This window comes from Gadus macrocephalus, chromosome 9 (genome assembly GCF_031168955.1).
Source record: "Gadus macrocephalus chromosome 9, ASM3116895v1".
Lineage (NCBI taxonomy): Eukaryota > Metazoa > Chordata > Actinopteri > Gadiformes > Gadidae > Gadus > Gadus macrocephalus.
This window is the reverse complement of record NC_082390.1, coordinates 4,160,610-4,287,429: the sequence shown is the minus strand read 5'-3', so window position 1 is coordinate 4,287,429 and position 126,820 is coordinate 4,160,610. Positions and strand designations below refer to the sequence as shown.

At 46.0% G+C, this 126,820-nt stretch overlaps 2 protein-coding genes across 6 annotated transcripts; both read right to left on the bottom strand.

Annotated features, from left to right (window-relative positions):
* Nucleotides 1–10,039: 10,039 nt before the first annotated feature.
* Nucleotides 10,040–89,604, bottom strand: peak1 (pseudopodium-enriched atypical kinase 1). Of its 3 annotated transcripts, XM_060060310.1 has the most exons (8): nt 89,386–89,604; nt 77,924–78,006; nt 69,290–69,352; nt 51,044–51,133; nt 31,700–35,365; nt 24,513–24,853; nt 16,706–17,553; nt 10,040–14,797 (listed from the first exon to the last, which is right to left on the bottom strand). In XM_060060310.1, exons 5-8 carry the CDS (start codon nt 35,218–35,220, stop codon nt 13,280–13,282), a joined length of 6,228 nt encoding a protein of 2,075 aa, XP_059916293.1. In that variant the 5' UTR covers nt 35,221–35,365; nt 51,044–51,133; nt 69,290–69,352; nt 77,924–78,006; nt 89,386–89,604; the 3' UTR covers nt 10,040–13,279. The 3 variants fall into 3 exon arrangements, with proteins under 3 accessions (XP_059916293.1, XP_059916292.1, XP_059916294.1); XM_060060309.1 differs by lacking the exon at nt 69,290–69,352 and having other exon boundaries at nt 89,386–89,602; XM_060060311.1 differs by lacking the exons at nt 51,044–51,133; nt 69,290–69,352.
* A 3,220-nt stretch (nt 89,605–92,824) lies between these two features.
* Nucleotides 92,825–105,468, bottom strand: hmg20a (high mobility group 20A). Of its 3 annotated transcripts, none has more exons than XM_060060308.1 (9): nt 105,010–105,468; nt 103,144–103,233; nt 100,389–100,595; nt 98,778–98,910; nt 97,999–98,036; nt 96,668–96,740; nt 95,356–95,571; nt 93,839–93,971; nt 92,825–93,277 (listed from the first exon to the last, which is right to left on the bottom strand). In XM_060060308.1, exons 2-9 carry the CDS (start codon nt 103,207–103,209, stop codon nt 93,274–93,276), a joined length of 870 nt encoding a protein of 289 aa, XP_059916291.1. In that variant the 5' UTR covers nt 103,210–103,233; nt 105,010–105,468; the 3' UTR covers nt 92,825–93,273. The 3 variants fall into 3 exon arrangements, with proteins under 3 accessions (XP_059916291.1, XP_059916288.1, XP_059916290.1); XM_060060305.1 differs by having other exon boundaries at nt 96,668–96,743; nt 105,010–105,159; XM_060060307.1 differs by lacking the exon at nt 92,825–93,277 and having other exon boundaries at nt 93,835–93,971; nt 96,668–96,743; nt 105,010–105,159.
* Nucleotides 105,469–126,820: the final 21,352 nt, after the last annotated feature.

The window sequence follows — 126,820 nt, the reverse complement described above, 5'->3', positions numbered from 1 at the left end:
CATTTCTTCCCATTGGCTGTTCACATCCGTGTTGGAGCCATGATAACATTGTGTGTGCGCAAGTGATTGACAGGCGAGGCAGCTTCCCAAACCAAACGGGGTGCCTTGATTAAGTGAAAGTGACAGGTGAGTAAATATTCAGAAGGCTAGCTCCTCAGGGCAGGTCACACCAATACCTAGATCAGCAAGCTGAAAGTAGTTTAATAGCATTCGTTTGTCACTTCTTAATGAGAGCACATTGTTAACCATTTAAAAAGACTGTCTTGGGACACAGCAACACATTCTCTTATGGCAAGATAGAAAGATCTTTAACTCCATACAATCAGCACAACCAATCGACGCTCCGTGTTAACGCTCAGACACTTAAGAAATAGTTTGCATACAACCTAAACACAAGTCGTAATAATTAAATCATGTTTATTTATGAAGCAACACATTTTTACATAACAAATATAATCTAAAGCATTTCAAGCCCAGGATTAAACCCATAGGGGAAGAACCAAAATAGGTGGAGCCGAAGGGACACGTTTGGTTTAGGTTGTTATATTTTGAAATGTTCGTTTTGGCACAGGATTAAGGCTGGTCAATTGAATGCACAAGTTAACGGTTTGGTTTAGGTGTGAATATTATGGGCACTCATTCATATTTATGTTAGAGTATTAGTTTAGTGATGGTTTAGTTCATGATAGGAGATTTTCACATTGAGTTAGTGGTTTTGAGATTTTCTCGTTTAGGTTTTAGGTTAGTAAGTTTAGGCATTACGAGGTTTACCAGCTAGGGGGGCTAGAAATACAATAGCTGGGCTCAGACTCGCAGAAATAAAATACAAATAACAAATGGTCACAGGTCCGGTTGTCAACAGTGACAAGCAATCGAGCCATTGTAGCTGCCAACCCTCGTAAGCGACTGATGGTACAGACTTTGGTTGAAGGTACAGCCATGTGGAATCACGACGAACAGGCCAGTTTGTATGGCGACCTGCACTACCTGCGGCCAAGGAGAGACTGCAGACTTGAACCACCAAAGATTAATAAACATTTCATTGGCATTCAAAAACCCATAAATGCAGTGACAGTGCAATCTGTTAAGTCGGATCATTACATTTAGTGGCAGGGTTCGGAAACTCGTTTTAATTGGTGGCCAATAAGTGCATAGTGGTTACCTCATCCAAAATACTAGGCTCCTCAAACGACTCAAAAAAAAAAAATCGGGAGGGATTGTGTCATTGCCATTTGATGTCCATTATGATAAGTAAGTTGATTACAGATCTCACCAGGTCATCTGCAGAATGGGCACTGATCTGCTGAATGTTCCATCTTCACCCGTAAGAAACACATTTGCGCCGAGGACTTGCTTCACAGCAACGTGAACCGTCTGCCAACCTGAATGTGATCAGATTAACTGAACTTTATCGAATCAAGCCAAAGGCCTTACCTTTCCTGGAGGAGCTGGCCGGTCTCACCAACACCAGGAACTCCAGATGACCCGAAATCACTTCTGAAAGTTAACACTTTCACACCATCACAGGGATATGCAGCATATATACAGACACAAATAATCTTTATTTTACTTAATTACCCTCCCAAACCAAATAGCCAGCTGTACATGTACTGTATACTTTGTCTTATTGTAGTTCTCCTCTAAGGTTTCAATTCTATTATTTGCATGCAAGTGTAAAGTGGCCCCAAAATACCCACTGGCATGAGTTGTAGACTGAAGTGCTCCTGGTCTTCCGTTCACCTTCAAACGTCTGTTCTGCATTTCATTGATACGTTTGAGTCACAGACACAGTAGGATGTACAAACATGGTAGGAGATTTCAACAAACAGCTCTGCTTGGTAGTTGTCGTCACTATCGAGGGGGAGTTGAATGAGTCAGCAGGGCCACCAGTCGATCCACAGGAACATCCATCAATGGGCACAACACTGCCAGGCTCAACAAAATGTAATTTCCATACTTCACTGTTTGAGGAGATCATTACGGTTACATTAAGCACACCCACCTACTTTCAAGGCCCATCTCACCACTCTGAATTAAACTACGCTTCATGAAAAGTATCAGCTATTTATATTACAATTTCCTTGATATCGTTTCTCAAATGTTTATTATGAAAGAAACCATTATGACGAGCCATGTCTGCTAAGCTGGTGTAGTCATGACACAAATAAGGGTGAACACAACCATTATGAGTTTTTTTAAAGTGTCAAGAACGAATTGCCTTTGTAGCTGATGTTTGTACAGATCTTCCAATGGACTTGGTAAAACACAGAAATTAAAAAATATCAAAATTCGCCAAAAAGTACATTTGTCATACTAAAAGCAGCTCAACGACCAGTGGCTAGAGTTTCAAGCCCATTACTCTAAATTACAAACATAAGTGTACCAATACTTTATCATTTTCAATGGAGCAAACCAAGACAATGCAAAATTTGCATTGGAATAATCATTTCTAAGAAAAAAGATTCCCACAAACAACGCCAGTGTCAACAGCGGCCTGAACAAAGGGACAATGTCTGAGGTTAATCAAATACATAATTGCACAAAACTACATTGCACAGAGTCCATAAATCAGCAGTCAAACTGCAAGCAGCAGTTAACAAGTTCCAAATGTAGTATAGGAAGTGGAAAAGGAAAGACGAGATAAATGGGAGAGTAGTAGTGACGAGTAGGCATTCTGTGTGCAAGTGTGGAATACGTAATTGCAGCATCAAAGCAAAGACTAAACATCAACACCCAAGTCAGTCATGAAGTCAGTCTTTTGTCTGTGAAAAGAGAAAAGCCTGTCCAATACTTTGTGAGTCTCTTTGGGCGACATGGCAGGCTTGACACCAATGAAGCTTCAAGGTGCTTTTTGTGGATTCATGGAGGGCAGCAACATGACATCTGCAAGAAGTGACGTTCCGTTCTTCAGAATGAGAGGCATCAAATCCAAAAGGTTTGCAGTGACCTTCAATCCTACAAAAGGTTGTCTTGCCAAAAAGAGGTTTCTTGCAAATTCAGGATGCAACAGCTGTTGAGTTCTTTAACCTAGTGGATGTCCATTACCGAGAAAATAGCCCTTGACAAAAGGTAGTACTCAAATACCCCGTGATTTCTCTACTTACCCCATCACTTACCTATTTTTAAGAATAAAACAAACTACAGTAGAAGGCATATGAACTTTACAGATACGGCTGAAGTTGTTTCCTATAGTTTAGGATCTTGATAGTTTCCCCAAACAACTATGCCAGTTATTCATTTTCCCAGTTGATCCATTTTGTTGCCAGAGCACACATTTTCCAGTGTAGTGTTCATCAGTGAGGAATGCATGGTTTAGTAAAGTCAAGTCAGTGCAGTCAGCCAGCTTGCCTGGTCGACCACAGCCAATACAAAACGCACTCAACAAACTGCAAGCCGCAAAGCAGTGTTGACTGCAAAAGTGAAGTCCTTGAAAAGTAAGAGGGGAAAGAAGAGGAACAGAGGGCATGCATTTGGGGGAGATAATAGGAAGGGTAATGCGTACAGTGCTCAAGTCCAAAACACGGCTCACTTGAAGCCAACAGACCAAAGCATATGGAAGTAAATCTGTGCCATCGGGTTTTGAAAATAAAAACACATTGAATTATAAGCACTGAATATTTATGCATTGAAATAACTTAATTTTTTGCCTATGAATTTAACTCTATACATTTTCAATATATCATGTTCACCTTTATTTTTCAATGTTAAAAAATTCAACGTTAAAAAATTCAACGTTAAAATATTCAACTCAAATATTTTCAACGTCCAAAAATTCAGTCCGCCAAAGTCACCATCAAAATTCAGTGTACGAAATTCAGTGTTAACCGGGGACCCAAGAAAGAGCAATCGATCCTAGATGCTAGATCGCGGTCAAATGAGTGTGCGCGTCGTTGGATACCTGACTCTCTCACGCGGGAAGGCAAAACAGATTTTGCCATGTCCAACGGCAACAGCAGCAGTAATAGTGCTTCGGTGAGTAAATTTTTCTATATATATATATGCCATTCGTATGGGTTGTTTCTGTAAGATTCAGCAATGGACAATACTAACGGACACTTATACATAAGAAGGACGTCGAATTGAAAAATAGGGGTAGTTCGGAATTTTGGACATAGAGCCTGATTCCCAAGTTAGCCTTGGTGTTCTTTATCATTGGAGACTAGGCTAGCTAGGCTAGCCACAAGTCAACGGGCATATTTTGATGCTGGTTTATAACGTCTTTATTGAAGATTTCAGGGGTACAGTTGTAACAGTCAGGTTTATAATATGTAGCGCCACTAGGTGGCGCCTCCCTCTTCTTCACGTACAGTGAAGAAGTGCGTGCTCTTTCGCTCGGCTAGAATAAACAGCTGTATACGATCGAAGTCTCCCTTTCTAATATGAGTTATTTAGTTACTGATTTGTTGTAGGCAGGAATCCCGGACTTTCCATCTGTGTGTTAAATATAGTGCCGTGGAGACCTGGTGTGGTATGGTCAAAAGCTTATAGTATACTAAAAGTACCGTGAGGAGAATCTCGCATGTTGTCTCCTTCATGCTAACCCTGACCTACTGTACCATCGCACGTTACACAGTATGTGGATAGACCAATTGGCTCTATCAAATAATGCTCCCACTGCAGAATCACATTATTTTACACCACTACTCACCCCATGTACATTGTTTTATAACGTATATATTGAATATTTCAGGGGTGCAGTATGTGCAATGTATGTAATGAAAAAAAATAGCACTTCAAGAAAAAACATAAATAATCAATTAAACTAAATAAATAACATCAACTACAAAAGTGTAGCAAGTATTGTTAAAACTTGTATATATTTGTGAATGGGATTATGCATGGGTTTATATATGCAATAGCTAATAATTATTCAAAATATCCAATAATACAAACATTTTATTTTGAGTTACGTTATTTCAATGCATAGATATTCAGTGCTTAGAATTCAATGGGTTTTTATTTTCAAAATCCGATGGCACAGATTTACTTCCATAAGTGATGCACAACACTGCTTAGAGGGCTCAAAATTAACACTCGCCAAACTGGGTAAAGTAGTCTTAAGTTATTGAGTCCACCCGCCACTTTGGCTGGACACATCTTGTCCTTCAGCTGCAGAGAGCTGAGAGCAGTCAACAGTAGCCTATATAGACATATTTTGAAATAAGCCATGGAAGAACTACTCCAAAAACATTCACAACAATCTATTTAATTTATCCTAGATTGTAGAAATATGTATAGTAATTAATTGAATAGGCTGTGTTCAATGTATAAAGTTTGGTTTTAATTAAAAGGAAATGTTCTAAATGTTTTTATCATTATTATGATAATTATGTGTATAGATAAACAATATACAGATATAGATATTAATATTATTGTTCTATGGGCCAATGGACCAAGATGACATGCTCAAAGGTAATTAGAGTGAAATGCAAGGGTTATGGTTATGCAAGTTCACACTGTGCTACAAAATGTATTTTTATGCTACTGAATTTTTGTGCTTGCTGGCACCAGTGCTACCACTTAAAAAAAATAAGCGAACAGCCCTGGATATGCATTTATAGTTCTTCCTTAATGTATTTACTGTTTTTATATTCTTGCTTTTAACAGGATGAGTTGGATGACAGCACAGGTCTGGAACACACACACCATCAGGCCATCGAAAAACCTTAACGTCCCCAGCGGTCGGCCAAACGTGATGTTTGCATTACCTGAACTCTATGGGACAAGAGACTTCCTTTCCCCAATTGAAGATTATGATTTTCAACTGTGCAAAAATGAATGTATCTTTCGCCAGACCAAACCGTGTGATCCAGATCTATATGAACTATGCAACATCTTTATGGCTGAGTCCAATCTCACTCTAGCAACAGATTCATATCAGGCAGTGAATTTGTACATGCACCTCAGAGAGGCCATCAGGGCATGAGTGTAGGTCAGACGTGTTTAGTTGTGTCGAGCTTGGAAGTGGCAGGATTTTTTGGTCACATAAGTAATTCACCTTGCTGTCCTTTTCCTTCATAAGTTTCCTTTAAAGTCATAGCTCAACATCTCTAGCTTTTGGCAAATGTTATATTCCTTTAAACGATAGTTTAGAAACACAGAAATGAGGGGGGGCTTTATAGACAAAGCCTGTAAAAAGTAAATCAAATGTGTATCAATTTCAGAACTTTACTTTAAAGGTCCCATGACATGAAAATCTCAATTTATGAGGTTTTCTAACATAAATATGAGTTCCCCTAGCCTGCCTATGGTCCCCCAGTGGCTAAAACTTGCGTTTGGTGTAAAACGAGCACTAGCTGTTCTGCTCGCCTTTGAAAAAACGGAGGCTCAAGCGCGCTGATTTGGAAATCTGTGCTCATGACGTCATGAGGAATCTCAGCTCCTCCCCTTACTCTGCCTGGCCCGCCCAGAGACGTTGGCCCGCCAATGAGACTCGACCGTGCGAGCGCCACATGTGTGTGTGTGTGTGTGTGTGTGTGTGTGTGTGTGTGTGTGAATACACACACTGTAACGCAAGTGTTTCTTGTCGGTTCTTTGACGTGTCTTGTATTTCCACAACAAGACTGTCGTGGGGGTTATCTAAGCCATGGTTGAGAAGGAATTGGGGGAAAGGAACTTTGGTTTGACTCGCTGAAGTACATGAACTGCGACATGCCGCCGGTTGCCGCGAGGCACTGCTGTTGGTGTGATGGCGCATAACACGTCTGGTATTTCTACAACGAGACTCGTATTGGGGGTTATCTCAGCCAAGGTTGAGAATGAATTGGGGGGAAGGAACTTTGGCTTTGACTCCCTCAAGAATGAACCACATGAACCACGACATGGAGGAGAAAGGGATTGTTGGCGGCGAATGTCTCCCGCTTGAGCCCCGCTGAGGGACCACCGCCGGAGGCGGAGGTGCATAAGCGCTGCCCGGCAAAGATCCCTTTCTCCTCCTTGTCGTGGTTCATGTTCTTGAGGGAGTCAAAGCCAAAGTTCCTTCCCCCAATTCATTCTCAACCTTGGCTGAGATAACCCCCAATACGAGTCTCGTTGTAGAAATACCAGATACGAGAGTCCGACGTCACACCAACAGCAGAACGGTTATCCAAATAACAAGGAAGTGTACAACACTTGCGTTACAGTCCTGGAGCTCTATATCTAAATAATATCATATACATAGATATCTATATCATATAACATATTGTGTGCGCCTCCAGACGATATTATGAATCACAAACGACTTTGTCGGGTTCTGCGACGTCTCTGGTTCTTCCACTTTCACATCAACCTGAAGTCGACTGAACCGCGCGCTGCCTGCTGCCGGCTGCCCGCTGCCGGGCGATGGTGCCTCGCGGCAACCGGCGGCATGTCGCAGTTCATGTACTTCAGCGAGTCAAATCAAAGTTCCTTTCCCCCAATTCCTTCTCAACCATGGCTCAGATAACCCCCACGACAGTCTCGTTGTGGAAATACAAGACACGTCAAAGAACCGACAAGAAACACTTGCGTTACAGTGTGTGTATTCACATTGATGTGGACGTTGAAGAACCAGGAACGTCGGAGAACCCAACGCGGTCGTTTGAGATTCATAATATCGGCTCACACAGCTTTTGGCCGTGATAATATATATTATATGATATAGATATCTGTGTAGGCTATATGATAATATTTAGATATAGAGCTCCAGGACTCCCGTGTGTTCTAGAATATTTACAGAACACGGCTAAAGGCTGTGTGCGGCTCGCCATTGCGATACATCCACTGTAAACAGAGCGCATGGTGGCTGCAAGCTGCTCAGGGCCACACCCCCACCCTCCTCCTTGACACGCCCACCGAAACAGCGCATTTGGGGGAAGCTCAATGTGCGACTGGCTCGGAGTGGCTGTAACTCTGCACCACGGCTGAATTTAGGGAACGTCTTTGAATACTGTGTTAGTTGCCCACTAATACCTATATTAAAGAATACATAAAATAGCATGTCATGGGACCTTTAACAAATGTATCACTTTTTTCAGTTAGAATTGTGTTTAACAAAAAAGGGAACTGGCTTCAGTAACTAAATGTGAATACTTATTCTGAGTCTTTCATGATAGAATATCATTGGATTTCAAATGATGGGACCAAAAAAATGTATGTATCTATCGAACTCTGAACTTCTGATGGCCAATCAGTACAAATATTGACATGTTACCGACAGAAAAGCATTTTGAAATTATCTGTGCATTTACAACCTGTCGTTTCAAATACTGAGAGAACGACAACACACGCTATTCATGTTTTTGTTGAGAATGGAAGATTTTTTATTACTGTAACTATATTGCTATCCCGTATGTGGAACTCTGAATAAACAAAAAATTGCCAAACAAGTTAAGTGCTGTTTCCTGATTTTTTTTTCTCCATATTTTTCACTGGCCACATGAGCTAGATGAAAAACTTAATGAATTAATAATTGTACTTGTTCAAGAACAATTGACTTAATTATTCTTGTAATCAAACTAGTATTACTTTTCATACCATGACAAGTTCCTGCAGTCTTCTTAATGTCACATGATGTTGCTGTGGTGTCAAGACAGCTGATTGTATACAGCAGGGGGTGCGGTCGTCCTGCCGGTTCAAGTAGGATAACCTGAAACCTGTATAAAATCAGCTGTCTTGACACCACAGCAACATCATGTGACATTTAGAAGAAGACTGCAGGAACATTTACAATCAAAACATGTCAGGGTATGAAAAGTAATACTAGTTGTATTATTATGTACACTATATTATTATCTACACTAGTAGTTAGTTTCGTCGTCTGAGACGTCTCGCCCTTCGTGACACACCTCTGGGATCGAGCTCTTAACAACAACCGCACATCCTCTTTCCTCACACGCAGTCGATGCTCCCTGCATTTAGCGTACATCCATCCCAGTGAGTAGTTTTTTCCTCTGACCCGAATGACGCGACCACTCGTTTGACCGCGATCTAGCACCTAGGATCGATTGCTCTTTCTTGGGTCCCCGGATGTTAACACTGAATTTCGTACATTGAATTTTGAGAGTGACTTTGGCGGACTGAATTTTTGGACACTGAAAATATTTGAGTTGAATATTTTAACGTTGAATTTTTTAACGTTGAATTTTTTAACATTGAAAAATGAAGGTGAATATGATATATTGAAAATGTAAAGAGTTAAATTCAGAGGCAAAAAATTCAGATGGGTTATTTCAATGCATAAATATTCAGTGCTTATAATTCAATGTGTTTTTATTTTCAAAACCCGATGGCACAGATTTACTTCCATAAAAGCACCTCAACAATCATCACAGAAACGTTGAAGGCCTACTCACTGCGGTGATCCTCGGTGAGCCTTTCCCGTAGGTGGCCACCCTTTTCCGGATTGTTCAAAAGCACACAAAACCAGGAACAAGCAGCAGATCATTTATGAGGCAATTTCAGAGCGACGCTAGAACACATATATTATCTAGATGGCCAATTAGCTACACTCCACACCAGATTCGCTGTCCAACGTATAAATGCGTTTTTTTATTTTAAAGACCCACATATATAGGGTGCGGGACACGACTGAACTCAATCAAGAGCTAATGAGAAGGAACCCCCATAATTTAACACAACTGATTAAATCTATTATTTAAAGGTTGAAAACCCAGCTCCCATTTTGCACTACAACACTGACCGCATTTTCTGCAGTAAATGCATTTTTTCGTTTAATATTGATGTAAACTCTTTGGAGATTTATTTATGGGGATTAACGTTGTTTTTACAATCCAGCGAAACAAATTTTAGCAGATTCGAGGTAATGTCGCCATCTGGTGGCGGAGAGTATTTTGCCAAAGTTAAATGTTAAATAGACCAAACAGGCCCCATGCGACATTTATTCTCTAAAATAGTAGTAATATTGTAGGGATACAGTTGCTTCCATTACTGTGTCCATCCATTCATACCTACTGATTACCTAAACATGTATGTTCTGTCCTTGCTTTAATATCCTGCGCCAAAACCCTGAAAGGACAGGAATTATGACAACAAAAAAATAATTGACGCAATGAAAATATATAAAAACATATATTTATTTTTCTGTTACCGCTGGTTAACTTGATTTGACAGTAAAATGGAATCGGGCCAGGAGATATACATCATGTACAGTTTGCGACTGACAAATGAAACAAAGTACTGTATTCACTGTCACTGCACGGCAACACTGGTACAAATCGATGAACACGGATGTGTTTTAAAAATGGTGCCCACACTTCCAACATGAACTCTCTTCAAAGTGGTTTGACTCCTGGATTGAGGAGGGGAAATATCTGTACAATAGGCCTGCTGTGTCCAACGATTGTCTTTTCCATGTTAACAATTTCACTCTTTATTTTAGAGACAACTATACCTTTTCCTTCTCTCATAACCGTTACAATGGAGGAGAGTAAAGTAAATCTTTGCTTTATTAAAATGGACTAATTCTACTTTAGTCTCTCTGGTGCTCTGTAGGACGTGATAAAATAGTGTGTATAGGTTAAAATAGATAAGATTGGAGCATATATATATATTTATATTTGTATAAAGGCTTGACATCTTTACAAACACAAGGACAGCAACCAGTGCCATCCACACACGCACACACGCACACTTCTTAAAGAAACAAACCCTTGTTTGTGACAAAATCCCATGCTTGCTTTATCTCGATTCACTTGCCACACTCAAGTTGCCACACACCAACAGAACCCTAATTCCAGAAGTCCATTTGCCTCGCTTTGATTCTGATAATGTATATGAATGATGTCGCAGGACGGATATCATGGAACATGTATAAGAAAAAAAAAAAAGAGAAAAATGGGTTCGTAAAAAATGGAAGGAAAATGGTACACACAGGTGAATTAATCAACTAACCAACCGTTTCTTTTCAAGACTGTCCATATGGTTGCATTGTGTGTCAAAGTTGTGTTTTTTTATTCCACACCTCCAAGGCTTTTCGACAGATGGCTCCTCATGTTTGGTAAAGCGAACCACTTGATATTCCTGTCTGGCAGACACATCTCGCATCTCACCTGGAGCTGATAATAGGGCCAGACTTATTTGGCTGTTGCATGTGGGTACACTGAAAGCAAATACAGTAGGACTTGGCATGCGATTGGCTGGATCATACAGGAAGTAAAAGACAAAAGGGCGGGAAAGTGTGGAAGCATTGCTTAGTGGTTGGATAGTTTCACTGGAGGGGCGGGTTCTTAAGGCTGTGTTTGTAAAGTGTTTCTGGCGGCTAGTGGTTGAGATTCAAGCAGGCTTTTTTTTTGGGGGGGGGGGGGGGTCCAGTGAAATAGTTTCAAATGGTTTATTTGTTTGCTCTCCTTCAAGGTCTGGCCCAAAGACCCCAGCCCATCACGTACAGTTTAGTCCAAACTAATCACAAGCCAGTTCCTCCACTGAAAGGGAACCTCTCTCAGATGTTCTCTTTCGCTCTCTCTCTCTTTCACTCACTCTCTTTGGCTCTCAGATAACCTCTGATGTCTGCAATGTTATTGTCCCATCAGGGTTTGTCAGCGCAACTTGATGGATTTGTAAATGCCATCCACTGACTGGTATTGTTAGAAAACGGCGAACACAGTCGAAAGAAAATCAAAAACCAAAACAATTAAAACATCCCCCATTCATTGAAGCATGTCAAACTGTGTCCAAGCCATCGTTGTAACATTGAATCCAAATGAAGTTTACAGCCTTAACTGTGTGTCTATGAGACATTGCCGTCATTTTATGTGCCACAAGAAATTGAAAAGGACTTGCAAAGGTTTGTAAAATGCTTCATGGTGTCCTAAAAATAACAACATACTGTAAGCTCCATAAGAAAATTCACAAAAAAAATTGCACACATTGCAACAAAATATTAAATCCACGGTTTGCTTTGTGCCATTTGAGCTTGGAAAGGACGACATTAAATGGGTTTACACATACTGACAGTCAACTGTGCGATCAGATCACGATAGGGGCAATGTATGCCAAAGAACACTAAATGCGACTGAAGAAATCTACATTTGTGTTTTTGGCGACTAAAACTGCATGTCACTGAAATGCTACATACCGTAGGTAAAAACGCCAGGATTTGATTTGAAAGTATTTGAACATAAGTTCCAAGGAGAAACTGTGGAAACCTAATGCTGTTGGCATGGTAACCTACTGTTGACACCAACAGTTGGTGACTTGTTAGCAATTTATGTAAGATTTGATTGAAAAAAACAAAGCCAGTCAATGTGACCTTGACTGGCTTCGAGTGACCTTGAGCAATTCAGTCGTAATTTTGTGTGGGATTCTTTGGCTACTTTATAATTGAATGGTCAAAGTTCACAGTATGTCCTTTGTGCTTTTCCTGGCGCATGTACGGGAACCATGGTCTAAAATATTGAGTTACATCCCACGAGTTGCATCTAAAACCCACCATACATTAAACGTTCACCTGCTCAAACCTCTCTGATTTGCTACATCACACAGGACGTTTCTTCACGGCAAATGAATGTAAACGACAAATACACCCGTGGCTGCGCGAGTACACAGCACAAAACAATGACTCTGTTCAGTCTTGATCCCTCCTGCAGCCTGCACCTCTCACAGGAAAGGTCTATTGGATACACAGCCGGGCATCTGCACGATTCATTTATGTAACGCCTTAATGTCTCGCAGGGCTTTGAGCTCAAAACCTCAAGCAGCCCCCGGGGCCGTGCACTTTGATCAAGGATTGAATCGCAGACATCTCGAGGCCGTAGGTGTCTCTGCATCTTAAGCACCCCGCACACAGGGATATCGAACGGCATGGTCGGGCTGCACGGACTTCACAGTGTCCTACAACGGGTCTACGCCTCGTTGCATTTTGTTTTGGACTTCATTTCTTGACAGCCCCCATGTTGGCTTTCTTTGTTCCGCTGTCACGGGGGAATAATTGAGCGAGTGGACAGCCACAACTGTCCACTCCCTTTACACGTTCCATCATGGAAAGATCGAAACTACTGAAAAGGCAGATGAAACCAGGCTGTCTCGTAGGGGATCCGAGGGGCCAGAGATGTACACGACCAGGCCAGATATTAGTGTTCATCAAGCGCGCGTGCGCGCACACACACACACACACACACACACACACACACACACACACACACACACACACACACACACACACACACACACACACACACACACACACACACACACACACACACACACACACACACACACACACACAGGCGCACACACACACGCACACTCCAGAGGGGTGGCGGTGGATCTGTTGCCATAGCGACGGCCCGACTTCAGAGGCTCACAGCGGCTGGGACTGCGCGAGGTGGATCGTGGGGGCGGCGTGGTGGTGGTTTGGGGCGTGGTGGGCGACGTGCGGCGGCTGCGGCGGCTGCTGGTGCTGGGGCGGGCCCTGGGGAGGAGCCTGTGGGTGGGGCTGGTCCTGGGGGGCGACCTGGGGGTGGGGCTGCTGCAGGATGTGCACCACGCGGCCCAGCGTCTCGGTGGAGGCGAACGCCAGGTACTGGCAGCACAGCCAGTCCTCCAGGCTCACGCCGGTGACCGTGTCCAGCGAGCGCTCGGCGAACTTGATCATCATCAGCGTCCTCTTCAGGTCCAGCCAGTTCTGCAGCGTGGTGTCGCGCTGCTGCCCGGCGTCGCCCCCCGCCGTGGGCTGTGTCGCGGCGGCGGGGGCGGGGGCGGCGGCGGCGGTGGCGGCGCCCAGTGCCTGGAACAGGTCCTCCCGCGGGCCCCAGAGCAGGCACTGCAGGCAGGCGCGCGCCTCCGCCATGCGGATCCTCTCGGAGGGGTTGACGGTGAGCAGCAGGCTGGCCAGCTGCTGCAGGCCCTGGGAGTAGAGCGAGCGCAGGGGCAGCGGCGGCAGGTCGGCCCAGGTGTACTCGCGCTCCTTCAGCTCCGGCGTCTCCTCGAAGGGGTTGGCCCGGTGCAGCATCTCGTAGATGAGGATGCCCGTCTGGAACTCGTCGCACTTGCGGTACTGCGTGGCGGTCACGATCTCGGGCGCCAGCCGCGACTGGTCGCGCAGGGTGCCCGCGTCGCCGGCCGCCAGGCGGCTCTTCTGCTTGGCCCGGGAGAAGTTGCTGATGATGAGGCGGGCGGGGCAGGTGGCGGCGTTGGCGTTGCCGTTGGCCGCGTTGCCGGGACTAGCCCCTCCACCGCCGGCGCCGTTCCCTGGGTTGTTGTTGTTGTTGTTGTTGGGCTCCGTGGGCTCCGCGGGGTTGGCCGGGGAGCCGGGCAGGCAGTGCACCAGCAGCAGGTTCTCCAGCCGCAGGTCGCAGTGCGTGACGTGGTGGGGCTTCATGTGCTCCAGGCCGGAGCACAGCTGCAGCAGCAGGAGACACACCTGCCGCTCGTACAGCTCCGGGTTGCGGGCGTGGCGGGACACGCCCTGGCGGACGAAGTCGGCCACCGTCTGGAAGGGGACCTCCCGCGTGATGACCACCACGCGGCTGCGCAGGGAGCCCCGCGAGCTCGCGTGCGGCGAAGGCTCCTCCGGCCTGCCGTCCGCCGACGAAGCGTCGGCCGTCCTGTTTGCGGCCTTCCTCTTCTCATCGTCCTTCTCCCTTTGTCCTTCTACATCTTCCTCTCCTCCCTCCTCCTCCTCATCCTCCTCCTCCTCCTCCTCGTCCTCCTCTTCGTCCGCTCCCTGGGTCTCCTCCCAGGGCAGCAGGCGGGCGGGGACGTCGGCCAGGAAGTGTCCACAGTCCTGCTGGATGTTAAAGTGCAGTGCCAGGCTCTGCCTCACCGCCAGGCTGTGGAAGAACTGCTGCTGGGTCTCCTTCACTTTGCTCCGGCAGATCTGGAGGAGCGAGGGGGGCGACAGAGAGGAACACAAAGATGGATGGTAGATTCAGCAACAAAGGGCAGGAGATAATGTGTCAACAAGGCAGAGATTGGGTGGAGGGACGACGGTGCCATGGATTAAAGTGTTAGCTTTTGTACTGAAGCGCTCGCACGGGGCGAGGCAGCCAGCCTCGCCCCGTTACTCTCCGTTACTCTAAACTGTGGAGACAGGCTCAGAACCTCGACGCACCTCCAGGATTAGATCCCAGAGGGGGGTCGCTAAACCTTGCCCGACCCAGAAGGCGCATGGATGCGACTTGGAACCTTAATTTGAATTCCAATTATGCGCTATTTCATATGCAGTGGTTGTAAACTATAAACTATAAAGTTCCTCTGGTCATTCTGAATAAAAATCAGGACCAAAATCGTCTGGATGTTTGGTGCACGTGTACAGTGCACGTGAGCCCCGACCTGCAGGCACTGAGCTTGTTGCTATGGCGACCAACCTAATCGTCCTCTAATGAAGCCCTCCTAGCGCACACACAAAGTGTTTGTCGCCCAGCGGGCCCGACGGATAAGCATCCTAATAAATCTCTAATGCGAGGCCTGGTGTCGTGATGACTATGAGCAACGTTTTAATGTTTTAATGTTTCGGGGTTGAAAACAGTGGAAAACAGGCCGACTCAACTGAAACCAGGACACTGAAGAATTCATGGCATAAACAACAAACAACAAGAAATAAATACGGTTAAGGAACTACTGACAAGCACAAATAGAACACGTCAAAATCCTCAGGAATGCCTTGAGGATGAACGTCGAGCAAATCTAATATTTGACAGTCAGGCAGGAAGTCACAGAACTGGGCCACATCTAAACAGGGGGTATTTTAAACTGGGCAGCTGGGTTTCATCCGGAAAGAAATGGCCTTCTCTAGAATCCAGTGATGACATACAAACAAGTAGTGAAGAGCTAACTTTCCTTCTAACTAGATCAACCTAGAGCTTCTACATTTCCTTTGGAACTGAGCAAGGCAACAGGCCAGCTTTACCCACAGGGCCTATGTTAGTGAGCCTGGCCCCACATTTACCAAAGGTCTTCCCAAGCTACTTGAAACATGGTAGACTTTCACATAATGTATTTCAAAGCTTTATTAAAATATAAAACGATATGATAAGATGGCCGTATATGGGCAAAGAATTGGGCACAATATTCTATTTTTAAATATCCACCAGCCTCATTACAGAGCTGTTGCTGGTTAAATAACTTAATTCCCCCAATCGGGATTTGCGACCAAGTCAAGTCCATTTAGTTTGAATAGCCCCTTAATCACGGTGTCTCTTAATTATACCAAAGGCTGCACAGGCTGCACAGGCTGCACAGGCTGGTGTCTTACGTGACACCCTCTAACCCTGAGCCCTCTAAAGAACAGACAACAACCTCAACACAATCCAAACAAAACCCAAGAAATTATCCCAGAAGAGGGGATCCCTCTTCCCTCCTTCCAGGGCTGGTTGGAGCGTGAGAAAGGGGGGGGGGAAATAACTGAGCTCTGTCCCTCGCCTCTGGAACTCTCTCCCACTATCAATCCGCACTATAGAGTCTCTCCCCACCTTTAAAACCTCCGTCAACACTCACCTGTTCTGAATGGCCTGTCCCACCTAACTCCACCCGTCAGCCAATTTAATGAATATGTTGCTTTGTAAAATGTGTTCTTTTTAACTATATTTGCCAGTTTTTAAATTGCATTTGCTTGTCTTAACTGTAAGGCGACTTTGAGAGTCTTTGAAAGGCGCCCTGAAACAAAAAGTATTATTATTATTATTATTAATGGCCCCGTACTACTATGGCTCAACGATTCCTCTTTGGCCCCACCCGCCACCTAGGTATTCACGGATTCCCCTAGGGGGGGGGACCCCAGACCCACCTTGATGGCGTAGTTGACCAGGGGGTCCTTGGCGTACGAGGCCGTGTAGTAGACGGCGTCCCCGGCCTCGCAGCACGGCTTGCCGGCCGTCAGCCGGAAGTGGGACCAGCTGTCGGTGCCGAAGCGCAGGTGGTCCTTCTGCCCCGCCATGAAGCGGTCCTCGCAGCGCGCCGACAGCTTCCGCAGCGTGTCCGTGTGGAGGCTGCGGATGCGTCCCACCACCTCCTCCCAGCTGTCCATGCCCCGGTACAGGATGGGCACCTGGGGCTTGGAGGAGCCCCCCGGACCTCCGACGGCGCCGCCGCCGCCCCCCCCTCGACCCGTTGTCCGGGCCCTCGCCGCCGCCAGAGACCCGCCCCCCCTCTCCCGTCCGCCGGTGCCCGCGCCGGGGGCCGGAGACGCCAGGGCGGTCAGGCTGTTGGCGGGACGTCCCTTGCCCGAGCAGGGAGCGGCTGCCTCCGGCGGCGGCGGCGTCGGCCTCTCCAGGGAGTCCCCGCCGCTCTCGTGCTCGTGGAGGCGGTGGGGCTCGGAGTTCAGCGAGGAGCTCTGGCTGGCCGACTCCCAGGTGGAGTCCAGGTCGTAGAGGGGGTTGGCCACGCTCAGGTTGGTGCCGCCGGGCTTGGCCTCGGCCCGGGGTCTCGCGACGGGCCCCGGCGGCGGCGGCTCCTTGCCCGCGAGGCCCGGTTCGGTGACGGAGCGCGGGACGGACTTCTTGGGCAGCGGGGGCGGGGTGGACTTGGGGAAGGGCTGCTCCGAGAGGCCGTCCAGGTCCAGCGAGGCCAGGGTGTCGTTGGAGGCTTTGAGGTTGCGCGGCTGTTTGAGCGGGATCATGTTGGCTCTGGACTGACCTGGGGGGGGGGGGGGGGGGGTAGAGAGGAGGAGGGTCGAGTCATAAATTGAACATCGTTCCAATCCAAATGTGCATAACTTGTACAGGCGCAAATAAATGAAACCGACCAGGCAAATGTGACCTGCGAAATTATCTCAAAACAGAGTTTCTTTGGATTCCACTGCGGTCCTATAAATATCGTCCGACGGTCATCCCTGGTTGAAAGGGGCGGAATCGCCGCAGCTACAGCAGCGCAACCACTTTTCGCACGCCTCCAGCTCTCGAATCTTCACTTGTTTCTTCCTGCTAGCCTTCCCACACTCGTCTGACGGCTTACTGGCGCCTCTAACGAGCTGCGCATATGAGAGGATGAAAACAGGTCTGCCTCCCTCCCCTCTCTCTCCCTCTCTCTCCCTCTCTCTCTCCACACACATGGTGGAGGGAGGGTAGGGGGCCTGGGTGGGGGAGGACGGGGGGCCTTATAGGAGGATCTCGAGCTCAAGACAGGGAAGGTTGCCCGTTTCATCTGGCTCTTCCTGCAGGGCAGCTTAAAAGTGCCGTCATGGTAGATGATCCTGTCTGGAGGGAGGAGTGACTTGGGAGTTCTTTGGAGGGGGGGCCCAGGACTGATATTTCACCCCTAGACATGCCTTGGAGCGCAGGGAGAGGACGAGGCTCACGAAGGGGGTCTCGACCGGATTTAAAAAGGACAAAGAGTCCCACTCTTTGTGTGATCGGGAATTTGATCATCTCCCTGTTTCGGTGTCAACCAGGAGCCGGCCCACGAGGACACACGAGACAGCTACGCCTCTTAAGCTCTGCAGCTCACAGGGAAATCCCCTCGTTGCTTCGGAAGATTGGACTGAGAAAGGGGCACCCGTTTGCAGACCACGCCCCTTCAAAGCAAGGCTTGTGGAAGTTGACATCAGGGGTCCGTAGTCTACATGCTGCAATGATGTCCCCTCGAGAAAAACACCTAATCCTTACACTATATATAATACCCTTCTTTCATGCCCTGCATCTACAAAGTTAAATGCAAGTCGCTTGCGATAAGAGCATAGGTGTAAACGTGAGTAAGACTGCGAACAGTACTTAGATCTATAAATGTATGCAACTAAATTGTGTTCAAAATCCCCATTCAACCAAGTGAGTGAGCTATCCCAAAAGGAACAATTTAATTGGAAATAGTCATTTCCAATCGCTAAACAACCATATGGGTCAGGGTAGCATAGTGGCTAGCCTGTGACTAGCCAAAAAGTTACTGAGTTCGATCCCCCGTCCTCCACACAGCCTACCTGTAGGCATCCTAGCCCAAGACGCCTCAAGCCTGCATGCGGCTTTATAACATAAAACACCACAGCTTTATAACGTTCATCCAAAATCGCTGTGAGTTGCCTTGGACATAAGCGTCTGCTAAATAACTAAAACGGCACCAAACAGTATTCAGAGTCTACACGGGCTTCCTCTTGGATTAGAGGGAGAGGAGGAGGGGGACGAGGGGGGGTGAGGGAGTGGTTTTGGGAGACGTAAACGCGTGTGGTCTTATCCTCCCCTGAAGAGTGTGTGTTTAGATGTGTTCCTCGTCCAATCTGTGGTAATCCATCAGAGCAGTACGAGTGTTTTTCGCTCATCCTGCGGCAGGGAACGCAGCGGGGCGATGTGCGCTCGACTTAGCGCCGTTACGCAACAGATTTCCCTCTCCGAGTATCAGAGATACGATGGAGGAAGCCGAGAGAGGGACATGTTGGACAGGGAAGGCCAAGGTAGAGCGTAAAAAACACGCGGGCAGGTGACAATTACTTTTGTACACATCGATAGATATCAATTGGGATTCAATAATTGTAGTCTTTTTTTGGGGCTTAATGCGGTCTTGAAACTACACTTTCTTTATATACAGTATGTTGGCCTTGTTATTTACCGGAGCATGCGTGGGAGATCCATTAAAAAAAATAGTCTAGAGATATATAGACGAAAAATAAATGATGGTTTCCAAACAAATCTCGTTTATTGGAAATAAATCTAGCTCACCATATTTCAAATTCATAAATATTTGATTCCTGCAAAAGACTGCTGCTTCTGAGGGGTGTTTGGGATAAACACTACCGCCATGAATCTCCCCCCCCCCCTCAAAAACAACACTTTGAGCGGGGGGGGTTGTTATTCCGTCGTGCATGGTGCACATTTCCTTCAGCTCACTCCAGAGTAAATCTTTGATGACTTGCCATGAGGTAACAACAGAGAAATATCTCCCCCCTCCCTGTACTGTACTTCAAAGAACAACAAGGCATGTTGTATGGATGTCTCTCCAAAGAGACATCATCTTCAAAGTGTTTATATGATTCTGTCTTCCCACATTAGATAACATTAGTTACGACGGTTTGAGATCATCAGTCGTGGAACTTCAATCACGTAGGACACGATCATATAACTTGATACTTGCGGTTATCATGATCTTCGACCTTTAAGAACCCAAACAACTGTCCTATTGGCACGCTGCCCATGGATAATACAAAATAAATACAACTAAATCTGATAACCCCCCTGTGGGTTCAAAAGGACAGACTCCCCCATCTCCAGAGGGATGAAGAAGACTCCTCACCTAATCCCTCCCAAATCTACTGGGGATTAAGAAGCTAATTGCACTCTCGGCAACTCGCTGTGTGGTGGCACACAGTCGTGCAGCGAGTATCTTTCATAGAAGGCTGCTAATGGACGGCTCGATCGATCCGACATCGACTTGAAATGGAAACAGCCAACAACCCAAACCAACGCAAGGGAATCACATTAATTCAGGCGCAATCAAACAGCCACCAACAAGGAGCTATCCTCAGTCATTTCATCCCAGAATTGATTGAAAACTTTTCTTTCTGAATTGGAAAAAGACAATTTGTAAAACAACTAATTAATTTAGTTCTAGTATACTTTCCAGTCTCTTAACAGCCATCTCCCGAATCCACCTTGTATTTATTTTCTGAATAAATGTGTTTAGATTGTTTTTCTTCATATTGATTCTACACTTTGAATTCTAGGCACGGTTAAACTCCATTTCCAGATCGTTACATTGTGGCCAATGGTGAGGTCTTATCTCACTCTGTGGTGCAGTGACATCGGCACACTAACCACAGCAGAGTTCACTATGAGAACACATCCTCGCATCAACCGAGCTCCGTCTCCAGTGTTAATACACTGCACACTTTTTAATACACAACAAATAGGCAAACTATGAAAGACCAAAAGAGACACAGAGAGAGACAGACACACAGAGAGAGAGAAGGGAGAGAGAGAGAGAGAGAGAGAGAGAGAGAGAGAGAGAGAGAGAGAGATAGAGATAGAGAGAGAGAGAGAGAGAGAGAGAGAGAGAGAGAGAGAGAGAGAGAGAGAGAAACTGTGAGATCTCACCAGGGGGGTCTGGGATGAGACTGAGGATGGTAAATGATGAGACGTGACTGATCGAGAAGAGATAGTTAGAGATAGAAAAAGAGAGAGAGAGGAAAAAGTAAGTTTGCGTGTGTGTGTGTGTGAGACAGAGAGGAGCGAAAGCAGAAAAAGGTAAAGTTGCAAAAGCCTACCTTAGCTCTGCTTCCAAGCTTCAAAGTACTTCAAATGTTACAGAGAAACATTCTCTCTCCCCCCTCTCTAACTATCTCTTCCTCCTTGCTACCACAACAGCAATGCCAACACAGAGAGAGAGAGAGAGAGAGAGAGAGAGAGAGAGAGAGAGAGAGAGAGAGAGAGAGAGAGAGAGAACGAGAGAACGAGAGACAGAGATAGAGAGAGAGAACGAGAGACAGAGATAGAGAACGAGAGAGCGAGTGAGACACAGAGACAGAGACAGAGACAGAGACAGAGAGAGATCTGACTGAAGCGACGAGGAGAAGGCTTCAAAGGGATCTGCCTCCTCATGCTTCACACACTATCATTAAAAAAGTAGTTGTGTGTGAGAGTACGAGGGCGAGCCGAGGGGGCGAGCCGAGGGGGCTGCCAGAGAGAATGAGAAAGAGAGAGAGACACACAGAGCAACATTCACACGTAAAGTGAAAAGATACCAATAAATGCATAAATAGATGTGTGTGTGTGTGTGTGTGTCGTGAATGTTGATGTGTGAATGTGTGAATGGTAGTGAAAGGAAAAGACTGCATCGTTCACAAGTCTATCTGAAAAACTTTTGTGAGAAACACTTCTCCAGACAGCAATGACTCAAACGCACACGCACACGCACACACACACACACACACACACACACACACACACACACACACACACAGGTGTCCAGCGTTTATTGTCCCTTCAGACAATATATGCTGTTCATCCTTCCATCACGAAACGTATCTTAATGAAAGGATGAACAGGGGGACTAGTGGCCCATACGGGCAGAAATATCTACATTTTGTTAATCTGAAAGAAGAGTAGGAGACATTTCAGTCCACAAGATGGCACAGCTGTGTTGCACTGCAGACCGCCCAGCAGACAGTCTAGCAACCGTAACTATAGCTACAGCCCCACTGTAATAATTAAGACATCCAAACAACAGCAGAGTCACAAGCAAAGGCACACAACCACAAACACACACAAATACAGAGAGCCACAAAAAAAAAAAATCACACACACTTCACAAATATACACACACACATAGCTAACAACACAGACACACCACACCCCAGACACAAGTGTGCATGTACACACAGACACAGACGCACACAAAAACGCACACACCTGCCTGTTCTGTCAGCAGCTGTGTGCAGCAGGGTGGATTGGTGGCAACTCATCACCCAAGGACTAACACTGACACACACACACACACACACACACACACACACACACACACACACACACACACACACACACACACACACACACACACACACACACACACACACACACACACACACACACACACACACACACACACACACGGAGCAGCAGACAGAGAAGAAAGAAGAGGATGGTGCCAATCGCTGTTAACAGAAAAAAGCTGAAAAAGACTAAAAGACAAACACACATGATATGATAACAAAGATATAACACATTTTTAAGGGTGTGATGGGAACTCCGGGCTGTGCCTCTAAAAATAAGTTAAATTAAAGCGTTAATCTACTTCTCCGTGACAAACAGAGAAACGCAATCTCAAAAGCATCAAGATATCAACAAAATACAAAACACTTTCATCACATGGAGCGCACGACAACGCTGACTTTCTCGTACAAAGCTGTTGTTCAAGGTGCATCGGATGCTAGCGTCACACTACATCACACAGCATAGCATTACTCACAGTGCACCATTACATCATAGCGCCGTTATTTAGCGAGCGTCTGATGAGGTCTGCTAATGAGTTGACTAATTAATCACGGGCACATCCCCGGGTACTTAGTGGGAGGCAGCAGGCTGATTATGTAAGGCTCACAGCACCATGCAAAGCTTTTGGACCAATCAGAATCAAGTTGGGTCTGTCATAAAAAACCCATGTACAGCATTGTCTGCGACTGGATACGCACGCTTTGGCTTAGTTGCAAGCTAGCCTCTTAGAAATGAGGATATGAAGATATGAAGCTGCTTGGTACAGACAAATTATCCATCTGCAGTAAACATACGGTTTAGTATGCAGTCTGATTGACTGTATTTATGGAGACATAACTAACAGGCCATCTTCCTGGTTTGCCTAACTGCTGTTATGGAGGCAGGAATACACTAGAATGTAGTGTATTCCTGCCTCCAGGTAAAAAAAACTAAATACTGATTTTACACTATATGTTATATTGACTAGAACATATAATGTAAAATCCATATTTAGTAAAACAAAAAAACAACAGAATCCTTTAATACAATTATGCAGTCGTCTTTGAACCAAAGTGCGGAAGCCACTTTCCCTGAAGACGTCTTTGTGTGAGAGGCATAGGGCCACGGGCCGGGTAAGGACGGGACTAACCCGTGGTAGATCAGAGAACAACAGGATGCACTGAGGCCAGAGTGATGAAAGAGAGGAAGGAAGGGAGAGAGAGGGAGAGAGGGAGAGAGGGAGAGAGGGAGAGAGGGAACCGGCGGGAGACGGACGGATGAGGCGCGACACACGAAGAGCAGATAATACAAAAGACCAGCGCTTTTGACCTTTTCAGTGTGAGTGAGTGTGTGCAATCAATAACACTCGGAATGGGTCTCAAACCCAATTCCGTGTGACGGGCGTCGTCTTCTCCCTGATGGGATGACTCCCGGGCGAGACGAGGCCGCCCCGGTCGGCACCAAAACCCTCGACAGCCTAAAGGCAACCGCTCATCACAGATAACCGGTGGCACCGAGGGGTGTACGCAGTGCACCGTCTCGAGGCCGTGTTTCATGATCTTCTACCGACGGGGCGGACGATGAGTCACCTGACTCAGACCGTGACGACGGGACCGGGGGTTATCACGGCATTGAGAGAGGAAATAAATCCACTCGAAGTGAGCCGAACTGCGTGAAGCACCGTCTGCGAATGTCTACGAACATTGGGGCATCGAACCGAGGAACCTTTAGTTGGGGAGTCGACGACCACAAGGTTTTGCTTTGAAACAAACTCCTTCGCCACTAGACCATTTTATCCTGCCCATCTTGAAACAGAGCCTCAAACAAACTGTTATTGCCTCCTTAAGGCTCAGTTGTGGTTCCACGTCGACGCAACGCGAGGGGGTTTACGGACATTATGTCCTTGTGGACCCTCCTTGCGTCCACCGCAAGGGCCAGACGTGCGCCCCCCCAATAATTTTAACCTTGTGTCAAGGCGACTCAGCAGCAAGGGCTGTGATTGGTCGGCTCACTAAAACCCGACGCAGAAAACCGAAACAGGTTCACGACTGCGTCGAAGCGTCTGCGAGGTCACTGCGTTGCCTCGACGTGGAACCATAACTGAGCCTTTAGGAGCACCGAAAAAAACAATCCCGTTTTCCTCAGGATAACGAGGAGCTTATTCTCGGTGATGCATTATTAGAAAGCAAGGTCGTGTGTTCTCACCCAGGTTGCTGTAGGTGGCGCTGCAGGCGCTGGAGGCCGGGGAGTGGGAGTGATGGGAGTGCAGGCTGTCGTTCTCGGGGTCCCCCAGGCTGGCACTGCCCTCGCTGGCCGCGGTGACGGCGGCGGCGGCGGTGGTGGGGGCGAGGAGGTAAGGGCGGTGGTAGGCCTCATTCTCCACCTCCTCCTCCTCCTCCTCCTCCTCCTTCAGGCCCCCTCCTCCTCCACCCCCCCTGGGCGTGGGGGAGGGTCTTAGTAGCCGGCCGGAGAGGGAGGCGGCCCCTGCAGGCCCCTCCCCCCCGTCCCTGGTGGGGCGGTGGTGGCCGCTCGCTGCCGCCACCTGGCTGTGGACGGAGGGATACACCAAAGTAGAATCATGTTAGCGATCATGCTGGTATGTGGGAGAAGAAGGCTGTGGAAAGAACCCCCCCCCTGCGAAATAAGCTATACTTTAGAAATGATAGTGTAAACCAGGTTGAACGGGGAAGTACAAATGTGCAATAAAAAGGTTACGAGTTCAAGCCCACACACGAGCCCTAAAAGGGTTAGGGTTGCTGGTTCGATCGCTGGCTCCTCCTAGCAGAGGGTCTGCCAGAGGAACACACCTTCCCCTACCTGCTCCTGATGAGCTGGCTGTTCCCTTGCATGGTTGACATGAATGTGCGTATGAATGGGTGAATGTGTGGCACTAACTGTAAACTGCTTTGAGCAGCCACTGGTAGGACAAGCACTTTGTGTGTGTGTGTGTGTGTGTGTGTGTGTGTGTGTGTGTGTGTGTGTGTGTGTGTGTATATGTATATGTATATGTATATATATATATATATATATATATATATATATATATGCAGTCCAGTATATAGGCTACGTTAATGTTTTATTCCGTCAGTTTGACAGTTAGGGTTGAACGAGTACTGGATTCTTGGTTCAACAGGGCAATGCCCTCGGCTTCCTTTTTAACTGGCGAAGGAAGGTGTGGTAATGTTTGAGACGGAAAAAGGTTCATGAATCAAGTAGACTACACCTGAATCACTGTGGAAGGTAGACGGTAAAAGGTGTCAGGGACAACGTAGGAACGGTCTGTCTTTCTGATCATTTGAAGACTTGATCCACTGTCAACTGTCAACTTTTGTGTTCATGGATCATAACATACTCAACTTACACTAAGCCTAACAAACACAAGCACCAACACACGCATACAAAAACAAAAACACGTGTCCCTGTTCCTTCCGAACCGACGCGGTTGCCGAAAGAGACTTTGCTCCAACTTTATGATGCCCTGCAGTCATGCATTTGACACAACGAGAAGCGACAGGAGGTAGTTACTGTTGATTGACTAGAAGAGAGTTACAACAGACTTTGGTTGCTCAGGGTTGGATCAGGGACAGGGGGGGAAGTGAAACAGCTGAGCCACAGCCAAACTACACAGCGATTCCCTGGAGTAAAGCATTGAGGAGTGACTGAAAACAAACAGGATCCTCGCTACACGGCCAAACTTCAGATGACTCCATTCCACAGACAACAAACCTCCATTTTAGATCTCCTATCGATTCTTCCATGCATTGGCATGAATGGCTGGTATGATTTGCATCAATAAATGAGTAAATAAATATATAATAAAGACAAACGGCAGCTGCTGCTTTGAGGACATGAGTGACAGTGAATAGTATTTACAGATGTGGACTGCGGGTAGCATGGTTGACTTTTTAGCACTTTGCTAACTGGGTCACATCTTGAGGTCACACAAACAGACGCACACACGCAGGCACAGACAGACATACCCACACACACACACACCCAGAATAATTACAGACGAGTGGAGTGAGCCCTCTGAGACTAGACCCAGGGCTTCTTCTGTGACAGGCTGACAGCCAGGCGTGTGCTGAAGCGAGAAAGTGAAATGTAGTGCAAGTGAGTGGGTATCAGTATGCCATGCTAAAAAAAAAGAATACGGACTCAAATATCTATACTGAATTATTTTGACACATTCAACGTTGCCATTCATCTGAACTGTTAAAGTTGAACTGTTTAAGTTGCAAAAAATAGCACTCCATATTTTGGTTTATATTTACTGTACAACCGTAGCAGGAACAGTACTACGCTAGCAGTAAGGATTATGCATCAAGCGTTACAAATCAGACTGGAACAAACCACAGTTTGTGTTCAAAGGTGAAGTGTCACATCCTCTATTTGCATCCCTTACAGTCACAGAAGCATTGTTTGTTTACAAATCACAACCTATGTTAGCATCATCCAATATGTCAGGCAACTGAGTCAAACTGGGAACTACTGAATCATTTGTGATGATGTTGACAAACGTATCATGCGAGGCGAAGGTATATTGTAGTATGAAATATTCCTTCCTTCAACAAATGTTGAAGGACACACACACACACACACACACACACACACACACACACACACACACACACACACACACACACACACACACACACACACACACACACACACACACACACACACACACACACACACACACACACACACACCTCGAGTGGCCCCTGGAACAATAAATACCTTTAGAGCTAGTGAACGTTTTGAGGCCAGGACATGTTCAGACGAAGTTAGGCTGCAGAGAAAACATTTCACTTTCTGCAAAATCTCAAAGTCGAAAACTCTACAGTCGGACTTACACAGATACCCCTTCAACGCAACCAAAGAAGGAGCACAGCCTAAACAAATACAATCTCAAGCACTTCTCCCTCCCCACAGGGTCACCATGACCAAAGATACTGTGTTCCATCAAAATAGTTGAGGAAAACACAGAATAAATATCAAACAAGAACAAGAACTAGACAGAGACAGAGTCAGAGCAAGGGACAGAGACTGAGCCATAGCAGAGACGGGGACAGAGAGACAGAGACAGAGCCATAGAAAGAGACAGAGACAGAGAGACAGAGAGACAGAGAGACAGAGAGAAAGAGAGAGAGACAGAGAGATAGGGATGGCACAAGCTTACCCACTGTACTGGCTAACACAGTTTCCCATTTCTGAACGGCCTTCGTAATAGATCTGACGAAGGGGTAAGGGGAGTGGGCTCACATCCTCTCGGTAAGAGAGCAGGAACTCTCTCTTCTGTCTTGGTTTGATGGAAAAATAAATGAATACGTGGAAAACCTGGAGACCTCCTTTCTCTCTGGGCACTCTGCTTCCCCTTCTGTCTGTCCTACCTGACTCACCTGCGTTCTCACCTGTCTGAGCTGTGTGTGAATGTGTGTGCGCTAGTGTGTGTGAGAGCACGCCCAATGTTAGCCAATACCAGAGTTATGGCCACAGTGAACAGAAATACAGAAAGGCAGGGTACTTCTTGGATCATCCAATCGAAACATTGTGTTGATGAGTGAGGGACAGAATATAAGCAGGCCTATGAATACACAGAATATAATATCTAGATATGTATTTTTTTTTTATCCAAGCATTACAGTTTGTAAAAAATGAAGGGGGATGCAAGGGCTTTTTCAGAATAACTGAAATTCCTCCAAGTTAATGAATGAACAGGGAAAGCCTTAAATTTAATTGGATTGACCGTTGATTTTTCCATTTGTGGGGATAGCCGTGTGTCTGTTACAGTATTGCTCAAACTGTGTGCACGATTTCACACCGAGAGCTTGTGAAAGGCGAGGTAATAAAACACACAAACGATAACGGCTGGGCAACTAGACGTCAACAACAGGAAGCGTGTTGATCACGTGACAAATACGAATCTCAGCTCAACTTTTACACAACAGCCGGTGTTGCTTATCAGCATAACAATTATTATGCATTCTCTACTGGTTGTATGTGATTTGTGTAAACCGCTTCCCCTGTTAAACCTATGAACCTGCATTCATTGACTGAAACTACCTTTGTTTTCTTCCTTCCTATTTCTTTCAGTTGGACGGGTAAGCTGAGAAACTAATTGACTTGTTTGTATAACCACTGTGCACCGTACCCACCCACTGTGTCGTCTGTAATGGGCTAACCGACCTGTGGTGAAACCTTATCCTAAAGGTACAATCATCAAAACAACTCCTTCTCCTACAGCCTATATTACCTGATTCATATGGGTGGAAAAAAATAATAATTTCTTTCTTTCATTTTTTAACTCTGGGGGTTGTTACATAATAGACAGAATGGGGACAAGCCTTTGGCAGTCTAAATTCAAATGCTGAGGTTGATGAGATTGTGAGAGGAGAGAGGAAGTATAAAACTCTGAATACTGGTGCTTTTAGATAGCCTGTGGGTCTAGAAGACATATCCAACTTCACATGCTGCAATCTCGATCGCTATTATTAGTAGTTGAGATTATACTGGCAGAGCGATCCAGTCGGAGGTGTTGTAACTAGCAGTGGAATGTTCATAATGTTTGGCTGCCATTACAGTCTGGGCAAAGAAAAAAGATTTTCGTGAGTCACACTGAATGCAATATACATAGACAAGAAGTAAAGACAAAGTAAAGACAAAGACAAAGACAAAGAGAGAGAGAGAGAGAGAGAGAGAGAGAGAGAGAGAGAGAGAGAGGAAAACAGGACAGGAATGGCAAGGCAACATTTTAAGAAGAAAGTTGTCAGAAAGTGGGAATATGGCATAAAATATACAGAAAAAAGTGCGATGTGGACTCGAAAGTGTATCAAAGGAAATAAATGTCAGCCATGAAAGAATGATATTAATAACAGACCCTGCGAATAGCAGATACAAAAGAACAGCAAGAAATAACTCAATATAAAAAAAGAGATTCATGCAGAATGCAGTGAAGGGATCTCAATATTTAGACATTCCTTCGCTCGCTGTAACACTGATAAGATGTGAAACATCAGGAAACATATAACAATGGAACAGATTCATCAAGTGTATGAAGAGAACGAAAAAATCTACAACTAAAATAAATTTAACCGTGTAAAACCCACAAATTAACTATTTTTTCTGTATTTTCCATGCCGAAACAAATTACTGTTAAGAACTGATACTGACAGATACTGGGAGCATCTTGGTAAATTTATGATGACGAAGTGTGAATAAAACTCTTTCATCTGAGGCCCATAAACAGCTAGACTTACCATAGAAACAGGTTTCTGCTGCTGGCATGATCAAAAAGCTTAGTTTGACAGTTCCGAAGAATATTTGGCACAGTAGTTCTTACTTTTAACACCACATTAATAGAGAAACCTTTCAGAATGGAATTATTACACAGAGGCCGTATCCAAGATACTCATCAAACTGATTTAAGGAGAGATCTCAATATCTGACCCAAAGACAAACAAAAAAATCAGAATAAACTGCATGTCGCGGTCATGTCTGTTATTTCTATTAAGGGGAAAGATCATTTCAGATTTTTCATGTTTCTGTCGGCTGTTAGCCCAAAATAACTCATCACCTCAACATTATTTCTCATTAGAAATTACGTCATAGTTCTACCATGAACCATTTATCATGCACGTAATATCTATGGGAACGTATTGTACATGGATTAGAGGATTCGATGCATATGTTTTTTAAATCTATGATTCCTTAATAAGCAATGAATAAATCATCCATCTCAGCGATTTTGGCGACGTCGGAAGTCGGAACACCAGAGCGATGATCCTGAACTCTCGCTGGGTCAGACTGGCTGATCCCAGTGGGTTGTTCCCCCACTCCGCCTGACCTGGCTCAGGGTGGGGGGGCTGGATCCTAGCAGGAGACCCATGGAGAGCGGGAAACCATGCCGTTCTGCTAATGGACGCCATTAAGGGATAAACTGCAGGGGAGGGAGGGGGAATATGAATATACGGGCGATGGGGAATACGTGTTGTGCATTCATCGTGCGTGCAGTCATTCGGATTAAAGACAAGAGTGAGGCCGTGTCTGTGCGAGTGCCGTCTAGAGAACGGGTCCGAAAGCTTTTTAGGTTTCCTTATGACTCGATTACGGATCCAGACGTATTACGTACTCGGTACCGGCCCCAGGAACCGGCTCTCTGGAACCGGTCCCTGGAACCGGCTCTCTGGAACCGGTCCCTGGAACCGGCTCTCTGGAACCGGTCCCTGGAACAGGTTCAAAAGAACCATCTCCCTTAGCCTATGAGAGCAGGCGTTTCTGTTGATTGTTTTAAGAAGCAGTTAAAAACTAAACGGCATAAAAAGGCTTTGACTCTGTAATTATGGTGGCTGGTCCCCTTGTCTCGGCAAATAACTGTCTCTCTTCCATTTTCATCTTCATACATTTCGTTTTTTCCCTCTTATTTATTTTCTACTGTTTTTTTATTGCTATGAATAATGATCAAAAATGATATCGTAATAATATATTCATCAGACCAGCAGGTCAGAGTGAAAGTGGCGTTAGTGGGGCAAGTGTCCCCTGGACTGTGTACTGAATTCCCCACTAAAGATCTGATCAGAAAAGGGTCATTCAGGAACTATTTGAGAGAACATGATAATCCCCTGTCTTCAGCTGTGAGACATTCACACAACTGCGGCATGCTGTCGGCTGTCTCCTTCGGCTGATCATGGATGGAAGGTAAATGTCTTCAGGATGGCTGTAGCAACTCCTCAGCTGGGGTTCATCACGGAGTAAGACACATGATTGTGTGCAAGCCATTCCAGCTATCCACACAATCCTTCCCCGATGGCCCATATATCCTTGACTCACATTTGTTATTATTATGAAAGTTTCTGAATAATGAAGATAAAAAAAATACCATTACCCATTATTCAAATTTAATTATTTGTGATTTGTTTTCCCAGGCTGATAATCACATCCTTCTGAGTTATCGGGTGGATTTTATAATTTGAAGGTTTGGCTGCGATGTATTCCGTTTGGAGCGGTTTGCTGAATAATGGATACTAATGAATATTGGATAATTATAAATGATTAGCTATCGTACACTGTAAAAGCCTCATTAACACACAATCACCTCGTTGATGTATTTATGTCGAATTACATATCAGAGATGTAGCCAGACACACGACGGAGATGCAGCACACACACACACACACACACACACACACACACACACACACACACACACACACACACACACACACACACACACACACACACACACACACACACACACACACACACACACACACACACACACACACTTTGTCATTTTGGGAACAACAGCTTCCCTTTCTGAACATCCGTTTCTCGAGCGAGAGACCAAACCGGTAGCGACAGAAACAGGAAGGGTGACAAAAAAGCGTCGAATTTACCTGATGACCTCGCTGATGATGTCCGCCCCCACGCCGTGCGGCGACGGCGTCCCCCTCGGGGCCGTCGGCCCGGGGTCCCTCCTCCCTTCCGGGGAGGTCGACGCCGCGACCTCCCCGCCTGGATCGTCCGAGCGCGCCTCCATCTTATCGTCTCCGTCGTGCGCGGCGCCGTCCGGCTTGTAGGTGAAGATGATGGTGGGCTTCTGGCTGGGGTCGTCGGGCTTGGCCTCGGCGAACCAGTTCTGCCGCTGCTGGGGCGGCGGCGGCAGCACGTGGATGACGGTGCCGTCGAGCCCCACTAGGTTCCCCTTCTCCTTCTCCTTCTCCGCCTTCTCCTTCTGCTCGTCGTCCTGAACCCGCCGGCGGAAGAAGCTCTTGAAGGAGATCCAGCGTTTGGGTTTCGTGCTCTCGGCCGCCGCCCGCCTGCCGCCGCCGCCGCCGCTGCCGTCGCCGGCCCGCGTGGGGGAACCCGACGCCGGCGACTTGCTGCTCCAGTTGCCGAAGTGTCTCTGGAGGATTTTGGTGGCGTGGTACGGGGAGGAGGTGGAGCGGGGTGGGGGGAACGGGGCGCCGGGCTCCGCCTCGGCGGGGCTGGACAGGGGCAGAGCCGCCGAGGCGCTGTGGGACTTGGGCACCGGCCTCGACGGCGTCTCCCGGCCGGGTTTGGAGGGCGCGCCGCCGGGCGAGGCGAACAGGGACCCGGGCCGGGCGAGGCTCTCCGCCGCGTCGGGGGGCACGGCGTAGATCTCCTCCGAGCTGAACGCCTCGGACTCCTCCGAGGGAGACTCCGGAGGGGAGTGCGGGGGTTGGATGGACGCCACGATCTGGGAGAGCACGGCGCCGGCCTCCTCGCGGTGGCCCGCCCCCGCCCCGAAGGACACGGACAGGTCGGTGGCGACAGAGGACCCCCCGCTCCTCTGGCCGGACGGCGCCACTGATGTGGCAGCAGGGCTGCGCTTGGGTAGGCTCACGGTACAGGTGAGAGGACTGGCCGCGTTGGCCGGACTAGTGGGAGAGGAGACGGCGCTTATGGTGCTGCTCAGTACAACGCTTGTACCCGCAGTGTCGGGATCCGTGGTGGTTCTTGGCTGAACGTTCATCATCTTGGACAGGGCTTCGGGCCGAGCTCTCAGCTCCTCGGCAGCGGCTCTTTCAGAGGTGCCCTTGCCGGAGAGGGTTTTATCCGTGGCGCTGGACTGGACGCTCTCAGAGGAGCCGATCTCCTCGTAGGTGTGGCTGGTCACTCTGCTGCCCGTCACTCTGCCGACGGCCCCTTTGGGCGGCGGCGGCGGCGGCTCCCCGCTGAGTCCCAGGAAGCTCCTGTACACCTCCAGGTTGTCGTAGGCGTACGCGCACGGGTTGATGACGATGGGCACCTTGACGGCGTTGTTGTAACTGCGCGCGTAGGCCGGCTCGTCGCGAATGATGATGGGAAACGGCGGCATCCCGGCGTTGTTGAAGCTATTGAACTTGATTTCCGACAAGTTGGGAGATTTCACCGGTATGGTGCGGGAGGAGGACAGCCCGGAGATGGGCGACGTGGGCGCCGACTTGTGGCTGCAGTGTCGCGGGGGGACCGCCGGGCCGTGCGCGCTCCCCGACCCGTGATCTATCTTGGCGATTTTCTGGCGCGGGCTTGTGCTGGACGTCCACACCTCTTGGTACCGAATGCTCCCGCTGGCTTTCCGGCGGGCGTTCGCCGGCAACAGCGCCGTTGTGGGCGTCATCGGGGAAGAAGGGGACCCCGGGAAGGACGGAGAGAGGGCCTGACGCAGCGGGCCGGGGAACGCGTTTGGGCTCAGGGGGCTTTTTTTCGTTTTCGACGTGGGGTCAGGGATCGGCTCTTCTTTGGTCGCCATGGACGCAGAAACGTCTACGACCGTGTAGGGCTTGCAAATGAGAGACTTCTCCAGGTTGACCACCCGGTACGGGTACCCGGTGACCACCCGCTCCTCCGTGGGGCTGAAGCTGATGGTGACGGGTTGACCCGGTAGAGCCTGAGGCATCGGAGCGCCTTCCTTGCCGCCCTGCTCCTCCAGCCGGATGGCGAGCACGGCCGTGTGCGTCTCGGCCATCCTCAACGGACTCTGCGGCGCCGACCTGGGGTCGGGCGGCGCCTTAGTCTCCAAAGTGCAGGGCTTGTGGGGAGCGTGTGGAGGCGCCGAGGGAGAGTTCATGCCGTTCGGGTGCCCGCAGGGGGCGGCGCTGCTACCGCTGCTCGAGGCCGTGCGGGAATCCCCGAGGAGGGACGAGGAGGACTCGGGCGAGGTGGCGGATTCCGAGTTGGAGACGAAGCCGCCGCCCAGCACGTCGCGCTGTCCGTAGGCCATGGGAGCTCCGTTGGAGTCCAGGGAGGGGTAGCCGTTGAGGATCTCGTCGTAGCTGTCGTCGTAGTCCACGGCGCATATCCTTTGCAGCGAGCGGTTCCGCAGCGGCACCGTGTTCCACTTCGTCCCGGCGGCGAAGTGCACCGGCGACAACGTGGCCGCGCGGAATATCGAGAAGCGCGGCTGGCCCCGCATGCGGATCGCCATGGCCAGCATCTCCTCGTCACTCTCGTCCCAGCTGTCCTGCTCGTCGTCGTCGTCGTCGTCGTCGTCGTCGTCGTCGTCTTCCTCGTGCTCCTCTTCGCTCTCCTCCTCTTCCTCGTCATCGTCGTCTTCCTCGTCCCCGCTGGAAAACTCCGGGTAGCAGTAGCGTCCACCCTCGGCACTGATGATCTCAGCGCTTTTGTTGAGGGAGACCCTTTTCTGGCCGGACCCTCCGCTTCCAACGCTTTGACCCATGGCCAGGCAGCTCGCGGCCTGAAGACCCCTTTCAAGGGACCGCCGGTATGACGTGTTGATGCGTCCGAAGAAGAGGTCCCTGGAGCCGGACAGGGGACAGAGGCTGGGGCCCGGCCCCAGGCCGACGATCTCTTTGAGAACGTCAGTCAGTCCGCTGTTGTTGTTGTTCCCGAACGGGGCCAGGGGGCTGAGCGGTCCGTAACCCTCTATCTCCTCCCCTCCTCCTCCTCTATCCTCTCCCTCGTTGTTGTTGTTGGGCCCGGCAGGCCTCTTGCGATTCAGCCCGTTGCGGTTCCAGACCGTGAAGGCGGAGGTCTTGCCCTGCTCCCCAGCACTGGGTGGACGGTGCGGCTGCTGCTGCTGCGGCTGCTGCTGCTGCTGCTGCTGGAGGTTGCCTTCCGGATCCAGATCCGTGGAGGCGCATGGCAGCATCATGGTGGGCTTGACTGCGATGGTGGGCTTCTTGGCCACCGGCGGCCGGAAGTGGCCCGAACGAGCAGCCACTCCACCGGGCCTCTGGGGGGCGTTGGTGAGGTCCGGGTTGGGCCTGGCCCCCACAGAAGGCTGGTTCTGCTGCTGCTGCTGCTGCTGCTGTGGAGGGGAAAGCCTGTGCTCCGACTGGGCCTTCCTCACGCTGTTTTGAGGCTGGAGATGGTGCAGGCTCTTGGGCTTAAAGCAGTTCTTGCACTCGCCCGGCTTCCACACGTGCTCAGTGAAGGAGCTGCAGGCTGACATGGCTGCAGAGGCGGTGAGGTGGGGGGGCGGAGTCAGTGGACAGGAAATCCCTCCATGGAGCCACAGGTCACCGGAATGGACTCTGAACCAGCGACCCTGGACTGTGCTCTACGGCCCCGGTACTCTCACGCACGGATCACTGGACCTGAAACAACACGACAAACAGAAAAATACATGTATTTAGTCAGGATAAACAATAGATTTAATTATTAATCTGTTTATTTATTCATGTGCGCAAAATTCATGAAACACAAATGCACTCATACTGGATACATAAAAAGTGCATACAAAGATTATAGAAGGAGAGAAAAATGTGTAAACAAGAGAAGGGAAATGCATCTTCATTTCCATTAGGTGGCAGTATTTCTCTATTTTGCAGCTGGTCTGCTTGCAGCGAGGGTCAACTCACATGTTATTCATAGAAGTTGTGCTTTTCCAATTATTTTCAATATTCTTTTGTATTTTATTGATGTTAGTGGTGGGCCCTCAGGTTAGAATGGAATATGTTGCATTGAATTGTGAAAATATAATTTGCTAATTTCTGTTGTCCATATCCCAGTCTGATGAGGAACTCAAACAAAGACAGTCTCTGAAGCCAGACAATTTGAAAAATATAGCAAAGTGATCAAGATGAAAGATGAATCAACAGTTTCATAAACAAATCAAAGAAACGTGTGAATGAGTTAAGTCCCAAGTGTTGGATCAAGAGCACACACCAGCTCACACAAAAGAAAGGCACTCAAAGCTAAAGTGAACCCAAGATGAACACCCACCATTTCACCCTCCATGACTGAACAAATACCTAACTACCAGACTGCATAATTACTTAAAAATAAACATAACCTAGAAAAGTATAAAGAGTGTGGGATGACTGAAACTATTTTCTAGAATTTCCATTGCACTCGTCTGGAATATATCCCGTTTTGTTCCAGAACGTTCAGGTACATTGGCTGCTGGATACTTTTTGGGGGGAAAACGATTTCCATCCGGTAATAGACACCCTGCAGATGACAGTTGGGCCATGACTCAGCAGGAACACTGTTGGGCTGATGCGTGTTTGTGAGCGCGTGTCTATCCATCCTCCGCTAGGGATACGCCAGGGCTGAGATCCTGGGCGGTCAACGCCAGGGCTGAGATCCTGGGCGGTCAACGCCCGGTGTCCTTCTGTCCAGAACACAATGAAAGCGGGAACTCCCTGCAGCCGAGAAAACCTAGGGATGGGGGGGGACGATTTATCCTGTTGCACCCCCTGACCGGCCACATCCTGACAGGAAAGCAATGGCCAAAGCCCTTCGGATGAGTGATGTGATGAGCGAGTGTTGACGTCGAATGCGTGATGTCATACGTGGGTTTGTGATGGTGGGGTTTCCTTGATAACAGCACCACACCTTTTTGAGGAGGGTGGGGTTATAGCAGAGAGGACCGGACAATGATAGCCTGATAGCAAAGAGACACCGGCCAATCAGAGCACAGGGAACGGCTAAGTGGCTATTGCTCTAACCAAGTAGACTCACTTTATGATGACAGATTATCAACGTTACCATTGATTATCGCCCTTTAGCACTCACACAACCCTTGTGATGAAAATGTTTGAAACAAAAAAAGGGAGGTCCAATAGCCATGAACCAGGGCAGATATCACCCTGCCCGGTTTCCATACAGCACAGGCGGGTCTGCGGTGATGGGGTTGTAGGTGGGGGAGTCAAACAAGTCTATCTCCCTTATACTAGCAGTGGCTTTGGATAAAAAGGTCTACCATCAAAAGGCTTATAATTAAAATAATGGACCCCTCATAACGACCTGGACGTCAACCTGCTCTGGAGCGTCTCACAACAACCGAGGAGTTTTTGAGGTGCTGAAGAAGACACGTGGCCGGCCTCGTCTTCCAACCCGTCCAACAAGTCACTGGTTTCTGCTGGAGCAGTCGTCCACCTCCTCCAACAGCTGGAGAAGGACTAGGGTCATAAACATGCAGTGTTTTCCCCTCAGTCGCCACAACAACCACCCTAAACTATCTCCCAATTCCAGGTTTCTGTGCTCCAAGTGAAGTCTTAAGGACAGACCAGGGTCTAGATTTAAGACTCAGAGATTTAAGACTTTTTTTGTACGAGATCACAAAACAACATGTCGTAAGAAGGCTTCTCCCAGAAGGTCGAAATGAAAATCAAAATGGGAAGCAACGGTGGAGAACAGCAACGTGCTTGTTGTGACAATTCAAGAAAGCACAAGACACTCATTTGAACACATCCAATGCATTATGCAAATGGTAGTTTGTGCTGCGCTCCACAAAAACACAATTCTCTGTTAGTGGCGCATCTTTGGCAGGAACACAAAGACAACGTGCTCGTTCAGATTTGTGAATTTTAGCCAGGATGGGAAGGTAATGGTATCATCCATTTTGAATAGAATAACTTTACTTTTTGCTTTAACTTCATGGTCAAGATACTTGAGAAACTAGAAGAAAAGTATATAAAAAATAGCACAAATATATTTTTCATACACATGAAAATAACTAACTCAATTACAAGTGTATTAGTCCTCCAACAGATAGCTAGAGGTATTGTTTCTCTGTAAACAAATTTCATTGACGCATTGGATTGGATACTGGCATTGGATAATACCAATATAATTTTTGGAAAAGTGGCTGGATTCATTTGAATCTTCTAGCCAAGGGCACAGCAGCGTGGAAGGTTGCTACGGGAAAAAGGCTTTGTAACATCTAATCCAAGAAAAGAATGACTCAATATCGTTTTCATCATTCATGTAGTCTGTTAAACGCTGCCCTGGAGGCACAGCACAAAGGAAAAACATAGTGAATCACAACTATGTAATCACCTGCATAGACGCTTATCAAATCCGAGTCAAGTGGCAATTCTATTGTGATTCATGATTTCGATTCATGACTTCAAGCAGACCCCCCCCCCCCCCCTTTCAGTTAAATATAAGTACCTGCTCACTGGGCGTTTGATGTCACAGATGTTATCCAACAGACTTGCATATTGGAAAAGACATCTTTATGGTAATTTCATTATTGTAATAGATATAAATACATAAACTGTGTGCTAATCCTTGTACATCCCTAATTACAATTGTAAACAAGATAGCAAAGAATGCAATGATTTACGCATTCAAAATATCATATCTTACACCTAATATTTATGATGGTTCCATAATGCACTTTCCATTATTCTAATGATTGTTATTTTCCAAACAATCAGTGTCCACGCCACTGTCAGGTGATTACCAATAACAAATCCATATTTGTTCATATTCATATCCCTTTGGTTTGTAAAACCCTTTGCTTTTGGGAATGTTCAGGGACTTTTTAAATTCTGGAATCTGGATTGGTACAAGGCTTCACAGTGGGAAAACAGCATCACTTATAAATATAACTTATGAAAGCACAAAGTAGGGATCGACCGATACCGTTTTTTTAGGGCCGATACCGATACCGATATTTTTTCATCAGCCTTAGCCGATACGCCGATACGCCGATACGGACTTTCTTGAGCCGTTTTTTTTTTTTTTTCTTTTTTTTTTTTTTAAGAAACATTTATTGAACTTCAATATAAAAAACAATATTTAACAAATAGTAAAAACAAGTGAAGTAGAACAAGTAAGAACAAGTAGATGAACAATATTTAACAAATAGTAAAAACAGGTGAGGTAGAACAAGTAAGAACAAGTAGATGAACAATATTTAACAAATATTAAAAACAGGTGAGGTAGAACAAGTAAAAAAAATAAATAAAAAAAATCGGCGAAAATCAGCAGCGTATCGGCCGATACCGATACACGTAAAAAACGCGAATATCGGCCGATAATATCGGCCGACCGATATATCGGTCGATCCCTAGCACAAAGGCAAACCAGGCCGTCTCCATTCTAGTCGCACAGCGGGTCGGCAAAAACACTGAGTAGGAGTATATTAGTAATGTGCAGAGTCCCAGCCTTCTGCACGGCCATGTCCACACAGTTCACACTATGTTGTCACGACAATTATCTGGGGATTTTAATACTGTTCTTCTGTTGCATATGTGCCTCTGAAGTTCTGAAAGGACAATGAATGCTTGACACCTTTGGGGGTGTGTGTGTGTGTGTGTGTGTGTGTGTGTGTGTGTGTGTGTGTGTGTGTGTGTGTGTGTGTGTGTGTGTGTGTGTGTGTGTGTGTGTGTGTGTGTGTGTGTGTGTGTGTATTCCTGTCTGTGCACCCGGGCGTGCGTGTGTGCGTATGGCTGTATTCTTACGTGTGTGTGTGTAAATGTGTCAATGTACAATAAAAAACTTGGCTGCTCCATGCAGTATCTCTAAGCGGTGTCTGGCATACAGTCTGGGAGACGGGTGATGATGTGTGAGGTGGCCCACATGCACTTGTGCGGCATTCCTCCTTCAATGACAAAAAACACCACAACAGTCCCACCACTGACACACACAAATCATCCCAGAAACCAACAAAGCCCTTTTATTTTATTTTTTTCAGTCTCCAATGAACCGGATCGTTCTAGAACGTTCCGAGAGTTCCAGATGTGGCGTGACTCCATTTTTTAACCCGGCCCCTTCGACTCCTCCCACTGTGTGAGTGAGAGGAGTGAATAACATCACACAAACCACCACAATACCACCGTGAATAGCAGGAATGAAACAATAATCCAAGAAACGTGTTTTCATCCAAGCAAAAAAAATCCTTAGACAAAGGCCTGGTGCACCGGAATGTTCTATAACAGCCTTAGCAACTCCCACACTGTGTGAGAGAGGTCACAGGGGTTGAGTACCTGTGTACCTGTTACCTGTCAGGTAAGAGATAGACTTTCACACAGGAGGGGGGGGGGGGGGGGGGTGAAGAGGCAGGTGACGACATGCCCTTGTGCCAGGGAGGGTTTGAACGCCACACCTGCTGTACGTCGCCCCAGAGACCGCGGAGGACAGGTCAGTGGCTCAGGAAAACGGGCATCCTGTATCGGATATTCATCTGTTACTGCTATTCCTGTCTTCCGCTGGAAGATTGATGGATATTTTTCCCATTATTGAACTATTCGCTGGCACGGTTTCGTTCTCCTCTAACTTTATTAAGGATCAATATAACTTTGTAGGCATGATGATTAATGACTAAATACTTCTTCAATGATATTGAGAATAGCTGCAGCACACTGTCAGTATTACTTTATAGCTCCACACACCATTTCAATTAAGACAATATAAATGGTAATGTTCCTCCTATGAAAGTGCTCTCTGAGAGCATGAAATAGCATGTGGAGTCAGTCATAAGCAGCAGACGAGCATGTCAGCTTGTGTTCATCAACCAGTACGTTTCAGCTAGCCTGGAACCACATGTGCCCCGCGCACACGCACACGCACACACACACACACACAGACAGACACACAGACAGACACACAGACAGACACACAGACACACACACTTCGTGTTCATTAAATTGAGCTTGAAACAGGGAGAGCAGAGTATCAAGATGTCTGCTGGGAGATGCGTGATTCTGTCTGTCCGTCTTGATAGGTTGCCGTAGATTAGAAAAACTCGACCCCCTTTACAGCAAGGGGATATTTAACGATGCTCTTGTGTACAACCAGAGCTAAACCCTGAAACTAGTTTTTCCACATTTTTGATGGTCACATCTAAAAAGGCAGTGGGGGCAGGGTTTGGCTCGCACATCAGGCTTATCAGATGTCTAATGATGCTGGTGCCGAGTTACCCAGGCTAACAGGTGGCCCATCACAAAGTGATTCATGGGCAGCTGAACGAGCCTCCAAAAACAACCCAAAACTAATCTGCACATTCATGGCACGCCAGTTCATCATCTCCTATCATCTGGGAGCAGATCCACAATCTCATATATATACACACATATATATATATACACATTAAATCAATTTGATTCATGCTAGTATAACGATTATTTGATCCCACAATATTTTGCTAAATTGACAAAAAAAAAAGAAAGGTCAATGTAATCTCGTCAATGTAATCTGGTCCAAATGTAGGCCCTTTGCTTTATCCGCATTATGTTAGTCATAGTATTCAACTATGTTCGGTTTGACAGCGTTCAATGAAGAATCAATGAGGTCCTGTGAAACCTGAACCAGCGTTAAACCTATGCATAAACCACACTTAATACAAATCGCACAAAGCAAAATGTATATCACGCCGACATCACACTTTTTACACAGTTGAAATATTTGTTGAATCGCAATATATGTGGTGCGGCACTCACGATCGCTGTAGTATCGTTTAGTGAGGTCCCTGCCGATTCCGGCAACTACAATCTACACAATAACAACACTTCACATCACATGCCAGGTATTCATTTCTTGAAAAATATAGATCTATTGAGCTCCGTTTACTGTACATTATACAGATCTGGGGAGCTCAGTTTACTAAACATTATACAGATCTGGGGAGCTCAGTTTACTGAACATTATACAGATCTGGGGAGCTCAGTTTACTAAACATTATACAGATCTGGGGAGCTCAGTTTACTGAACATTATACAGATCTGGGGAGCTCCATTTACTGTACATTATAGAGACCTGGTTAGCTCAGTTTACTGTACATTATAGAAACCTGGTGAGCTCCATTGGCATTTACTGTGCATTACACAATTACACAGATCTGGTAAACTCCCTTAGGCTGGACGCCATTACATTTGGCTCAAAGCCGAGAGAAGGACAGAATAATTGAGGTGGATATAATGGAGACGAAAATGGGAAAAACAGAGTCCATGAACGATATTGGATTAAAAAAAAGGGACTGGACTGGACAGCTTTCCGTATCTGACAATGACAAGTCATCTGTACCTGTTGTTACCACAAAACCAGGCATTATACTTCTAGAGCTGTATAGCTGTATAATGGACCATATGGACCACTATGGACGTTCTTAAAGCAAACCCGGTCACCAGCTGGGGAACCAACCCGTTCTCTGTAGTGCTGTGAAGGGTAAGGCTTTGCTACGGGTCCTGTACTTCTGCCTCCATGTCTGAGTGCCATAATGTTGTGACATCCCTCAAAGTGAGAGAGAAAATCGAATGAACGCGTGGAAACTGAAAAGGGAAAAGGTGGTTGCTGTTTCGAAAAGCTGTCGGTCTCTGGGAAAACGCTTTTCCCCCCCGCAGTAAAACACCCTGCCAAGCTCACGTTCAAGGTCTGCTCGTACGGGAATGTTTCCATAACATACCCAAAGCACACCATAAATTATAGACAACACCGAGATGAATTGGTTCAGATAGAACACCTGTCCACAAACGTCAGACGCTCCATCGTTGTTAATGGATTCGCTCTGAGCCCATGTCCCCCACAAGACCTCCCGTTTGGTTTGCGAATTGTTTCGGATGTTGCCGATGTTCACAGGTTATTAATCTTCGGGTGCGAGGCCAGCAGGATTACATTTAAAGCCATTAAATGGCCAATACGTTAAAGGGAAACAGATCCATTCACCTCTGAAATGACAAACGTAGGAGAGACTATGTATGTACTATGCACTAAGGCAACAGTGGGAAAATACAATAACCGATTCAAACTCCTCAAGTACCCGTGACTACAAAGTAGCCTTATCCTTCTTTACCATTAGAAGAACATTTTATGTCCATAAAGGTTCAACACAGCGTTACGCAATAGAGAGGGACAGCATGCTATGGTTTCATCGTGGATCCATACTACCTCCATTACTCTAAGTATGATGGCCTTTCACTGAACTGAAACATTGATTTGACAATAATGGAGTTCAGCCAATGGCCATGCCTCCAACCAAAGGGGATTTGAATCCCTAGAATAGGTAAAATATGCAACATATTATAATAACATTTATCGGTGACACGGATCGATTCTACCTAACGAGGCATAAATAAACATGTGTCCCACCCGCCAGAGAAAGAGAGAGTCCATTTAGTGACTGTGAGCCACTGCGAGCCTCGTCAATGAAACCACTGATGCATCCTAATGCTAAATACCAAACATTGATCACCAACCACAGAAGAATGCGACTGCAATTTCTGCAAGTCATTGGAGAGGTCCACGGCCAGCCAGCCAAAATAGAAGCGGACAGAAAGGGCATTCATCACAGCCAGCATACTTATCCAGGGCCATTTCACATCGCCCACATGATTAGGATGCACGGAGGGCTGGCCAACGGGTCATCAATATGGATGATATACAAGAGGCCGGCAGAGTGCAATGGACTGTATCAGCTGTGATGTGACACACGCTTCTAAGTGGCTGGGCGTGTGCGTGTGCGTGTGTGTGTGTGAGCTGCTCGATTATGGGAAAATCATAATCACGATTATCATGGTCATTATTGATATTCCGATCATTCAAACGATTATATGACGGGTGTGTGTGTGTGTGTGTGTGTGTGTCTGTGTGTGTCTGTGTGTGTGTGACTGTGACTGTGTGTGTGTGTGTGTGTGTGTGAGCTGCTCGATTATGGGAAAATCATAATCACGATTATTATGGTCAATATTGAAATTACGTTCATACAAACGATTATATGACGGGTGTGTGTGTGTGTGTGTGTGTGTGTGTGTGCGTGTGACTGTGTGTGTGTGTGTGACTGTGTGTGTGCGTGTGTGACTGTGTGCAGGTGTGTGTGTGTGTGACTGTGTGTAGGTGTGTGTGTGTGTGTGTTTGTGCGTTGGCGTGTGTGTGACTCAGAATATTGGATTAGAAGGATAAAGTGCGATAAGCATCACAATAAGCAACATGTGGACCAAGAGAGACCACAGAGTAAACACGACCATGCAGAAGGGAGCGTGCAGCCCCCACACACACACACACACGCACACACACACACACACACACACACACACACACACACACACACACACACACACACACACACACACACACACACACACACACACACACACACACACACACACACACACACACACACACACACACACACACACACACACACACACACACACACACACACAGAGCCGGCTCCTCTAGGCCAGCTCTAGTTGTTTTAAGGTCTCTGGTCGGCGCTGAGCAAACTCAAAGTCGTCTATTAAGGCTTTTGTACCGCTGGCGTTGACGAAGAGCGGCGATTAACCTGTCAGCTAAACAACCTCATTAATAGCGGGCCCCTCGTCCCGTGCTTCAAACTTTACCTACGAATAATGTATGGAGCCATAAAGGACACCCTCAACGCACTGCACTCTCCCCAACGCTGAGTTTCAATCATCAACCTCCAGACCAATTAGGCTATGGCCAGAAGTTCAAGGAGTTCTTCAGCAGAGCTCTATCGTTTTTAAAGGCCAGAAGCATTCCAGAGGCCTCCCAGACACGGCAATTACTACGATTAGTCCAATAAAAACAACTACTCTGAAGCAACTCCATTAATCGGACGGGGGCCTTTATACTTCTGATTTCTTTGCCTCTCCCTAGTCATTTGAAGTCGGTAACATTTCAAAGCAGAAGAAGCAACGGGTTCGGTCACAATAAAAGCGCCCTTTATTTGATGCATCTTTAAGCAGCTGTCCGAGTCTAAATCCGAGACAATTTAAACTCTTATTCTGCGATTCTCCCCCTCATCCAACCCCATCAATCACTCAAACAGAACATTCTTTGGCGTCAGGCAAAACAGTCGCTTGCATAACACTCGCCAGGCTCCACGACTGCAGAAACTATCATCTTCTCCGGAGAAATGAAAAGATAATGGGTTAGGAAGTGGAAGTTTATCAGAGCGCAAAAAAAGACAACAGATGTGGAGGAAGAGATAGGGACACGTTTTAGAGCGAGAGCAAGAGAGAGGTATGACGTATACGGAGAAGGAAAAAACATTACAGGGGTAGACATTTCCTAATAAATAATAGTAGCATAAATAACAGAAAGAAGAGACTCAGAGAATTCACACAGCAGAGTTTCAGTTAGAGGGACCCGAATACGCTGTTGTTTCTTTCATCCATGTGATGTTACTGTAAGGCACAATTTCCATTCGACGCCGTAGCAGTGACAGTATAAAAAAAACAAACATGACAAACAGAAAAAAAAAAAAAAGAAGGACAGCAAGTTTGCATTCCAGAGTGGTGGATTGCACAATCACTCTGAGAGGTGACACCGGGAAGGACCAATCAGGACTGGGAAGGAGCCTGCAAAGATCCCGCCCCCGCCCCCACAACCACATACCCAGGAGACACACACATACACACAGCAGACATGTACACATAAACACAGACACGAGAATAACAACACACATGCGCGCACAAATACACACACATGCACACACCACTGGGAAAGTATGCGATGAAGCTTTTTTTTCTATTAAATGCAGAGACGTTGGCTTTTTTTCCTATGGGATGTTGTTTGATGTTTGTTATTATGGGCTATTTCTAGGCCCTCACTCACAAAACGTGCATCTTTTAATGCCCCCACCTCAGGAAAATGTTCCGTCTTTAAAGTTAACCATGTCATCGATTCTCTGCAGTCTTTCTTCATTGGATATTATATTCCTTTCATCTCGCACGACTTGAACATGACATGCTTCATTCAAAATAGAGAAATGTTGCAATTTTACAGGGAAAACTACCATAAGGGCATAAGTGGCCATCTGGTCAGCTGGGGAATCCATACAGAAGATAGAAATGCAGAAATTAGGGACCCTGTTACGACTTACTACTACAAGATATCATCTGGGAGCATAAATGCTATCTCCTCTTAGCTTTAAACGGCCACACTACAGGGAAGGAAACTCATTATGAATCATCGCCCTACTAAAGAAATGTCTTTAAATCGAAGATGGTGAGGGAGACAATCAACATTACTGTGACTTTATGATGATCTTTGCATGAGGGCTCTCAAATTGCATTTTTAGGTTTCTACCATAAACCTGTCAGCATACACAAATCCTCCCCCAATAAAAGCCCTAATGCCATATTGGAAACAGATTCGGGCCACACAGAGCATTGACCGGCGGAGCCGCCGAACATTCAAACTAATTCAAACACCCCTGTGCTTCCAGAAGGATTGACCCCTGGTCTCTGACTAGGGAGGTAGCAGTAAGTGGCAGTGACAGATGACCCACATCATTTCTAACTTGAGGAACAATTGAATTCATAAATATCCATAAAGGTGACAATTATATACCATCTGTAAATCCACACTCAACAACTTAAATTTGATCCAACCCGGTGTGGATTAACCATGGCAACGTCAACGCCCACTGGGGCCACGTTTGTGAGGGTCTCTGAGTGAAAACAGACGGGGGGTACCCTGGAACCTATCAGACCGGGGGGACCCTGAAACCTACCAGGCGGTGGGACCCTGAAACCTACCCTGAGGTTAACTGAGGTCCTTTTTTACACTCTTGCCACTTGAGTTTCTCCATCGAGGATCTAGACGAGTGTTGACCGTACAAGGTCTCCACGGGAGGGCTTCTATGACCTCATTGACGCCATGAGAGTGAGGTCAGAAGTATGGGGGGGGGTGGGGGGTGGTCCAAATGTCTTGGTCAATAACTTTGAGGAAGGAACTAGTTGCCAGGAGCAATCCTGGTGACGAACGTAGAGAAAGATCTAGAATGTGTTAGATTTACTGTTTCACCACTTCTGCGGTTTGGCACCTCCTCAGCAAAAGGGGGATACACACACACACACACACACACACACACACACACACACACACACACACACACACACACACACACACACACACACACACACACACACACACACACACACACACACACACACACACACACACACACCTCTGGCTAAAAGCATCTGCTCAATGACTCTAATAGTAAAATAATAAAAAAAGAAAAGAACATACTATTAGAATCAAAGTCATCGTCACACACTCACAAAACCACTTGTGAACGTGGAGTAGAGGACCATACAATGCAGCACTGCCTTGTCTGCCCCCTACTACCCAACCAGTGCAGCTCAAATGATCTTGCAGTGTTCAACACAAATCCAAAAGAAATGGGGAAAAAATAAATGGGAAACATCATATAACCAACCCGCTTCAAAGACACGATAAGAAGAAGAATTGTCACACATCTAGATAATGTTGCAGTATATAGGTTTGCATACACTAGAACTGGATAATAAACTCCTTCCATAGACCTCTGTAAGCTTTACTGAGGAGCACGTGGGCAAATATATAGGATAAGTAAGCTTCAAGACAGAACGAAAGCTCTTGGTGAAACATGCCCTAGTTTATTCTGGAGACCAGCATCTACCACCAACTGATTCTATAGGGGAAGGACTGGCGGCCTTAAGCTCGCGCACACACACACACACACACACACACACACACACACACACACACACACACACACACACACACACACACACACACACACACACACACACACACACACACACACACACACACACACACACACACACACACACACACACACGGGTTTTTAAATCACTTTCATGTAGACTAGAAAAAATGTAGCGTGTGAAATCACTCAAATGAACAGTTCCCATCCTAGCAGTGGCAAAGCAACGGTTGCAGCAAGCGACCAGCATTCTGATTTTGTGTGTCTGACTAAGTATGCTGGCTCTTTTGTAGAACACACGTATAAGGCACTATTAAATACGACCAAAGTAAACGTTAGGATTTCGTCCAGCTTTTTAAAAAGTCCCTGCGACTCTTTCCAGGAAAGCCTCTCGCAGCGGACTTGGTGTGATCCGCCAGAGTGTGACCATCTACGGCTACGGGGCCGCTGTTTCTGGCACGGCCGGTCGCGGAGGGTTGAGAAGTGACGGTAAAGAGGTTCGTCGGGGAAGGGGGTCCGAAGAGATGCCGCCAGCAATCGACCATGTGACCCCACACACACACACACACACACACACACACACACACACACACACACACACACACACACACACACACACACACACACACACACACACACACACACACACACACACACACACACACACACACACACTCTCTCTCTCTCACTCACTCCAAACAGCCGAGAGCAAAACAAACAAAACGATCGCAGCCGAAGCGATCGATACAGAGAAGTATGGGAAGTGGGAAGCGGAGACGACAGGAAGGGCGACCGGGCTGCTACTTCCTGTCGGGATGCACAGGTGGGACGTGAAAGAGCTGACTCCATCTTCCAACAGCGCTTTGTGGTTAAAACAAAGTCAGGAGCAGCACATTGTATCTGGATAACCGCTTCTCGTTGCACTCCTCCTCCTCCTCATCTCCCCTCCTATTCCTCCCTCCTTGCCGCCTCTCCCATTTTCCTCCGCCTTTCCTCTTCCTTACCGTCCGCGACGCCAAACTTCAGCATTGCTGCCCCGGAGCGGATCCATGATTCACTCTACCTTCTTCCACCTCTCCATTCTACCTCTTCTCCCCCTCCTCCCCTCTCCTTCTCCTGCCTCTCCTTCCCCTCTCTTCTCCTCCTCCTCCCCTCTCCTTCCCCTGCCTCTCCTTCGCCCTCCTTCTCTTCCCCCTCTCTTCAACTCCTACTACTCCGCCCCTGTCCTTCCCCCCCTCCTCCTCCTCCTCCCCATTCCTTCTCCTGCCTCTGCTCCTCCTCCTCCTCTTTCCTTCACCTCCTCCCTCCTTCTCATCCCCCTCTCTTCAACTCCTTCTACTCGTCCCCTCTCCTTCCCCCTCCTCCTCCTCCTCCTCCCCCTTCCTTCTCCTGCCTCTCCTTCTCCTCCTCCTCTTTCCTTCACCTCCTCCCTCCTTCTCATCCCCCTCTCTTCAACTCCTACTACTCCGCCCCTCTCCTTCCCCCTCCTCCTCCTCCTCCTCCTCCTCCACGCTCGCTGAGCTACACGCGTGTGAAATTGATCCTGGCGGCGGGTATAATTAAATCAACGCTACCCCAAAAAAAAAAAAAGGTGAAACAACAGAGAGAGAATTTCAGCAGGCGCTAGAGGTGAAAACGCTGCTGCTCTCTGCATGGGCCCTGGCCCATTTATGATCATCAAAGTTATTGCTACTTTATGTAAACAATTTGCATATGCCTAGACATGAATGCTGTGGTGCTTTCATCCCCACCGGGAAAGGTCCCTCCTTTACCCAGATAATACGGTCCAGAATAGTGGAGTTACAAGAGTGGTCAACTCCCAGCCAGAAAGGACTGTTCAAATTTGTACCTGTACGCATATCACAAACCTCCTACCTGCTCCCAATCCCATGTGTCGACTAATTACACGTATTCACTGTTAGTCATGTCAACAAAACCCTCAGCTCGATGACTCAATAAGATTAAATACTAACGACTGAATCATAAGCTCAACAGCCCTACAGATGAACCCTCTGGCTTCCTGTGAATAAGCAAAGCCCCACAAATAGCCACAGAGTCAAACACAACCAGTAGGAATTCACAACACACACACAGTGACCCTGTGTTCCCACCATCAATAAGGAGCAGAAAGACAATTGGAGACAACAAGTCTGCAGACAGGAGAAACCCAAACAGAACCACAGTGTCCTGGTCCAAGGACAGAGGCCTAGGCCACGCAGCAGGCCCTGGGTCCGGAGCCGGAAGGAGCGCACCTCCGCAGACAAAACACGGCCAGGGGGGAAGCCCAGGTTGAGGAGGAAAAGGAACGCTTTTTGTCTCTGGCTGTACAAAGGTTGAGCGAAACTATAGCATGGGTTCTGTTTCCTACATCCTTTCCAATGTACGCTCGTGTGTGTGCGCGTACACACACACACACACACACACGTGCGCAGACACACACACAAGCAAGCACACAAGCATGCAGAGACACACAGACAGACAGACAGACAGACAGACAGACAGACAGACAGACAGACAGACAGACAGACAGACAGACAGACAGACAGACAGACAGACACACACACCTGTGCAGGACCAGACACTGCTGAGATTGACCAACACAAATTGTAGCTCTTCCCTTCGTTTCAGAGAGCCATATATTCAGATTCACCAAGTGGCCATCTTAGCTTTAAACGCTAGCAGCATTCAGTAAAGTTCCCCCACCTAGCTAGATTTAACAACCAAGTTCTCCCTAGGTGAATAAGTCCCATTGAGCAAGTCAGTCAAATCAGGATTATGATTACATCATAGACCACAGAAAAATTCAAATTATGTGATTAGAAATAGAAAGAAAAATAACGTTACAGCTGGACGGGTCTTGTCAGCAGACCAGTGCAATAACTATGAAGCAAATTTGGATTGAACAATGATGGATTATCTATCCATCCACCCATCCGTCAAGTGTCTAGCAAGGCATGGCCCACTATGATCAACTAATATGATTTCAGAGCTTAGGTTTCCATCTTTTCTTTGACTGAATTCACACACACACACACACACACACACACACACACACACACACACACACACACACACACACACACACACACACACACACACACACACACACACACACACACACACACACACACACACACACTAGAAGTCTACTGCCAACTTTGGGTTAATTGCGAAGCTGTCAGATTGCGTAAGAGGAGAAAATGAAAGACTGTTAAAGATAGATCCGTGAACATTCTGCTCAGTGTGCTGTGTGTGTGTGTGTGTGTGTGTGTGTGTGTGTGTGTGTGTGTGTGTGTGTGTGTGTGTGTAGGTGTGTAGGTGTGTGTAGGTGTGTGTAGGTGTGTGTTTGTGTGTGTGTGTAGGTGTGTGTGTTCCAAAAGTGTATGCCTTGAACTGAAAAAACGAATATAATAATTAATAACCCGGTTTGATTTGGTTTCTCATCATGTGGACACGCTCTACATAACATCAGCTTTGAAAAAAGCACCCTAGACACGCGAGTCATTGCAGTTGTGTTGTTAACTGACTATGATTGGTTAACACACACACACGCACACACGCTAAGAAAGAGTAGGGCTGAACTCACGGTGCGATGAATCAGGAGGTACAGACGGAAGGAGCTCCCAGCAGACACCAGTTGCTGCTCTAGCTCCTGCGGTGTGCCTTCGTCTCTGACCTACAGAGAGTGAATCATAACAAACACAGAGATTCACAGGAGGGAAAGAGAGGGAGGTGGGGTGTGGGGGGGGATCAGAACAAGAAGCAAAAGAAACAGAAGAGGGTGTTAAGTTATTTTGCCGAAGGCGACGCTGCACTTGCTCAAAGAGTGTCATTGTTCCCCGCGATGCGCTCCGGACCACAGATCAGATCTGATGGCACGTTGGGCCAAGGCGTTGTGTTGCAAGCGTTCCTGTCGCCCGGGACAGAGACGCTGCTGTCCTGGAACAGAGACACCGGGGCCCGGTGTGATGGTACAAACATCACCTCCGACCGACGCGGGTTTGACAATATCGTGGTAGCACTGTGTTTGCTCTGAAGAGTGCATTCATCGTCACCCCACTTGGAGGGTGTCTGATGAAATCAATGAGATCGATACATATTATGCATGAGCTTGCCGTGGCTTATAATTATCAAGGCATCCCCTGGTTTACCCCACGAGGAGTGGTCTTCTCTTTACCGCCAGGTCTTTGTAACTCGCCCATTGTTAGCCACACAGACACACGCACACACGCACGCGCCTATTCAAAAATAGCACATAGCTTCCTTGGGTTTGGGGATCATATCTTAAAAAGCAGCCCTACATTAATATTCATTAAAGGCGGATGCCTGGGATAAAAATAGCAATAGTCATCTCATGAGGCCTCGGGCGAGGGAGAGGAGGGGAGAGGGGGGGGGGGAGGGACGGTGGGGTGTAATGAGCCAATAAGCTCCGTCAACAAGATCCGTCGAAAAAGATGAGCACAGAAGGATCAAATCCGTGAACCGCGGGCGCTGCTCATCTGGTGCTGGGTACCAGAGAGGCCAGATGTAATGCAGTCTCTTTATTACTGTTGGTGGTTATTGATTCCAAAGGTGACTGCGGTGCATCTGTTGTTAGCAGTGTCCCCCATCGCGTGCCTGTGGGGTGGACAACGGTGGATTAGCCTGATACTAATACTGCTAGGCTTAGCAGGCCTTTTGAGTCTCGCTCCATTTGGCACGCACGCAACACATGCCCGCACGCACGCACGCACACACGCACACACCAAATGACTCAATGTGATAAATCCATCAATCATTCACTGAGCCACCAGGGTTGGGTTGGTCAAACATCAGTTCCCTATTCCAGTCGCACTGACTGACACACAACATAGGTGACCGCAAAGGAAAGAGACGAGGTAGTGTAGACCTGGCGTCCGTATTGGTGAGTCAGGAGGGGAGAACCTTCTAGAATATTGGGAAACTATGACCACTTCACCCAGGTAGCATAAAGGATGCATTTTAAAGAGATGGGCAAAGACATTTGATTTTACACCTCCTTCCTCGTTAGTAACAATGAGATGGCATGAAATGGCATAGATTACTATGTTGAAGATCATATATACCATGTTTAAAAACCAACAATAACGATTTTTGGTTCACTGTCCCTTTAAAATGTGTGAAGTCAATCAGTGGACAATCATCGTTTTAGTCTGACTCTGTGCCTGACATCATCAGAGTTCCCCTATACTCAACCACACCACTCATAGTTTCAGACACACACAGGCCCCCTAGGTGAACCCAAAAACACGGCAGAATAACATCCATTTCATCAAAATAACAACAACAACCGCAGCAGAAGCAGCTGGCTCCAAAAAGGCCGGTGTGAGCAGTCACCTCCTGTCTCTAATGGAAGTCCCAGTGATGCACGGTGCCATTTACGCCGTCTGGACGGAAAGGTGCAGTTGCGTGCAGGCAGCCACACAAGGTTTGTGCTCTCCCAGCATAATAACAGTCCGGCACCTTGAACCTGCACACACTCCGCGCCAACCCCGCCTTTATCGGAGTGCCTCAGTGCCATTTTCATTTTAACACCAGACAATAACTGGTGGGGTTTGAAACAACACAACATCTATGCTGTTTACTTTGTTGCTGTGTGGTGGTTATGTTTGAAAGTGGGCCCCAGGAGTTTGTCTCGGGAGCATCAAAGGGGCGGTTGGCGGTGGTCGGCTGGTCTGTTTACTTCCTGTTTGATTGGACCATGATTCAGACTGCACTGTGGCTTCGTCTTCAGGAATATCCGAGGCTGAAGTTGACTTCATTGATTTTATGCCCTCTAATTCTTGCACTTTTTGGGGTTTATCTTCATGGTTGAAGGCATCTATTGTTGCTTTGAACAAATACGTGAGCTAAATAAATGTAATATAATGTAATGTAAGATACAATTTCACTAATGAATGAAACTGAATGCTCTGAAAAAATAAGAATCTTTTTTTCAATTTCGGGGTCATTATTGTTTTTCAAAATATTATTTTAATTGTATTATTTTATTTCATTATTTGAATTTTCAATTAGTTTTGTTTCTTTTTGTGACCCTTTTGTTAATGTTTGGATTACTATCCAATTTTGACTTGATTGAGAGGTGATGTGAAGATATCAGAAGCATCAGGGTAGGGCTGGGTACAATTAGTTTCACGTTACTTTCTTTGAGTAAATCGTGCAGACCCATCTGGCCTGGTATTTATCCCCATTAGAAGAACCGGCTCGTGATACCATAAACTTAAAGAGTCAATCTGACAACCATCTAGATAAAGACATATCCATCCGCATCCAAACCTTATCGATAGACAATCTCGTCCATAGGGAGTCCAATCACTTGAAATAAATGGGAGAATCGAAGAAGCACTCAGACAAATAAAGATAAGAAATAAGCTATTCCCTTGAACATTGAATTGCATTGAACGGCTAATAGCCTATCAAAATGTAGATAAGCTCCAAGAGAAGCAGAACATCAGAGCCAATCACATTCTCTAAGGCTGCAGGTGGGAGTCCCACTTGAGAACGGAGGTGGAATCCGAGTTAGGAGGAGATAGATACAGGTTCTTGTTCTTCATAATCATCCCAGACGGATCGGAATGCAAAGTGGTCAGACAATTCCAGCCTCTTAAAGCGATGCAAGCGTTTAGTACCATGAAGGCTGCTAGGTGAACAAGGCCCATGGGTTTTGGCCTTGGTTGAAACCAGAGACTATTGTTTAAGCCTCCCTCAGTATTCAGCCAGCTCTGAATTTTGGGATTTAAAACTTTGGTGTAACTTCCACATCGACTGGTGCTACCCATCTCAATGATAAAACATTTACTGGAATTGGAATGGAAAAACCATTTTCTCCCTTCACATTTTGAGGCCCCCCGACTTTGACAGGTTTCTTCTGATCTTTTTTTCTAAAGCACAGCAGTATTCTTCACAACGTATTGAATGTTGCACTGAATTACTTTTTTATTATGGGGATGACGGTGGAATCCACCAAAAAGGTCCCAACAGAAATGGGAACCTTTACTGGAAGATCATATCTGAATCTTAGTGTGTGCGTGCTTGTGTGCACACACGCGCGCGCACACACACACACGCGCGCGCACACACACACACACAAGCACACGCACAAGCACACGCACACTATCAAGTTCAGCGTTCTTGCATTGTGTTCTACCATTCTCTTGTCTCCATGACAACAGTGCCCCCCACTACCACTATGGAACAGTGGCACTATGGCTGTTTGAAACTCTATGCCAAAGTGATTGTGGCCGTGTTTCAACATCCGCATCGATAGGGAAACACTGGGTGTATATCATACCTCCCAGGTATGATAATGATGAAGATTTGGTTGGCGGATACACCATCTGAGATCATAACGCAAGATAAGATGCATCCCTGACAGGAAAAGAGGGTGTCAAAAGATTAAGTACAGCACAGTAATAAGAATAAGAAAACTGATCTGCAATAAATATACCGAAAATATATCCGTATTCACAATAGGAGTAGTAGTAGTAAAAATATATATAATGTGAAGAACACAGGGAGCCGTATAACCGTATGTCTAACACACACACACTAGGGCTGCTTGATTATGGGAAAAATCATAATCACGATTATTTTGGTCAATATTGAAGTCACGATTATTCCAACGATTCTTTTTGAGTTTGTAATCATGTTGTATTTATTCAGCATGTCTCTCAGATTATTTTCTTTATAACTGAGAACTTTGAAATTTCGCCTTAAAAAAATACACAAATGGTCAAAAAGAATGTTCCAGTCTAAAATTATAAACAGATGTGTATCCAGCTGTTCTGCCCTTTCTATAAAACATTCGAAAAAATCGATTATTTTAATTATGTGATCATTTGACGCTAAAATCGAAATCGCGATCAAAATTCGATTAATCGCCCAGCCCTAACACACACACACAGGCAGTGGGATCAACCCAAGTAAACAGGGGTCTCGTTAACATGCAAGCCCGCCTGTTCACAACAACACATGCAGCCTAATGAGAGGCACACACACACACACACACACACACACACACACACACACACACACACACACACACACACACACACACACACACACACACACACACACACACACACACACACACACACACACAGCTGAAAGTCCTTCTCCTCGACACACTTCACATGGATCAACCTGATGGGGACCACATGGTTGTCTTGTAAGGTCGTACGGTTCGTTGGCAGGGCCTGGGGTCGCGGCCCCGGACCCATCAGGCAGTACACGGTGTGTGTCACGCCCGTTTGTGTCCCGGGCTCGCCCTCTGTGACCCACACAGCGCCGCCTGTTACTTCCCCCGTGCACATGCTCGACCCGCTGCCATTCAAAACCCAGCAAGACCCGTCGCCAGCACAGCCGCGGGGGTGGGGGGGGGGGGGCGATCGCTATGACGAGCAATGACTCGTCAATTATTCATGGTCAACGCCGAGCATGATTCGGCACGGTTACAGCTGTGTCCTGACACCTCTTTATTCATCACGACAGGCCCCGCAGGGGGTCTCTGCTAGTGGGATACTGGTCTGTGGGCTTCACACAGAATCTGCAAGAGCATCCTCTAACAATCGCCATGAGGAAGGGGAAAAAACGCGTTTGCAGTTAGCCGTTCAAACCACGACTGCTTTCACTGGGCGAAGATGGAGAGGTCGATGTTGTGAAGGCTGGTTTATCCACACTAGTCACTAGACACTTACAGAATGACTCGGTCACCCGTTTCCTCGCGCTGGCAAACGATAGCTTAATCCAGATCCGATCATGTCATCGCTGTTCTTCAGGAGACAATGCTCAAGGTCACAACATCGTCACGAGAACCATCACCTAATCAGCCGCTCCACTGTCATCCACTCTCACAAGACAATATAAAAGTTTCAGGAAGACATTGTAGTGATCAGTCACAAAACCTGTTAACTCTGTCCCCTCGAGCAATCCTGTTACCATGGTTACCACCGGTAGAGGCCTCAACTTTTTTCTCAACACAAGAAAAAAACATTTAAAACAGTGTTGTTTGTACCGACAGCATTTATTCACATTTGTGTAGCAAGGTTGTATTAATGACTCTTCTTACACTGATTATCTTTTGTACACAAGTTATGTTTAGGGTTTCAAATATTTAACAAGGTATCTCATTCCATAGTCATCCCCAGGGCCTTAATTCTACCCCGCACTCCAAGTAATGAGCAAATATTTGCCGCGGGTCACGTTTCGGCATCCCACCACAGCGAGCCAAAAGTTTTCCCCACCTACGCCTACACCTACCCAAGTCTAATCGATGTTAGCTCGGGTTGAATCCCAGTCTAGATGTAAGCTACCCCCTGTAGAATATCTGGAGAAAGAAGATGCCCTTGACGCCACAAGTTCCACCCAGCAGTCGGATTGAACACTAATTGGAAGTCAGGGGCTGCAGGCAAATAGATGGAGACACGTGAAGGTGTTCTGTTCACCTGCTCCCTAACCAGCCCATTTATATACGGCTGGGTAAAAACTCCACCAGCCCCCCGGATCATCATTTCTGTCTACCCCGAGCGGTAGAGGAGCTCACATACAGGATGGCTGGGGTGCCTTCTCATGCAAACTACAGGGAACGTACACAGAGGTTGGAACGCTGATCGAGTCTTAATTATGTTGACTCCGTTCCAAACACTGATGAATGTATGGCCAAGCTTTTCTTCCCTCCCAAGGGAATAAGCTGCTTTTGAAATGAGAGCAAGGAAATGAGAGAGGACTAGAGAGAGCAAGAGACGGGGAGAGAGAGAGAGAGAATAGAGAGAGAGCAAGTGAGCGAGAGCGAGAGAGATCAGTCACGTGTCTTTCCATTAGTGAAAATCCCATCCCCGTTTCTCTTCAGGTTCCTTTTTCCCGCACTTGGAATATTTTAGAGAAAGCCTTTTGTGAGCCGGCTCCATGGCTCCCAGAGCCTGCATGCTAAATCAGAGAGTCACAGGGCAGACAATGGTCTCCCCTAAGCGGATAAACCTCCTGCTTTCCACATTTGCCCCATGGCATGCAACAGAGTGTCTGCAGGGTGGTTCATATAAAAAAATATTTTGCATCATAGGGCATAGGGCAGAGTACAACGCTAGTAAATTTGGCATCTGGGTAAAGGCTGGTGGAAAAATCGGATGCTATGAGAGAGACGGAGAGAAAGAATTAGAGACATGTTTGTTGGATGACCTCACACATCACACCACGGGCCTCCCCGAGACAGGGAGACGTATGACTAACGCGCACGCGCACACACACACACACACACACACACACACACACACTGTGGGATTCAACCAAAGTAAACAGGGGACTCGTTAACAACGGTTCACAACCACACATTCACCCTAATTAGAGGCCAACACACACACACACACACACACACACACACACACCGCTAAAAGTCCCTTCCCTAGACACACTTCACACAGAGGGAAAATTATAGTACACACACACACACACACACACACACACACACACACACACACACACACACACACACACACACACACACACACACACACACACACACACACACACACGGCCCCCTTACTCCCTGCCCTCTGGTGATCCACGTGGGACGGGCTCCTGGTTCCTGCTCCGGTCTCCTCTTTAAGTCTGAGGCGACTGTCTGCTCCGTTTCATCCCACCATGACGGAGACTAAATAGGCACACAGTCCGATGACGTCCGCTTCGTTCCAAACACCGCTGTGAATGTTTGGCCTGGCTTTGCTCCATCTCCTCTCCCGAAGGAATAAGCTCAAGTCGATGCACTCTGCCGTTGCTGCAAAGTGATGGTAGGGGATAGTGTGTGTGAGTGTGTGTGTGTGTGTCTCTGTGTGTGTGTGTGCGTTTGGGCGATGGAAGGTGCTAAAAGTGTACTTGACGAGTGGGGAGAGAAGGTGACATGACAAACATTCAGAGGACGATGCATGAATGACTTGGTGGATTTATTTCCTTCATCGTGATACATACATAGCTCTCCAGTGAAGCTGACTTAGAGGAAGGATGACCGCACAGATCTATTCCAAGGCCACATTCTAGTTGGAAATGTTTGCGATAGAAAATATGCATGCACTGATCCATGTTACCAATAGAACCATTGATCAACTGCCATTAAGCTAACTGAAATGTATTAAAGTTTAGGCAACAGTGTGAGCATCTTCCAGTATATAGTTTAACCAGGATCATCTCTTCAGGTAAAGGAAACCAATAATCAATCACTTTATTCCATGGTGGATTTGACTTTGACTCTTTGTTCCTGCATTGAGTCTAAATTTAGCCCCGCTGGTATGCGACAGCTCACTGTCGTACTGTATGGCGTGCCCTCCTCCAACTCATTTATTATACATCAAAGCTTTCAATGAGTTGCTGCCAATGACAGCTACGAAATTACTTATTAGGTCCCTCTGTATGATGCAAAGGACATTACATAATAAAATAAATCCAGAAAAATATACAGGAAGTACACGTCCGGTATGGATGGATTTAAGGTCAACATTTCATTGTGAAAGGCACACAGGATAACTTTTTGATCAAGACATATTTTTATCTTGTACAAACCGCACATCCTAAGTCGTACTTTTGCAGAGTTTCAAATATCAATTTTCATCTACAAATATAAAGTATAGATAAAGAATTTTGGCAAATCCACTATTAGGTCATTCACTTGACCTGTCACATGACCTGTAGCTAGTTTTTCCCGAAAAGCCATTTGGATATCACCTTGGTTAAACCCCTCTGCCTTTCTAATCCCAGGGCAGTGCGAGTTTGTTGATGTCTACAACATTTTTCTTTCCCCCAGTGTGCTTAGTCTTGATGGAAAAACGGATTCTAAATCAGGTAAACGCAGAGATGTCTTCCACGACCTTGGTGAGATACGGTACGCGGGTGTCAGCAAGATTGACAGTTAAGGGGGCAGGACAGTGCACTGGATAATGATGTTGCACCCCTCACTGTAAGCTACTGGGTTGGATCCCTAATGTCCATAGCAGAAGATGCTTGACCCCTACATGCTCCTATGAACCATATCTAAATTAATAGAAATTCCCTTTTCGATAAAAGTATACGCTAAATGACTGAATAGTAACTAGAAAAATGGATTATGGTTGGACGGACGGTAAAGAAAGTACACCGTTGTGATTTTTCTCTATGGTGTGGATTCTGACTGTAGAAGAAGATGAAGGAGGACTTTATTTTTATATGGCGCTTTTCACTCACTCAAAGACGCTTTACACTGAAGGGGGGGACCTCACTCACCACCACCAGTGTGTAGCAGCCACTTGGGTGATGCACGGCAGCCAATATGCCCCAGACCGCCACACACCAGCTTGAGGTGGAGAGTGAGGGAATTAATGAGTCGGCCAATTATACAGGAGGATGATTAGGGGACCGGATTGAATGAGCCTAGTTGGGCAGTTATAGCCAGGACACCAGGGAAACCCCTACTCTTTGTGATAAGTGGATAAGGGATCTTTTATGACCTCAGTGAGTCAGGACCTCGGTTTGACGTCGCCTCAGTAAGGACGGACTGTAACATGCTGAACGGTTTAGCCCTCACAGTAACTAGGCCAGTGGGAGGCAGCCATGCACTACCCTGTGCCTTGTCTGCCATGGAGAAGAAGAAGTTTGGCTGTTTAACTTGAGGGTCGATACTGCTTTGTTTGCAAAATGCAGAAATGGCTGAAAGTGATGCACACAGTAAGGTGAAAAAATAAAGGCTGGTGCAACTTGCATTAATAGCTCTGGTTAAAAAGTAAGACCTGCAGATGACACGTCTGCACATTAGGGCGACAGTGGTTGCAACGCTTGGTAAAACAGGCGATCTTTTCTATCATCTCAAATAAAAAACATGTTCTGGAATTTGAGAGCATCCTCGCCAAACATCGAGTGAATCATCGAGCAGCAATGGGAAGAAAAAAGCATTTTTTTTACATTTATTATTATTACCAAATCTCACCAGACCCTTCTATCGCGTCTCTACGTTCACTTTGTATGGGATCGTGTCGCCCCTTCGCGTTTGATGTGAACGCACCTTTAGATTGGTGGTTACTGACCCAATCATCTGTGTAAGACACATGCATCAAACGCCATTCTCCATTGCAGACTCCTGGCAAAGCGGGTCACTGGACGGTCAGAAGAACCGCAGCATGGACCACAACGGCATAGTACAAAGACTGAGCCAGGCTGGTAATTGGCTAGTGAGCGCAACACGCCCAGAGTGTCTCTCTATAATTACGGTCGTGCATCAACCCAAGGTCTTTTTGTTGTTGTCGTCTTTAACCTGAAGAAGATTTCTTAAAACATGCTTCAAAAATTATAATTGGAAACTTCACGCTGTGGCAATTGGGTATGGGAAACACAGGTTGTGGAATAACAATGAGTGGCCTGCAACGGGAGATCTGGAGATCCGCAGGCAAAGCTAGGGGGCAGATGATGTCGAGGTGAGAGGGGTCAGAGGTCAGAAAGATGAGGATAGGGATGAGTAGAATGTGAATGTACTGAAGGACCAGAAGAGGTGTGTTCGCCCAGTATGTTTGTGGTGTGGGTGTGTGTGTGTGTGTGAGAGAGAGTGTGCGTGTGTGTCAGTGTGTGTGTGCGTGTGTGTCAGTGTGTGTGTGCGTGTGTGTGCGCGCGTGTGTGTGTGTGTGTGTGTGTGTGTGTGTGTGTGTGTGTGTGTGTGTGTGTGTGTGTGTGTGTGTGTGTGTGTGTGTGTGTGTGTGTGTGTGTGTGTGTGTGTGTGTGTGTGTGTGTGTGTGTGTGTGTGTGTGTGTGTGTGTGTGTGTGTGTGTGTGTGTGACACTGAGTGTGTGTGTGCTGCTGGTTCTAAGCCACCCGCTTGCCCTCAGCCAACAACAAAGAGAGCTGATCCAAGCAGCATGCGTTGGGGGGTGTGGGGCTGGGGGGGGGGGGGGGCATGATTAAAATAACACGTGTCCATCTCGCCTTTGTAGTTGCTGGGTTAGTCTGGCGTCACCAGATCTGCTGCAGTGGAGTTCCATGACTCTGATGACCCCACGGTGACCCCAACGTGTGGCAGAGTGAGCACGTGACGCAGAACGCTCCGTCACTCAGGGTTAAACGTTAATGACCCCGGAATCATCGGAAAGTTCTGTCGTGGGCGGTCATTCTAATGTTTTGGTCCACGTCACAAGACTGGACCAGGCTCTTTAACAAGATCCTCGATGATGGCGGAAGATCGATGGAACGACGGGAAAGATAGCGTCCCATGAGATACAGATATTTCAATCCGTATCATCAGTGTGCAGCTTTTACGAGGTCAATCACACAAAGTGACTGACGACACGACGTTTGTCTCGTGAACAGGAATTCACGAGAGACACAATGAAAATCAACTTGCTATGATACAAATCATCGCCATTCCATGTCAATTCAGATTGACGTTTACGTTAAAAAAGAAATGTAATGCAGGTTGATCGTTCAGATCGTCTTAATTCCTCCCCAGGGGGAAATCAGTTCGCTGCTATGAAGCTAAGCGTTGTCTAGGAACAGAGGGCAGCCCCGGCGAGGATAGGAGCCAGAATACAGGTCCAGGGTCCAAGCCTTTAAGCACCGTCAGGTCAAGTTTATTTCAAATAAATACCCTGAAATGACATTTTCAAGGGATTTGCAATTGCTGATATCCCGCTAAATGAGAAGACATACACAGAACGAAGGTAGCCTGCAGTATTTGGGGGCTCAAACTCGTTACCTTTCACGTGTGGAGTCCAACGACTTCCGACACCCCACTACTCTCTCCTGCCTCCGGCGTCCTCGTGAATCACAACAGTAGAGACACGGGGGGGGAGAAGGGTTCCCCGAGCAGAGAATCCACAGGATCATTGAATCCGTGTCAGGTTCCCACAACCCCCATCGTTCCCCCGGCTGATGAGGTCTGACACTCTGCTGTGAAGAGGGCGGCTCGCAGCGGCGTCGCCTTAGCGCTCTGCCTATTGTGGCCGTCATGGTGCATATTAGGGGGTAGGGAGGGAGAGTACGGGTAGGAGGGGTCGGTCCTAGAGAGCGCTCGCTGTGTCCAATGGCATTATGGATGGCTGGTGGTGGGGGGAGAGAGCCGGTTCTGGAGGCTGGTGCGGAGCGATAGCAGTGAGCCATCCCTATGTGGGCCACATGCGCTCCCTATAGTGCACTCTCCCATTCCAAAGTCGAGTAATTGATTCCCACACTTATCAGAAGGAGCGCACGCGGCCGTCTAGTCTCTCACGCGGCGCCGAGTGTGACGCACCGATGGGAAGCCGTGCGGTTTGAAACGGTAGCCTACGTGGTTCGAGGCTACAGTGGGATATTTAAAAGGCTGAACGGCGTGCAGCGATGATCGTTGTGTAATTAACGCTCAACTCTTGACGCATCAGAACATTGTTTTTATTCCATGGGAAGGCAAAGTGGGAGGCAAACAAACATTCGAGGGGGCCTTTGGCTTACTTGGGTCCCCCGAGACTTGAGTCCCAGTCCCAACAACCCGAATCAGAGCAGAGACGGGCTGAGTCCGGTTCTGGAACCAGATGAGAACATTCTGGACCCCCCCCCCCCCCCCCCCCGCATGCAACCCAAGGCTGTTGACAGCCAGCAGTCTCTGTTCAATAGAAAGATCCCACAGCATGGCTACGGCAAGACATTGGTTGCAGTCAAGACAACACAACTGGGAAGCAGCTTGAGATAACTTTTGACACATTGAATTTGAACGCTCGAAAAACCGATGACTTGAAAGGGGGTTATTTTTCAAATATTCAAACAATAACAGGAAGGAAAATGGACTCAATTTTGACGGTTGCTCTTCTCACGCAGAGCAGCTGTCTTCGTTGGGCAGAGTCTTCTGGAGTTTCACACGGAGCCTCAAGGCCTGTTTCTTTTGCTTATTTGGGAGAAATATCTGGAAGAAAGTGGGGGAGTATTCAAAGCACTCGGCGAAGCACAAGCCGTTCCTTACATTGCTGTCTCTCTCTCTTTCTCTCTCTCTCTCTCGTTCTCTGCCTCTCTCTCCCCGACGCTCTCGACATAACACTATACTATCAGGAGACGACGGCGTGGCGTAGCTGCTCGCTGTGCCCTCGTTTTCTTCCGAGCCTTGCAGAATAATTAACAAGATCAAAGCCAACGTGAGCCTTCGCCTCGGCGCGGTCGGTGCTCGGGGAGGAGGTTGGCTCAATCCGATAATGAGGAGTCAAAATAAAGAGATATCCCCACGCTGCTTTATTGTCCCTGAAGTCGGGGACATAGCTCTGTTTAAACCAAGGCCAACGGGCTCAGGACAACCCAGGACAACCGGGGCCAACTGGTTTGTTGTGGTCAAAGCAGGAATACGGACTTCAAATAGTGGAATGATTGTATTGTAGGATTTTGAGCTGCTGGATTTGTTTCTGGTGGGGACACTGCGCTTAAAATTGTAAAACGGTTAGGTACTGTTTGCTGTAAAAGTGAAATTTGTGAAGTGCATGGATGTTGTCCTGGACAATGTTCAACACACATTCAGTGTTTTGGTAAAAGTAGACAATAGCCTCATGTTTTGACGACCACTGGCACCAAGGACAATTTGGCAGATAACACCTAGAATAGGCTAAATACCGAACACATTCTGAAAGGACATTTGATACAAGGCAAGTTGATCTACTTCAATCTTTTGCCAATATTGCATTTTTCTTTCCTCTACATCAATGAGATTCATATTATAACCCATCACAAATCATACTCAATTCCACTCACATCTGTAGCTGGCAAGAGGAAATATATTCTTTAATTCAACTGTTGTTTGCTATGACATGATACTTCATAACAAGGGTCTCATCTGACAGTGAGTGCAAGTCATCTCGCCGCCTGTGGGGTGTTAACATGCATGCGAGAGTCCGACCTCTGCTCCAACCATAGAGGGTCGAGAATTTTTTTCTGCCGTGAAAAATTCCTCTGGTGCTACCGCTTCTGCGGTTAAACCGCCATACAAAAAGGGAAAAAATAAATAAAATATATATTTAAAAACGGAATTCCCATGGCGGTAACTTGACCTATAAGTCCTTGACAGTGGTGTTGGACAGATAAACACATGTTTCCTCTTTACATAATCCTGTTAAATGTGGCAGAGCGTGTATTAGCCACAGACCTCCTCCGTTTTCTATCTATATTGGGTTCAGTTATGTAATCAAGGTAAAAGGTTGGGAAGTCAGTTGGGGGGGGGGGGCATTGCCAGGCAATCCACATAAATCAGGCTTGACGGATGGCAGATATCACTCATTCCACAAATAGCCCCTTGCTGGACAGAGGAACCACAGGGAGCATTAAGAAGAAAGCTTTTATGCATCAGTCTTTAAGGCCTTTTGAGTATGACCGAGACCGCAAGCAAGATCTCGAAGCAATCGCGGATTGCTGCCCATTATTCACATGTCAAGATGGTGTAGGGCACATTACAGCACTGGGCCAGCGGCAGTCATGCACCACTACATTCTTCTATGGAATGAAACCAGTGTTCAAAAGGCATCAGAGTAGAGTGCTGCTGAGTTCTAAACAAACACGGCGCCATTATCCGTCGCTCTTTAAATGTTGGGCCTCATCTGTTTAAAGAGTTACCAAACCTCACCAGACCCTTCTCACAGACGGTGCCAAACACAGACTGTGGCTAGCTTAAATGGATGCCAGGTGATATTTTTTCACAAGCCGCATAGTTATGTTTTTTACCAGAGATGCTGTAAGTGTCAAATCACCCTTTAAAAGGCTGCCAACAACATTGTTACGGCTGTTTTCAATGAAGCAATTACAATTCAGGAATAACCCTAACCCTATAAAATAAAATAAAATAGTATGCTTAAAAGGATACTCTTTAAGCATAAAGTCTTCTTAAAGATATACTCTTCAAGCATACTTAAAAGTATGCTTGAAGAATCCCTTGAAGAAAACTTAAGAGGGAAAATTCTTCATTGTGTGTCCAGAAGGGGCAGCGAGGGAGTTTGCTGGGTTAGCCTTTGCTATCAGACAGCCGCTTCCATTGACTTATGAGGTAATCCAGTAGCCTAGCTCCTGTTAATGAATGGAATTCACTTTAATTACTTTCTGAAGATTTCCAATATGTCCCTAATGGTCCAAGTGCCAGAAACAAGTGCCAGTCTCCAAACACACAGATACTTTGGCATCATTTTCTGTGCTGTGATTATTAGGCTACCTGTGATGTGCCGTGACAAGTAGCCTTTTTGCGTAGACTACCCAGCCAGACGCAGCTGATTACAGAAAATCTAAGTGCTGAGAATACAGGAATAATTGTATTTTTAAGCTGGGTTTCTTCACTTATGACCAATTATTTTTCCTGCCTGTCTGGTGTATTTTTTAAGATAAGATGTGGCTGAACTCAAACGGTGTGCAGATGAGCAGCAGGCTGGATAAATACCAGTAGTTAACCCGCCAGGTAATCAAGCAGAGAGCGCTGATCACCCAGAACAGATAAGAGTTATAGCCAGGGCAAGAAATAAAAGCAAGGGCAAGAGCCCACTTGGAAGGGCAATCATTACTAGTTCTACCAGCTATGTGATTTGTAGGGTCTTGTTCACTGTAGCCGCCAGATTCTCTCTCTCTCTCTCTCTCTCTCTCTCTCTCTCTCTCTCTCTCTCTCTCTCTCTCTCTCTCTCTCTCTTCTCTCTCTCTCTCTCTCTCTCTCTCTCTCTCTCTCTCTCTCTCTCTCTCTCTCCTTCTCTCTCTCTCTCTCTCTCTCTCTCTCTCTCTCTCTATCTCTCTCTCTCTCTCTCTCTCTCTCTCCAAGCCGTCCACATTAGACGCAAGAAGGAGAACACTTCTTCAAGTAGGAGCCAATCATTCATCTCCCCAAAGAGACCGTGCCTACGCATTAAATCACGGATATCGTGCGACTCCACGCAAACCAAGCTGCTGTGGTCGGCCCCGCCCACCCTCCCTGTTCTGGAGGGCAAAAATAATAAAGCCAAGATGAATATTTCACACAAGGTCACTGGATCTTATTAAATCCTAACCGCGATGGAACGCGCAGCCCAGCCTGCTGCGATAGCAGGAGGGGCTAGAGCGCCGCGGACGAAGATTGTCTCTGGCACACTTTAATGAGTCAGAGGAAGGAGCCCTGTAGTAAAATATACACAGGAATTAGTTACGTGATAGCGGTTCAAGTCATAAAGTGCTCAGGGTGATGAAACGGCCCTGGCACTACTCAGGGACAAAAATAATGATACTAAAAGACGGCTTGTGATAATTCACTCCGAGCGCATCGTTGAGCCGACGGAGCAACCACCCAGGTCGCATTTCCATTCTTGAGGAAGAGATGAAATTGTGAACAAGAAGTACAACAGATCAATGTGTTCTGTTGCCAATACATCGGTAAAAGACAGGTTTTTCATCATTTGCGGAAGACTCTTGGGTTTTTTATGCAAATTCACTTCTGCCACGCTATTGTTCAACCAACTGTATGAACCACAACTATTATAGCATAGGATGTAATTTGTCTATTAAAAAAAAAAAAGGATCCCCTGGTCTCCAGAGAGAAGGTTTGAAAAAGTATTTATAAATTAAACATAACGGCTGATACCCTATGATTCTATGAATCAGCAGTAGAATGGTGGCTATTAAGGATGCCCTACCCTGCTTAGTGGAATTTGATTCACGCTTCAGACCATACGCTCCCAAATATATATTTTACCCATGTAAGTGCCTTGTAATAAAAGGTGTCTTTGGACTTTATGACCATATAATAACAGCAGATAATAAGCAGAGGCACACAGGTAAGAGGGTAATAGGATGAGGCATTCGCATACATTGGGGAAATTGTGTTTCAGTCGTGTTGAATATTCATCCTTTTGTTTTGGGTATTTAAACTCTCAGGTAGTTGGAGTGTAAAACTGATGCAGTGCATACTGGACCTTTTGGTTCAACGAACTACTACTCTTACCACCTAGGGCAGTATACCTTGGAGTGACTCGGGTTACATTCCCTTTCTGTTTCAAACCTCTTTCCAGTCTGACATCACTGACCCTTCCCTAAAAGCCCCAAAAAGTATATAACAAACGAAGGTGACACATATACCAAACTGCAGTGTCATAACATCAGGATCCTAGCCACTTGTGTTGTGTGTCGTTCCCAATTATGATGATCACAACATTTCCATTCCTCTACAATCACAGCGTCCTCCTCCTCCCCCAGCCTTGCGGTGAGAAACCAGCATTCCGCCTGATTGTCAAGTCTGACTTGGGCTCGGGTTAGAGCACCCTCAAGAGCTCCACTAGACACTGACGCAGGCCCAAGTAAACATGTCATTGAGGCTAAGATGATCCAATGGCAAAGCTTGAATTTAGAAAAATATTTCAAATGGGAAAAGAATATAAATAGATACATTAGATATTCCGATTTTTCTGATGAGGTAGTGTGTGTTTTTGTTTAAATCTACCACTCAAGCACCTTGTTTTGTCATTAGCACAAAAAGAGCAATATAAATAGATGACTGATTGATTGACAGGATATTAGGATTAGTTGGTTTCCCTGTCAAGTCCTCAAAGAGATGCAGGGTGGGCCATTTTTCATGGCAAACTGGGGCACATTGGTCACGGGTGTGGATAGACTAATGGAGCTGTCACACTCAGACAGCCAGACCGAGATACACGATCTGTCCAGTTTGGACTTCATTTCCCGGGATAGCACACTCCAGACGAGACCCGAGGTGGCTCGTAGTAACCTCCGGTTCAGGGAGAGATTCCTAAAGTGTCATCGAGTCCACAGAAAACACAAAGGCTTTTTGAAAACTGAACTGTGACACCAGGATAACTATTTCATACCTTACCCATGTGATGCATCACATACATGATGTACGTGATGTGTTTAACAAAAGAGGGCATCATTGTATATCCTTATTATAGCGCTTTATCTAATAAAGTACCCCACCCCACCAAATAAGAACCACAGTAGAGCGAAAATGCCTTGATAGACGCATAAAAGGCATTCAGCTGGCACGCTCATCTAAAACAATACATATTTGCATGAGACCAAAATATCCGGGCTCAAGCAACCAAAACCAGTAGCAGGAACCGAAAGTCACGACGACCACTCGCACTCCCACACCAAAAGGTATACTCTGCGCTATCTTGAATTGATCGGTGGAGATGACTGTAGATCTTTATGGTGTAAAGTCTACAAACTGCCCATCTCTGACATTTAACCAATGTCACATAGTCTACACACTGATTTGAAAACATTACATGAGAACCTTTGACAGGCGGTGAATAACACTGTTTTCATGTTTTCTCCACAGACAACAAAGGACATTGGTTCTTCCTAGCAGTACACATCTACACCATTAATGATCAGCGCCGCGAACATGACAACAGCGCCCCTATCGCTAGGCAGACTTCAGAGTGCCACAGAGCTCTCTCCCTCACATGTATACAAATTGAGTCGTGAGAAAAGGTGAACGCAAAAGCGTCCGCCGTAGAGTTTGACACCCTCACACGCTGCATGGATTCTATTAATAGGATGTCAGGTCCCAAGTTAGCTCACTGAAATTCATAATATTCACGGGGAGTCGGGTTACAACGCAGAGTCGCGGCGGCACCTTAGTGTGACAATGATTATGCAGGATTAAGATTCGGAGCCCAAACAATGATTTGGTCGGTGGAGGCGCTTGGTAAGGCAAGAGGCTGCCAGGTGTTTTAATGAGTATCTTTTCGGTCTTCCAAGTGCCAAGACAATCCCATTAGAAATCAATCCTGTGTTCTTTTTGGGGGGGTGGGGTTGTTTGTTTCGCTCCTTTGGGTTGAGTTTCCCCTTCATTCGTTTCAACAACTCAACTCGAAACACCATTGGAAGAGGATTTGCAACTCACCGATCCACGACACAAGCCGTACTCCTTCCCGTAAATCTACAGAGTATTACGCTTTGGCAGCACCTGGGGAATATTAAAAGGGGAAGTGGTTTGTTCAGTTCAACTCTCCACACTGCAACATCACATAGTTAGCATGATGGCAATCAAACAAACACTAGGTAATTATTAACCAATAAAACACGTGGAAGCAAAACGAAAACCGATCAGGAGCACAGAACAGAGTACACAACGACCGAGTTTCGTCGAGAATCGCTTTCGGGTCGACTTGTCAACAACACAATCGAAACGGCTAAATAGAGCACAAATGAAAGCTAGGGTAGGTCAATTTCAGAAACCAGGCAGAGTAAGCTCAATTTTTTTAAGCAATAAAACCAGCCTTGTGGAAAAGTAGACATGTGCAATGATTGCACAAGCAGAGTAAGTGTAGGTAGCCAGGCAGGTAGCTAGACAGGTAGGTAAGTAGACAGGTAGGTAGGTAGACAGGTAGGTAGGTAGACTGAGAATCGCAACCGTTTGGTCGCATATGTTCTCGAAGTTGAATATGTTTGACCTAGAAGGATAATTGGGAACATTTTTGCAGGTGCGAGCATTTTGCTGGCGCTCCTTACTAAGTTGGGATCACCAGGGCTACCAAATCAAAATGTTAAGATTGAAATGATTCAATGAAATGATTATGCAGGCCTTAGTACAGGCCTGCCACTGCCACAGATACAGGGTTTGAGTAAGAGCATTTAGATGCATTGCAATGCAAGACATCCAAAATGGAAGATGATTACAAAGCGCTCCGTAAATCACTTATGGTGACTTAAATCCCATAAAAAGACATCCTGATTTTCATTCATCAAGATGTCAGATGCTGTCCAAAAGTGCACGTGTGCAGACCTTTGAGAGGGAGTGGAACGGCGCGTCAGTACCCCAGCACCACCCAGCCTAGCGGCCGGCTAGTCATGCAGGAGGAATGGCCTGCGAGGCTAAGCTGCTAACAGCCAGGCGGCGGAGCGGCACGGCGCCCGCGGCGGAGCGGCACGGCGCCCGCGCCCGCGGGCCGTGCCGGAGCGCGGGCGCGGGCGCCGCCCTCGGCATACCACGCTCAGCAGCTGAGTCCGACGGAGACGTGCGGCGACAGGACACCACGACGCTCGGCGGACGCCACACACTCCACGGCCATCCATCCCACTGCCGGCTGGAATCTACTGGGAATACTGTCGGCTCCCCAGTACGGCCCCCCGACGCGCTCTGCACTGGTTCGGCGATCGACATACCTGTCAGTGTGTGTGTCGTTCAGTCAGTGTGTGTGTCGGTGAGGCAGTGTGCGTGTGTTTGTGCGTGTCAGTCAGTCATTGTGTGTCAGACCAACACACACACACACACACACACACACACACACACACACACACACACACACACACACACACACACACACACACACACACACACACACACACACACACACACACACACACACACACACACACACACACACACACACACACACACACACACACACAGATTACTTCCCCCAAGCCCCCACCAAGTCTCATATTCTCTCCATTAGCATGGATCCACCAGCTGCTCCCATTCGATCTTCTGCAGGCACGCACACCTCGGCAAGCTGTGTCTGCAGAGGGTGGGCCGGGGGGGGGGGGGGGGCTCGCTCTCCATGCCGGTCAATAACCCATAACCCATGCGTCAGAGTGCAAGTGGCAGAGGATGAGACAAAAAGGGGCACAGCTGCGGACAATATCAATGCTTGCCCTTATCGGTAGGCCTTCTGGGTTCGAACCCCAATGCCCAAGGACGACATGTAGGCGTCCTTGAGAAACTCACTCAAACCCCTCCCTGCTTCATAAATACGATGTATTGGATCAGAGCGTCTGCTAAATTAATAGTCAACTTAAGTCCCAACACACAGACAATGGGATAATATTACATTAGACTAAACTCGGAGTGTAGGGGTATTTAAGTGTTTGACAATTGAAGTTAACTTCTTGTAACTTTGGCTCCAATTCACCCAAGGCAGGACAGAGAAATTATATTACCATTTCGAGACAATATAAACCTCTGTGCCAGTTTTCTCCCTTTTGTTTCCATGTTTTTCCATCTTAGTTGCCAGTCTTCTAAAAAAAAAAGCTAATTTGATTTTGGCAGTTTGACATCCGATGACAGATCTAAAGCCTTCATGGGGTTCATTGCTCCTCTGGCCTAAGAGGAAACACAATCCATCTACTTGAATGAAAGCCATTAGCCTAGATGAGGACTTTGAAGGGGAACTGTAACACTTTTGGTAGATCATTTTTTATAAGTTAGAGGGAAAAAAAACGTTATAGCTGGCATTGAATAATCACAGGATGTTGCTGACCTAAATGATTCATGGAAATAAAGTAATAGTCCAGAAGAAAAGCCTCTGCTGTGCTGTGAGGGGATTTCACTATTTTGGCCAGGACCAAAATACATTTTGTCATCAGAGTAAAGGGTCATCCAAGGTATTCATTTGTGATACTTTAATTTTACTGAATTGTATTCATCCATTATTATCGCATTCAACATTTTGAACATCCTTCCAGATTTAAAGTGCATTTGTAACATCACTATCTATTGCACTCTGGGCCATCCCAGAAGTGAAAGTCCACACATGGGCATCCCATTTTCCATTGTGCTTTGGGTCAAATCCTGCTTCAGCTTGGACCTGTAAGGCTCTCCGAGGCAGTAATTGTGATGTATACCAATCATGTGCCATAAAAATAAACTTATTTGAAAAGAAACACAAGGAATAAACACAAGCAGATTGATGCACATCGAGATTTGACATCACACTCCTCTAATGGCTGAGGATAAATTCTTCATAAAGCAAAGTCCAAAGCAAACAAAGGCTAATTAATTGCAGGCCGTGCAGTCATAAAATGTTACGGCCTTGGCAGAACTCCTCGTTCAAATATGGTTTTACTTTGTTCTATGCTCATAGGGATCTAACAATCTATCATTTTGTAAAATTATTCCATTATAATGTTATCTTGAGATTTATTAAATTGCAAAACATAATTGTCCTATTGCATGTATTTCTAAAGTTTAATACGTAAAAGAACGATAAGAAAAGATTGTAACGATAATCCTCCACATACAACCTTGATGAGAGGACAGCATTGGTTGGGCTCTAAAGAAGACAAAGGTCATTAGACAAACAGTTTGGGCTCCGTTTATCATTCCTTGCCGATTGTTCGGCTGTTCCAGACCATACGTCCACATACCGGTTTACCCCTGAGAGGGCGGTTGCCAGATTGCATTAACATTATGCAGAGGGGAAATGGGCCAAATGCCCAGGCTGGAGCTCTAGTGATCGATGCAAACCAAGGCATGGGGGGTGGGGGGTGGGTGGGGGGGGGGGGGGGGAGGGTAGGCAGGGGTTTCTTCGATATAGACATACACGCTTCATATCCCACAAATGAGAGATTAGCCATTAGTGGGAAGCGTCCGCTTTCATTCTCATCAATAATAGATGGGTGGGCACTCCTTTGCTGACAAGCTGGCTTTCCGTTTTCTTGCTGGATGTAGGCCCAAGGTTATTAGATCAGCCCCAATGTTAACCTTCACGTATTTGATGCTGATATTTTATGAGGAACCAGGTGGATGGGATAGGACAAGAACGTATACGCAAACGTGAAAGCAAGAGAAAGTAAACCTTGCAATTGTATAAGCGAATAATTGGAGGAATAGCCATTCCATCACATAGAAAATGTAGTATAACTTCACTATACACTTCTAAAGGCTGAAAACTGACAAAAATAATAATTGGCATTTGGCATCTCTAGATTTGATTGTATTACATTATAGCAAATAAGTGCTTATAGCGAATAAAAAGTGAATTATTTGGTCTCAAACTTTGGATGTTGTTGAGTACTTGCTAATAGCACCATAAGCTCCCTGAAGATATTGAAATTGATGACAGTAGAGGAAGATGAACTCTGTGACCTTTGCAAAATAGTTTGGCAAAACTCATATATTGTTATAACTCATGTATAAGTCCTATAGACTTCATCGGAAATGGAACTGCAGACGAGATTGGCGTGGCATGGATTAGGTTTTAATGACTTTATGGGCACAGTTTTAATGCCACATTAAAGGTCTTTATCATTGATATGATTATAAATGCCTGGTAAGCGACCTGTTATCTGCCACGGTGATCTTGCTTTCATGTTAGTCATCAGCATTGGGTGGGTGGTTCACTGCATCTGTATGCGGACACATTGTTTGCATAGCAGTCAACGCCAATTCATAAAGCAATCCTATAAAGGTCAACAAATTAGTATAAACCCTACCATATACACTCAGGCTGTAAGCGATAACTGTTCTGTCCATATATATATATATATATATATATATATATATATATATATATATATATATATATGCACAAAGTTATAACTATAATAATCAAACAAAATTAGACCTCAACCTGACCTTAATTCTTTAATACATTCCTTGGCAGACATACTGTACCTTGCAAGAAAATGGAAGGTGCAAAAGGTTTGGTAGGATGCAGATTGTTGGAAACAAAAAGAAAAATGTATCCCAAGGGACTGTATAGACCAGGTATGCAAATCCAGGCTTGCTCTTATAAAACAACGACTCACAGTACAGGCAGAATCGTCATGCATCTTCATTTTTTCACCCAATGTTTAAATGGTCACGTTATGTATATTCACTTCCATACAAAGTACTGTGATCCTTTACTCATTTCCCCAGTAGTAAAATAACGGTACGGACGGGATAGAATAACGGCATTCATGCATTGATGACAGTGATCAACAGCTCGCGGTCATTCAAAAGCTGAGCTAGAGGGGCCCGCAGTCAACAGCAGAACAGCTGGACCCCCTGGACCCGCTGGCCCAGATCTCAGATTGCAATTCCAAATATCGACTTTGCTTTTGAAGATGGCATGCTGACTTCTGCCATGCCATCTACAAAAGCATGATCCAGCTTAAGTGGCCGTGGCTGAGTCACAGCCTGTTTCAAAGCGTCCGTGATGAGGTTGACTTAACATTGATGAAATAGGTGGCTGGATAGAAGCGCTGCGTGGCGGAAGATTAAATCGAGGGTCTCAGATTACAACATTATACCGGGGACAACGGATCCAGAACATTCTTTACATGAAACCACAGGAATTTAAACTCCATTCAAAGTCAACTGCGATGCATTGGTTTGCATAATCGAGTGTAAGCATTTTCTTCTGCCATTCATAGGAGATCTCATTCGTAAAAGGCACAGGTGAGGTATTTACTCATACCACGACTTTGACTTTATAATCCCATCACGCTGAGATGATGAGGGGGCACAACAATATAGAATGAAGAGTTGTTGTCTTGGTTATTTCCGGCAATAGGGAAACGGAAGCCTTGACAAAGTTTCTTGATTTGAAAGAAACCCAAGAAGACAAAACTGATCCTCATAATTGAGCTTACACTCAAAATGTTATAAAGGATAAAACAATATTCCTTCTTCTTCTTCAGCACTTCCCTGGCCAAACATAGCCTTCTGCAGAGCTGAGCTGGTAGGGGCATGGGGGGGGGGGGGGTGGAGGTTGCATGCATGGGAAAGCATGTGCGTTTTCAGGCAGTCTCGACCGAGATCTGGGGGTGGGGAAAGGGGCAGTATGGGTGAGTCATTGCAGGCTATAAGGACTTATGACCCCTTCTCATGCTTTGGCACATTCCTGCCATGACTAAGTTGAAACAGGCCTGGGATAACTCAAGCAGGGGGTCCACAGGGGACAAGGCCACAGTCTGGTGGACTTTGAGAGAGAGAGAGCCAGGGGAACGACTGGCTCCCCAATGTCACCCGTCCTGAACACCCCCAGGTCCATCACCGCTGAGCCCCCTGTTGGAACGAGACATTGGGGAACGTCAAGGGGTCGTCATGTTACCTTCTGACCTGGGTTCTACCAAGGGCCAGTGGCGAGGGTACACGATGGACATGGGAAACTTGAGCTGAAACGTCAACATCTGTTGTTTTCAAGCCAAACCCAATGCTTGGTCAAGGGGGGAGCGGGTGCTTAAAACATAACTTGAACATCCTTCTTTTAGGTGATTTAATAACCAAACAATGCTCCTGATAGGGTGCCTACATATGAGCTTTCCCTAGTCCTCCGTCAGAAACGGCTACACAAGCCAGAACTGAGAGATGATTTGGTATTGATTTTTACAGACCTCTGTGACTTCCTCTGTGTAATGCGGTTCTGCTCTCTGAGGTGCTTTCATGGGAAACGCAACAGCTGCCGGTTTCCAGCCACAACCACAGCAGAGCTGCACAAGGGGCGGGGGGGGGGGGGGGGGGGGGGGTGTGTGAGCGGGAATAGGGGTGGGGGAGGGAGGGCGTGTTCAGAGGGCCAGGTTCGTTCTCCAGACTCTCATTGATCCTCCATGACCTTGCATTTCCACTGATGGGTCTTGCTTCAAGGACGCACCACTCCCCAATGGTCTATCTTGTCCTGTTCCGAGTGCTACATTTCCTGTTAGCCGAGTACTTTGCATGGCTTTATTGATCCTGCCCTTAATGATGAAGGCCCCAAGGGGAACACTTAATATTGTTTACCATTGCAGCAAGATAGCAAGTGAGTTAGTGATTACTGGTGGGGTCGGAACTACTTTTAAGGGAAAGGAAAGAAAGCTAATGGCGTTCACCAAGGTCATGCACTGAGGACACTGACAGCCAATTAGCAGATCATATTAGCACATAATGAACATTTTAAAAGTTAAGTCTTTACTGAGGTATATTTTCTGAAAGGCAACTGACTTATGTCTTTGGTTCCGAGAAAGAATTAGTTTGTGGCAGAGAAATGCTACAAAAAAAAGGAGGAGAACATATCTTTGATCAAATAAACAAACACAAATTTGTGCCTGGTTATCACAACAGTAAAAGAGAAAGGAATCCATTCCTGGGCCTGGAAGCAAATACATCCATCTTGGAGAAATATGCAGAGAGTTTACACAAGCCGGAGCAAAAACAACAGATCATCTTAAAGGCAAGAGTATAACAGAAATGGAAAGAATGAGACAGCACACCGCCAAGAGTATCATACAAACCATTTTCAAATGATGCAAAAAAAGTCACTCGATGTACTGCTGAGAACTACAACACAATGTAGCAGATCAGCATAATAGCATACATTTACACCAAACCAGGTTACACAAAACAAAAGCAAATTGAAATTGTGCCGTCATTTGTAGAAGAAGCAAATTGGAACACACGACAAAAGGACTTTCATGCTTTCGCAAACATGTTTAAAATAAACAAATAAATACCTTTAATATGTCTGACATGCAGCAACACACTTTCAAAAGTAGCCTAAAGTGTAAATGCCAACAAAAAAGGTATTACATCTCAAGCAAGCAATAAATTGCCCCTACACGATACGATGTGCTCTCACTTTCAGGAAAAATAAATCCTCTATCCATACATAAGCCTCAACATGCCTGAACATGTTCCAGACCGCCGTGTATTCCTCATTCCTTCCCTACATTGCTCGATTCCCACCTCAGATGTTTTCCCTCTGTTTATCAGCATGTCACTGTTTGTTTTTTCCTCCACGTGGTTTCCAAGGCAAGTACAGTTCCCACGTCCTGCTAACAGAACTACGACCTCCAACACCCCTCCCTCTCTCTCTTTCATCATCATCATCATCATCATCATCATCATCATCATCATCATCATCATCATCATCATCATCATCATCATCATCTTGGGCTATTAGATGTAATTCAAGTCATGACATCTGGGTCCTGGTAATAATCTTAATACACATCTTCATGACTTAATGGGCAACAATTGATGGCTAGGTAATGGTTGACTACAAAATGATAGTATTATTAGTATAAATAGCTTAAAAGTTCAAGTTCACTAGACGTTGATATAAGATATATATATATATATAATGATGTAGCTTTCCAAAGAAAATGTAAAGGATTGTATTGAAACACGCTCATATATCCCAAATGTAAATGGGCACATTTTGCATGAAGGAAATGTTATTCAGCCTTTTTGTAGAACACTAATATCTAGAATTCAAAGACATCTCGGGAAAACATTGGGTGGCCAATCTTACAATGACTCTTGCTAGAGAGTCTATCCGTATTCACATGTTTGTTCACACACACACACACACACACACACACACACACACACACACACACACACACACACACACACACACACACACACACACACACACACACACAGAACAGAGCTAGAAATCCATCCTGTCTCTTTGTGTTTGTTTTGGCAAACTTGTAAATAAAATACAGAGAGAGATTTATAGCCAAGCCGGGCGGGAAGGAGGGAGGGGGAACAAAGGAAGAAGCTTGTACATGGGCCAGGAACCTCCAGTGGTCCCAACAGCTCTGGGCTTCATTCACCGGACACAATATAGCCTTGCAGCAGCTAATCCTGAGCAGAACACAACGTACCCCCTTCTGAATAGCACATTCTAGTCCAAAATTAACGAGCCTAAACTAGACTGTAGGACGGAATACATTTGGGAACGAATTCTGAGGCAAAGATTTTGTTATCTGTTATTTAAAACAGTGAGTCCATTGAATCAGAAATGTCCAACACTAGGCCGGTAGGGGAAGAGGCTTGACTTACCGGTGGAACGGAAGTCTCTTATATCTTCAACAGAGCCGAGGGGATCGGATAGAATCACCAAGCGTCTGGAGAATGCGTTTCCTCTGTGGACGAGAGAAACAAAGATTCATTAAAACCTTCACTCTTTTGAAACTAGCTCCAAAGAATTCCATTAGCGATTAGAAAAAAAACACAGTGAATAGTAAACAGTAATAAGTCAATTATTTTTAATTTCTAAGTTGGACCGCATACATGATCTCGTTATCAAAAGTCATTACGTTGCCAATCATTCTTCTTGGTCCATGGACATTAGGATGTAATGATTTTGACCAGTTCAGAACCAAATGTGTCTCTAAGATGTTTATCACAACAAATTAATGTTACCTTCATAATACAGATCACCCAAAACAAATAACACATTAAATCCACTGCTTCAGATCACCGAAAACAAAACCTGACACGGTAATGTTACCTTCAGATCACAGATCACCAAAAACAAAACACACAACACAATAATATTACCGTCATATAACAAATAACAAATAACGAAAAACAAAAACGTGACACAGTGTCAACATGCCTCATTCCTAAATACAAACACTCCTTTTAAAAAACACAAATTCATCCGCACATGCCGTGCCTCACACTCTGTATATTCATGTTTTCACTCTCGGCAGTGTCTGCCCGGGCTGAAACAAGCTATATAAGGATTTGTTGTGGCCATAGCTAGTGTTGTCCAAAGGGAGCGCATTCGAGTAGTGTGTCTGTTGTTTACACATTGTTCATGATGGCTGCTCCAGGTCCCGTAATACAGACTCCAACACTAATATTTATTTGGCTGCTGTGCTGTTGGAAGGTGATAGTGAAGCATGGAAACCTGCTTGGTCCGTGTTCCGGAATGCGTGCAGCCATTTCTGCGTGTGTGTTGAGGGTGAGGGGAAGTGATGGAGGTCGACAGGGTGAGCCAGTTGGCGTGAGTGAGTGAGTGAATGAGTGATGAGAGAATGCAGACAGGTTGTATGCCTTTTGTACATTTCAATAGGACCATGGAGAGCCAAACTATGTGTTTTGTGTCTTTATGCAGAGGAACAAGGGAAAGAGTACGAGAGGAAGTAATCAAGAGAGAGACACAACTTCCCTGATTAAAGTAATTAATTCGGCCCATGTGTGCCCTTTGGTGGTCACATGGCCAAGCCTAACGAGTAGGGGCCGGGGGGAATATGTCTGAACCGGCTGAGGTACCACTGAAGCAGCCAACCAACGCCGGCCATTCAACCAGGTCTCAGCAGTGCTCGAGTGTAGTGGCTTGGGTGTGTGCAGTGTGACCGGAGGCATCTTACAGGGCCAGATAGCCCCAACCCCTTTCTGCTCATAATCCGTTGTATCCGTTCCACAAAGCCAATGCAAGGTGCGTTTGATGATGGCGTTTAGCTAAATGATTTCATCATGAATCGTCCCACGTTCTGTGGTTGCTTTTCTCAAAAATCTACTAGAGGGTCGGCCTAGCTCAGGAGGTAGTATGGGTTGACTTGCAACTGGAAGTTTGCTAGTTCGATCCCCGGCTCTTCCTAACTGAGTGTCAAGGTTTCCCTTACTGCACCCAGATGAGCTGGCCTTTCATGGATGACTCAGTGTGTGAATGTGTATGAACTGTTGTGTCTGCTAATCACCCTCAAATGTAAATGTAAAATTTGACTGGTTTGGCTCAGTCAATTATGCAAAATGCAATGCAGTGAATGATGACCATTAATATTTGTATAACTTTGGGGAAAGGCTACAGACATGAGTGGTACATCACAGAGGATCTGTAGCCTACTTGTGTAACGTGAGCCTTTGGTGGGGCCTGATGAAAAAAAACACTATAAGCCCTCGTTAGGATGCATATGCATTACTATTATTATTAGCCGCTTTGATCTTCAGATGCAGCCCAAAAAGATGCGTTCCCTGACGGAGAGAAACATGCCAAGCTCGGCAGAACGCATATCAAAGGCTTTTCCCTCCATATGATTAGCCTGGAACCAGTGAAGACATTACACAGCAAGGAGGAGCAACAGTGGTTAGATAACTGCTCAGACCCATGTTCTCAAAGGATCTACGGGAATCATTTACAAGCGTTTTGTGCATGTGATCAACCGTTCAAAATCCATTGTGGGGGAGGTTGGGGCTTAATTGGCCATGATGTGAAGAAAACAAGCTTATATTGATACATAGAATCATGTATCCCTAATCCTAGCTATTGTGGGGAACATGCCCATGTTGCTTGGACACAGTACATTACATGATTCAATTTGATAGGCCTACTTCTAATTTGATACTGTAGCATGTCAAGAACAGAGACAACCAAGAACACAGGAAAGCTCACACAATTAAGATGGCTCCAATGGACACATTTACAAAAATGTAATTAACCGACAGATGAATGAACAAACCCAATAAACAAAAAGGCTAATTCATTGAATTGACGCCAGGCCTACGCTTGTCACATATAAGGAATGCAGGTTATTGCCCGGGCTGAGCGAACCATGTTTGAAGAAATACGTAATAGAAAACAAAGGCAAACTATTTTAAGCAAACATCATGTTGTTAGAGTATGACATCACCATTCCTGCTGGAGCCAGGGCAGAAAAAGAAAGGCGTGCACTGATCCGAAACCAGCAGTTTGAATCACATGTGCATGGCATCACTCACTATATATAAACCGGATTCGGCACCACGACAATAAAACAAACCCCAAGAGCTTCTGACTTATCAAATGGCCAAAAACATGTCTCCATCTCTGTCCCTGTTCAACTTCTCTTGCAGGGCATACCCCCTCCCTCTTCTTAATCTCTTTTTTTCTGCATTGTTGGGTGTTCCATCTGGAATGCCATCTTGCGATCTCCTCTTCACCCTTGGACCCTCGAGACCCCGAGGCCTTCCGTCTGCGCTCTGGGGCTCCAGGGGAGGTCTAGCGTGACGCTGCCACCAGACGGCTCACGGCTCCGGCGACAAAAAAGGGGGGAAACCCCACAGATTGTCGCGGTGAGGGGCAGCCACCCGTGGTCTTCCTCCACCGCCGCCGGGGTTAGCTCCCAGTGTGATTACGGTCGCTGCTAATTACAGCTCCGTCCGTTCGCCCCGGCTCCCGGCGACTCCCGACGACTCCCGACTTGGTGAGCGGATAAAAAACACAGAGTCGGATTCCGCAAGAAAAAAAACGTTAAGGCCATCCTCGACCAAATAAACCATGGGTGGGTGGATGGTTAACTCGTTAAGGAGCGGCTCAGGGCCATTGCTGGAGGTCAACCTCCAGCCCCCCCCCCCCCCCCAGGGAAGCCCGTTAACTGGTCAGAGGCCACTGGGATGGCGTTTAATGGCTGAGCCAGAGGCATGATGTAATCGGTACCACGGCCGTAAAGTCGGGGTTAAATATAGAACATGCAGACAGGGATGTTGTTCACCGAATCCTCCAGATGCTCTTTGGGTTACGAGTGCCCCCGGGTGGGGGGGGCGTTGTGATTCTACGCACTCACGGTGTTGTCAGATGCTTCACGAGAAGGACGGTGGAAGTCTCTCCCCCAAATGGTATGTGTTATGATATTATTAGCATATATTAAGTTCCTTGTCTGCAGCGATAATGACATCAGTGGTTCTCAAAGCTGTGTGTGCGTGTGCGTGCGCATGCGCGCGCGCGTGCGTGCGTGCGTGCGTGCGTGTCTCTCCCACTACGGACGGATGGCTAGCTTGCTACTCTCACTGCTCCTCCTGTAATATAACCAGTTCTGTTGGGGTCTTCTGGCTTGGGTGGGATTTCCAATGGGATTTGCCTGGAGGAGACATAGTGTTTGCATTTTGTCTTTTAATGCTTCCAGATCAAGTTGCGAGCAACAGGTAGTACACTGCCAAGGTTGGTGGTTACTGACACAAGGGGGGGCACACCGCAGGGTTGAGTGACAGTCGGATTGAACTACATTACTCTGGTCGGGTGGTGGGGGGGGGGGGGGTAACTCGAGGTAGCATAAGCTCCCCCAGATGGACGTAGATTTAAATTGAGGGTACTGAACATTATATTACTTGTGGGAAAACCTTTGGGCCACGCCAGACAAGGCCAGCCGCCTCATTGTGTTTACAAGTCGTGTGGCGTGTGAACACTGACGGGCATTTTCACCATTTGTGTCGAAGGCATAATGTCACAGCGCTCCTTAAATGCCACCTGACAATGGGCTGCCCGAGAGCAGGATCGCCTTACAAATACCTCTGCTGTTGCTGTGCAGTAGTTTCTGTGACGTGGGTGATCGCGGTGAATTGGCTGATTCAGAGGGCAGAACAGCTTGGTGGCGAGGGAGTTCGACTCCCAATCGAAAAAAAAAGGTACCGGGTTCAATCCCCAAGCTTCCAAAGCCTAACCTGTGGGCCTCCTTCAGCAAGATCACAACAACTACTACTCAATGACTCACTGCAAGTCACGTTGGGTAGGAGTATCAGCTCAATTACTAAACAGTAAATGATGACACATTCACAGGCCCTCCCCAAAGTCCTAGTGCACTCACTACTGTTCAGTTAAATAGAGTTAAATACCCTTCTAGGCCATTCAATACAACTACTTTTTAGTCTCACTTCAAGAGTCTCAAAGTCTGGCCATATTTCTAAAATGAACCGTCGTCAGTCTCCCTGACTCGGTTTCACTACTTCTCTCCTTCTCCATTGTCCAAATCAAAAACTGCCGTCTCAAGAACTCAATTTGGAAGGAGAAAAGTGAGTCACGATGACCCAGTTCGGCCTCCACAACGGTGGAAACTTCTGGAAATGTGCAGTGTCAAGAGGAGCCATTAGAGAGAGGACAAACAAGCCGAGCTCCGCCTCGCACCTCTTCATCCCTAATTTATGAACCTTATTCTTTTGCATTTATCCCGGTGACACAAGCCGGCTGGTGAATGAAAAAGAGACCGTGGAGAATAACACGCTTAAACCTTAGAGGGCCGCAAGCCCTCATAAAACGAAAAAACGTTTCAATATTTAGTATCCCAAACTTCAGAGATCACAGAGGTTCAACGTTTGTCGTACTGCTTCACTTGTACCCCTTTTGTAGAAGTTTGAGACTAATTTGGATTCAATTCTTAGAAAGAGAAGTTGGGTGAGGTAGATCACAGCCCAGCCAGCAAAAATGGGGACCACAATACGACTTGGAAGCATATGAGCATCCACACCGGAACTTTGTTAACGTCTAACTCATAATAACTGCAAAGCCATAGCAGATGACTGGAGACTAGAGATGAATTATGATAGATTATAGTGATTGAGGATGCATATAGCTCTCACAGTTATTCCTGCTGCGACTACATTATCTAGTGATGAATGTTCTTATTGCAACTTAAAAAGGACGCTTCTTGTCTTGAGTAGAGCTAACTATTCATCAAATCAACGGTTCGGTTCAGACCTTAATTTATTCATGTTTTGCGGGGGGGGGGGGGGGGGGGGGGGGAAGGGGGCTATTAAATACATCCTAGAAAACAACATGTCAACCGTATAATAACAACGACTGCGGAAAATAATAGTGCTGCATTTACTATCTCTCAGTGAGGCTGTAAAGACGGCCCCTTTCAGTGCGTTCTCATGTCAAGCGGCTCCAGCCCCTCCCCTGCCCTGCCCGTCCAATCCTCTCACGGACCCCCCGGCCCCTCGGACGGGTGGGAACATACTGGATCTGATCTGATCTCGATGGGGGGAGCCAGCGGCTCAGGTGCAGGAAGGTAAACAAGGGGCTGACGGCAGCAAGACTCGTCTGAGGCAAGGCGCTGTGGTTATTTTGGGATGCAGAGCCAGACTGTCCGAGCCCCAGAGGGTCGTTCCAGTCTCACCCAGGCCTTTGCATTTGCAATGATGCAACCGCATGACTATTTCAAGAAGCTCTGAATGTTCTGGGGAGGACCCAAGTTCGTCCGGGGTTTGGATTAGTGTGACTCAATGCCGTGCTGTATCAGAAGAATATTTGAAATGTAAGCAGCGTCTTTGTAATCTCTTCTTGGTTCCATCGTGTTTTGTTGTAGAGGGGATGATGCAATACACTCTTGCCATCAATAGTGAATTAATAGTGAAGTCTACTATTAAAGGGGAAGATACAAGTACATATGATGGGCCCAAATAGCCTCATCGGTTTTCAGAAACAATATTTTTATCGAATGGTTCGATATTTTTTTATTCTCACAACAGATGGCAGGGGTGAAGTGCTACCAAATAAGCCAATTCAAATAATGTTTTAATAATGGAAAACAAAACTAACAAAGAATAAATGGATAATCCCATGTTTGGCTAGGCCCTTTTAATAAGTGTTACCTTTTAAATGTAACCTAACCTTCTAACCTTTATTTCTTCACAAAAGATTATAAATAAAGTAAGCATTCGAACACTGAATTGAAAGAATATTTATTTTTTTATTAGTAGAAGATTGTGTTATGTTACTCTTTGAGATTAAAGAGCATCTCCCCTTTAAATTGAGCTGACGTGCAGATGTTGTCTGTGTACTTTAGAACTTTCCGGAAGGGATCGTAAGGAGCCCTACTATTTGTGCACAATACTTGGGTAAGTCATAAAAATAAGATATAATCAGTAGCTATAGCCACCGGTCATATCTGATGCGAGTGCTCCTCTGTTCCCAAGAGCTGGGAGCGGGGACTGCTATAAAAAACAAAGCTCTGTTTATTGGAATGGCATCTTGCATTAAATATACAGTACATGAGCAAAGTTATATCCCGTGCATGTTATTGTCCTTGGCTCACATCCAACACAAACAAATTCCGGTATGTTATACTATCGCCTAGATAAAGTTACTACTGTATTTTCCAAGACCGGTTTCTGCTTCTTGTACTACATCAGGTCATGCGCCATGTATCTCTGTACATGAAGTCATTCACCATAAAAGGATGAAATTCACCATATAAACAATACATGACATCATTCACAACACGTGATGTCATCACCTTACACCAGGTCCAATACATGACATCATGCACTATATATGACAACATTCACAATACGTGATGTCAATCACCTTACACCAGGCTCCGTACATGAGAACATGCACCATACATGGCTTCGTTGACCAATCACCATCCATGACGTCAATCACAATATGTGATGTCATTCACGCAAAACAGGCCCCAAACATGACGTCATGCACCATACATCACCATACATGGCAGCATGCCCCAATCACCATGCGTGGGTCCATGACGTCATTACCCACACATAATGCCAGTTATAGTACAACATCATTCATGATACACAATGTCATCGTGTCACCTATCACAAAAAATGACGTTGTTCACTCTTACACAAAGTCATCCACCGTGCATCAGGTCGGGATGAAGTTCAAAACCTTGGTCAGAGCCAGTGAAGCCTTTAAATAAGACCGTGTTGGAGTCTGTTAGGAGTATCCGCAGCCTGAGGACTGGAAGTAGTAGAGAGCCACCTCATCCATCAGCCACTGAACACAAACCGTAACAGGTTGTCATAGCAGTTAGTGTCTCAACAAGGTCTGCAAGACGTCAGCAGTCAAACAACAATGCCTCACTACAGGCTCACTATACGCTCCTTTCTGGACCTCACAGGGTTCAGCATCCTGGTCTGGCGGGACTGTTTCACTCAATACTGTTCAGTTCGACAGAGAGAAATACCCTCCAAGACCATTCATTACATGGACTTTTTAGTCACGATTCAGGAGTCGGAGAGTTCACTTAGAAAAATAAGTCTGGCCATATTTTTCTAAGTGAACTGCGTCAGCCTCCCTGGCTCGGTCTCACTCCTTCTCTCCCTCTCCTTCTCTTTTGTCCAAGTCAAAGACAAGTTCTTTGATTTGGACAATAGACGTTCATCCTCCTAGGCAGTTTAATCTTTTCAAAAAATGTGGGACTTTTCGTCTGCCTCCGTTAAGTTAGCATGAGATGATTCACAAAGCTGATCTCTCCTGGCCCCGTGAGAATTAAATCAAAAACGACTCAACCGAAGAGCAAAGACCTCAACTATTCAATTTCTGAAGTTGTTCGGCCATTAAGTTTTCCCATCTACATAGCATTGAGTGCCACATTAAATGTAGCATTGTCAAAAGAAATCCACCACCGACAGAGAGTTAGATCAGAGCACTATGGATTTACAAAGGAAAAATGGTATTGTTTGCAATAAATGATTTGCACTCGTGTAAACAAATGTATGACATAATTACTGTCCGTGTTGCTGCAGAGACAATAAGGAAACTACTATTAACAGACTGAACTGACATTCAGTTATTTTCGTTTTTAAACCACTGAGGAGTGACGTTGGAACACCAAATAAAAGCCATCGTCGACCAACACTGGGGCCCTCATACCCTGTAAAAGAGTGATGGATGAATGAATGATAGGGTCCCAATGGAGCGGCAAAAAGCAGGGAGCCACAGCCGGCAACTCTAACCATCCATCTCCCATCCACAGACCGCTGGATGAAATGGATTGAAGGGAGCCCGAATAGAGCTGGTGAGATCGGGGCTGTGTTCCAAAAAAATACCCCAATCATCTCTGGAACTCTCCGAGGACCCGAGTCAGTGGCAGCCGTCAATCAGAGCGCCACTTTAACATGTCCATGATGATCACATGACCACATGAACGTCGAGCACCGTTTGCAGACGTAATCGTAGGGTCAGCCTACGCATCAGACACCATAGGAGTAGTCTGATACACATTGTGTATATGGTGATATGTACTGGAGATGACAGCCCAGTTTCGGTGCAACCCTGCCCTCTCTTCCCACCCAAACCGCCACGCGGCTACAGACAGTAGCAGTTCCTCGCTGGAGAAGAGACCAACAGACCTGCTGTAGCATGTAGGAGACGCTCCATCGCTCAGCTCATTACACAAATGAGGCTACACAGTCAAATGAAGGCCCCCCGGCTCCAAGAAGAAGCCAGGAAATTAAAGTGCAAGCCGAATCTTGGCAGTTAAAAGAGTGATGTTATTATGATTACTATGATTATAAATGCAGGCCTATGGAACCGAATTATAATACACAGCAAAAGCAACAGCACGGACATGGCCACAGCAGTACAAGAACAAACGGGCTGTGGTTTCGACTAACCACAGCTCCATCAGACCAGTTTGATAAATGACTTCATATTTCGTTCATTAACATAATACAACTTATCTGGATAGAATGGCAAAGCCTTCTTTGACATAAGAATGATCACCAATTGAGCTATGGGAGGCACAAGTTATATTGCACTGTTGAACATTCATAATAAAGCCAGAAGTAAAGCATTATCTGACGCCTGGGATGTAAACATTATCACGAAGGAAAGAATAAGAAAATAAATAAGGAATACTGTACATGTCGAACTATATTGTCAAAGGTATGGAATTGTGCATGCATGTGCACAATTGTGTGTGTGTGTGTGTGTGTGTGTGTGTGTGTGTGTGTGTGTGTGTGTGTGTGTGTGTGTGTGTGTGTGTGTGTGTGTGTGTGTGTGTGTGTGTGTTTTTTTTCCGGAAGCTTAACCCCGCGGGTCACACCTGTTGCTCCCTGTACTGTCTCCAGCCGTGGCCCTCGGCATGGGACGATCTCATTGGATGTTGGCGTCACATGATCTTCCTCAAAAATGTGAAACTTTCCACCTCCATAACTGCGCTGACCCAGTATCAAAAATGAATCGGTGGCCTGAAAAGACATGTTAGCCAAACCAGCTGAAGAAGTAAACATCCTCATCTGTAACAGTTGATTGAATTTTGAGCGTTCAATTTTTTATAGGAGAAGACCTATTTTTAAATGAATAAATAATTACTTGGTGGCTCTTTCCTATATTGAAACAAGTATAACATGTAGGCTATTGTAGCCCATTTCTGACGTGATTTCCAGTTTGTAAAGAAAGCAGTTAGTGAAGAAATTTGAACACAGATGTTTAATACATTATAGTTGAGCACACACACGAACACGCACGCACATACTCGCACGCGCAAGCACACACGCACGCACGCACACCCACCAACCTTACCCACCCACGGAAAACACTTTAAGGAATGACAGGGTTGGGTCAAGGTCTGGCCCATCAATCTTGCACTGAAACCAGGAACACGTCATCCTCATTCACAAAACATTCAGAAGTAGGCCTACTGCGCTGATATTGGTGTTTTCACGCCACTCGGATGAATTGATGATATTATGTAGCCCTGGACTGCACTACGTCACGTTTCGATGCATCCCTCACAAAAACATACTTAGAGATTTTCGAGCGTCTCAACATATATTTTTTTATTAAAAAACGTGAACATTCAAGAAAATTATAGTTGCAGCAGTGTAGTGCAGTAAAAACGAAACATAGTGAAGGAGTGATTGAATAGACATTTTCCAGATCGTTTCAGTCGAAAGTGATGGACGTGCGATGCTACGGCACCAGACAGCATCTTTATCAGGCAGAGAGATCACGACTTTCGAAAACAATGTCAAATGGAAAGTTCAAGATTACCATAAGGTGAAGGCTGTTTACTGCCTGGAATCTAAGGTATGTCCTTCACATTTTCATCTGGGATGGAACAAACCAGCTTCACCATTGCATCACGTAGACTCTCTAGACGAGCATAGAGATACCGGTAGAAAATATGTGGAGCCTCTTTTATCAGAAAGGCTGGCTCTGCTTCTTCTTTACTTCAGTAACAAGGTGACATCTGCCACTTTGGACCAATCTAACTCCAAAATGTGCATCCGAGCCAACGCCGCGTAACGACAAGTCTTGGCAAATATACATTTCCCAATAGTAGTACTAAACCGTTTTAATACGAAAAATAGACCAATAGTTCCCCTGGATTAAGTAAATATGTGATGGTCAGTAGGCCAAATACATTTCCCTTAGGCAGTAATAAACAAAAGCAATTATTTTCTTTATCATTTATTATAGTCCTTAAGTAATTCCAGAACAATTGCAGCAAAAAAACTGCTAAAGTGTCTGTGGGATGTGTCATCCTATTTTACATATAGACGACTTCGAACGTGACAATATGATGTTGCATCACTGAGCGCCCTCCGTTAGACGCTGGGACGACTAACGTACTACATATTCATGTGGATGGATGGATCCAGGCAATTGAACTTCCACAGTATCCGTCAATCAACCACCCAAAAGAAAGGTATTACAGAGATGTACGATAGCTTTGTTTAAACACAAAAAACAAATAGCCTGCAGCATATCCCGCACCACAGAACGTACTGGCCCACCACGACCACTTCATTTGGTGGAAGGCTGCGCTACGTTAACGCGCAAACTTCTCCAGGATCGACGTTTTCTATCCCGCTCACCGCAGATCAACGCGGTGGAGACGGTGCGATACCGGGATTGAAACAACAGTGAGGCAGTACAGTAGTGTGTGTCTGCCGTTTCAAAAAAACATCGCATTCCCCGCTGTACACAACTTCGCAGCGATTTTTTGGGAGACTTGGGACTGGTATGAAGCAGTTTCAGTTTACACTTAACTTAAACTTTTCCTTACCTTGTTGATTCCGAGTCATTCCCGGGTGTGCTCGTACGCGTGTGTCGCGGTCATGATCCCGTTTGGATTACGTGAATGTCTTCGGGAAAACACGAAATCCGAATGTATTTCTAGCGGTGATTGTACACAGTCGTCCCTGCGTGGCTCGACCAGCCGCAGTTTTTCCACAAGCCCGTCGCGGGAACGCGCGTACTAAATAGAGGCTGGCCCGGAGAACCGCGACCACGCGCAATTGGTCTGCTGTCGCTCTCTTAATGTGCAAACGTTGTACTATTAAGATAAAACTGTATTAACCATATGTTTATTTGAACATTTTACCTTTATTTGAAAAATAAAGAACTGCGTTATTCGATAAAATAGTGTTATCTAGGCCTGGTAGTCGGCACTATTCAGAAATCTATAGTCAACATACATGCATTCTTTTTTTACATGATAAATACCTCACATTTTTTTGAGAAAACCACAATCATACTTCTTCCCAAGGCACTTCGAAGTTATGGGTTGTTTTACTGGCTAAATGACATTTAAGGTGATACACAAGGTTCTTATGTGGCCTGTGAGCGAGTGACTGATCTATCACAAGGCCCAGGCCCTGAAGGGCTGAAGCAGGAATCCCCCTTCAGTCCCAGGAGGGGGACGGAGGAGGATAGAGTTTAGGTCCACGTCTAGCAGCAGTAGGAGGGGTTTCGGCCCGGAGTTGACATGTGAGAATGACTCAAGTTTTTTTTCTTACCCATTCCGAGCATTGTTTGCTCTCCTCTGCCCTGGCAACGCGAATTGGAGCCAAAGAAAAGAAATCCACTGCCGGGGAGAGTCGTAAGCAATGGCTTTACTAACCGACTGGATTTGTAGGAAACCGGTTATCCCGTTTCCGAGGAATTATCTTTCTCTCATACCGAAAGTAGAAGAATAGTGTATGGACAATATAAACAATTGCTTATATGCCTAACTCTTATAGACTAGGCTTACAAAGAAACAAAATGATTTAGGCTTTGTTCAACTGTATTAAAGTACCCTTGCTTTTGTAGAGTGGATGATAGTGGACGTGAGGAAATGTATGTACGACAACTAATTCCTGAGAACGACCTGATCACGTCTGACTCTTTATAACGAAAATTACAGCGCCCTCCGCTGGTCATCTATCAACACTGTTTCTGGTTAGAAATTGACAGACGGCGGCGCTGGCCAAACAATCTTAAGAATTAACTTGAGGCCGATTCTTTAGAGTGATGTATATTGTATCCTACAATATACATCACTCTAAAGATTGGGCCTCAACGAAATGCCTTGAATTTGTAGGCAAGTAGTTCCCTTCTGTGTTAGCATTCTGTGTTTTTTTTTTGTTTTGTTTTGTTCTTTAGAACTATACAGTATAAACATCCTCATCGCTTTTATTATGTGTAGTAAAAAAAAGGAGCAGCAGTTTCCCAATGACAGGAAAGCCGACAGGAGTCACCAGACATTGAATGACTCCTGATAACATTGCTCATGCCTGACAATAAAACACAGACATATTGCTCACTCTCTGAATTATGTTTTGCTATCAGTTAAAATAAAGAAACACATGTAGGCTATAAACCCCCCCCCCCCCCCCCCCCCCCCCCTTCACTACCCCCTCCTTTACTGTGCCACAGGACAGAGATCACAGTCTAAATGGCCTTAATCTGTTTCTATTTGTAGGTTTTGATGCTGCTCTTCACGTGGGAGTGTAATTATCCTGTAACACACGCATGCACGCACATCTGAAGACGGGCCGCCCTGCAGTGTGTTAATGTTAACGAGTGGCTGGGGGTGTGGACTCTAGCAGGGCAGGAAGGAGAGTGCAGCAGGACAGGAAGTGAAGGTTAGCAGGGTAGCTTGAGGGGCAGAGCTCATCCTCTCTGACGCACCCATTCTTCCCCGCTGGGCTCCGGGTTAGATGCTCTCCCGGTGTGGAGGCGGGGCTCCGCTGTCTGACTCTCTGATGTCATGGCAACCCGGCCGTGGTTCACCGGCCGAGAAGATACCAGAAGGAGCTAGACAAGGCCATATAAGGGTGGGTGTGTGTGTGTGTGTGTGTGTGTGTGTGTGTGTGTGTGTGTGTGTGTGTGTGTGTACAAAAGGCGGTGTTTGGTCATGGTCCGGAAGCTGACCATGTCTGTGTGTGTGTGTGTGTGTGTGTGTGTGTGTGTCTGTGTGTGTCTTTGTATGTGTGTGTGTGCGTGTGTGTGTCCAACCGGACTGACATGAATGCTGATTTAATTGCATCTCTGAAGGGCCTTGTTAAATGTCTCTTATGAGCCGACTTTGATTACTGTCTGGATAAGACTACAAGTCTATGTATGTACTTGAATGTGGCCTATCGCTCTCATAGTGAATTGCACAACATTTATTTCCGTCTGCATCAACGCAAGACGCGGATGCTCATCCCATTGCATAAACATGCACCCATAAATAGAAGGTTCCAGAGGTTTCAACGGAACCCTCAGGTGAAATGCTCGGTCAGAAGCATTAATTAAGGATCTTCAGATCCGCTAAATACAAGGTTGAACAGCTCAAACCTTTACATTTCCTGTATTTCCTATGTATTTAACTGATAGCAAATGCAGTACAACCTGTACTACTAATGCAAACAACAGTTGGAAATGAGTGTCTATACTTTATCTGGAGTGAAGTTGTGTGACTGTTCCACTATTCAATGGGGGTCATTCTGTGTTAATAGATTGTGGGCGATAACCTGGGTGTACATTGTCAACACTGGACAGGAAGTGGCAGCTGGCAGAGGAAGTGGGCATGAGTGAAACAGGAAACAGGAAAGGGTCATTATATCCAAATGGCTCAAATGCTTTGGCCTTTTTCTTTTTTAATGATCTATTAGTTAACCCTCAATGTGGAGTTGTGCCAACTTTTACTTGACTAAATCTAGCAGATGTGTGATACTATTTATTTATGTGTGATAATATATGAATTAGGATTAATTGTCATAATATTATTATACCAACTATATTATTAAGCAAATCTGTCCGTTCATTTTCCTGCGAGCACACAATCTCGGTGTCAGCTGTTCGGTGAACATGGATTCCCGACCCCCAGTCAGAACAAGCTGCTTGATCAGCATACTCCATTTCAATCGTTTGGGAGTCACTTGGCTTACAACACACACACACACACACACACACACACACACACACACACACACACACACACACACACACACACACACACACACACACACACACACACACACACACACACACACACACACACACACACACACACACACAGATGTCTTGAGATGTCAGGACATCTAAATATTATACTGATGTTATTACACATTAAAACAGGCATTGGGGGTTTTAAAACACATCTAGTGTTAAAAAAACATTACTCACATTAATGTCACTTATATTGAATATTTCCAGTCTAGATGAATCATTAATCAGGCCCAGAACAGCTACAGTATTTTGTAAATGTGTTTATTGGAAAAACTTCTCTTTTCCCCCACAAATAAGAAAAAAAAGACATGGCACGAGAGAGTTAATTTTTGTAAAGGCCATGACAATAGCTAAACAAAATGTTGTTTTCCTTATATGTCGAATACAAAACCACTGAGAAATGTTCTTACATAGCACACAACATATAATATGATAAAATGGCTAAATATTGCAGTGAAAACATTGAAACACTTAAGACAACATGACAGAAGCAAAACCTCCAAAGTAAAAATAACAGTGTAATCCCCTTACAAGTTCGGAAATTTCAATCGTATAAAAACAACAAACCTTAAATGTAATAGGCATGAAATAAATACATCACAACAACTATGTCTGAAGAAAAGGATGAGAATGACGAAATACCAGCTCTACTCCTGGTTCCCAAAAGTACCTCCACTTCGGTGAAATGGTCCAATTATCTGGGTGTCACAGAAAACAGAATGTGTTACTTAACTGGTCATGCTCCGACACATTTGTCACAGCCAAACTGCTCAATGTCTTGTTTAGGACTTTTCCCAAGGTTCATCGTGCTACAAAGTTTGCTTATAGCATCGTAACTTTAGGATGGTGCAATGGCTGGCTAGGGTGATGGACTTCCAGCCTGAAGGTTGTTGGTTCAATCACCGATATCCGCAGGCACAGTCTCCAAAATGCCTTATCCCAACCTGCTCTTTTAAGACATGTATCTGAATCATGTGTGAATTGGCTCAATGAAGTTAAGAACAAAAAATGATGCACGATGAAATGTGCGTATCAAATATTCATTTTCCAGGCCTTCTTGCTTCAAGTTTGACCTGCGTTGATCTCACATTTACATCTGGAATACAGCGCTTCACAGCTCTCTCCATCGTTTAAACCAGCCACCAGCATCTACCGGCATCTACAACTAAAGCTTATAGGTCAGCGATCTCTACCCCAGGCGGCCCTGTGTGGGGCCCCCGACCCCTACGACCCCACTGGCGTATAGAAGAGGCGTTTACCTGTCCAGGCGGTTGACCACGTCCCGGACAGTGTTGATGAGGCCCTCGTGCTCCTGGGGGTTGCTGACCACGATGCTGTGGAGCTTCTTCATGTAGGAGTCCACAGAGTCTAGGGTGGGGGTCTCTCCACTGCCTGGGGAGGGCAAAATGCACGCTGGCCGTTAGCAAGCACAAGACTAGCCATTAGCAAAACTAGCCATTAGCGAACGCCGGCTAGCGTTCCGAGAAACGCAGAGCTAGCCGTTACTAAACCCAAAGCTAGCCATTGGCAAACCCAAAGCTAGCCGTTAGCAAACCCAAAGTTAGCCGTTAGCAAATCCAAAGCTAGCCCTTAACAAACATAAAGCTAGCTGTTAACAAACCCAAAGCTAGATGTTAACAAACCCAAAGCTAGTCGGTAACAAACCCAGAGCTAGTCGTTAACAAACCCAAAGCTAGTCGGTAACAAACCCAGAGCTAGTCGTTAACAAACCCAAAGCTAGTCGGTAACAAACCCAGAGCTAGTCATTAACAAACCCAAAGCTAGCCGCTAGCAAAGATAAGCTTGCCGCTAGCGAAGGACATCAAGGATTCAAGGTTATTTGTCCATATCGATATGTGCAAAAATCGACAAAATTAGGGAATTACTATTGACCGGATTGGAAACTGGCTCTACTGAAAATGTAGCATGCAACCCAACAAGTTAGGGGTGTGGGTTGTAATTTCAAAACTCAGATACTGTTAACAACATCAAAGGCTATTAAAGTCGTCTGGCATATCAACACGTCAAAAAAGTGATCAAACCTTATCCACGGAATTGGATATTAAAGAAAGGCTTTTTTGATATAAAGAGACGTTAAATGTGCTCCGAAATAGAAAATGGGTGGTATGTCAAAAACCCATGTAGCGTGTATTCACAGTGATGAGTCCCGCATTCACAGCCTGGCTTTCGAGTGCTCACTAAAAGTGCCTCGAGTTTTGGCCTCAAATTGGTGCTGTGGGCAAAAAGAAATCGGCCTATTATCCGGTGACAGCGCCAGGATCACCATGACAACAAGGCTCACAGCGCAGGGTTTTATTACATCGTTATATCCGGCTCCCACAGCTCTCTGAAACTGCATAATTACCACAAAAAAAAGGTAGGCATTCCTCTGAAGTAGAAGAGTTTTGCACCAAGGTTTGCGTTAGAGCATCCTTCTGCCCTTGTTAATCCAAAAGGCCAATGTCTTTAGGATTCAAGGAGTTCATGTGGTAACGGGCTGTGCCTTAAGGACATTACGTCCGTTATTCTGTCTCAGGACAGAGCCACACAGGTAGGGCTGGAAACATTTGAAGTGTTAATCAAACAACACGTCGCTACAACAGCTTGACACCCTGTATACGCCTTGTGTGCGCCTGGCAAGAACAGAACATGGGTATGGGACTCTTGGTCCAGTGTGGTGTGGCAGACCCTCAGTCTCCTCCCTCCCTCGACCCCTGCCTTAGTACCCTCCCTCTCACCCCCGGCCTTAGTCTCCCTCACCCCCCCCCCCCCTCACCGGGCAGTGGGACGGAGGAGAAGCTGGCGGCGAGCGCCTGCCGCAGGGTGTCCAGGTGCTGCTGCAGCAGGCCGTTGCGGCCGCGCTCCTGCATGACGTCGCCCTCCAGCCGGTCCACCGCGCCGCGCATGTTCTCCACGTGCTTCTGCAGCGCCGCGTTGCGCTCCTCGAACTCCATGTTGGTCTTCCGCAGCCCTCGCATCTCGGCCTCGCGGGCTGGGGGGGGGGGGGGGGGGGGGTACAGAGAGCATGTATGTTAAAGTTCCTCCCTTCCGTGTTTGGTGCATCCAGTAAAAACTCATGACCGCAGCACACCCACCACCCCTTGTCGGTGATTGGTTGGAATTAGGGCTTTGACTTTTGCCCAAAAATCATATTCGAAGTTAGTTTGTTATTTAATATTAATATTCAAATATTTATTAATAATATTTTGACCATCAAATGCCTTCAGTAAGACCTGGATTGGGCTTCGCGAAGTTTGTTTACCGCGTTGCTATGGCTACCGGTCTTGCGTGTTCCAACGGTTTATTAGGTTTCTAATAAAATCGCTGTCTAATCAATACTTCATTCACTGCCTCTTCCGTGGTCGTTACAATATTATGAATAGACTGCGTCGGGTTCTCCGACGTCTCTCCCTCTTGGCCTGCCCATAACAGGTTCGAATATTAAGGGCTGCCTAATATTGGTTCGAATTTTGATTTATTTTTTGATATTCAGATTATATTCGAATAACGAAGTCCGGAGTCAAAGCCCTAGTTGGAATACTTTTGGAATTGAGCAAACGTTGCTCATCTATCCGTCATACATCTAGGTGGACACACCCACCTATGATGTCAGACGAGGCAAAACGGCTTGTACCGGCTAATCACACTCACACCTGTTGGCATAATAGGTTACCTTTAACGCGTGTGTGCATGCAACAGACAGAGATGCAGAACCTTGAGTCAGTGCGTCTACAATGCATGTTAATAAACGGGGTCAATGACTTGGGGTTAAGCCAATCATTAATAATGGTAAACCATAAACTCAAGTTAGGTAAATACTGTTAGTGATTCAGCTCCCTGGAGCATAATACGACGTGGAGAACTCGATCATCACACCTTGAATGGATTACGGTCGGTGAATCGATTCTGCAAATGCACCACAAAGATTGGAGTTTCACATCACCAACCGTTGGTGACAGAGAGAGAGTGTCAGAAGACTTCTAAAACTCTAGGAGAATACCTGAAACAGGGGTTTAGTAAATCCCTCCCCTTACCAACAGCCTGTAGCACCTGGAAGGTAGCTTGCCGTGCGTTCAGGTTCCCCTTACCTTTGCTGTGGTTGAGGAACTCTTCTGTGAAGATGGGGATGTCAAACACGGACCTCTCCTTCCCCTCCACGTCCTTCTGGGGGCAGAGACGGAGAAGGTGGAGCAGGTTTTAAAGAGGCAGTCTGACTCATGTGGTGAACAAGTCCTGAAAGTTTAACCGGCTACATGGTTGGTCTTTGTGGAGGAAAGTCAGAGGACGTTGAGCACAGCATTCTGAGAGGGATGTGGAAATGGACTGAGACTATCGCTGGATGGACTATAGGCTACAACGCCAGCCATCACTGATACTACTATTATCAGAAGCCTGTTTTTAGCTGTTACAAAAAAATCCCTCTGGCATTAATACCTCCTAATCATACAAATTATGCGTTTAGCCAAAGTGCAATTCAGCTGAATAAATAGATGCTTCTTCACAAGAGAACACTTGAACATATTCATTTTTTAAAGGCTGCATTCTGCTTCCCACTTGCCCTCAAAAACAAACAATTCCGAGCCGATGTTCCCAGAGGAATACAAAGAAACACCAAGCCACCGCTCGACATAACCCTCCCCAGTTAAAAAACGATTTTCAGAAACCTTAATTACAACACTTGATCCTGAGCAAACACAACCGCCCCAAAGAGGATCAGAGCAACTCCAGCGCTCAAACAATGATTTGGTGAGCGAGGACAAATGCGAAGGCAGGAGGCTGGCGAATGCACTGTGGGTTTATAAGGAGGCATTCAATTACACGCAGGCACTTTTCCGTAAAGTAAAATAAAGGCACTGCTTAGAGTGGAAACGCATTGGGATTCAAGTTTATGAAAAATCGATCTGTGACTTGGGTTCAGCTGTGAGATTGATTCATTCAATACATTCCGGGGGGTGTAAAATTAGATTGACAAGATATTGAAATGGTTGCAGAACAGAAGGGCCAGGAAGCAAAGGCAGACAATTCAATTGTGTAGCAGAACCAAGAGTATATTCCTGTACTGGAGGATGATGCAGCTTGAGGAGCAATTGGGTGGAATAAACCTTTGAAACTTTAGTGATTTGGATAAAAGCAGCATTTCAATCTACAGAAGGGTCCTAGGAATGCTATCCTGAAACAGCAGCCTCCTTGTTTGCAAGAACATACTATTGACGAAGTCAACAGAGGCCGGGGCCGAGCATTGTGTTTCACCATAGCATTATAACATGGTGTGAGGTCAACCTCACGACGTTCCCTATAGAGTTGCATGGAGTAGTGACACAGCAGGCAGGGTGGTGTAATAGACATCAATGAAACTCAAAGGGTCTCCGGCCTTACACTGAGAATGAAGTCACTCGAGGAGTGGGCGAAGATAACTCACCTCATGATGGTTGTCGATGGTGACCTGGTGTCCGCCCTCTGAGAAGAAAAGAAACACAAGTTCTAGGTCAATGTTACACAGCCCTGTTGGCCTGGGGGTGGGGGACAGCAAGAGGACGAGGCTGCCGGAGTATCAAGCCTTAAAATGGAAATAAATCGTATTTTATTCCACCAATGCAACCACAGCTCCACCAATGTAAACAACAGCCCATTGATAGATGTAGATCTATATCTCGTCTTTTTTAACTTTATTCTACTACACTCCGGACCCCAGTAGCCGGCAGTACCCTCGGCTCATGAAGGCATGTGTATACATCGTTATCTTATCCGTTTATCTTTGGTGAGCTTTTGCCTTGACCTGCACCGTTTATAGTTCTGTAAACAGCTGCTTAAACACCTTATTTACCTCCAGGGAATCATAAAGTCTTATCTTATCCCAAGTGCTCCCGAAGCCCACATCACACTTCTCCACGGAACTCGTGTGCAAAGATCCTTCCAGAGCTTAGCAACGCCTCACAGTTTATACATTTGTTTTTTTGGGTAAGCTATACTGCCCCCTGGTGTACACCTGGACGTTTAAACACTGGCAGCTCGGAAGGGATTAACGTCTTGACCCTCCGTGCGGCTCTTCTCGAACACGGTGTTCTCAGAAGAGTGAGTTCAGCCTGTGGAGGAGGAGGAGGAGGAGGAGGAGGAGGAGGAGGACATGGAGATGGAGGAGGGGGGGGGGGACATGGAGATGGAGGAGGAGGAGGAGGAGGAGATCATCAGACGGCCCACCTGTCCGGTGCCTCTTGCCCTTCTGCTTCTCCTGCACCTTGCGGGTGAAGTGCTTGTAGGCCTCCGTCTTCTGGTACTTCTCCAGCTCCCGCATGTAGCGCTCCTTGTCCCGCTCCGCCTCCTCCAGGTAACGCTGGGGAGGTGGAAGGAGGAGATCAAGAGGTGGAGAGGAATCATGCTTTGTGTGAGGGTCTAGTATCTGTATGTTGCAATAAGGATGGAAGAAAAAAACTGTGTGTGTGTGTGTGTGTGTGTGTGTGTGTGTGTGTGTGTGTGTGTGTGTGTGTGTGTGTGTGTGTGTGTGTGTGTGTGTGTGTGTGTGTGTGTGTGTGTTCCAAAATTAACTCATTGAACATTCAACAACTGCCATTCACTCCACACTTTGGAAGAGAAAACCTATCATCCCAACAGAGTCCATCATTATGCAAAGGTGCTCCTATCACGAGGAAGGTGCTTCATTAAACTGCAGCGTTCTTCGACCTAGCTCCCCTGACAGCTAAGCCCATCTACAAGTCCTAGTAGGCTGCTATCGCCAATGTCCGCGATGCCATTATGCGTGTCACTGACAAAGTGACACTCAGTATTACGCTTTAAGTAGAACTTGACGAAAAAGGGGGGGAAATCCTGGAGGGTGTGCACTTTGGAATAAAAAGCTGTCGGTTGTAGAATAAGGGTACGGTGGATACTGGGAGAGCGGCCAATTAGGTTGGCTGCATAGGAGACGTTTCCTCCCGTTGATACATTTACATATAGATTATGTCGTCCCGCATCACATCCTGTGAGTCTGTGAAAGTGATTATGAGGTGCTGTGTGGAAAGGATGTTATTTTAAAGGATTTGCATGAAACTCATTGTCTCTGCATCCTGTAGTCAGGTATGAAAGAGCATCGATCAGAGGGCTATCAGCGTTGCTATGAAGGTTGCTGCTATGAAGGTTGTTTGCACGTCGCATGTTGAATATGCTTTAGACTTTTCGTTCCATCCAAGGACTAAAGAAGAATAACACAGAAGAAATCGGGATTGTACTTCTGCTGGTATTCTAGTAGCGAATTGCTACTAGAATAATAATTGAATCAAAATGCAAGCGCGCCTTGTAAAATCAGCTAAGCACATAACATAATAATTACCGTTAGTTTTGGACTATTGAAAAAGCACCTCCAAGGTAACGAGGAAAATAGGCTAAAGCACTCTAGGCCAAACAAGCGAAACAAGAGACAATTAATCGGGAAACATTGGGCCAACACAGAGCGAGCAACACAGATTGGTGTAGAGACAAAAAAAATACAGCAATCTGTCCTCCTGTGGGACGGACAAATGACGTCTGGGCTCCTCGGAAGCCGCTCCACCAGATGCCAGGCCTTGCGCTGCAGCGTACAAAAAAACGACCCAAATATTTGCCGACTCACTGAACACAAACTCTGCCAAACCCGATTCCCACTTGTCGAAAATACCACAACAAAAACAAAAACGCAAGCAAGTTTGGGCCCTTTTTCTTTATTTCGTCATTTGTTTTGTTGTGCTTTGCCTCTTTTGTTGTTGCTGCGGTATTATCGACACGCATCCCTTCCTCCCTCCCTCCCTCCACCGCTCTCTCTCCCCCCTCCCCACTGACCTGCTTGTCCTCGGGGGGCAGCTTGCTCCACTCGTTGCCCAGCATGCGGGTGATCTCCGGGAAGGGCACGTCGGGCCGGTCCGCCCGCAGCTGCTCCCGCCGGTCGTTCATGAAGCGCACGTAGCCCGTGAGCGGCGCCTTGGGGGCGTTGCTGTCCTTCAGGGGCTTCTTCCGCTTGGCCTTTGTCCAGCTGCCGCGCCGGGGCTTCTGCAGCGGGGAGGGGGGGGGGGGACGACGACGTTGTTTAAAGGAAGCTGGCATAAGAAGTAGGCATACCTGGGCACACCTGTAGCAGAGCTAGGCTGAAAAGCTAGACGCACCTGGTAGGGATGTGTCGGTCGCGACTGATTCGTTACAACGAACGAATCCCGAACGTGAACGACAAGAACTGGTTCCCCAAAACAAGAAGAACTGGTTCTTTGATTCTTTTTTTTTTTTTAACATAAACCAAACATATGGTCACGAAAATAAAATATACAAACGAACAGAGCTCCGTCTCCCCGCGACTTATATTGATTGAGTCTACAACGTGCTCAAAGATTCAGCCAATGAGAGGTAGCAATGGTGTTGGAATGGCACCTGGGTAAACCAATGACAAGGCGGTACCGTCGAATATGCGCGCTTTCTCTGTCTGCCTAACCCTCCATCTGTTTATTGGATAAACGCATTTCCCATTCCCAGGAGTCTTTGCTCCATTCTACATCAATTTAAGAACAAACAAAGAAATTAAACTGCAGTTCGTATTTTTTATTTATGACCATGCAAGTTCTGTAATGCCTGAACAATGAAGAATTAAATGTAAAGTAAAATAAAATTATAAATGTAAAACCATGAATGAAATATAGAGAGTAAGCAAGTGGTATAAATATTGGTGGGACGTTCGATATACTATATAGCAGGCATCTCCAAACGGCGGACTGCGTTCTTGACGGTCCTATCCGTCAAGAATTATAAAAATTTTATTTTATTTTATTTATTTTTTTTAAGATGGAATCTGACGTAACGAACGAATCAAAACGACCGAATCAAATAAACAAATCGTTATAGTGAACTGAACTGAAAGTACTAGTTTCCCGGAAAAGAATCATTTTGCCCATCCCTAGCACCTGGGCATAGTGGCAGCAGAGCTAGCCAGGAGAGTAAGGCATTCCTGCAGTAGGCTGTCTGGGCACACCTGCGGTAGGGCTAGGCTGAAGAGCTCGGCTTACCTGCAGTCTGCCTACCCTGGCATACCTACAGTAGGGCTTTGACTTTTGCCCAAAAATCATATTCGAAGTTCGTTTTTTTTTATTAATGTTTGAATATATTCGAATATTTATTAATAATATTTTGACCATTAAATGCCTTCAGTAAGACCTGGATTGGGCTTCGCGAGGTTTGTTTACCGCGTTGCTATGGTTACCGGTCTTGCGCGTTCCAACGGTTTATTAGGTTTCTAATAAATCGCTGTCTAATTAATACTTCATTCACTGCCTCTTCCGTGGTCATTACAATATTATGAATAGACTGCGTCGGGTTCTCCGACGTCTCTCCCACTTCGCCTGCCCATAACAGGTTTGAATATTAAGGGCTGCCTAATATTCGTTTGAATTTTGATTTATTTTTTGATATTCAAATTATATTCGGATAAAGTTCGGAGTCAAAGCCCTAACCTACAGTAGAGCTGGGTATTCCTGCGGTATCTCTTGGTTTGATTCGTTCGATTATAGTTGCACTCTAGAGGGAGTTCTGTGTATTCTTTGTCTTATTTTCATCCTTACTCAATGTTGCTTCTGTCCCGGGGCACCCTCCTTAGCCATCTGGGATTAACAAAATACGACCTCATTGACATTCTGATTACAGCGGTTATACCGGCCATCAGCGCAACATGAATGTTTGAATACTTAATTATTTTATTGTGGCAATAACGCCCCTCGAACCATCATAAAAGACATCGCCTGAAAAGTCCAAAAGTGCGTTGGACAGTGAGCCGTTGCACAAAGGGGTTCTTGTTTCCGTATCTGGGGAATCAGTTGTTTACCGGTAAAACATGGATGTCACGCGACTGAGCTTTTGATGCAGGCGCATAATAGATACAGAGACCATGATGCAATTAACTTGTTCAAATGACATTGTATATGGACGATATGGCAAAATACTTAATCTAATTGATGCTCCAGGAAATAAATGGAATGGCCTGTAATCGCAGCAGGTTGTTACCATTAAAGTTAATGATTAAAATGTTGAAGCTTGATTAAGAACCCGATTGGTTGGCGGTTTTGTGTGCATGTCGACATACGGAGATTGTTCATTTGACAATGCAAACACTCCTAGGAAGGCACGCAGCCCCCACTGTTCGAGTCCACGTAGTTCTTGGATAGCATATTTAAGGACCTAGGGATATATATATAGGACTTCCGCATCATAACACATCGCAATGACTCCTTTCCGGATGTCATTAAGCATAGCAATGTTATTGATATGTTTCTTGTGGTGTAGAGGTAGGTCATTGTTTAGTAATTATCGTGAAATTACTTTTTCATTATGGGGACACATAACTGTGTTTTTTAATCTGCCACAGTGTTTCTCAAACAGGATGTGGCAGAACAACGTTTGGATTAGACTAGGTTGTGGCATATTTACACAGATTTAGGATTGAACAGCAGTGCAACGCTCGCCCTAGAGGAATCACAAAATGGGTGAGAATCGCCACCAAACAATCCCAGGATGCATTGTGATGAACATCATTCTGGCACCCTGTGAGTCCGCCTCTCACCTCTTCTCCATTTCTCTGGCTGCTGTTGTCGGTCGTCGCCCCAGGCGAGCCTGTCTGCTCATCCATGACTCCTCGGCCAACAAGACAGGCCTAGACACAAAATATAACAACATATCACGGTTAGCATAGGAACGATAAGCCCTCAGCGTATAGCGTGAGGTTACACGTTCAGCTTTTTTGCCAAGAGTCCGAGCGAAGTGTGGCCAACATGGACTGACAGTTGGTCAGGTGGGAGACAGAGCGAGAGAGAGTGTTGAAGTGTGGGGAGAACCGTGATGCCACAGGGCATGGATGCTGCCCAGATCAGCAGAATGTATTCTGGATTCAGAATGACTTGACCCCTGTACGTCATCCAACCAAACCAATCCCAAAAAATTGACAGGTCAAGGATTTCTCTGATTAGGAAGGAATGTATGGCCATGTGCAATGTGTATAGACAAAATCGAAAGTCCAAACTCTCGGTTAATCCAAGAGTTAATGTTAAAACTCTGTTTCAAGAGCTTTGAATGCTGAGGAAATATGTGCCATGTCCACAGCAGCAAACATATTTTCTGTCAGAAAAGAGACTTAGTGCGAATTACTGTTCTTTAGAATGTAACAACGTTTTGCTTGGAATTTGATAACATTTGGGTTGCAGGGACAGGGAATTACTGCACAGAAAAAATATGATCATGCACAACTATTAGTCATAGCTCAAATGGTTATTATCACCACACAGCCTGCGGCGAGAGCTTGAAATAGGTAGAAGGATTATGGTGATTTCATCTCTAACCACATAGGAAGACGTCATATCCTGGATTTAGCCAAATAAGCTTGTGGCATTAATCTCTGCATACAACGTATACATATAAACGTGTTAAAGGCAAAGAAACATAATAAACGGGAATCTTTCCGAATATATAAAGCCCTGCCTGCCTAACCCATTCTAGCATCGTCAAGAATAACAAACATTGAACCATGTTGTGTTGCAGTGCCCCCCTGTGGCTAAAATCCTATTTCACACTGCTAGATCTATCAAATGATCGGTACAATTTGACAATATGCACCCTCGTTCAAGCTCTTCTTAAAATCACATTACATTGTTATTGTGTGATACTATTATAACATAATATTGATATGGTTAGGGATGGAACACATGAGATATTATTGAAAAATGTGTCTGCTTTATTATTAGATTAGGCGAAACGTAGACTCAATGTCCAGAGATGTATACATCTAGAGAAACATCCCTATTAAGGTTTTATTTACACAGTTTAGTGAAATTACTATCAATTGTTCATATAACCCAACCTGACATGCAGCTGACTACATTGAATAAAGAAACCCATCAGACAGCAGAAGCTGTTTCCAGCGTGGAAACCTCACTGATGACAACAAACAGGAGCTGGTCCAGCATCACAGGATCCATCCGTGTCACCAAGCTGTCTCTACAGTCTACGAGTCGTATACACGTCATTATACACCCGGAGTTTTATGATCCCGGGTGTTCAACCATGGGGTACATTAAATGAGCTGACTGGCTCTGAGGCATTAGCGATCATTTAGTTGCAAACAGCTGCTGTCAAGCGGGATTTGCGTGCATTCAGATCCGACGAGAAACTTATTTTCTACACGTATCCACCGGTATCTTGTAGTATGGCTAGAAGTAAATAAATAAACGCCAGACGTATAAGCATTATTACGGTTCTCAGTTAGACAGGACTCAAAAGATGGCAAGCCTGTTAGCTTGTTAGCTTGCCTCAAGTCCAGTGCTCTGTTCTTAATCTTTAATGTGGTACATGGTTTGAGTGAATAGAGGTTAAATACTTGCTCGTCACACATTCACATTCAACCTAAATATTCGATCGATACATGCCCACAACAAACCTTTTTAGAAGCAGTGCTCTGCGGTGGAAAGGTGTAGCGTTTAGGCTACCTTTCGAGGGATGTTTGCTATCAAAACAATGCGCTTCGTCCCCATAGAACCGCATCGGATAGAAGAGGAATCTATGCGGTTGCTCTGGATTGTATTGCTCATGTAGAGTTAAGGGTCGTCAAATACATTTAGTTAGCGTACGATGATTCCGTTTATAATTCGATCTTCACATGAGGGACAATACGAGGTTTGAATTAAGTTATAAACCGCAATTAGCTCAATATGTGCATGTTGTTATAAAGCAGTGACCATTTAAAGAAAACCAATGCTACATTGAAAACAGTGTCTTCAAATGATTCGGTGAATTGTGCCAGCTGTATCACATCGAGAAAATGTGTGGATTAAATCATTACTCGTTGTTTCATAATTTGCCTATAGAGCATTATTTTCTATCTGCTCTATTTCTGTGTCCCATTCTTGTTCGACGAGAAAATGTCTTAAATAACGTTTTGCTTCTCTCTGCAGTTCACTATAGACATTACATGCTTTTTTACGATACGTTTTTCTGATTCTGACAGAGAACAAGATTGTGTATTGTGTTAGAAAATAAAAATGCTTATTTATTTTTTTACTCACTATCTGTAGGCCTATATATCTCTCTGTGGGGTTCTGTCGTGCCATCTTGCATATACACATTGCATCATTGAAAAAGAGTCCTGGGACTCAAATTAGCTTCTCTCTTAAAATAAAGGTTGATGATTGGAATATGTTAAATCCGGCTGACTTGCATGGCCCAGGAATCGGAGAGCTCTAAGCTACGTGGAGCCATCGCTGCTAATGATCATTTACAAGCTCATGTGCCCACGCCCTGTCTCCATCCCATGATCAACCATGCAGAGAGCTAACAGCCCCTGAAGGACATCAAAACAAACCCTTGTCTTGCCTCTGAATCCCACACACGCCTGCTCGTATATACAGGTCAAAGAGGGCCACTCTAACCTTCAGCGATATACGGCCCTAATACAATTGAACTGATTCTACCGAAACTTTCTGACATTTGCATGTGTCTAATTGATAATTGGATGGATGTAAGTGCTTGATACGTAAAGTCTTACATTTTGTAGTTCTTGCTAGGACTCGGACAAGCACGATTCATTTTTAACGCAAGGCTTTTGGCAATGTCCACGATGAGAAAGGGCAGTTTTTGGAAGAGATTTTTTGTGTTGAAAGTGAGCCTATAGGGTAGAAGATTCCAAGAAACCATGCCTCGTAACAGAAGGGCTGGATAGCAGAGGCCTAATCAACCCTTATGCAACATCATATAACAGGGCCCTGTTGCTTCGGGCTGTTCATTAGGAACTCTGCATTTTCCATCTGTAAGTAGTTAAGCAACAGCATGACTTGCAGCAGACAAGCTTGAGACAATGCACTGGATTCGTGGAAGCTTTAATTGCTCTGATGTAAACACTATGTACAACTGGATTCCATCTGCATAATGGCAAAGATGAATTATAAAAACTTCAGATGACATCTCCAAATGGAACCATGTAGAAGGTAGGAGCGATGGGCAAGACCAAGGAGTGCACCGTATGGCCATGTGCAATGTGTATAGACAAAATCGAAAGTCCCAACTCTCGGTTAATCCAAGAGTTAGTGTTAAAACTAGCTTTAGAGAGCTTTGAATGCTGAAGAAATATGTGCCATATATCCACAGCAGCAAACATATTTTCCGTCAGAAAAGAGACTTTGTGCGAATGACTCCTCTTTAGAATATACCAGACCAGAACTAAGATATAAAGAATGCACGTCAATGAATGAGTGCACATGTACCAAAGCCAAAACCCTTTTTGACTTAATGAATGGAAGAATCAGTCGTCATCGACATTTCAGCCGCATGGTTTAATACAGCTCCATGTACCCTCCAAATAAATAAATAAAAAGGCCAAAAAAAAAAAAGACAAATTAACACTTTCCCTAATTCACCGCCACAGTGGTGCATAAAGCGCGGCAACAGACAGGCCTACAACCAGATGGGGACCGACACAAGGTCCGGTCACCATCCTCCGTCTATCGCGATGAAGACTCAGCGCGATCCATCACTTATTACTTATGCTAGCTCTGTGCCAGGGACACTGGAAGCCTTCAGCCGAGCAGGCTTGTTGGAAGCCGCTGTGTGGTGTTGTGGTGCCGGGCGGTTGAGCTCCAGGGAGCTTGTTAGTGTTGACTGCCTGCTCCGTCTGATGGATCGGATGGGAAAAGCTCGTCTGAAGGGAGGGCCGAGCCAGGCTGAAGAGAGGATGGTTTCTGGTGCCAACGGTGCATCTTGTTGTCATTATTGAAATTGGGGGGGGTAGGGGAATATGGCGGGAATGTCAAGGTATGTTTCAGGCCGGAATGAAAGGTCAACAATATTGTTCTGTGTCTAATTGTATGGAATTGTGTGCAGTTTTGATTATGGACAAAACCGGCAATGGTGACAAATGAGAAAATATAGTTTGGCATTTTTTATTGCAAATGAACACACACACACACACACACACACACACACACACACACACACACACATACACATACACACACACACACACACACACACACACACACACACACACACACACACACACACACACACACACACAGAAAAACACATTTTTGCAGAAGATATTTCTGAATGTGACACAACCTCCCTTGGAGGGGAAGAGTGTGGAAGGTGCCAACACGTATTAAGTCTGTATAAGCTTATCAAGCCTCCGGGTGCTAGCGTCTGTGTGTGGGGGCATATTTGAAAGTTCATGCACAATGACGAAGTGTTATACCATGTCACGATGCTCATTTTTACTGCACCAGCTGGCGTTAATGACTATAAAAATCTGTAAGTAAGATCTGAACTATACGGTGATTGCAATGGGTCACTTGTGACCGTAGCCCATTATTATGTCAGAGTAGTGATGAGTCATCTGCTGTTTCACACCATTTCAGCCCCCTCCTCCAACACACCACACAGATACACGGAGCCACCCTGGCCAATGGAGGTATCATATTGATTTTGGCTCTGCACATCCTTTCCAGTGCATTAAAAACTATCTTTCTATCTATCAATAAAGCCATCAATCTATCTATCCTTCCATCCAGCCACCCCGATCCATCTATCTCAGATTACAAAGCTGGATGCAAATAATCGATCCATTATTGTAATTAATAATTGATTCCTTATTGTAATCACAAATAAATTGAGAGGGGAGGAACCGACGGCGGGATTTCCTGACGTGGGCTTTACCAGAATGTAGAAGAGCTTGTAATACGATCCACTGTCTTTGGCTGATAGCGCTCACACTCAATATCTTTCTAAATGCCACTAAAGAGGAGGTGACATTTTACTACACGAGTAAGGCATCTTGTTCGCCCAAGGGCGCCCAGAGGTTGCGGACTACGGGGGATTGAACCCAGTACCTTTTAGCTGGATCGAACAGCCAGGCCCCTACATAATTGGGCATGTTCTTTTTCCATGTAAAACATGAAGTCTGTTCAACCATCCCATAACCGCCATAACATGTCCAGCAGCCGATCACGTCCAAATTCTATCCCTAAACCCGGCCAATCAAAAGTTCAGCAAGTGCATTTTCCAGGCCGAGGATTTTGCCCATGACCATGCTGGTTCTTCAGCTATTAAAAGAAACATGTACGCATCTACCTTTCCCTCAGAACATTTGGCCTAAGTGGATAGGCTGTCACCACATGTCCTTTAAAGTCCACGGTGTACACGAGTCCCTGTGGTGTGGGGCCTTATGGGGTCCCAAAGACTGCAGTGCATCTGCGACAGCTCCATTAGACCAGCATGGGTCGTATGTCGGTGCGCGTGCACGTGCGTGTGTGCGTGCAGATGTGTATTTAAAGTGTGAGGATGTGGGTGTATGTTTGTGTGAGTTACATGCTTTCTGGCGTCAAGAATCAAAAAATAAAATGTGTGTGTCTGTCTGTCTGTCTGTCTGTCTGTCTGTCTGTGTTTGGATATGTCTATCTCTCGGTCGGTGTGTGTGTGTTTGGATATGTCTGTCTGTCTGTCTGTCTGTCTGGATATGTCTGTCTGTCTGGATATGTCTGTCTGTCTGTCTGTCTGTCTGTCTGTCTGTCTGTATATGTCTGTCTGTCCGTCTGTCTGTCTGTCTGTCTGTCTGTCTGTCTGTCTGTCTGTCTGTCTGTGTTTGGATATGTCTGTCTGTCTGGATATGTCTGTCCATCTGTCTGGATATGTCTGTCTGTCTGTCTGTCTGTCTGTCTGTGTTTGGATATGTCTGTCTGTCTGGATATGTCTGTCCGTCTGTCTGGATATGTCTGTCTGTCTGTCTGTCTGTCTGTCTGTCTGTCTGTCTGTCTGTCTGTCTGTCTGTCTGTCTGTCTGTCTGTCTGTCTGTCTGTCTGTCTGTCTGTCTGTCTGTGTTTGGATATGTCTATCTCTCGGTCGGTGTGTGTGTGTTTGGATATGTCTGTCTGTCTGGATATGTCTGTCTGTCTGTCTGTCTGTCTGTCTGTCTGTCTGTCTGTCTGTCTGTCTGTCTGTCTGTGTTTGGATATGGCTATCTCTCGGTCGGTGTGTGTGTGTTTGGATATGTCTGTCTGTCTGTCTGTCTGTCTGTCTGTCTGTCTGTCTGTCTGTCTGTCTGTCTGTCTGTCTGTGTTTGGATATGTCTATCTCTCGGTCGGTGTGTGTGTGTTTGGATATGTCTGTCTGTCTGTCTGTCTGTCTGTCTGTCTGTCTGTCTGTCTGTCTGTCTGTCTGTCTGTCTGTCTGTCTGTCTATCCAGCGCCAAGGATCTGAAACATTGGCCGCTGAAATCAGCTGAAACTATCGGTCACTTGAGGATTTAACCGTCAGAAAAACAAGCAGCGGATGTTGAACATTTTAATTGGATATTGTTTGTGTTGCGGCTAGATTGAGTTGGAAGTTTCATCTTACCGGTTGAGCACACATCATGCGCTGGTACACAGGCTTATGGCTATTTAGATTAAGATAATCCTTGTAGATGTATTAAATATACACACACAGAGACACACTAGCTCACTCTCACACCACACACACACTCTCTCTCGCTCACACACTCACACATCCACACACACACACACACACACACACACACACACACACACACACACACACACCCACGCCAATACAGTCTCTCTCTTGATCTCACACAAACACACGCACATACACACACACACACACACACACACACACACACACACACACACACACACACAGACAAATATCATGTAAGCTACAAACGCCTTCATAGAAAGTGACTTCGGGTCTTTGGTTGTCCCAAAGGTGAGGCTTTTATTCCACCTTGCTTAACTAACTGGAGCTTACATGGCCAATGCGAGCTACCTCGACCTAACTCGCGTCTTAGCCATGACTAGGGGGAACCCATGGTGTCTCACAGGACAGAGAGCCTGTTTGTCACTCTCTGCTACTTCTGGCGTGTTCCTCCCTCGTCTTATGATGTTTTCTCCCCAGACTCACAGTTTGTACCACTTCCAGGCTTGTTTTTCGGTCGTTTTTTCTTGCCCTTCATCGGTCTTTGCATCATCCTCCCTTTTGATCCTCTCCCTGTCCCCTCTCTCCTCCGTCTCTTTTTCTCCCCTCAATTCTCTCCTCTCCCCTCCCTGTAGTCTCTCCTCTCCCTTCCGCTCCCTTCTCTCCTCTCTCTTCCCTCCTCTCTCTTCTCTTCTCTCCCCTCCTCTTCACTCCCCTCCCTCCTTCCTCCTCTCGTCTCTCCTCTTCATTCTTATCGCACTCGTGTTCTCTCTCCCCTCCTCCCTCCCCTCCACTCCTCTCTCCCCTCCACTCTCTTCTCTACCTCTCTCGTCTCCTCGCCTTTGACCACGGTGGTCGATTCATTCATTCTGTGTCCGTTTTCTTCCGTTCCGCTGGTAGCGTGCCACTAGTCCCTCTGTGCTATACGGCTAGCCGGTTCGAGACGAGTTTAATTAGCGAGTCAGAGCGTTAGATGCCGCGTGTTTGTTTATGCCCAGGGAGGCTTTTTCGGAAAAAGCAACAAACGGCAGCATCACTGCAGACAGAGCCCTCCACAGACACAACACGGCGATGGCTGTTTGGGGGAGACCGGGCATGCCCAGAAACATTCACTCATTTAATCAAACAGCAAAGCTCTCTTTCCTCTTCTCTTATAAAGGTAGCACAGACATGCTCTATCTCTCATTACACAGACATTGGCGGAGGACCAGCAGTTTGCACACAGCGCACATACAAATGCACATGTGCGCGCAATGTGCATGTACACAAACACACACCACACCCATCTGCATCCAAATACAAACGCACAGAACAGATGTGGCTTACGAAGCATTCTAGCAAACGTGCCTGTCCACACACACACCAACACACGCACACACACCAAAAGAAACACACAAACATGCACGTGCACACACATAACCCAAACACACACACACACTCACACACACACATTACCGAAATACATACACACATGTAGCACACACACACACACACACACACACACACACACACACACACACACACACACACACACACACACACACACACACACACAGACACACACACAGAGAACAGATGCGGGTGACCGAGGCGTCCAAGCGTCCAGCTGGTGTGTCCTTGGCGTTTCCTCTTCCTGTTGAAGTGAGAGGACTGCAGATGAGATGCTCCGCCTCTCAAACCTCCATCAATGGCACTCCTTTGTGGGCCTTTGATAAGTACTGAACATGCTAATTATTGTAGCTTCATGTCGATTTGAGTGGCTAACAGTGGCAATTTACATATGGTTACAGAGGAAGGAATTGTCTCCACAAGACCTCCTCACACACACACACACACACACACACACACACACACACACACACACACCATGGGATTCATGATGTTTGACAGCACACTCCATAGCTTAATGTATTCAGCGTGGTGTTGAACCAGGGAGTATTTTAATGACTGTCTGTAGCCTTATGGGCTTATAATGAGGTCGGAAGCGAGGCTTGCATCGGGCAACACATTTCCCATCGAGATTTAATCATGCACAAAGGATTCTCAACCGCTGTATCTAATCTGAAAGTAATCATAGCTGGTCTGTCACACCTGTATCTATATCGGTTCTAGGAAAAATATGCTCCCTTGTATCGCTTTAACGCATCACAACCATTCTCAACCATCTTATCGGATCAATGATTTATGTGAGTCTGATCCATCAAATCTTTTGTCGGTTTTATAAAATATTAACCTCTATCCTATTGTGTCTTGATTGTGTCATATTTACCTCTTGTTCTAATCTAAACAGTGATCTTTATGAGAAGTATATCAATATTTAAATGACTAGTGTCTACTGTCTAGTTTGAACACAGAGCTGGGTGACCCTTATGTGTTGATTCTGTCTCCCAATGCGGATGTCCTTCAGTTTCCCAACAGTGGAGGCCATCAGTACTGGAGACTCCTATTCCTGCCTGCGCCCTTGGCCGAGGTACTGCCATCGGACCTTTGGAAGTTGGTTTACCATCTACAATTATGGCATTCATTTAGGGGTGAACTGGGTCAGCCCGGTACTCTGCACTGTCACCTGGCAGCCATCTTGGTTCTGATCGCGAGCCGGTTGGTGGGGGAACTGAATGCGGGATTCCACTTTCAGTGAATAATTGAATGAGGACGGAAGCAGAGGGTGAAGACCCCCCTTAGGGCAACATCTAAGACCTTCTGTATCTTTCCCTCTTCCTCGGACTCCATTCTCCATTGTTATAGTCAGTCGTCAAAGGGTCCTCAACATCTTTCTGTCTACGAAAAAGCCTATTGAACACGACACGTCCAGACATTTTGTCCACTTATCAAAGCGGATATCTACAATGTGTGTGTGCGCGCGCGTGTGTGTGTGTGTGTGTGTGTGTGTGTGTGTGTGTGTGTGTGTGTGTGTGTGTGTGTGTGTGTGTGTGTGTGTGTGTGTGTGTGTGTGTGTGTGTGTGTGTGTGTGTGTGTGTGTGCGCGCGTGTTTGTGTCTGTGTGTGTGCGCATGGGGTATAGGCTTTCTAACGTCAAGATTCAAAAAATATATATGTGTGTGCGTGTGTGTGTGTGTGTGTGTGTGTGTGTGTGTGTGTGTGTGTGTGTACGTTTGTTTGTGTCTGCGTGTGTGTGTGCGACTGAGGGCATATCACGGGAATGGCTCTTCCTGCCAATTTCTCAGATTTTGCAGCAAATCTCGACAGATGTATTGTCAGGCGCGCAACGGCCGTCGTGTGACGAGAGCGTTATGGTATTACGATAAGTGGGCTTTGTTCCTTCGCCGCCGCTGGTGAGATGAGGGGGTCTAGGAGTGAGGGGTGAGGGGTGGGGGTGGGGGTGGGGGTGGGGGTGGGGGAGGGGAGGAAGAGGAGGGCGGGAGAAATGAGGCTGTCTTGGAGGAAGAAGTCCAGGTGATTCATCAGGGACCAGGGCTTGTTGTGGCCGCAGACACACCCCGCACGCACACGATCCCACACTCAGACACGCACTTTATCTGGTCCCTCTCCCACTTCCTATTAGAGGTACTTCAGGTACTCCACAGCCCACCCCACCTGTGTGTATGTGTGAGTGCATGTGGTTCGTTTGGGGATAACTGAGTGCTGTGTGTGTGTGTGTGTGTGTGTGTGTGTGTGTGTGTGTGTGTGTGTGTGTGTGTGTGTGTGTGTGTGTGTGTGTGTGTGTGTGTGTGCGTGTGTGTAAATGGGAATGACGTGATGTGTGTGTTGGGTTGACTGAGTGAGGAGAATTTATTCATAAACCTTCATAAACTTTCAGAGCCGGTTCTAAGGGCACAGCGGCCAGGAGACTGGAAATGATGTTTCACTGCATGGTGTTGTGTGTGTGTGCATATGTGTGTGTGTGTACATATCTGCGTATGTGTGTATGTCTTTACGTGTATATTTGTGTGTGTGTATGTGAATGCGCGTGTGTGTGTGTGTATGTGAGTGTGTGTGTATGGGTGCATGCCCAAGTGTGTGTGTGTGTGTGTGTGTGTGTGTGTGTGTGCATGCGCGTGTGTATGTGTGTGTGTGAGTGTGTGTGTATGGGTGCATGCCCAAGTGTGTGTGTGTGTGTGTGTGTGTGTGTGTGTGCATGCGCGTGTGTATGTGTGTGTGTGTGTGTGTGTGTGTGTGTGTGTCTGTCCATGAGACTCCTGTGGAAGAACCCTAGTGCCAAGCCAGCTGTATTAATGCTTGCCTTTTACATTCTGAGATCTCAGTGGATCAGCTAATAGGTGTGGATGCCGGTTGTTTTCACAGTGCTGCAACCCTGATTACACAGTCACAATTGATAGATAGCTTAGCTTAGCACTAAGGCGGATAACCTGCCTATGTTAAATCGCTGGGTATGGCATTTTAACTATCTGTGTTCCGTGCCAGACCTGGACAGTAAGCCATCAGAATGGAACGACGTAAAGCCTATTGGTCCAATGAGAATAGTGGAGGGGAATTGTCACAAACACATTTCACACTCTATTATGATTTTCCAGCAAAGCAGCCAATTGGGTCGTTCCAAAACACATTAATTCAAAGGTGAAACAAAAGATTACAACAGAGGGACGGGGGGAAGTGGACCATTAGCACTAAATCAAGCATTACATTTAATCCGATTGTCCGCCTAGGTACCCCGCTTGGAAAACCAGCGCTACCCGTGGCAGTGTTAAACCCGGCCAGAAGGGGGCGGTAGCAGACAGCAGCGCCGGACGACAAGCCAGTCAACTGTCAAGAGTTGTTCAGACAAGGGGCAGTAAGTAGGTAGGCTTTCTGGAATGTCGAATGATCTTCAAATGAGAAGCAGGTGGAGTGGGTATTGCCCGAAAAGAGAGAAAGAATCAAAAGAAAAAGCTAGAAAGAAGGCTGATTAGAACGTTGTCTCTTCAAAGATGAGTGGCCTCAATTATCCCCAGCCAGATCCCCGGCTGGCTTCCAATGGTCAGACTTTTCCGAAGAAGTCCATGTCGAGGCAGAGGTGTTATTAAAAAATCAGAGGGAGCTGCAGCCGCATCGCTGGGATGAATGGCATGGAAAGTAGGTACCTGGGGGTAGCTGTGAATAGCTGTGGCCCGGTTGGAGAGCATGCACACGCAGAAATGTGGCAAACATGCAGACCTTAGAAACAGGCAGATAGTCAGGGGCAATTAAAGAGAGAAGAAGGAGATGTTTTTATTTACACCATCGCTTAAGCCTTGTCGACATTGCCCACCATCAAATTCAACCTTTTTTTGCCCTCTCTCTCTCTCTCCCAATTTGACCGACTCTCTCGTTCGCTCTCCCTCAAAGCATTTCCCTCCTCTCTCTTTCCCTCCAATGCCCTATGTCTCCCATGCCCTCACTCTCCCCACCTCTCTTCCTCCATTCTCCCAATTCACCTTCTCTCTCTCTACCTCACCCTCTACATATTTCCCTCTCCCCCTCCCCCAAACATTCTATCGCTCTGTCTCTCGCTCTCTCTCTCTAAAAATGCCCCTGTCCCTCGCTCCTTCCCCCCTTCTCTAAAACGTTACCTCTGCCCCTCTCCCTCACTCCCCCCCCCCCTCTCTAAAAATGTCCCTCTCCCCCCCCTCTCCCTCTCTGCCCATTGTGTGTCTGGGTGCACTGGGCTGAACAGGAACATGTTCTGATGGATTGGAGATCAAAATGGTGTCCTCTGCGAGCCGCAGATGTAGAAGCAGCAGCCGGCACCTGAGGACAAAGCTGTGTTCTGTTCACCAGGATCATACCAAACAAAACGCACACGCATGCGCACACTGGCGCACACGCACACCAACAAAACAACACAAACATGCCCACACCCACAAAAACACACCAACAAAACAACACACAAAAACACAACAGAAAAAGTCAGCAAAAGGACTGAGGAGAAGGGAAATGTGTCTGTGGGTGTTCAACTCCGAGCCAAAAGGTTTTAGGTTAAATCCCCAAGGCTCAACATACAAGTGGATATCCTTAAAGGTTAAGAGTTATAATTTGAGTGACATTTGTTGCAAGTGGCATCGCCATCCATCAGCTAGACGCTCTGTGAGTACATCGGTTTCCGGTTGACTGCGCCTTCCTCTATGTGAGCCATTTCTGACCAATCTGGGCATCTTTCCCCTGATTGGTTCTGGGAATCAATCTCGCCTGTCAATCAGGTGCTTGAAATGCAATGTTCTTGGTTGTTTTGTTATTTTCTACCCTCAAATCTTTTCTACCGCACCTTTAAATATGAGGCCTCATCCCATACCTGCGTATTAACGGCATGTTCATAAAGTTAAATCACTTACGGCTCAATAGCATAGCACAAAAACAAAAACAAACAAACAACAAGACATCAACCAGACAACAGAAGCTCTGGGGACAGAGTGAGGCGGAGGTGGGGTGATGCGTGTGAGAGAGTGGTTGCGCGGTGACGTGCACGTGGCTTATCACACACACACACACACACACACACACACACACACACACACACACACACATGACTGCATATGTCCATGTGCGCCTGCATCAATGTGATCCCATCATCTGCATGTCTGGGGTCAGACGGGGAGAAGGGAGGGGGTAACAGTTGGCTCCCCCCCTGAAAAGAGACAACCACTGACAGCAGCTCTCAACCGTGCTGACACACACACACACACATGCACCCACAAGCGCACTTATGCACACTCACAGCTACACACAAACACACACACCACACACACAAACACATAAACAAATGGCAAAGCAAATAACAAAGTCAAAGACTAATCTTTACGACTTGTACTCCACAGATCCATCTAATTGGGGTTCTGTTTTGGAGGACCCCCCCCCCCCCCATCACCCAGGGGTGGCTACAATGCAAGCAGGCAGCAGCGTCACACAATGACCCTGTGGTGCATAGAACAGTAGGCAATACCTCAGAATCCCCCCCCCCCCCAAGACTCTCCTCTCCCTCTTACTCTCCTCTCCCACTTCCTCTCTTCCTCTCTCCCGCTCTTTTCCTCTCCTTCGCTCCCCCTCTCTCTTACTCTCTCCCTCCCTCCTTCTCTCCTGGTGTCTTTTCGTCGAAGCCCTAACTCATTTTTTTTTTTTTTTGGCCAGGCACTGCCATTGAACGACTCGAGCGGGGGCCTAATTATGGGGGCGGTCAGACTGGGGGGGGATGCATTAGTGTTATTGGTCTGGTCTTGTCTATGCAGCCAGACAGCGCTCTCCCATTTGCTCGGGACCCCAGGGGTGTCTATCGCTGAGCTGCTGAGTCCAGTGAACGGAGATGGACAGGCTCGGGGGGGGGAAGTGTACAAGCTCAGAGCTACAGAAGCCAGAGAGACAGAATCGTAGCCTCTTGGAATTGTGGGGGATTTAACCTGGCCACACTGAAATGGGAAGCTTTCTTCTCACCTTTCGAATCTGCTTTAAAGGCTGAATTATACTTCTGCGTCTACACCAGCCCACGGCCTACAGTGCTGAACGCTCACACAAGCGTGGGCTTATGGTTCTGCTTTTCTCTTGACCACGTATTCAGGGACATCTGGACATCTTACAACGTGAAGTCTGTGCGTCGTACGAATCAACACATGAACCTCCTCAATGGGTGAATCTTTGACGCTGCGCACCCTGTTTTCAAAGTCGGAGGAAATGAGCGGGAAAATAAAGCAGGAAACAGGAAGCGGGCCAATCACAGTCCTTCTGGAGAGGTGCACAGCGGTTGAGGTGTGGTATGATAATGCTTCCTGCAAGGCTGCGACACTAAATGGAAATGGAACTGGTCCGTCTGGTCGCTAAACAAAAGGAGCGGAATAACTAGCCTTGTGAGACCCTCCTGATGTCAGGAGTTCACGTTCTGTTTCTCTCTGCAGATCACTCTGGCCCCTCCAGCCCACCCCATAAAAATCCTCTTCCATAATAGTAAAAAATATAGATACTATAGGATCAATCTGTGCCAAGGGGAAGGGGTTCCAGGTCACGACGAACAAGGCTCAAAGTCTGCCTGCCGTATTAAAATGCAATGGCCGAGGTGTGCCTATATCGATGAAGCAATCAAACAGATTTATACCGAAATGGACTGAATCATGTGAACAGAAGTAAAACAGAGAAAGGTGAACAGAAAGCATATCAGTATCCAGTGCTTATAATACGTAGATTTCTAGACAGAACCGACAATCCACATTTAAGTTAAGAGTTGTCAGTCGCTCACGTCATTTCAGAACGAGCCGTTTCTATCGATGTTTGGTTGTTTTGCTGGTGCAGGCCTAATGGCATTATAATATATAAAATTGCACAACCAATCACTCATTAGTTAGCCCGAACTACGCCACGGGAAAGGAGATAACACTTCATTATCTCGGCGGAGCGGGGACGCGGTGAGCAGCTACACCAGTGATATCCGGCAACAGCCATCGGTGATCCTCGTTTGCCGATCCTCGTGTCAACGTGTTTCATTCTTCCACACCAAACAAAATGAATATGCTCCACCCTGTGTAGCTCGCGCATGCATTTACATTAGCTTATGTCTGTCCATTGTTGTGATAATAAGCATGTGATCTTCGGCGTCCTCGCAGAACATCTCGTCCATTCAAATAGAAACGTCAGGCCAAGACATTAGCCTCCTGCGTTGTGATTGGCCGTGAAGGTCAGCCCGGCACTGACTAGAGACAGCGATTTGATGTACAAACGAAATAAATGAATATTAGTAGTTGTAATAATGTTCTTTGTTGTGTTCACCCACCCCTCCCCTCAGCTTCAATACCATTTTTTTATCACCTGGTGCTGTGTGTGTGTGTGTGTGTGTGTGTGTGTGTGTGTGTGTGTGTGTGTGTGTGTGTGTGTGTGTGTACGCTTGTGTTTGTGTGTGTCTGTGTATGTATGCGTCTGTTTGTGTGTGCGTGTATGCTTGTGTGTGCATGTAAATGTGTGAGTACGTTTGCTTATGCCTGTGTGTGTGCGTGCACGCTTGTGTTTGTGTGTGTCTGTGTATGTATGCGTCTGTTTGTGTATGCTTGTGTGTGTATGTAAATGTGTGCGTACGTTTGCTTATGCCTGTGTGTGTGTGTGTGTGTGTGTGTGTGTGTGTGTGTGTGTGTGTGTGTGTGTGTGCATGTGCCAGTGGCCGCTGCCCTTCTTAGAGTTCCTTTTATGTACGATTCCTTTAATGGCCTCCATTAATATCACTCATGTCTGCCATTTCTACGGAGGCTTCCCTGGGCTGTATTTTTTCCCCCTCTTAATGCATTATTTGTGCGCTCCCTGGCAGACGCCCCGACAACAGTTGGCCATTTTCAAACCGACACTGAAACCTGACCTTGCAAGCTTGACACCCGCTCTAATCGGGCCGCTCGCGTAAATCTTATTGTTTGTTGGTGTGTTTCTAATTCCTCCCGGGAAGGGAAGGGAAAGTGTCATCCCACGTTTTATGACCTGCTCCACAACAGATTTCATAATAAATAAAAACAAGGAAGCCCGAGGTAAACACAATGAGGCATGATCATTGTTATCGCCAGTGTAATAGTCACACAAGGTTTAATTCCTGCATGCAAAAAATTAGCAAGGCTTTGTGTTACCGGCATAGGCTACTTACAGACTGAGGATACCTCAGACTTCAAACAGCAGTAATTCTTACGGTCAAACTTTTGATTTGTAAATAACGTTAACCAGATTTTGCTGAGAACATTTAATCGGATTATTCGTTTTTAACACCACGTTTATTCAGTCGGGCACGGTGCAATCTCTGCCTTGCACCCGTACTTGAGTACAGAGGCATGAATACGTGTGCGTCTTCCCCCAAGAGTGACATTTGATCAAAGGATTACGTCTTTCAGAGCAACACCCCTACCGCCCGCGATTTAGCTTTGTCGTTTCTCCTCCGAAACCGTCCCACAGTCTAATCCATCTGTTGGCTTTAATGCTGCCGCAGAAAAGAAGGGAATGTATACATTTCCGACACAATCTCAACAAGGTTTGAGAAACACAGTGATTGTGATTCTTACAGAAGGGTTGATATCTGAATGTGTGGGCTGGGAAGCAATTCTGAGCTGCATCAAATAAATACTATGGTCCAGAGTTCCAATTGAAAATGTACGAGAGAAACGAGACACATATATATATAGGTTATTTTATGAAGCTCTAATTCTAATGTAAATATATTTATTTAAATATAGACATTTAAGTAGCCTACTTTTTTAATGTAAATAATAAGACTTTCATTTGTAACCAGGAAACAAATCCCTCAGTTGTAGATGCAGTCAACCATAAAATAATTGCATTTAAGATACTAAATACACTCGCTATAATACGCATTTATGTATTCTCACAGCTTGCCGGGCATCCATGTCCACATGTCCATATCCACTATATTAACATGTAGTTTCCCATGACGAATCAATGTAAAAGAACAACAAATCCAATATGGCCTCCCAGTGCTTTGTTGTTCTCATCAACAGGACAGACCCTTGTTTTCTCCGCTAGGTATTTAACTCGGGCCACAATCGTTACTCCGATAACACAAGGAACCCCACCAGAAGCTGTGACAACGTGTCTATACTCAACTGTGTGTCACATGTCTGTGCCCCTGGCGGTTTTATGGATGCATTATGGAATATTACATTACAGGCTCCATCTTGTTTCTGTTTTACTCGATTACATCATCGCTGCCATCCATGCGACCATTACTCATTGATGGCTGTGCCGTTCCCCGGCCAGGGTTGTGTTTTAGTGTTGGTTTACACAGCTTGTCACTGGAAAGGGGGCCTTGGGTGGAGGTTGGTGGTAAATGTCCTTTCAATTTGAGTGTTTTCGTTTAAGTGTGTTTGTCCCAGAGTGCTTGTTGGAAATTCACTCTGCCGTTTGTTAATTGGCCAACGTGTGTGATGAAGAGAGAACAGTAGGAATAAAACGACTGCTTTAAACCGTTAGGGCCATGATGGGGGAATGAGATGGTATACAGACAGACAAACACACACACACACACACACACTGGATAAAGGACAGAAGGACTTCTACAATTAGCAGACAAGTTATAAAACCAGGCCCTGACAAACTGGCAAAGAGAAAGTGAAAGCATCCATGCACCAATATGGCCGTCCACCCAGACTCAATGGAAGGGACTCTCATTCTCCCTGACCCACTGGGTAACCTCCCAGTGTGGAAGCCTCCTTTATCGCAGTCTCCTGTCAATTTATAGAATGCCTCAGTACAGTGCCGCTGCTAGCTATTTTGGGGCCCTAAGCATAACTCCTTTATGGGCCCCCCCCCCCCGAAAAAAAGAATTGGTTTCTGCCAGTTTAACATTTTATTAAAACGCAAAAGTTAAATCTACTTTGTAAACACAGTTCACAGAACAGCCAAAACATACATACAGTACACACAAGTATTGGAATGTCCAAAATCTTTTAAAATAAATAGTTATCCATAAATACAAATTTAAAACCAGAAGTATACAATGTGTAATCCGGGGATTACACAAAAAAATCCCCAGATTTTTTTTTTTTTTTTTTTTGGGGGGCCCTCAGGATTTGAGGCCCTACGCGCAGCGCGTAGTGCGCGTTATGGGAGCGGCGGCACTGCCTCAGTATAGTGTGTTCGTTCGCTCTCTCTCTCTCTCTCTCTCTCTCTCTCTCTCTCTCTCTCTCTCTCTCTCTCTCTCTCTCTCTCTCTCTCTCTCTCTCTCTCTCTCTCTCTCTCTCTCTCTCTCTCTCTCTCTCTCTCTCTCTCTCTCTCTCTCTCTCTCCCCCCCCTCCCTCCCTCCCTCCCTCCCTCCCTCCCTCCCCTCGGCGTGTCCATCTGCACGCGTCTCCATGGCACCTGCCTCCGGTTTCCTCACATCTCGCCTCTTCCACGGGAGCGCCGAGGCTCTGTGACCGCTCTGGGATCTGCCAGCCGGGTCCCGGACGCACCTGCTTCCGTAAGGCTCCCTTTGATCCCGCGCCCTCGCTGTGACTGTCCCAGTGTGTGCACACGGATGCGGAACAGGGCTGCTATGCTATGTCCTTATTCAGGGGGGGGGGGGGGGGTCATGACCAGAGCCAAAGAGACTTTATGGCCATGGTGTGGGCTATGCTATTTAACTTTCAGGAAAATTAAAATTACGAAAAAATAACAGAAGGCATGACCTCAGTGTGCTCAACGGTTATTATGCTCTTGGTCTGCGACTCTCAGACAGCCTTTAAACGGACTCCATGTTATTGTCTTGGCAGTGGTCTGCAGCATGGGGGGGGGGCAAACTGTAGTCATTATGCCCATCATGGGAGCATTGAGAGGAAGCTACTCAGGTGAAAGAAACTCACCCATCGAGCCGGAAGCACGGATGGGTCACACAGCGAGAAAGGGGTTCATGTGAAACACAATTCAAGATTTGACATGTGGTATTTTACAAATTATTGTTTCTATTATAGTGATCTATAATTTTTCATAGATAGACTCAAGGAATATCCAGGTTCAAAACCAGAACCTTTCAGACGGTAAACCACTGGAATATCTTGCCCTGCGTCCAGGTTCACTCTCTGATGCGCTCTTGGGCAGAACATGAAACAGGCCACCCTTACTCTGCAAGGGTTCCTCCACAAAAACAAGATGATAAAACAGCTAGAAGAATTGCTAACACATCGGTACACAGCAGCTCAAGGTAGCACATTGCACCAACACCAACACTAAACTATTGGATGTTAGCCAACGGCGAATGGAGATGTTCACCAAAATATTCCAACAACAGCTACAACCGGTATGGCGCACTGACCCAATGTTAGCACTTGTTGGAGTTTGTTTGGGCAACGGGCAGGCATCTTTAGTCTTTTACAGTGTACAAGGTTTACTCTTCACACTGGGTATATGGGCATTTGATACATTTGCTTATTTAACTACATATTGAAAGAATATGATGTAAATTCACTCTTGTTCCCCTTATCATGTGCTAGTTCTCAAGCTAAACTCCATCTAGGGGGCTTGTACTCGGCTCCTTCAGAACAAAGACAACGGAAGACGCTGATGTTGGAAGCCGGTTTATTGCAGAGTTTGAAGACAATGATACAGGAACACGGTGATCAATGCAGCCATGTAGGAGATCTCCAATCAGTGCGACTCGGGCCAGGTGAGGCTGCTTAAACCAGTCATCATCCACACACACATTCTACACATATTATAGGCTAATTTAACTATCTCCAAAAACCCTGCGAGACATATATTTGTTGTGATAAATACAATTCTAAAAAGCGAGAAAAATCATTTTCCAGTGAGCGGCGCGTAACCGGTGCAAAATATATTCAAGTGAGACAAAATGGATTTCTATAAATCAACGCAGAACTTTGTTGTGTAACCCTGCCAGAGAAACCAGTGATAATCACTGACACCGTTTGAACTTGAGAATTTCCAGTCCCTTTTCACAGGAACAGACTCCACGAGAAACAAGGTTACAAAGAAGCGGGGAAGCAAAAAGCCGAGCTAACAGAATATAAACAGCCCTTCTTGTTCCAAATATGGTACAAATAGTGATGAGTGCACATCATTTCTATTTTAGGTTATTTTGTAGTGGGATTGACTCCCTTTTTGGTGGAAAATATGCAAATAAATGGAATGGAATATGTATTCAAAAGAAAAACGAAACCACCAAATAAAAAGGGAAAGTTAGAGTGACAATTTCAGAAGATCTTTGCTTTCTAATACATCTCTCTGAATGGTTCAGAACATCCTGAGGGACGGTTGAATTCAAGAGATCCAACAGACGAAGGGACTAGAATTCAGCAGGAAACGTTGGCACAAGGCGTTCTGCTGGCCATGCTGTGTCGTTCTTTTATGTGTTCATGTTGCCGCAGCATGACTCAAAGAGTATTTTTCCAACTGACACGTACCACGACACAACGTCCACAATGTGAACAGAATTGGAAAGTGATATATTTGAGTAGTGTGACGGAAAGGCAGTCTTCATTGACCTTCTCGTGATCTATTTGCAGAATAGCGAAAGCTGTCAAGAGATTTTCTAATTATCGAAGGATCTCCGGGCTTCATAATCAGAGTAATTAAATTGTGCCACCCGGATGAGGGTGAGGTAGGGTGCAGGAATAAGACCATGCATGGCCACCGAGTACCAATGAAACTCAACAGAGCCGCTGACAACCCTGGTTGCCACTGCTATGCGCATTACATAATTTAATACCTTTATTCAGGGACTCCATCTTTCCTGTCACTCACAGGAGTGTGAACGCAACACTTTGCAATGGCAGACAATGGGTACATGTAGCTGGGCAGGGAAAGTGACATTGTTGACAAGAAGAGCAACCTATTGTTTCAGTCAAATCTCGTTTTCAACAAGGCAATCATGTTTTCAGGTCAGGTAGTATTTTTTTATTTCTTGTGTTAATTTTACAATAAAAACCGAAATTGGCAGCTGAAATGTGTACCTCACGGCCTCTCACTGTTATTTGCCGCCATTAGTTGGTGCAGAACAAATGCTATTGCAGAGGAAGATTTCCTGGATCGATTCGTGGAGTGGTTGCTTCGATTCACCAATTGACATAAGTTTCAACAAAAGCAAAACCGCGCATTTATAAGTGAGTAAGACGCTCTAAAACGGTGGGAGTTTGCTGACGAAGTGGAGATGACTTATGTCCTAGTTATATATTTATATGGGTGTTCATACGATTCCAATTTTTTGTCGGTTCCACTACATTTTCATGTATTATTCAGATTGATTTAGAATGATTCCTCTCACTTATTTACCCTCGGAGAGCTGCACCGAAAAACGACTTTGAACCTTAACTTGTGTAGCTCTTGGTGGGTCTCGAGAGTTCATTGTGTGTCAGTTTTAGAGGCTGGATGTTAGAGTTTCAACGCGCAAAGTGCAAAGGAGTGATGGGCATGTTTATTCATGAAAAAGATTAGCACTGTTGTGCCTTTAGTTGTTGTTGTTGCGTCTACAGAACCAAATACATGTATTTCTCAGGAGATGTATTTAAGGTGGATAAAATATGCAACAAGTTTACTTGTCTTAATAAACGTAATTCATGTAATAATAGTTCATGTACCTGTGATAGTACACAGAATGCAAAATTCCCAGTAAGTCATGGTGTCAGCCTCTATAGAGCTCGTAGGTCCCGCCCCTTCCGGTGGTCCCCATGGGACCTATGAGATCGTAAAATATGAATGGGTTTCAATGCACAGAAAGTAATTATTTTCTGGTCACAGACTTTTTATGCCCCGGATTACACATAAATTGCTTGTGGATTTAAATGATAATTTTTCATGCATAGTAAACGACAATTTATCACGAAGAAGTTTGATCATTTTAGGTTTTGTGTGAAGCCGCTTTGTGAACTAAAGGGCTTTGCTGCTCTCGACGCGAATGATATACGTCATCACCACTCTGGTACAGGCATGGAGATCTCTGCTCCACTTCACCGGTTTTTTCCAAGGGGAGGATAACAGCATCGAAAGAGGTGAAAACCATTATAAGTCGGGACACGTGGAGGGTTTCAGTTATGCAGATGGGAAGATTGTCGGTCTTGTCCGCGCCAGTCGCAGGGAGCGTGACGTCACATACGAGAAATGTAGTCTTTCTCATTGTGTTTTCTCTAAAGCCTTCAACTGAACAATGGCACAATAAACGGTCAAACTTATTTTCTGTGCGGTAAAAATGAAATGGTCATCATGGCTCAAACCGTCTCTCTTCTAGCCCCGAAGTGGTGGTTCGCCCTAAGAGCAGACCCTTGATCTCAGCTGCGGGCTCCATAATAAATTAACATGGTCACCTTCCCAAGAGGAGAATGGTGTGTGTCGACTCTGCTGCTTGTCACTCCCAGTCTGGTACAGTCTAGCCTCCAGTGTAGTGTAATGTCCTCACACCGTAGACCCACTCCTCATGTGATTGGCTGGGGTCTGCAAGGGCAATGATCGGGGTCTGCCAATGTGTGAGATGTTCAAAGAAAATGTGGTGTTGGCGTGTGTGGTGTTTATATGAATGTTGGAGAGTGGGAGCGAAAGAGAGAGCGAGCGAAAGAGAGAGCGAGAGCGCGTTAACAAGGAGGGCTTCAATAGAAAGATGCTATGTGCTCGCTCAGTTGGGGGGAGGCTGTCTCAGTTCATGCCATCAGTGACTCCTTTCTGTGGCAGCTGGCCGGCGAGAGAGAAGCAGGGAGGAAGGGGAGGAGGAGGTGAGCAGTTGAGAAGGATGGGGAGATCTCTCTCTCTCTCTCTCTCTCTCTCTCTCTCTCTCTCTCTCTCTCTCTCTCTCTCTCTCTCTCTCTCTCTCTCTCTCTCTCTCTCTCTCTCTCTCTCTCTCTCTCTCTCTCTCTCTCTCTCTCTCTCTCTCTCTCTCTCTCTCTCTCTCTCTCTCTCTCTCTCTCATAAGTGGTGCCCTGATCAAAAACACAACTTGTTTGTGTTTGGAGGTTTTCGACCGGACGAGTCGCTTGGGGAGAAGGAAGAGGGGTTGCCAAGTCCCCCTTCACGATTAGCCTCTCCAGCTGTCATGCTCTCTCTCACACACACACACACACACACACACACACACACACACACACACACACACACACACACACACACACACACACACACACACACACACACACACACACACACACACACACACACACACACACGCGCACCTTAAAAAACATGAACACACGTACACACAAACACACACACACACACACACACACACTCCAGGTATTTGTTTTCTCTTTCTCTTTCTACAAAATATAATTTTTTCTTTTTTTAATATTATAATAGACTTCAGCACTTTACTGCTGCTGCTGCAACACTTGAGAAACAGTGGAGCGCACCGCAGGTCCCCTCCTCTATATTTAGCCGTGTTTAGTGCATTGACTTGACTCATTGCGCGTGTCTTTT

Excerpts from the sequence above, each read along its gene's own strand:
- peak1 (XM_060060310.1), bottom strand. The coding sequence starts at position 35,220 with ATGTCAGCCTGCAGCTCCTTCACTGAGCACGTGTGGAAGCCGGGCGAG. Across the intron at positions 24,854-31,699 it reads ATCATCAGCGAGGTCATCAG|CCAGGTGGCGGCAGCGAGCG; the intron begins GTAAATTCGACG and ends CTCCGTCCACAG. Across the intron at positions 17,554-24,512 it reads CGCCACCTACAGCAACCTGG|GTCAGTCCAGAGCCAACATG; the intron begins GTGAGAACACAC and ends CCCCCCCCCCAG.
- hmg20a (XM_060060305.1), bottom strand. The coding sequence starts at position 103,209 with ATGGATGAGCAGACAGGCTCGCCTGGGGCGACGACCGACAACAGCAGC. Across the intron at positions 98,911-100,388 it reads TGCCCCCCGAGGACAAGCAG|CGTTACCTGGAGGAGGCGGA; the intron begins GTCAGTGGGGAG and ends CCACCTCCCCAG. Across the intron at positions 95,572-96,667 it reads GTTCCTCAACCACAGCAAAG|CCCGCGAGGCCGAGATGCGA; the intron begins GTAAGGGGAACC and ends CCCCCCCCCCAG.